We start from the raw sequence: 144179 nt of genomic DNA, 5'->3' as shown, positions 1-144179 counted from the left end.
TGCTCTGCTGCTCCCCCATGCCACAAATCTGAAGGGTGCGAGCGGATTATTGCCACCGTACACTGTCACACCGTCTGTAGACAACAAGGCGCCGCCCGGTCCTAGCGCGTTGCTGAGAGGATGCAATCTGTGATTGTCGCTGAGTAACCACACACCACGAAGCAGTTTGATTCCGTGTTTCTACCACGCACAACACACTTGAAACCTTCAGAATCACCGCAGAAACTCGTGGATGACGCGTGGACAAAACGCACACTGGTCACAGCTGCTCGTCGGATGATTTGGCACGCAGCGTTCGGTCATGTGTGCGTGAGGTTCGCTACCATGCGACCACATCACACACTTCGCCTGCACTGTTCACTCTCGGCGCAACCGAACAGAGGATACACACATTTTAATACGCTTTCATTTCGTACATGCACAAAAATTTAAGATCTTATCGAACATATCAAACCAAACGAAAAGCGGGAAGACGGGAGAACATAGGTCATAAAAGCAGCAACACTGAATTACCCTCGCGTACCATCTCCTGGCCGGCCTCTGCTGCACCTGTCGGTGAAGGAAATGGACCTTCAGCGTGAATTGCGTGTTCGGATGGGCTGAGAATGTAGCGTGTATGCTGCCCTATACAACTGTGACATTGGGCGTTGTACATCAATACCGATCACTACGCTCCCTGCCTCCGAACGAGGTGCGGCATTTCCGTGCGGGGAGACGCCATAAACCCATTTCAATTTGAACTTTCACCTCACCTCGTCGATACTGGGGCTGCTTCATATCTTTCCACAAGCCGGCCCTCCCGCCTCCTATCGAGGCACGACACTATTGTGTAGGGAAAACGCCGTAGCTTCTCTGTTATCTTTACTTGTCTAATCTCATCACCTGTAGTAGCATCTATTGATTTATCTCGACCTACCACCACGCATAATCTACCTAACTTTGGGCACAGATACCAGTCACATATCCCGTCTTTCTAAACTCTCTCGTTTCTTAAAACAGTCCCTTTTGCACCTTCCTTTCGGACAAGTGGCGAGATCTCGACAACCTCACATTCACTGACTCTATGTTCTTCCCCAATCATTAGGTGTTCAGCGATCTTAGGTGGTACCACTCACTCAGTGGTGAACATCAGATACCGCGAGCAACATAAACCACAATAACCGAGTGAGGCTACCTGCCTCATTTCAAAACGCAATCAACAAAGTATAACAACTGTACCAGCCAAAGCAAAACAGAACAAAAAATTTAAGCTTCGACAGAGGGTCTTCACTAAAGTAACATGCACAATGACCGAGTAGAAATTATAGAACATAAAATGGCATACAACATTGCTGACTCTTATGACCCTAGCCGATCCCCGAGCGCTCAGCGTCTACCTGTATGCAGACCTCTTCCCCGACTCCGAATTTGAGATCCTCGCTGAATGATCCGAACTTCCACCTACTCAACTCACTTGGGGAGTGGGGCATGTGCGAAGCAATCTTATAAGACCACCGCTGCACATGCCCGGGCTTGGTGCGCTGTACATCGAGTGTGCTGCAGTTCCTCTTTGGCCCCACAAAAACCACCCCATTGTGATCTAGGCATTCCCCAATCTCATCTACTCTCACTAACGTTCAGTCTACCACCGTGTCGGCCAAGACTCCTACAACTGCATCCTCAGAGAACCCATTCTCATCCAACTTCATAACTGCTACTCTAACTGGTAATGCCTCATCGTCTCGTGGGGCCTTCGAGGTAGAAACCGCAGCTAAACCATCTGTATTCGCTCCAGCAACCTCGACAGCTTTCGTTTCACCCAGTGGCACCGGCGTGCCAGCGTTCCCCCCGAACACACACTCGCTCAATCGCGGAACATCCTCCTCGATCATGGAAATTACATTAACCACTTCCGCACACGGTGAACCACGACTCATTTTTACGGAGCTTGTTTGCTCGCGAATATTTACGACCGCAATTGACCTCTGCGCGTTAACGTCATGAGGAGGAGTTGCGTCTAGGTTTCCAGATTCAAATTTTCCCGCCCTTTCCTTGCCTTTGTGAATGCGGCTGCCACCCGTCCAATTCCACTTTCGTCGTCGGTACCGGTGGCATTCTCGCCAAATGTGGCCAAACCTGCCACAGTTATAGCACCCGCCGGGATAAGGGAGCTGCTTCGAGAATTCCTGCCAATTCTGTTTCACCTTATTGCGTACTTCCAAGCTCTCCACAAATTTTTCGAGGCGGTCAAGGTGGCTATGCATCTCATGAATATCCGTGTTCTCTTCTGCGTATCGAACGGGTAACGTATGGCTCCACGACACTTTCTCATTCTGTTCCTCCTTGATCGCTATGGCAATGGCCTCGTCAAATGTTTTTGGATCCCGAGAGAGAACAAATCTGGGGACCGGATTCCTCAGGCCTAATAAAAATTGCGAGAGTAATTGTTCGGCTAGAATTTCGCGACGCAGTGAAGCTTTCACCGGATCCTGACTATCGGAGCTCGCCAGGGTGGCGGTCCCGAGAATGCGCAAGTGACTTGCAAATGACCGCACCTCCTCAGGTGCCCTCTGCCTCGCGTTTAAAAACCTTTCCATTTTAAAGATAAGTGGCTCCGTATCGAACCTCTTGGGGGCCAAATATTTGAACTCAGAAAAAGTTGCAGCCGCAGCGACGCCATCATCCCACCACGCAAAATCGTGCGCCGCACCTACCGTCTTGCATCGTGCTATGCAGACCAGCTCACTATCCCGCCATCCACCCAAGCGACCGCCCTGCTCCAAAATTTTCAAGAAGACCCCAACATCCGGACCCGTATCACCTCCCGTAAACGACCGAACCATGTCCGCTAACATTAACGCGATCATTTCTTGTGGGTCGTCTTTATCGGTCATCTTGGTAGCCTGCTCGTTCATTTTGCCGCCTCTAATTCCCTAGTACGAGGGTGAAATCTCGCACCGTTGCCCCAGAAGTAATTCCACTGCTGCCACCACTTGAGACGTCCCCACTACGCCACCGATTACCAAAGAGAGAGAAGACCACTCAACCCCTTGTCTATCCCGTTCCCCCTTGGCTATGTGTCTCAATCACTTCTCACGTACAGGTATTCGTGCTGGGGCCGTGAAGTAAGAGACGCTACGACCTGTTTCTGTTTACTGATTAATTTAATTTATTACTAACTGCAAACAGCATATAACCGCGTACGTCAACCACTACAAAAATCTATAACACATGAATTAGACACTCGCGACGTTCGACACAGGGCAGGCACATAAAGGAAGTAACTGCAACAATACAAGGGTATGCATATATCAAGAAAACACACGACGACACTAATGATGAAGTTATCAATGAATAAAACCACGCAATATCTCAACACGTTACCTCCCTTCCCGCAAAGCTAATCTAAATAAGGTGCATAAAGTCCGTCTCACGAAAGGTCCATGTTGACATGGGCCTCGGAGCTGGCTGTTCAAGTCGGGGCTCAGGGCTTCTTCCTGAGGTCATTGTCCGATTCGTCAGCGTCTTCATCGTCTTCGTTATCGTCTCCTTCGTCATGCCTCTCAGTGATTTCCATCTTAGTTCTCTTTCGTAACGCTCCATTCACTCGCCTCCTATCCCTAACTTTCATTCCTCATCGTACCGTCCTTGCCCCAGTCATCATCTCATCGCCTCTCATCGCTATCTTTTCGCACCGTTATCTTCCTTTTCCATTCCGTCTCTCTACCATCTCGAGCTCATCGCATCGTATCTCTGACCCCCTCGTATCCTCTCGTAGTCCCTTTTTGTAGGACCCGACTCCGCCTTACCGGAGCACCAAACCAATCGCCACTATAGACGAGGCATATTTTCTTGTCAGTCGGAGTGTATCATCTTTGACGGCCGCCCCGCGGCCCACACCAGTAGAAAACCCTCTCCCAAACAAAGCCGAGCAAGTAACAATGTACAAACTCAAGCCTCAGAGAAAGAGATGGGCGAGCTGTCCCAAGACTGTTTGATTACGGGCGAACAATGGTCCCGATGCTTCCGACAAAGTGCGTCGCCTGTAATGGCCAACGTCCGGAGTTTGGAGTGTTGTGCCGAAAAGTTTTCAGACAAACCAATTTCCCTGGTTTCTGGTACTTGATGAGCCGATGTCCAAAACGAGTCTCGACGTCTCCATGCAGCTCGGTGTCTCCCACGAAATTCTCCGTAGTCGCCGCTTCGTCGTCATTCAACGCCGCGGGTGGCCATCCACGCAGAACGCAGTAATTAGCCCTGGAGCCACGGAGGCTGACGGAAAGTCAGACCCGACCCAGCACAGGCGCTGCGGCAGGGTCGCCTTCCCCGAACCAACGAAAGGTGCTCTGCTGCTCCCCCATGCCACAAATCTGAAGGGTGCGCGTGGATTATTGCCACCGTACACTGTCACACTGTCTTTAGACAACAAGGCGCCGCCCGGTCCTCGTGTTTGCGGGGGGGAAGGGCGAAAACAGTAGAAATAATCCTTCCAGGTACTCCACTCCGTAATGCCCATTCGTTACACCGAAGGTTTTATTTTTCTTTTTTTATGCGTGGGTTTAAGAAACGACCGTAAACATTTCGAAAGGACTGGGGTTCAGTCCGTGTTTGCGGGGACGTCACAGCGTGTCTTGATGATCCGAAACTAATGAATCGGGGCTCAACAATATGAGCCAGCGCGACCCGTTCGGCGAAATCATTTCGTACGGATATTAACAGCGAGTAACAGTTTGCCGACAACGAAGCACGTACAAGAGAACGCGCGCTAGATGCACTGACAACGGCGAGTGTTTTTACGTCATTATTTCAGCAACTGTACAGACAACACGATCGGTCGTGTGCCTTCTACGGTTGCATTCCGCCACGCGGCCGACACAGCGTCCGGCGACTGTGTCTGTGTTCCGCGTGAAACTCACCGGTGTCAGCATTCTGCAACCGTGGTGACTTTGAGCATGGTGCAAGTGACACTTGAATGCGGTTGCTGTTACTTCGAGATTACATGCAATGCTTGGGGAGTGTATACCAAGCAGAACAGAAAAGGTGTTTCAATACGCACATGCAAGTTGTTACTGTACACACACAACACGAAACTACGTATGTGCACATGGTCCTCATTGCGTCTGGCTGTGCTCAACAGCGTCGTTCGTTGTCACAAGCAGGAGCAGTGCCCAACCGTCACTGACCTGCAAGGTGTTCGTCGTCGTTTCGCTTCGTCATGGTGCCCAATGCAGTTTCGCTGAACACTAATTGTTTCATCCTCGTCATCCGCCGCACGACACATGGATATGCACTCGTTCTACGCACTGTTGAAATCCCGTGATGGACAAAATGATTTGTAAACGTTGCTAAGCGTACTGTGACTGCCAGGAGAACACTGCGTAACCAATAACGGGGCGCCGATCATGGATATTGTCCGTCACGGCTGAGCACGATACTTATAGGCACACATGCCGCCGCCAGCCGTGGCTGCTCACGGCCAGACCAGCTCCACTGCGCGACACGTAACCGCAGCAGCGCCGCCATTGTGCCCAGTGGTTAAGACCGCCATGATGTCATTTCCTCCACATTTTTCCCGTAGCGCGCCGACTGGGCATGCCCTCTGATACCTTTCCTTCCTCCGTGGTTGTCACGGTGCCTGCATGTGCTACCGTCTCGTGGCGACGCCTGGCTGCCCGGCAACGGCTTCACTTTCTTTTATTCTAAGAGGTAAACAGTGTGATAAACGAAGATGGGGAAACAGAAGGACCCAAGAGCACTCTCGTCTTGCGTCTTTCTGTTTCTCCGTCTTCGTTTTTCGTGCTGTTTACCTCTTACAATGAATGGTTACCAACTTGTCCAGTTTTCAATACAACTCACTTGCTTTGTTTCGCTTGGTTCGTGCAGCGCGTTCGTGTGAATCTTGTGTTTCCGTCGTGCCGCTTCGCATAGCGCCATAGTGAGGGCGAATGTGATTATTGTATGCTATGGTCATCGTCAACAAGTGACACGTACGCAGCCTTCATAATTATCACCAGCCAGCGTGAGCCAAGTGTGCGTCTCCAGAGCTGCCTAGTCACTGCTCGATCCGGCGTCGATTTCAGAATCACCTGAGCATGGAGCTGAAACCGATTCACCATGCTGCCGACGGCCATCACTCTACATTTCTCATCATCATCGCTTGTGGACGCTGATGACGCGTGTGATGCATGATTATGCCTATACGTGTGCGCCGAGCAGACACAATGCGAACTGAAAATCGCGTCTATTTTGTGTGGCCACGTGATAAGACAATTTTCATCACTGGAGCGCCGAAAATTGGCGGGCATTGCCCTAGTTTTGAATGGAGTTTGGTACTGGTCATATCAATCGATATTACAGATATTAATTCGTCCCTCTGCTGCTATATGTTACTGGGGGATCAGTAACTGCGCGACAATGCAAAAAAAACACGACATGCGTCAAGTTAATGTTACTGCTCCTTTAAAGAATCGAAATACGACCACCACGGTTGGCATTCGGCCTTTCGCACCAGCAGTGGGGCACCATAAGAAGTTGACCACCAAGGCGGGTGTTCAGTAACCTTCAGACGAAGCTTGATGTCTGTTGCACTCACTTCCACGAGATTTCTCTGTCAGTTTTATTCACCTGATTCATCTCGTTTGCTTGCATCAGGATGGTGGTGAGCCAGCAGCAGCAGGTGACCATTCGCCTTCCTTGCCCGGAGCCCTTCAACCTGCCTCAGGCGATATGGCCGCAGGACATTCTGCCTCCCCGGAACATGCAGAAGCACCGGGCGAGGCGGCAGTCTCTCCAGAAGCTGTCGGTTGGCCACCAGCGCCGGAAGCTTCAGGTGGCGCCCCGCCAGATGCTCCAGCTTAGAATGAGACTGGACTCACTTCTGCCCGCCTGCGGGCATTTCTTCATTTTTTTTTCTTTCTTTCGTCGATACGCCTACACGTGTGCCTGCAAAACGTGGGCTGCAAATATAAGATACACGAATTGGACTGAATAACTTCATTCTCGCGGTTAACAATGAATCAGACGTTCGTAATCTATCGCTTAACAGCATGGCTGGCGCAAGGAGTGCATGGTTTCATGGCGTTGCAGTAGAAGCGAGCAAAAATGTGCGGCTAGCAGATAAGGTCAGGCCATAGGCCATTGCGAGCTTTCATTTTACTTTACTGGCAACTCTTGGCTAATAGGACAGCCGTATGCAAACGATTGAATTTAAGGGGAGAACCTTCTTATGATCTAGGGCGATTCGTCGTCTCTCCGGCGATAGAGTGCATGCAAACTGCAGTTGGGTGATGATGTACTAGATGGCACTGTACGCATTCTGTGTCGTCAACACCATTTCTCGTATAGTTTTCTTGATTGCGTGGGCTGCGTGGGGATGTAGTGGCGTACCCAAATGTCTCTCATTTTCCTGGATCGTCGCCGCACGTGTCAGATCGCGAGCGTGGTGCCGGGCTGATCCAGAGGCAATGCGTACCGAGCACGCCCCTGCAAAACGTGCGCAACGAGAAGCGGATGGTACAGTGCGCGCCAAGAAAGCCTCTGAGAAACGGGCTCAACGAGAAACGAACCCGAAATGCGAGAGTGGGAAGGGGTGAGGTAGGTAGGTGCTAACAGATTGAAGGGGGCAGTTATTTAGTGCATAGGCAGGGCAGATTGTGTTGGAACGAGAAATGCGCATCGATTTTTATTTATTAATGTTGAGTTCCCTGCACCATGCGAGGCACCACTTATATATGTTATTCAAGTCGAATTGAAGTGTTGCCATGTCAGAGGCATCATTAATTTTGCGATATACAACGCAGTCGTCCACGAATAAACAAACGTTTGAGAAAATGTTGTCGGGTAAATCATTATTATATATTACAAATAAAAGAGGACCTAGGACGGACCCTTGCGGAACACCTGATTCGACAGGACTGGAATCAAAGCGCTTGATGCAAGGAATAAACGTCGCACGGGTCTGCCTCAGTCGACTGGAATGTGAAAGTCGATCATCGTTTTTTCTTTTAACCCTCTATTTCATGAATAATCAAATTGGTCGTAAAAATAATTAGCGCGAAAACAATAAAAATCTTGTTTCGCAAAAATTCTGGTGTTAAGCTGCGTCAGTGTCGTCGCTTTTAAGCGAAAAATTGAGATGCGAAAAATGCAAATAAAATAACGTTTGGCTCAGCTGAGAATAAAATCGAGGCCATCTGCGTAGCAAGTAAGCATCCTACCACAGAGCGACGGTACTGCGTCTATCTACTGTGAAAACAAAAACAAAAAACACCGAAGTCGTGTAGCAGAAGCAGTTGCCTTAACGTGTCTAATATTGCGTGCCAGAAGCGTAGTAACACCCAGGAACCAAAGCATGCAAATGCACAAGGAGTGGGTGTTTTGAAGGCCCGCACATAAAAAGCACCCCGGCTTGTTTGGTCATAATCAGCTGCACAAGCATAAAAAAATGGCAGATCCCACGTACAGTGGGAATCGATGATATGCGAAGCACGAATGAGAAAGGTTAATATGTCACTTTAAAATCAGGACACTGTTACTAGGTGGAGGTAAATGATACCATGTATGACTTATTTACGTGTCATGATTATCATGTTTGGATGTGTCGTTTACATTTGTCATCTATTCACGTCACGTGATACAAAATTCAGTATATGTGGAGCTAGCGAACCGGCCGTCAGCGTGCTGTGAGCGTGGTATGTTGTCATGTTCTTACATGCCACGCTTCTCAGAACTATCATGTTTGCACTGGTCATATACTTTCGTCATCCATTGACGTCACGTAACACCGAACTTGGTATATATGGAGCTAGCAAAACGGTCAAGAGCGCATCATGACGGGTCCAATATACTCGATTGTAGCATTGACGCGCGCGTACGCTGGGCGCAGCGACGCTACGTTAGCAAAACGCGAGCACTCTATTGTCTGACGCTAGGCGCGACCGGCGCGACCAGCGTTTGTTGGTGCGGCCCGATGGCAACCGGCGCGAAATGCGACATGCTGCATTTCGCACCAATGCGGTTCCCAGACAACACTGCGTTTTCCTCTTCTCGTCACGAAGGGACACCGGACACGCTGAAATGCACATGCGTCAAAGCAATGCAGCGCGCCGTGCGCCTGCGAGAATATGGCAGGACCGGCGCCTGGCGTGGCAACGCCGGCGCGACGCGACGAAATGAACGCCGCCGAGCACGCGCACCACGTCACGTCAAAATGTACTGGTGCCTTGACTGCGGCATGTGGTTTTGTTGTCATATGACATGGATCTCATGATTATAATATTTGCACCAGTCACAAAGCTTCGTCACCAATTTACATCACGTAATACCAAATTTTGCATATGTGAATCTAGCAAAACCACCGCGAGCGCATCATGAGTGCATTTCGCCATGTTACATGATACGCATGTCGTGATTATCATTTTTGCATGTGTCATTTACTTATGTCATCCATTCGCGTCACGTAATACCGAGTTTGAGACATGTGAAGCTAGCGAAACGGCCGCGAGCGCATCATGAGCGTAGCATGAAGTCATGTTGTTACATGACATGCATCTCATGATTGTCATGTTTGCACCAGTATCATAGCTGCGTCATACACTCACGTACCGTAATACCAAATTTGGTATATGTGACGCTAGCTAAACGGCAGCGAGCGCATCATGAGCGTGGCATGTAGTCATGTTGTTACATGGCAAGCATGTAGCGATTTTCTAGGGTCTGTCGCTTGTGTTCGCCATGCAATCATGTCACACCATACTAGTTTTGCAACATGTCATGTGAAGGAAACCGCCGCAAGTGCTGCAGGACCATGAGAAGTAAATTATGACATTCATGACATACGTGTCATTATTTTCATGTTATGACTAGTCAAATATGTTCTCCTCACAGTCATGTTATGCCATACCAAGTTTGGTATCGATACCATTATCGAAACGGCCCAGAGAGCTAAATGTCGTAGGTGGCTAGATAGATAGATAGATAGATAGATAGATAGATAGATAGATAGATAGATAGATAGATAGATAGATAGATAGATAGATAGATAGATAGATAGATAGATAGATAGATAGATAGATAGATAGATAGATAGATAGATAGATAGATAGATAGATAGATAGATAGATAGATAGATAGATAGATAGATAGATAGATAGATAGATAGATAGATAGATACGCTCAATGTCACCGAAGTTCGCTAAGAAATGCCTTGCATTTAAAACTGAGGGCCTGCGTAGGATCACGTGTTGCCCTATGGACACCTAGTGGGTCCTAAGCTGATTCGCTAGAGGAAAAGTTATGACGATCTGTACTTGCAGTAATTTGGATAAATTTACAGATTTCGAGCTTATAAAGTATTGCTCGAATAAACTGTGCTGTGTATCTCACCAGTTAGAAGTCACTTGTACCAGATTAAAGTTCCACAACTAAATTATTATCTTAACAAAGCTCGACTCAAGGCGTCACCACTGTGCATTTTTTGCTACGAAAATGAAACAATTGAACATCTCTTTTTATTCTGTCGTCGTTACTCTTATCAGACAAAAAAAGATTTTTAGAAGCCCCATTACAGAAATTGGGAATAAAAGTAAATGTACCAGCACGTTTATCACTTGGCGGCAGTTCATTCGGTCACTGCCACAGGGATATATGCTCCACCGTGTTTGACTACATCATTGCAACTAAAAGATTACCATACTAGTTTACCCTAACCTTTTCAGATGTTTAGTTTATAATTCGTAACTATGTCCGTCAGGAACAAGAGATGGTTTGACCACTTGCTCAGCAACCATTTTTGTTTATTGGCAGTTTTATCTCTAAACCATTTTTTTCAGATTGGCTTTAATTTCATTTTAGTTACATTTAAGTATCCTGTTGCCCGGTTCTTGGCCCGTCCCCCTCTGTGGGTGAGCGCCATCTATCTGAGGGCATCAGCATCAGTCGACATTCTAGGACAGTTCGAAAGAGCCGATGTTACGTGCACAGTCGTTCATTTTCTTAAAACGCGGTTGAGGCATGCACCGGGAACCGAAGCGCGTCTAGCAGTTGAGAGGGCCACGAGCAGGGGGGCCCGATCACGTTAGACTCTTGAATTCGAAGCTATAACGTCCTCCAAATTCATTATGCAGTCATATAATTTTGCACCACTGCAAATGTTCAGAAAAAAAGTTACATTTATTGGACGCATTGAAATGAAGATATCGGCATGTTTCAAATGTTGAGGCACCAGGCGCTGGTCAGAGGGAGCTGCATTGCTGGCCCTAGCCCATCCACTGCTGACGTTGGCCGTTAAGGGCACGCAAAAAACGGACGTGCGCACGCGTCCCCGTGTATACCTGCTGCAATGCGCTCACTCAGGTGGGCAGGGAGACGCGAGAATCGTGTTTCATTTTAACTGATCCCATGCTATTATTGCGTTTTTTCTCTGCTAGGCATTGTGTTCTGGCGGTGCAGTCACACGGGAATACTGGACTGCACGGTGCGAAAAACTTTTTCACACTAAGTGAAGCGCAATCGGAAACCAGTGCGTTTGCATTTACAGTAAAACAGAGCTCGACTTGGCGTTTGCTCCGAAGCACACATTGTTTTCTACAAAGTGGACGGTGCCAGTTGCCCAGGCACTCGCATTATAAATGTGCCACAGGCGTTCCAAGGCGTTACACCTCGATCCCTCCGCTAATTCTTGCCTCTAAACAGAAGAACCAAGCGAAAAGCTTGAGCGTCTGCAGCCAGTGATGTTCCGTGCAGGGAATTTTCTCTTTTAGATGCGGAGCATCTTATACTCGCGCCTTGTAGTGCGCCGTCCGCACCGCTTCTCGAACATTCGACAGCTGACGCGCGCGCATGCGCCGTCGCGCCGTCGCCCACTCTTCCACCATCTGTGCATCCCTTCCTCCTCTACACACCGCGCGCGCTTCACTCCTCCACCATCTGTGCACCCTTCCTCCTCTACACACCGCGTTCGACATCTACAATTCTCCTGATTCTCCAGTGGACGCGCATGTGGCGTCGCGCTTCGAGAACATTCAACAGCTGACAGTGCATCCGCCGTCGTGCTGTATATATACTCAAGGTCGGCGCTCGCTCGCTCAGTTGCCGCTCGTCGGTTGGTTTGTACGGCGCGTCGACGTCCAAGGTCGCGGTGAAATGAATTCCAACGAATCCACAAACACAATGATCGACGTCCCTTCGACCAGCGCCGCCCTTTCGCATACGTGTGTACGTGTTCACTCATTTAACACCCCCTCCTACAACCACGTTAACCAATTTAGCCATCGACCCAAGTAAGTCGCAATTTAACACCCCATTTCACAACCACGTTAACTAATTTAGCCATCGACCCAAGTAAGTCGCACTTTAACACCCCGTTAACCAATTATATGGTCCGCATCCTCCTCAGTGTTCCCCCGAGGGAAGCTGCGGGCAATTTTTTTCGGGGAATTTTCGCCTGTCATATTGCGCCAAAGAGAAAAGAGAGTGTTCGTAATATTGCAGGGAACTTTTATAATGGTTAAATTCTTCTATAATGACCAATAATCAGCCCTTCATCTGCTGTATTGGGTTCTGTCGCATGCACCACGCAAGCATAGCCTTTGAGATTTGTTGCTGAAATTTACGCGGAACAATTCACAAGTGGTGTTACACTTGAAGTCTACAATGTGCAGTGTACTAACAGTATATAAATAATAAAGTCATGCTTTCGTTCTGCGGCAGTACATTGCATGGCTAGTCATGATTTCAAAAGTCGCCATTACGTGAGACACGTGTAGTTTTAATATGTGTGTGAGTGGATGAGAGCAGAAATGAGTACTTTTGTGCAGGGAATTTCGCTGGAAGTTTCGTCAGTGTTTGCAGGGGGAAATCTTTGATATAGGGAATTTTTATGTCCCTGTGTGGGAATTCTCCGGCGTAGTACGGAACATCACTGTCTGTAGCTTGCGACTCAGTGAACTCAAAGCTGAAAAATACTGCACGCTTGTAAGGTGCAGAATGGGTTGCACCTCGAGAGCTATATTCGATCATTCCAGCGACTACAGGCGGCGCAACGGTACGTCGAAATGCCGGACGAGATGGTGATGTCGCGAGCGTCGACGTCAGCGTCGCCAAGCGTGAAGACGCGTTCAATGGTTCATGACTATACTGAGAGACCGAACTAGGGTGGCTAGAATAACTGAACTGCGGAGGGAGCCACCCTAACCGGACTAGGGAGCCACCCTAACCGGGAGCCGCCAACTAGGGAGCCACCCTAACCGAACTGCGTCACACATTATTACCGCGTGACAGCTTCGAAGCACGGCTGCATGGCGCCGCCAGCGTCACTGGAATGACCGAATAGCGGCGGTGCGCACAGCGGTCATATGGGAGAAGAAATATTAGCACTACCTTGACAAAAAATGGGCGCGTTATCACCTGCATGCAAGGTATTCAATGACGATGACACTGCCATCACGGCAAAACACATGCACGGTGCCCGCTATGCTCCATGATGTGGATGATGACACTGATGACGATGAGAAATAAGCGCGCCCCAGTCCACATATTTTCTGGCGTGGATGAAAACGATCGCGAAAGTGCTTTTCCCGTGAGAGGCACACGTAAAGTGGAAGTCACAATTACGAAGCTGCGCTGTCGGGTGCCCGAAACTAAATTTCTATACCAACACAGGTCTGGCCGGGTTCTTTCTCCAATGTACGCTTTCTGTGGCGAGCCAGAAACTATGGTCATTACTTTCTAACATGTAAGTGATTTACTACAGCTCGTAGATCTAAGTTAGAAAATCCTTTAAGTGCTATTGGAGTGAATTGATCCATGCCCGTGATTCTGTCCTTTGGAGCCTCTATTTCTGAGTTTGCCAGTGCGAAAGTTTGCGAAACAGTGCGGAATTATCTGAATGAAACAAAAGGACTAACCAACTAATCTCATTATATTTTTCTGTGTCAACATAAGCATAACTTCTTTTTTTAGTTAGGTTTTGATCTGGGTTATTATCTACTACTAATACACATTGAAAACTTTATAGTAGGCACATACATTTTATAAGACCACTCAATTATTGGCCGATGCACCACAGTGGGTATTAGTCACAAGTAAAGGGCAACAAGAACAAAGCGGCGACCGCGACAAGAAAACGCTCCGGAGGCGACACCGTGGCATGCAGCGGCTCATTGTACGCAGACAGCCAGCTACCCTGTTTGTGAAACTGTGAAACTGTGGCAGAGGCTTTTCCGCCCTCGAGAGCTGTTCAGTAAAATAAAAAGTTGGGCGAGCTGGTGTTGGTTCATGATAACGTAGGATGGCGTGAAAAATACAGACCACAAAAAATAGGACACAGGGCGACAAGCTATATATATATATATATATATATATATATATATATATATATATATATATATATATATATATATATATATATATATATATATATATATATATTTATTTATTTATTTATTTATTTATTTATATTTATATATATTGTCACGTGCTACAAAAGGTCTTCAACTAGGAAAACTAGGAAGACCTGAGCCGGCAGGGAGACACACCGAAAACTGGCAAAATGGCTGCTTCAATAATAATAAACAACTGGCCAGAGCACGCGCTGCCCTAGAACATCATCTTCCATTCTCGCGGGCAGCCATGGCTTGCGCTCGCCGTAACTAGCGGCCAAGTGGCATTATTCCCCCTCTGAGAAAAAAAAAGGCATCACTCTGATGCTCGAAAAGTACAAAGGCAAAGTCGGGGCGAACCAACAGAAAGTACGCGCATACACAAAAACCGCGATATGGTTCATGCGCAGTCGCACTACCACGTGAAGTACGGCTTCAGGCGCACCACGTGGACAATCTCTGAGGAGTGCCTTCGCCGTCGTGGTGAGAAGGCGCCGTCAGGGACTACCTCGTAGTTCACATCGCTCACGCGTCGCAAGACTTTGGTCCGAAGTAGCGACTTAGCAGTTTTTCAGACAATCCCTTGCATCAAACTGGAGTCCACACCCAAACTTGATCGCCTGGTTGGTATTCAACTTGTCGATGGCAAGCTTTGTAGCGGCCTGCATCTGTACTCTGCTGGTGCGTAATGTGTAGGCGTGCTAGCTGGCGTGTTTCTTCGGCGTACTGGGTAAGCTGCACAGCATCAGGATTGATCAAAGCATCGCAATTGTGGGGAAGCATCGCATCCAGCATGGTCTGAACCTCACGTCCATAGACAAGACGGAAAGGCGTGAATCGAGTAGTGTCCTGGACGGCAGTATTGTACGCGAATGTGACGTACGGTAGCACCTGGTCCCAAGTCTTATGCTGGACATCTACGTACGTAGATAACATGTCAGCTATAGTCTTGTTGAGTCGCTCTGTCAAGCCGTTGCTCTGTGGATGATATGCCGTGGTCTTGCGATGGCTCGTGTAGCTGAGCTTGAATACGTCATGAATGAGCTGGGCCGTGAATGCTGTTCCTCTGTTTGTGATTACGCACGACGGGGCGCCATGGCGAAGAACGATCTGGTTCATAAAGAATTGGGTGACGTCGGAAGCAGTAGCGCGTTGTAGTGGCTTTGTTTCGGCGTACTTCGTCAAATAGTCGATGGCTACTATGATCCACTTGTTGCCGGCAGATGATAGTGGAAAGGGCCCCAGTAAGTCCATTCCTATTTGATCAAATGGCGCTCTGGGTGGTTCTATTGGTTGAAGAAGCCCCGCGGGCTTTGGTGGCGGGGATTTGCGGCGTTGACATTCCCGGCAGCTTTTCACGTATCGCTAAACTGATGCATAAAGCTTAGGCTAGTATTATGCTTGTCGAACTCGAGCGAGAGTTCGAGAGGAACCTAAGTGACCAGATGTGGGCTCATCGTGGCAGGCAAGAAGAATGTCGTCACGCATGTCTGTTGGCACGACTAGAAGATAGGTTCTCTCATTGCCGTTGGAGTTTTTCTTATACAGGACTCCATCTCGCCGACAGAACGATGACAGACTTCGAGAAATACATCGAGGTATGGAAGAGTTGCGTCCTTCAAGGTTTTCGATAACTGCGCGAATTTCATCGTCCGCACGCTGTCGCGTAATCAGATCTGTTGTAGTAAGGGCCCCAAGGAAACTATCGTCGTCCTCGGTGTCGTGGCCACAAACTTCGACAGGTGCAGGGGATAATGAATCAGCATCTTCGTGCTTGCGGCTCGATTTGTAAGCTATCGTGAAATCGTATTCGTGCAAACGAAGACTCCATCGTGCCAGTCGCCCACACGGGTCCCGTAGGTTGGCTAACCAGCACAACGAATGATGGTCGGTCACTACCTTGAAGTGGCGTCAATAAAGTTAAGGCCTAAATTTCATAGTGGCCCATACAACAGCGAGGCACTCTCTCTCTGACGTGAAGTAGTTGACCTCGGCGCGGGAAAGAGTGCGGCTAGCGTACGCTATCACTCGCTCTGTGCCCTCTTGTTGTTGTACGAGGACAGCGCCAATATATATATATATATATATATATATATATATATATATATATATATATATATATATATATATATATATATATATATATATATATATATATATATATATATACAAATCAAAGCTGAATTATTATTCAAGGGAAAAACTTTAAAACGACGAAGTTATATACGAGATGAAACACTGAAATAGTCGACGCAAAAAGATCAAGAATATAAGCGTCGTTCGTCACAGCTCTAGAAGTGTTGAAGTGTGAAGTTTATTTGGGCTTCTCTTCGGTACATTAATTTACACTGTCACACCAAACCACCTCTTCCGAACTGATGAACTTCTTTTCCAGAGCGGGAGCCCACGCGCACTTCTTTCTTTTTCTGTGGTGTGAGCCTTCGCCTTGGCTTAGGACCCACTACTAGAAGTAGGTGGCAATATGTTTCAAGCAGATGCCTACAATAAGCGTTGCGTCGAACCAATAAACCACACAATGTAGGCCCGTGGGCTCAGATTTAGGTGCATGTTAAAGAACCCTGGGTGGTCTAAATTCCCGGAGCCCTCCACTACGGCGTATTTCATATTAATATGGTGGTTTTGGGACGTCAAACTCTACATATCAATCGATAAAACGGCACATTCCAACACCACTTTGACGCCACCTACTCCGCCAAGAGGGGTGACGAGTACTCCCGCCGCCCAAAAAACACGTTTTAACCTCTTTTGTCATGTATTTTGTGAAGCGCCTGCAATGCTGGCTGTTTTTCCCAATCTGTGCGAGTAAGAGCTTTGTGAAAGTCTTTCGCGATGGCACCCTGCAACATTAGGAAACGTGGCGAGTCGTCATTCTGGAGACCGTATATCCACACTTGCGCGGGGACGCTGCTGCCCCCTGTAGCCCGATCTCACCGCGAATAGGCGCAGTAACGTATGCGCCCCCTTGTAGCGGGTGGCCGACATTGAACCATGAAGCCATCATGACATTCCCATGTTCTCACACCCGATGGCAATGTACGCTTGCACTACGCAAATCCTCTAATACCACGAAAATATTACTACGATAATTTATGTTGTACTGTGAAGCCTGTATACACTGCAGGGTGCACGTGTTTGTAGAGCACGACAGTTGTTTTCGCTGCATTTTCAAGCGCAACAAGTTATTCGCCCTGTATTGCCAAACAGACGGCGCTCCGGGCTTAAAGAAGACCTGCTGCGCTTGGTAGAAGACTGCGTAATCAGCCGGCTGACATATCACTTGCCCTTCCAGCGGTTGACCCAATCGCGAAAACTACGCATAAACGTCATGATCCGCAAAGCGACAAAGCTACCCCACGATGCTTCGAACTACGCTTCTACACGTCTTCTTCTTAAGTTAGGGACATGCAACGCACTAGACGAATTGCTTGACGCAGATTGGGTCAGTCAGCGCCAACGCCTTCTACTCACCCCTACTGGCCACCATCTCCTCTCACGCCTCGGATATCCTGTCCCACCACTTGAGATTAAAACCGGTTCCATGCCCTTGTCGTCTGCGATAGGGAAAATACTAACTGCTTGTCCTATACCAGGTAACATGCACCCCCAGCACGACAAAGGCCAGCACTAATCCCGCGTACGATACCTCAGCCTAATGCCCGAAGAGATCCCGGAATAGCATACTCTTTACACGTATACAGCCCGAACTCGCGAAGGTTACAGCTCAAAAGTGCTAGATGGCACCGATTTCCTGCAGGACTCGGCTGCAACGCGTGGGACGCATGCCACTCACGGCGAAATTCTGGGAGTCGCTCTGGCGATTCGTTACGCCATCCGTATTCGCAGTGTGGTGTACATATTGATAGACTCGCAACAGGCATGTCGGGCCTCCCTATCAAGACATGTCATCCCAAGAGCGGCCCACCAAGTTGGGGAGGGGGGAGTGTTTATAATTGAAAAGAAGAGAAAAGTGAGCCCCGTAACTCTCTCTCAGGAGGAGGACACCTCAAGATTAGCTCACGAGAGTGGGGGTAGAGAAGGGAATAAACGCATGAGATTAAGATGTAGAGAGTTAGTGAGAGAGGAAGGAGAGAGCGAGGCGCAGGGACAGGGAGTGACAGAAGTAAGGATAAGACAGGTCAGATGGACATGGTTCCAGGAGACCGAGGACGGGGCACCTCTGGCGAGAGCTCTTGTCAGCGGCAGGAGGTGGCGCAGGACCACCCCAGTCGGCCAGAGCTGCGCTGTCGTCGGAGATCGCGAGGGCAACACCGGTCGGCACGGAATCCAGCGATCGAGTGTCACACCAAGTTATCAATCACACTAACCGAGTCAAACAGTGGTTTCCGTATTCACTTACTCTGGACTCCTGGTCTTGCCTCTCTGCCGGACAATGAACGCGCACGCGCTGTTAGCCGCGAACTTTCCTTCCGGGCGGTCCGGCAAGACGAGGCGACCGTTTCGGAGTGGGCGATCCTTTTCTCACTTAGGACAACAGCGCCCCACCGCCATGTTTCTCGCAAAAGGAGGCAATAGCGTTACTGCAGCTACAGACTAGAACATTTTGCAATCTGGCATCTCTTCATAAGTTCTACTCCTTTGCACCGGCTCTGGAAACTAGCCCACGACCTTCCATGTCTCGATAGAGTGCACTCCGAACATCTTTCCTCCCTTACCTGCTTTCCTTCAACTTTTACGTAACGAGGAGCTGTGGGACGATGCTCTCCGCGAAGGACCTCCTGAGGTCCTCCGAGCTGTGATACATAGCGCTCAACTCATCACTGGAGCGTCCTAGGGTCCCCAGAGTAAGGGTTATTCCCACGCCCTCCTCCCTGCCTTTATATATAAAGACGTTTTCTTTCTCTCCAAACAGACGCGTGACTATACACCCGCCTGCAACGCAAACAACCTGGGTTCGAAACTCAGTCGAAGCCGTCAATCTATATTATTGTAACGGACAAGATGTTGATTTTTCGCTCGCAACCAACGACTTTAAGCCTATCACGACAATAAACTCATGATCTGAATAATGAGCGATGATTTCACACAGTTGTAGTGCCATTCTTGACCGGTCTCAGGCTTTTGAATGAGGATCCGGATATACTCGAGAACATTTGTTATTGAAGGAAGGTTCAAATGTGAGCGAAAATTTTCGATTCGTCTTTTGTCATGAAAAATGAAATAACAGGCACAGTTCATTGATGCGATCAAATGATTCGAGCCACACGTTCTTTATTTCTAGCATTCAAAAGAAAAAAAACGCTGTGCACGTTTTGCAAACGCGTCGTAGAGTAACTGGAAAGCTCGTTTCTCAAGACTAACACGACGACATCTGAGAATCACTGCTACTCGGTCACGCACCATTAGCCTTTACAGTTCAGATGTCTTGACTTGCGCCTTCACCTTCTTTCCGGCCTCCACCCGTTGACGCTTTCTGACGGTCCCTTCAGACTTCCGGTCCGCGATGAGAGGATCCTGGTAGGCAACGCCCCCCCCCCCCCCCCCCCCGCACGAGCTCTTGGATCACCGTGGATTCTGATCACGTGTGCCTTGAGGTGGTCATTCCTCCGAAATCTCAAGCCGCACGCACCACGCTCGTAGGGCTTTTTTCCGGTGTGCCCCCGCTTGTAGTAAATAAAGGTGGACTGGCTGGAAAATTTGGCTGGGCAGAGGTTGCATTCGTACGGTCGCTCGCCAGTATGGACTCGGGAGTGGCGCCTCAGGTTGGACTTTAGCACGAAAGTCTTGTCGCACAGGTCGCACTGCCAGGGCTTTCCCTCGGAATGCGTAAGCTTGTGTGTGACCAACGTGCGCTTCAGGGAAAACTCGGCCGGACACGAATCGCATGACAACGGCATCTCGCCGATGTGCGTCCTGTTGTGGCACGAAAGCGTCTCCCGTCGCACAAACCTTCTGCCGCAGTCGTCGCATTTATACGGCTTTTCTCCGCTGTGTGTGAACAAATGTTGCGTCAAGTTGCAACAAACCGCGAACTCGGCCGGGCAATAGCGTTTGAACGGCTTCTCGCCAGTGTGCCCGCGGAGGTAGATGGCAACGCTCGATTTCCTGGTGAACGTTTTGCCGCATCTAGGACAGCCGTGACGTTTTTCTCCGGCATGAGTGAGAAAGTGCCTATAGAGGTCCCCTGTTCGCGCGAAAGTGGCCGGGCAGCACTGACATGTATGCGGCTTTTTCCCGGCGTGTGTTGCCAGATGACGTTGGAGCCTCGAGTGGCTGGTTAAGGCTCTGCCGCACACTTCGCCCTCGTGGTTCCTGGCGTAGGTGCGCTTCCGTTTCGGCTCAGGCTCCTGCACCGCGCTTTCGTTGGCACAACCCCTGTGAGCAGAAGAAACACCATAAGGCATGTCAGCACTGCGCTGAAATATGCTTTCAGTGACGTCTGGCCATTATAAAGTTATATTACCTTTTCAAGGATGTGCACCGCCTGATGTCTTGTTTTGTTTTTATTTGCTATTTCTTTCCACCCACCTTCCTTCTCTCCACGTATCGAGATCAAATAATAATAATAATAATAATAACACTAATAATAATAACGTGTTACTGAACTCGAAAATACAACCTTTTTTAATAAAGCCATGGTTACCGCCGGCACACGAACTTTCTCTTTCGTGTTGCTAGTAGCTTCAGTTCCTTATTCTGATGCGTATTATCGTTTGCAGTTGCGAAAGCATAGTTCGACAGCACACAAAAGATATTCGCAGTTCATCTTTCTTTAGCACCAACCTTGGGGATAGACAGCGAGAATTCGTATTGTTTTGAAGTTGTTTTTTTTCATCAGAACACGTAATTTAGTAAGAAGCCTTTTGAAACGTGAGAGCTCACCGTATCTTTTGTCAACGTCAGAAGCTCCTCTTCCAGCGTTACTTCCATTTTCAGTGCCACTTCCCTTTCCAACTTTCTTAAATTTCTGCTCCATCGATGGCTACGTGTCCACTGAAAGAGAAAAGAGCAAGTTAAATCCACATGCTAACAGACAGGGGCATAGCCAGAAATTTTTTCAAGGGGAAGGGGGGAGTGTCAATCAAACAAAATTTATGTATTTCCGTGCGCGTGTTTGATTGTATGTCAGTGTATATACGCAATCGAAATTCAAGATCTTGGGCAAAGAGAGTTGAACACCCCTCGCCCCCCCCCCCCCTGCTACGCTTCAGCTATGCGCGTTGACAATTGACAAGAATTCGCAAAATGGTTCACGCAACCCGGGTTCGAGAACTGAATGGAACAAGCACACGCAAGTACTATCAGCGCATTTCATCACTGTACCAGTCAGACAGTCAATGATTGTTGAAGCATGTGTTTTGGTCAGTCAATGTTGAAGCCATTGCTCTTTTTTTCAAGAAGCGTCGTTACCTATTAAACTTCTCGATTACGCGCATACTACAGTGATGGAGGTATTCCTTACAAACTTCAACGTTTTCTATTCTCTTCACAGTGGGAATGTCTCAGCTCACGGCCCTCATGCTGTGGCCAGTAACATTCGGAAGTTATCGGCTTTGAAAAGACAGACGCAACGCACCGAACTCAACGACTCTCTGAACTAAATTGAAGTAAGATATCGAGTAAGTGAACGCACGAAACGAGTGAGCGACAACCCTTCACAATGGAAAATAAGCATGGAAGATGTTATCAACAGCACAAGCTCACTAAACGCATCAATTACACGGTATTGTGACGTCAGAACGATGCACCGGGGAATACAAGAGCGGCATGCAAATTGCGGCATGCAAATTGCGGCCTGCGAGCGCAATAGTATACCCTCTCAAAATAACGTATACGTTCACTTCAAACATCTAACAAGAGCACGATTTACTTGGCGACTTCACGTCAATCCGCAAGGCTCTCCGGCATCTGCTCAACAGTATTCACCTAATATATTTATTGCTAAACGACGGCACAGCACCCGTGTGTCAGAGTAGAGTTGTTCGACACGAATAGAAAACAAATATCTTACCTTTGGAGAACGAAAGAAAACAGATTGAGCGAATGGCGGCAACGCAAATTCGACTGAATGTGTATGCACGTTATTGTTTTATTCCTCCGTTAACAGAAGGCAGCACTTGCTTGAGCGTACAGGGTTGCTTTTGGCGCATGTTCAGCGAATGCTAAATGTGATGATGATAATGATGATGATCTTTGACACTCTGGCGCACACCCACAAAGGGGGATCGGCCAAGAACCTGGCGGCAGGATCTTAACTAAAAGGCTAATGGTTTTTCAAAGAAAACGTAATTTTGGGCTGAAAAAAATATAGAAAGAAAAGCCGAAAATCAAAAAAGGAGTATATCTGAGCAGGGAGCGATGCAGGCTATCAGATGCGATTTGAGACAGAGGTAATGGTGGGTCTAAAATGATATATATATATATATATATATATATATATATATATATATAGCCAGATTAACATGACAATCGCTTTGTTTCAATTATGTATTCAAATACCGCAGAGCAGACGTCCCTGTGGCTATAACCGAATTCCGAATTTAATGCTGCCAAACGACAAAATTACTGCCACATTTAATTCTAATCCCAATTTTTCAAGTGGAGCTACCAGGTATCTTTTCCGCTGATGAGAATATCGGCGACAAAACAAAAAGAAGTGATCTATCGTTTCCATTTCTTCGCAAGTCTGACGTAAAGTTGACGCCCTTAGATCAACTTTATGCAAATAATAATTTAGTTGCGGAATTTCGCAACGCAATCTTGTAAAAGTAACTTCCAAGTGCTGTGTTGCACACCACTGTCTATTCCAGCGGCATCTTAGATGTGCGAAATCTCGATATTTATCCAATGAGTAGCAGTCGTATTCATGCAAACGGAGGTTTCTAAACCTTATTGCTGTCGCGTTAGCCGTTACGGCAAAATCGGGATAAGGGGACCGCTAAGAGATACTGTGGCTAGTGCATCCGCCATCTCATTGAGATATATGCCACGATGGCCTGGTACCCATAAGAGCTGCAGTTTTTTCAAGTTTGTCGGTATGAATTGTCGAAACATGTGCATAAGTGTTAAGTTGGCTCCTGAAGACAGAGCAGCACATACTGAAAAAGAATCTGTAATTACGACTGCTTCCCATTCGCCCAAAGGAAGTTTCCGTAGTGCCAGTACAATAGCAAATAATTCTGCTATGAATATTGGTGTGTAATCTGGGAGTCTAACCGAAAAGGACCAGTCAAGGGAACGTGAGAAGATACCTGCCCCAGCCATTTCATTTGATACGGATGCATCAGTCGCAATTATATTCTTCATGTTCACATGTGCCAAGTAATCCTGCAGCCGATCATTTAAATATTGCAATGGCATTTGCTTTGCGTTAGAGGTATAAATATTCTCAAATTCTATCTTAAGATCTAAATTAACGTTTCTTGTTGAGAATATATGTTTGATTTTGACGTTCAGTGGTTCTAGCAGCGCTTGAACGAACAAGATCTGTGGGCAGAGGAATCGTGACCACCAAGTTTCAAAAAAAAAACTTGGTTCTTTATTAAAAGCATAAAACGATGCTCTCTGGGGCACAGTGTGCAGTTTTAAAATGTTTGGATAGTAAGCATTTTGAATTTATTCAACAATGACGGTAGACGCGCTTCCATGTATAGCACATTGTTAGCAACCAACTTGGGCAGTCCAAGGCACAGTCGTAAAGCCTCCCTTTCTAATAGTATTAGCGGCCTCATTTTATATGTCGCACTGCCCGAAAATAAGACACAGCCGAATTCCATGATAGCACGAATGTACATTTTATAGACCATTACCAATGTATTTCTTCGCAACCCCCTTTTTATGTTGCTGAGCTTGCGTAACCACCCCATGGCTCGTGTTGCTTTGGACGCAATGTGATCGATGTGGCTTTTCGAATTTAACGAGCTGTTATATATGATGCCTAAGTATTGGAGTGAATCCACCTGGGGAATCTGCTCTGTGCCATACATCAAGGAGATGTTGACAGGATCCCTGAACGAGAACGCTAGAAGCGTGCTTTTGTTTACGTTTAGAGACATTCCAGTTTTTTCAAGCCATTCCTTTATCATGTTTAGGTAATTCTGTAATGTCTGATAAAGTAATTGCAGATCACTGTTTGTCGCAAAGAAAGCAATGTCATCTGCATAAACATATAAATGAATATCGCTATGTGTTGGAATCGAACTGAGGAAGATGTTAAACAACACCGGTGAGAGCACTGCCCCCTGTGGTACGCCACGGTATTGTCGATATCTGTTAGAAAAGCAACCTCTTTGAAAGCAATAAAACTCTCTCTTCCTTAAAACTCTGCTACCCATGCTGTCATGTAGTTTGGTAAGTGTGACATTTCTATCTGTTCAATTAGTATTTTATGCTCCACTTTGTCATACGCCTTGGCCAAATCCAGAGTAACTAATGCACAGTACTCTCTTCTACGCCTAGCCAACTGTATACGACTCTCCAAATCCACGTGCGCACACCATATGGAGCATCCCGATTTAAAGCCAATTTGACTGGGGTTCAGTATTAATTTCTCCTCGATGTATATTATTACACGTGCATACAAAACTCTTTCAGTTTAACCAAATTAGATGTAAGAGAAATTGTCCTCACATTGTCAAGTGTATACCCAAGTCCGTGTTTTTTATGTATCGGAATTATTTTGGAAAGTTTCCAATCCGCCGGTATCCAAAAATTTTTCAAAGAGTAATTAACCATATTACAGAGTTCATGTGGGGAAATGTCATATAGTACTTTTATCCTTGCTGAAGTTACTCTATCTGGTCCAGGTGCTGTAGGAGGTAAGTGCCTCACTACACCCGCTAGTTCTGCTAATGTCACCTCATTGAACTCTTCCCCTGCAATTGGCTTCACTATGTGTCTTGGCATTGTTGATCTGAATCTTTTTTCTAATCCTTTAGCAACTTTTTCTAATATTTCAGTGAGTTCGCTAGGCGATAGAATTGAAGAATCAATATTGTCTGATGGTGGTATCATTTTCTGGAACACAAAAATCTAAAAAGCGCTTTTCTGTTGTATGGTATTGAAAGATAGCTAAATTTGTTAGTGTCATAGTCATCTTTTGCTTTGCGTACTGTACGTTTAAAATCTGCTGCCACGTATTTATAGTCACACCAGTTTTTTTTGGGCATTGGTTGTGGATAAGTTGCTTCCACGCCGCTTTTCGTTTTCTATACCCCCTCATACAATCAGCGTTTCACCATGGGCTAAACGACCCGCCTGTGCCTGAAGTTATTGAAAAGTTGACTTTTTTATTGCTCTTCTCAATACCGCACACAGACTCATAGCCCGAATGTCTTCCTGCATGTCCTTGCGAAGAACCAAAGTAGACTTTAAGTCTTTTTGTAAACGCTCATAATTTACAAACGAGTCAATTTTACCAGTTAAAAATATCCCGGGAAAGTTAATATCGAAGCTAATAGGAAGGTGGTCACTGTTTGTTGCGCAATCTAATGTTTTCCACGACGAAATGTTTAGTGAGGAGCTGGAAAAGGTCAGATCTATCGCCGACTTTGTCTCCTAATAAACGTAACAGTGGGGAAATTTACACAAGATAAGTTATTATCAACAGTCCATTCCCACAAGCGCCTTCCATTTACATCAGTCTTGAAACCCCAAGACACGTGGTGTGAATTAAAGTCACCAGTTAATATTACATCCTTCCTGCAGGAAGCTAACATTGCATCTAAGCATCTTGTGTCCTGTACTTCTACCGGAAAGTATGCGTTAACAAAAGAAAAGGGGGAACAGCCTGGCAGAGTGATGTCTAATACCATAATTTTATAGTTAGAATCCATGCACAGGTAGTTAATCTTCGCTCTATGAATAAATTTAGTTGATATAAAAATGGCAAGTCCACCACCTCTGCTAGGTCTGTCTAAACAAAATAAGCGATAATTATTTAGGTAAAATGTTTGTCCATTTGTAAGCCAAGTTTCATGTAAAGTAATAATATCTGGGGAAATTTGCGAATAAATACACGATAAATCTGTGGTAGCCGACCCTATTGAGCGACAATTCCACTGTAATACTTTTAAGGAGCCTATTTTGATTCTATAAACCCGCCGCAGAGACTGCTTGATCCAAAAGATCTTTCTTCAAAAAGTCTTTTTTGGAGAGGTTCTCCGGAAAGTCTTTCTTTGACAGGAACTTTTTAGATTTTGATTTCTGTGAAGACTTTTTCGATAAGGGAGATCTGGCACGCTTCAAGAAATTATGAGATTCCGCATCCATATTTGTGAATTCATCAGTGTCATCTGATACGGGTTCTGGATCTGCCGGCAGTATCTTATTGGAGGGTCCTGCTTTAGAAGATGCGCATCGTGCAGGAGCTATTGGACTTTCTGTCCTGGCACACTTTGAAACCTCCAAATCCTGTGAAGTCTGATTTTTCATAGACACTGAAGCAATGATTTGGGTCAACTGAGATGTAAACAATTCAGCCACGACTCCAATAATACTGCTGGCAAGACGCTCCATCGCCTTTTCCGTTGCCTTCTCTATAGCCTCTGCTATATATTTTGCTAACGATGCATCCGTAGCAGTGAGTGTTTACAGCAGAACTTGCTCTTTTTTTTTCCTCCATCGTGGCGTTTACCCACTGACTTATAAATTTCATCATTCTGGTTGGAAAAAGATACTACAGCAACGTTAGTCCTGGGCCAGCGTGACGGCCTTGTAGTTGTAAATAGCGGAAAAAGAAAGTGCACTTCATGTGAATCATGTCACATGCGATATGTGTCGCTTGGGAAAAGAAAAAAGCGCCATAATATTGTGACATTTTGAATATTATACCACCTTGTTTTCTTTGTTTTTTTGTTTTTTGTGTTGTTCGCCCGCGACTCTGCGGTGCCTTTCGACAAACTCCTGCCGATCGGACTAAGTTACACGTCAGAGAATGGTCAGGAAGCCACAAAGAAAGGGCATGGGTATGGTGGCAATGCCAGGTCGATCGACGACGACTAGCCGACACGCAGAATGATCAGTGCCGCTGATATCGTGACATCCACAATGCACACAGTAATGTCGTCCTGCTTCTGTCCCTCTTCAGCACCGCTTCGGACTTTCGGAGAATTACCCTGGTAGCACAAGATGGTGCTGCAACAGTATAGCAATGACGATAGTAATAGCGCGAGAACAGAACGACGACAAAAAGACAAGAAGGACACGAAAGACACGAGCGATAACTTCCAGTATAGCAATGCTACGAATGTTGTGTTTTGCTGCGCAACCTTTGACAACTTGTACTAACGTTTGCAGTGATCATTGTCAAAGCGTTGACATTGCTTTCCATCAATGTTGATGAAACCTTACTAAACGGTGTTAACGCAATGCCGGTAATAGACAACGCTGCATCATTATCCTGTCAACGTACCTTCAACATTCACATGACCTTAGCAAGAATGGCAAACACACAAAAATGCTGAAGGTTACCCTAAACCGCAAGTCGTGTCTTTGAGAAGCTTAATGCATTTCAAGATTTCTCTGCCGTAATCACAATATTTTCTTAAAATGCATCACATGCACCCTTTCTTTATTCTTTCAACTTTCGCAACTTGCCACCATTCATGAGCATGCGCTGAAACATAAGCCAAGAATAAACGAGAAAATATTCGCCAAATCACAGCACCACGAATTAGCATCTTGAGTTCGGGCTAGTATACGGCACATGATGCAACCGTCACCTCATCTTGACGGTCGTCGCATAAAGTAAATAGCATTTCAAGAATTTCGGCCATGATATTTTTTTCTGGATAACTGTTGCATGTTGTTGATTTGCGAAATTAAAATATAACTGCCTTTCCAATGTAGCAGCGCCTCCAACATTCCTTTATTTTATTCCTATAGATTTATTCATTGACAACCAAGCAAACTACCTGCTGCGCGTAATAAAACATGCGCTTTTATAATGTCTATTTCAGATTAACTTGTGGTAGGCAGCGTCATCATTCTTTAAAATCAACTTAAGGACATTTTAGCAGCCACTGCCATGCTGTTTGCGCGCAGCGGAAGTTTGAGACACCATGCTCCATCTCGTAGATGACCTTAAGGCGAATGTTCAGCCGACTAAGAACAAACTCGAATAGCCAGAAAATAAGTAAATTTTCGGCTTTTTTTTAGCGCGAAACAGGCCGGGTTGAGCTGTGCAACTCAGAACACTCCAGTTTTCGATGGCTCTTGAGATAGACGCCTTCACGCAGGACGATAAGAACAAACACTTTGTACAGGCACGGCCACTGGATGAAAGACTGCACGGGTCGTGCGCTTTGTGATCCAGCGGCCGTCATACAGGTGCGTACCACAAAGATGACCCCAGTGGGTCCTACAGCAGCAGGGCTGGTGTCAAGCTTCTTGTAGCGAAAGATGTCACTCAGAGAAGTCTTTACGGCTGTTCCATCGTGCGGAATCACGCTCGCCCCTTCGGTGCCTTGGATATATCGCTACCGTTGAGAGTCCCGGAGAGCCTCGCAAGAAGCAGACGTGTTTTTCACCGTCCCCAGTTTTTTTATTTTGGCAGTTTTTGCTCAATCCCGTGGGCATATTTATTTCTCGTCTAAACCTCGAATAGCACTCTCGAGTGCAGCCCTTTTCGGGCTCCAAGGTTTAATGTGATTTCTCAATCCCCTTTTTTCTTTTTTATTATTGTTTACTTTATTTCTATGGCACCACTCTGGACAGTCCCTCAATCCCATCGCTAATGGCGGACGGCCTGCCTGAGGGCGTCCTGTCAGGTTATGCCCTCGACTTGGAAGAGCCAAGGCCTGCGACCTACTGCTCGAAACCGCGGCATAGGCCTGGCACACAGGAACGGCCGGCCGACCAAGCCCGCCGCGTCCCTCACCCGCCTCCAGCGCACGTACCAGGGCAGGGAGACTCAAGGCAGCCACGAGCCTCCTGTCCAAACCTCCGCAGCAGACCGCGAGCAATGCTGCTTCAAGGCTGCAGGCACGAAGGGCGAAAAACTTCCTACCAAAAAAAGCGCCCAGTAACAAGAAGGCAGACAGCCACTGCCACCATTTGAGGGGCGCCCACCATCCTGCAGAACCAGTCTCCGTGCCAGGAGACAGGAATTCAAGCAGGCAGCAGCAACGGGTCTTGTGAGCTGTCTCCCTCCCCTCAGAAGAGCGACGCAGCCAGCAGTGGTTCTCCGCGCACGCGGCGCATCACTGCAATCTCGTACATCACCTCCTCCTCGTCGTGGTCACACACGACACCGGCCTCCTCTCCCAACACCTCTGTAAAAGAGAGCAGCCCGGAACAGAAAAAGCAGGGCTCCTCCTCCCCTTTGGTGACTGACTACACAGGGACACCTGGAAAGGCAGCCCTCTCTACCCCACAAGCCGAGGGAGAAAAACAAGTTTTCCTCTCGGTCCCGAGTACACCTTTTTCTAGACCATTCCTTCGGCTACGCTGGGATGTAAACAAATCCAGCGCATCTCGATAAACGCAACCGCACGCCCTTGCTCGCAACAGCTGTGTGCTGGGGCCGCCCGGGGGCGCATTTGTAATCTGCAGTAGGTTCAACGCATGGCAACCGCAGCGGCGCGCTATTGGTCACACTCTCGCAGGAACGCCGCCGCGACGTGTGCCTAGCAACGGCCTCCGCGCCGTACTCTCGTTTCCAGGTTGCGCCGTCGCCCTGTTGCGCCCGCGAAACACGCCGGCCAAACATAGAGAAAAAAACAACTCAGTGCACGCCGACTGCGCATTTTTACGTGCGGCATGTTCGGCGCCTGCGCGTTGTCGCCACTTAAAGAAGCCAATATTGGAAACACGACGCTTAATGCACCTTTGTTTCTGGTAGGAGCAGCTCGGAAAGAGTTGCCAGTTTAGTTTGTAGCTTGACTGTGATGCTGCTAAGGTACTGTACCACCGAACATTAGGGCTTATGATCTGCCTGCCCGTCGAGATGTCTAAGCGCGTTTGGACTCCATCGAGGAACGACGAGGTACCGCACATCACAAAGTGGAAGTATTGTAGGAAAAAGGAAAATGAAAAAGAAATACTGTGTTGTGGGCGCCTTCTGCACGCAAACTTCTGCCTTGTCGTGAGCACTTGTGTTTCGCGTACGTGCTCGTCAACTACAAGCAACCGCATGCGAGTGCCCGCGCGATCTGCAGAAACTCGCATTTATCTGGTGAGTTCAAGCTACGTTTGCGTAACGCGCTTGTGCTCTCTTGCCGTGCACTTCTTTTTAAATAAACACCCGGCGTCGCAATTCAGGCCAGCGTTCTTTTCTTCTCTAGGAATTAACTTTTCTTATGTATGCGCTGGTGTGAAGCCAATAAAACAAGCGCGAGAGAGGCGGCAAGCCGCTTGAAGAGCTCTGTTCAAAGAATCCTTCACAGTATGGTCGACATTCTCCTCGCCATGAGTCTATCTGACAGAACGACTGTCCAGTGAATTAAGGATGGTAGGTGCGCGCAGTATTCTTTTTTAAAAACAATTTGTACACCAGGAAGTTTTGTGCTAAATGTGTATTACTGCATGTATGCACTGAAGTGCAAACTGCATGAACTGAAACTCCTTCCACCAAAAGCTTTAAATTTTAAGCGATCTGTAGCCGTGAAGGCAATTCTTCAGCATCTGTTATAGAAGATTAAGCAAAACTATTTATCCTATAACATTCAAAATAACATTACTTTCAATAAAACTTCTAAAAGTATGTCAACAAAGCTGAGCCATTTGCTTCACGATATGCAGCAAATCCTTCTATGCTCCTTCTTACTCAGACTTTTAAAGATCGCGCGGTGTTGCATAATACACCCATTGGTTTTAGCAAGCGGTTTTCAGCAATAAGCGTCCTAATAGAAAACAGTGTTGGCAGCTTAAAGAAAACAATATGCCAGCTTGTTTGCCTTAAGTGCCACACCTTATTGTGGCTGTTTTCTATTGCATCTGATGCTTCATAACTTATGCATTAATTTTGCTGACTAGGAATACACCCAGGTGGAATGGTAATAGCGCACTAAAAATGAAGAGACACAGAAGGCATACACACACTCACACTTCTGGAGTAGGAAGACCTAGTAAATGGTGGTCCAGCACGGGGTGCCCAGTGGAACCAATAATCTTGTACCAGTGATATGCCTAACAATGTTGAAGATTTTATGAGCGGGTTGGGAGAAATAGAGCAGAAAGGTGCTGAAAGCTAGCACTAATGAAAATAGCAGATGTAATTAGAATAAATACTTTCACTTGTAACTGGCTATTTTTTTACATATGGTGCATATTTATTCACTTCAAACAGTAAATATCATTGACAATAAGCAAAACAGTGTGCCACAAACAGATATTCCTTCATATACAAAACCTGTGCTTTTAGTAACTCACTCAATGCATCTTCCAGTCTCTCAGATGTTTGATTGCATTTTGCTCACCTTGGGTAAGTCAGTGGCATGCTTTACCAGCTGTTCTTTTTATGTTAGAAAGCCTTTTAAAAGCAAAGCGTTTCTTTAAAGATCAAAGGCACTTTGAGCATTTATATCTATCTAGAGGCCTGCATCTGGGTGCTATCGAGCTCACCTCCTTAACTTGGTACAACTGAAAAAGGCACAGCGGGGAATGACAATATGACGAACATGACTGTCTGGTTATGACATGTATACAATGAGTGTCCTGTTATGTACGTCATACGTCATGAAACCCTTTTTTCCAGTCACAGGCAGCATAAGCCGGTACACTGTGGTTTGCGTTGCACATGATGACAGTTTATAAAAATTGGCAAGTTAAGTTTGAGCAATTTAAATAAAATCTGGCTTTGGCAGCATTGACCAAAATAATACAAAGAATGACAATTGGGCTACTAGCAGGAATCAAAATCCAGTATTCTGCACTGCAGTCAAGTATTTTACCACAGAGCCACGGCATGTCTTGAAACAGCTTTTGAAAAAAGGTTATATGCAGGCATCATATCAGTGTAATGTTAACTATGGCTGTAGGGCCAGCACTGTGGTCTGATTAAAAGGTAGTAAACTTAACATATGTGTACTTAAAATACAGCTGTCATGTTGGGTTAATGCCAATTGTGGTTCCAGGGTGGCCTCCACTTTTGTGTGTCTAATAAACATTTCATATGACTCGGCAAGCTACATTCAAGTGTTGCTCGACCACGTAGGAATATGCTAACAAACAATCTTCACATTGTCGTACCATAGCATGCACTTTGTTGTGATGAAACTGGCGGCTGTGCTGTAAGATTAGTGCCGATGTGTTAGACCATAAGTTACCCTTCGAACTCCTGTGTAGTTAAGGTTTTTGGTAAGTCTTTGATGAGCACGAAACTGCTAGATTTATCAAAACACAATCATTCATGCAATGACACTTGGCTCAATGCCAAATATTGCATCATAGGCATCATCATTATGGACTACTTTGCATGAAATAGATTCCCACAATGTGTGAAATCTCCTTAATTTTCCTTCGTGAGTTTTTTTTTTGTATTTTTTTTTCGTGTTTAACCACCTCTGTTTCTCATGTGCAGTTCTTGATTATTTTTTTATCTTTCGAAAGAGCTCCAGTCAACGAAAAACAATCTCATTTTATTGTACTCTTACAATTGATACAGTGTTGGCTTTAACAGTTAGTCAAAGGAAACAACAGCCTTGTGATATACATTGCTAAATCTTTCACTACACTAGTCAGTTCATTGTCAGTGTTTTCTTATAATTTGTGTTTTTGTCGTATTTGTATAACCTGTGTTATATAACACAGGTTATATAGTGTGCTAGAAGAATAAGACAACAAGGTGCCATACATGGCAAGTTACGTAACAAGTGGGTGAATAAAGCTGCCCAACCATTACAAATGGGTCAGTCATAATTTTGTCATTAGCTAGAGCATCAACAAAGTGCATATAATGCCTCTTCAGTGTGTGTTGTACCTCGCTTCTCCTCAAAATCATTACGTAGAGCGTATTTCTTACATTGCAAAGCACAGATTTGTTGCATGCATTTTTTCTGTTTCTTGACGACCAATCAAAGTGAACAATTTAGTAATTAAGAATAACTTCATTCTACCAGATGCCATAATTTCTACTATGAATCCAGGTACTCAAGACCAAATCATCTGCCCGAGTCTTGGCAAATTCCCCAGAGTGGCTTGGTTCCAATCATCTAAAGAGCATAATTATCAAGATTAACATATGTATTATTTCAAGTACCACATGTTTTGCTACACACTTGTAACTCCTTGCCACAGTCACATTTTCCTGAACCAAGTGCTTCAGAAAATTGGGAAATTTCAACTCGTTTTTCTGACCCAAGGTAGCTGCCATTTTGTTTATCCCCACATGTGTACGAGCACTCATGAAACTTGAAACGACTCCCACAAGTTGCATGCAGATACGAAATATGTTAAAAAAATAATGTTTTTCACACTTTCACTGCTTGTGGTACAACATTTGAAGCATTGCTTCCCTCAAACTACTCCCCTCTACTGGCAATACAGTGTCCCAATCATTTCTTCCAATTTTGGTAAGCTTTCTGGAACGCACTAATGGCCTGGAAGTATCTTCTTGTATTGTCCAGGACCTTCTGTATTGTTTGGAAATGGCATCTGTCAATGTAGTTTATGTTTGGAATAAAGAAAATAAAATGAAATTTCATGACATTAACCTATTCTAACACCCACTTCGTCAGCAATTTCTCCAACAGTCCATAGAGATATCCTCAAATCACTGCACGAACTCTAAATGTGGTCATTATCTATTTATGTACAATGTCGTCCAGGCTTGACATTGTTATCGATCTACATTATGTCATTATCAGAATGCTTGAACCACTCATAGCACTGAGTACAACTTCTATATTGCTCCCCGTATGCTTGATAAAGCAACCAGATGTTTATGTGAAAGTGTTCCCAAATTTTAGCTGCACTTCACACACACACGCATCATTCTTCCATCTCTTTGTCATTTGGGCACTAATTCAAAGAAATCTAGTCCATGTGCTCACTTTAGCGGCTGTAGTGTGCAAACCAAAGGTCAGAGTGAAACAGGGCTAATGACATTTCTGGTTGAAACCTGCCACTATGTGGAATTAGTAGCTGCAGCCCGCTCCTTCTGGTAGTTGGCGAGCTATCAGAAAAGTTCAATACTTTTTACAGCGAAAGCTGTTATGTCATCACAACTCGGGCCACGTGTAGTTGTCCGCCACTGCCATCCGTGTCCTTAACCACATCGCTCGAAATTAAACCTACCACCAATGACACAGTAGGGCTCGAACCTGGGTCCGCTGGGTGCCAGCCCAGTATTCCACCACTGAGCCACACCGGTGCTTAGGACTTGTTGGCAAACTTGCCTTACGAAGGCTTAATATCGGAAAAGCAATCGCGTTAATACGACTTACAAAGCGTTTTAAAACAGCAAAAGAACAACCAGTCGCCGCACAATGCGAATAGTGTAACGAGGGGGTCATCCAATACTCCAACCAATTACAAAAGTTTGTTCTTGTTCCCCTATTAACTGTGGCACAGACCCACTTCCGCTATTATTCCTCATCGTACTCAGCCACTGCATGAACAATTGGCTCGAAATTCTTTGCAAGTGTTTAGCGGATGCACGTTTCTCAGAAAAATGACGAAAAATAGCATAGTGTATGTCGACTTACTACCCAAGAAATTTTATTATTAGTACCCTAGTGGGCATCATGCATCTTTGCTTGCAGTAGTTACCCAATGAGTGTTTTGAAAGGCTTTGAAAGGCCGCTCTTCTAGTTTTTGCTGTGACTGTGCTCAGTCTTCTGTGCAGGCCTGGCATATTGTTTAACACAATTCATAAGTCTTGTTGCATCACTCCATATTAGCATTAGATACCAGTAAGTCATCACCATTCATCATTTTTGAGATATTATTTTATGTACACTCTAGGTCAGGCTTCTGCCAATAATATGCAACTAACCCTATTCTGTGAGAGCTGGTTTCACTTTATGTGAGTGAACTTTCAAATTTTGTGACTTTATCAATCTGCTGCCATCCTTGCCTATGGCATTCATCCCTTGGTATCTATACTGTAGCTCTAACTGACCTGTGGTTATCTGTCCTGCACAATGTTGAACACAAGTACCTTCTGAAGTGCAGTTAGATTAGCAGAGTTATTTCAAGATTTGGAAAACTTCGAGTGGAATATAATTGACCTCAGAGATATTAGAACTGGAAAGGCACATACAGCACTAATGGGCACACTGCTACAGAGGGCTTTTCGATAAAACAGTGCGGCATAGGGTTTCTAGTTCACAAAAACATTGCCGGAAACATTCAAGAATTGCATATTGTCTGTGAAGGGCCAGCAATCCTAGTCAACCAGCTAAATAAGATATAAACTTAAAGTGGTGCAGGCGTTTGCTCCTCTGTTTGCCCTTTACTGTGAAGAAGCAGTAATAGGCAAGTATATTGAATATGCAATGCAAGAGAACTATACTCAGTACACCATAGTCATGAAAGACTTCAGTGTGAAGATAGGAAACAGAAAGGTGAGGTGATGAGCTACAATATTAACTTTAGGGTTGAAACTAGGACTTCATCTTGGATCAAATAGTGCCATTAGCGGCAAAAAATATCAAATAGAATACTAAAGGTTTTATTGACAATTAAAAGAAATAACTAAGAAAATCAAATTCGCTCATGTCCTCGAGCACACAGCACGGTGAGAAACTGCTGTCGAACACATTGTCATGAAGAAACAAAAGTCATGCCTCATTACAAGTCTTCAGGCTCTCGTCGTGATCTCATGATGTTTCCAGCAGCCCAAAAACTTGCGATCGCTGGCCACCTCAGCAGATGAGAACGTATCAGAAAGCAATTTTTGTAATACCTGTATAAAGTGCAGTTCAAAACTCTTTCCAGTATTTCAAACCTTTCTTTTGTTCACAAGCTCAGTGAAGTAATTTTTAGTTTCTTGACTAGATCTGACTTTTTTTTTTGCTTGCAATACAACAGTCTTCCATTACGTTCCCTGCCTTTTTTTGCTGGAGCCACGACATGCAGGAATGAAATAATCTCAAGGGAAATATGTGCTGGCTTTAAAACCAGGGTATCAGTGAGAGTTTTAAAGCCTACTGCAATGACTTTTGCATTAGTTTTTTGGACACCACCCTAACAGAGTTGCGCAATTAGGCTGTGTTTAGACATTTTAGATATTTTCCTGTATTTGAAAGTTGAACCAAAGCACTCAATTATGATTCTAAACATGAATATTCACACACCCTTAAATAATACACATGTTAGAAGAATGACATGAACTCTGCATAATGAACACCTTTTTCTGAAATTAAATAAATAGGAAGAGGATATGGAAAGTCCTCACAGAGAAACAGAGTGGTGGATCTTATATAATCCTGGGACCCAGGCAGTGCACATGAGAGAAGTTAGGGGCAAGGTAGAATGTAATTATTATAGGCTGGTGAGGGTAGCCCTCAATGTGAGAAGACCAAGAGCCAGTTTATTTATTTATTCAAAGTACCTTACATGCTGATAGGAGGACATCAGTAACTGAAAGACAGATAAAAAATACAAGGAAAAAACAGTAAAACAAAAACTACAAATGGCAAGGGGCAATAATGTTACACAATACCAACATGTAACGAATCAGATTATCACTGAAAGTCTACTAAACATTTTATAATTACAGTTAGATGCAATGTGATACAAAAGACTGATTCGAATATGCAAGCGCCTACGTTGTAATGACAACTTAAATGCCTGCGTGTAACCATGAGTGCACATGAAACTAATTGTGCTGTGAATGTGCCAAGACATGTACACAGGAGGATAAAGCAGTACTAAAATTCATCACAATACTCTACCAGTGAAAGAGACATATAAGGGCAGTGATGTGGCTGGGCCATGTCATGCATAGTTTACTAAAATTAACAAGAGGGGACTCTGGCACTGTGATCGTTCAGCGACCCTGGGAATGATGGGTAGTACACAGATTTGCCTACTCTTCGTACTTGCGGGTGGCGAACCCCAGTTGTGGCTTCACTAATTGCTGGTTTCGGTTTTGTTTCCAAGAAAAGAAACTCTTTTGAACTTCATGACCTGATTTGAAATGGTAAGCCTAGAAGAATAACGTGGTGAAGTGCCGTCACTGAATATTTGCTGATTTTCGTTTTGTGAGAAAACAGCTCCAAGCCACACGAATACACACAAATCCAGAAGTATGAAGATTAGACGAATCTGTATACTATGCATCATTCCTTGCTCGCTGATTTGCCATGCATGGTAGTTCCCATAGACACTATCGCCAGAGTTCTCTCTAGTGTATATTTAGGAAACTCTATGGTGTCATGATTTATTGTAGGTGAATCTGCCTGCCATATTTGTAATGGCTTCCAACATATGGACTAGATAATCTCATTAAGGTGACCATGTAGATGAAGCTTACTCTAAATGTGGGTAAAGATAAGATATGATAATGCATATACATTAGAAGATGCATTGCACAAGTTTCTGTGGAGGTAACCTGCAGATTGAGAAGCTTTTGCTGAGATAGCTGCTATACGCCGTAGTATAGGATAAATCTGATGAAAGGTAAACACAAAGATATTTATTTGTATAAAGGGGCAGCTGAAATAATGGTATTGTTAATAGTACAATGAGTGAGTTCTGCCGAGTTGCACTCTACCTGAACATCAAGTTAAGGTCATTTGAGAAATGAAATGATCATCAAAAAAGAGAAAGAAAAACTAGCCCATAAATTAATACTGCAATAGGTGGTAGACTTGTTGTCATGTAACTAAATCAAGGATGAAAGGTCAGCAGGTAAATCCTTAAAGGGGCCCTGCAACACTTTCTTTTTTAGCATTGTCAGAAAACGCTGGTGATTGGTAGTCGCAGCTCCCAAAAGCACATGAGCCAAACATTAGAGTGCAGCATGCAGTCTAAAATTCACAATTAATTCTCAAAGTCGGCCAGCAATTGCTCCCTCGTCTCTCTACAGGTGATGCCTTATACCTGGATTACTGTGTCATACCCGAGTCCACAGCCATTGACTGATTTGAGCATCATAGGCTATGCAAATACTGTGGCCACTGCAACTGCTGCCATGTGCCAGTGCTTGTGCTCACCCTGAAAGTAACCATGCGTTCTAAGAAAAAAAAGGAAAGTGCTCAAGGTCATGACGTGCGCTGACAAAAGGGTGCACCTTTTTGCCCCCTTATGTCCCTACCCAAGTTGCCTTCAGTGCACTCGCTTTTACGAAAAGAGAAAGTGCTTGAAGTATTCAACAAATTCCTCGAACTCCGCTTGTAATCGGCATATTTAAAAAAAAATATTTTGGTATGTGATTTGTGAGGCATCATGAGCCAACAGTGACATCCATTTCAAAAGTGTTGCAGGGCCCCTTTAATGTATATTAGAAAGCGTAACCGACTTAGCACACTGCCTTGGGCAACACTGCAGGTGATGTCGAAAACATTAGACGAGATGTAGCTGACCACCAAGAATGAAAGTTTTTGTAGCCAAGATGGTGGTAATGAAGGAATACAAAGGACAGACAATGTAGAAATCAAATGGTAATTAGTTTGAGTATTGAACGACAGCGAAATCAAAGAAGGGGCAATTGGTTCAATCGTTTGCGTCTAGATTAAAGTGAATATTAGTCATGAACATAAATAACTCAGTGTAACATGAGTAACCTTTTCTGAAGCCATGCCGACTAAGATAAAAGTTATTTGTTATAACCACTAAGAAACTGGCCCACTCAGGTAAAATTAGGGCAAGAAATATTTGCCGAGATCGACTAGCGTAAATCCAGGGTAGTCCTTAAAAAATAGGACGATGTGCTAGAAAACGGAAATTATAACGACATAGAGAGAACGAACGAAATGAAATGGTTTCTGTAGCAGCAATGGTGCACAGAGGTAAGTAGCGAACTAAATTCTTCCCAACAAGAAAAAGCTTAATAGAGGCAACACATGAAGTTGACAAAATGAATGCATAAAATAAAATTTGTTGAACTAACAACGTTGGTCAATAAGAAAAAGAGAGTTACATAACCACAATGCAAAAATGGCAGAAGCGGCATCAAAAAAGAAAAAAAACATGGCAGCATCAAAGCAGCTAGAAGAAAAATGTTAAGGCAGAACCAAAATGCATGCATAAAATATACTCAGGGCAGTGACAGTGAAAGTGGCTGAAGACATACTCCACTAAGCTGCAGACGACCTGACTACAGTAACCTGATTGAGCCGCTATTTTGCAGGACGTCTTTATCAATGCTAGAGCCTTTTCGTCGTTAGTCGTGGCAGAGCAAGAAAACAGAAGTTGTCAATGGCAGAGACATTACGAAACACGGAGGTCTGTAAAACAAGCAACCACGCACTGCGAACGCACCGTTTCAAGGCGCCCATGTTGCTTGTGTGTTGGTTTATCTTGACTCGGATTTTGTCTCCAAAGCTTGTGTAAATGTAAAAAAAAATTTTTTTTATGTTGCGTATACATTTTTGAAATGCTACACAAAATTATGAATAGTAGTAAGTAATAAAATAAGAGTTATTATTTTAAAGATTATTGTGAACGTTAGCAGGTAAAAGTTTGAAAGTCTGAAAATAAAAGCATTGGCATCATCATCGACATCAACAGCAAAGTGCAGAAATTGATGGCAGTATGTAAATACAGCATCTGTGTACACTCGCGGATGACTCATGTGGCGTTTGCACAAACAAATTTCCAGTCATTTCGTGATTTATGGTGCAGAAATACGCTTCTGTTAACCAGGTAATGTTTAGCATGCGTGTGAAAATAAACAAGTGTTTGTACAAGCTGATTTTGGAGCATGGAGAGAGCCCCAACCAGTCACGAAACCAGGAGTACAGGTTTGTGCTTGTTTTGCTACCAGTAACCAACTACTGCCTTGTTTCTCGAATAATGACAAAGGCGGCAGACTGGAGAATCCTCGGGCACGCTGCAGACGTATTTAATGTGCAGAATTAACTCCGCTTCTGTTAAAACAAGTTACACGATAGACGTCAGTCTTGTGCCACACGAAAGCTGTTAGGGGTGCCAAAAAATCGGAACGCTTTTCTACAAAAATTGAATTGACCATTAAAAACGTGTTGGCTGACCCTGTTGCGTTACCTAAAAATAGCGCTGCTAACTGATTCCTTCAGGAAACCACGATTGATTCTTATCAATAATGTGTTTGAAATAAGTGCGGCTACAACTGTGTGTTGCAGAACTAGATAAAAGACCCGATTTTGGTACTGCTTAACATGTTACCTTGATGTGTTTGCAGTTCAGTAGCAGCTGTTCTCTCAAGGAACTCGTGCAGGTGCTTTCGTAAGTTGCATCTTATACCAGTTGACCATCTTTCACTCGCAACAGCATCAAGAAAGCTTTCTGATGGGTGCGCTGTATTAGTTCCCGCAGTTTTTGGCGCCTATTGGTCGAGCAGCATGATCACAAACAAACACACACACACACACACACAAAAACTTATGCAAAGGCATGCTGTTCACACATAGCAAAAAAAAAAAAAGAGTCCGCAGTAATGGTGCTTACGCTGCTGTGAATACTGTCACTCGTATCATTTGAGCTAGTTCAAAAGGGCTGGGGGCAGGTGGTGTTTCAAAATGTACCGAATTCGGTGGCGTTATGAATTAATTACCAAGCATGCTACTAACTTTTTTCTCGGTGAAAATGCGAAGTTCTACACGATGTGTGAGATGGGAAAAGCCACATTACAAAGTGTTGTATAAAACGTGAGAAATTATAACAAAGACTGAAAAGGCTTCAGGTGTCTCGGTACTTTATTTTGTAATGCGAGTGAACTATTACACAAAGTAGATCAATTGGTTTAGACAAAGGAACAGCAAATGTATCACAAGTATTTATTCTCCATGCCAAAGGCAAACATGTAGTGAGCTGCAACCCTCAGTCAAATATAATCTGATGGAAATAGCAAGCCCACTTTAAAACACTTGTCACCTTTTTGGACATTATTGCTATTAGGCATCAGATATGCACAAGATATGGAAGAAGATGGCGCTCAGTGATCTTTCATGCAGTCTCTGATTGCAGTACATGTATTCTGAAAGTTGCACGAGATTGTCATGCTCAAACTGGTCCTGTGTGTTATGGGAATGACAAAATGGCCAAGCCATTCAACATAAAAACATAAAGTGCTTATTTTGATCAGATTTTTATTGGTAAATTACATCATATATACAATATTGTGAAGAGAATTCAGTCTGTGATTGTGTTAATGATGTGGGCTTGTGCCTTTTACACACAAGAAAAATTTCACCAAAAGATAGAGGCTTCAATGTGGACGCAGGATGGAACTGACAGGCACGTTGCACATGCAGAAACATATAAAACACGCTCCAGTCTAGTGTCTGTTCATGCACCGACGGCACACTCACTAACTCATGGCACATCAGCTGTGCAGCGACGCTGTCACCATAGATCCCGGTGTATATCGGGACAGAGCCCCAGTGCTAAGATGAACGTGCCTTAGATTAACCACACAGATGCCTTCAAGGAACATGGTTCCTATCCAGGCAACTCAAGCTGGAGCTATTGCAGACAGTCTAGCACATGCACTGCTCATCGGCACCTAGTATGTTCAGCTGTGGACATATCGGGAAGCTCGGTGAGGTTGCTTCTATGCAAGTGTCCAGGCATAGCAGTAACACAGTCAGGCTCTTCAAGTCTGAAATAGCAGTGGTATGGAGTGCACTGATGAAGCACAGTGTCAACACAGTCTTCATTCAATGATGGTTTGTGTGATTATTAATTTTTGGCATTAAGAAACCATGTTATTCTTTCACTTCATGAATCAAGTCAAATACAGCCATAATAGAATGCGTCGTGTTCTTCATCAGCATCATCAAGATTATTGACGGTGTTCGAGTAAGCAATCTACAGATAGAATATATAAGTGAGTACGAAAATGTTTGCATGCGCAGCTCATTGACCGAACTGTCCGAATACGTTTTTCAAAAGTGTCAGCCAGCATGGCACGTGGCCAGTGACTGCAGGGAAGTGTCTTCCATATAAAAGTGGTTAGCCTTTCACAACCGACCAAATAGGATTACTGTTTGTGTCGATGTTTCTTTGTCTTCTTGTTAATGAAATGAAACCAATTTGTTCAAATATCCGTGTTGCTCACATTCTGTAATAACAAAATGGTTGACAAAGTGTGGGTGCTGTAACAGATTCCCTTAGCACTTATGTGTGTACGCTTCATTCCCTCTCCTGCAATCCAAGCTAAGCAGGAGGAGAGGGCAACTGCAAAAGAGTGGGAAGGGGTACAAGGAAACGATGACAGACTACAATGATGAATTGAGTTGGTCATAACTGTTTTTATTGCCAGGTAGTATGGTGTGACCTGTGGCAGGCCGATGGAGAGGCCTGGCAACACGACGGTGTGTAGAGTGGCAACACGCAGACGAAACTCTGGCGATACTAGAGAATGTTGTCCAACATTTATTTTACCACATTTTTAAAGAAGGAGAAAAAGGGGTTATTGGCAACCATTTCATGAGTCACATGACTTGTGTGGCCACACAGTTTGGCTACAAAAAACGGACATCATTGGACACCTCGCTCCATCCAGTGGCATAGACAGGCATCGTGAACCACTGGTGAATTGAAATGACACCCGAGGTTGCACGACACAATCGGAAAGAGGCTATTCCATGAAAAATGGGGGGAGGGGGTATACACGTATCTTTGAATTATGGTTGTCAGAGTGCATTAAACTTTTTAATATGGTGTCACTGCACATTTTCTATATCTTGGGGACTGTTAGTTTGTAGGACGTAAAGTTTGAGGTATACAGTTGAAGTCGTGAACTGCTACAATAAAATGTTGTGCCACTGCTTTTGGTTATTTTTTCCCTGTGTCCATGCGATGCCTATTCAATCTAACATTAACAGCTTGTCCTGTTTTGCCAACGTACCACTTGTGACAATGAACAATCGATCTTCAACATTTCAACTAGTAACAGTAAAGCTGTATTTTATTTGATGTGTATCAATCAATCATTTTATTTCCTTTTGATTAGGAGGAGTACAGGACTAAAAGTTTAAGAGCTTGGCGAGGTCCCAATTCCGTTCACACGTTGGCAAAGCAGCAGGAATGGCAGACAATCATGCATGAATAATATCAAATGAACTTATACGAATAACACTGCAAAAACTATTACAAAAATAATTAAACATCATCTCTCATTTTCTCCTTTCAATGGATGGCATCTTGTCTAGGAAGTTAATTTCACTGGAAGAACGTGAACAGTGAATTTAATACTAGAGTGAAACTTGTTATAGTCATCAAAGAATGTGCTCTTATGCCATGTCCCTATATAATAAATTTGTAGAATACGTGGTAGAGATAGGCAAAAGGTTTTATTGTAGATGATTTTGCCTGCTCCGATTCCGAGTGTCCTATAAAAATGCTCGCATGAAAGAGGTTCCCCTAGTGAAGAGTAGTGCCAATAGTTTGTAGGTAGTAAGATTAATCAGTCAAAATAATTGTCAGGACTAATTTAAGCAATTAGCAGTAAATTGTAGCATTATGTGTTTGGTAAAATGCAAGCTTCCATCTTCCCTTCTTGCCCCTCCCCCCCTTTTTATTTTTGAAACACACTCTGTAATGAGATAATTGCACTCAGGGGTTGATGGGAGATAGCTAGCATATCATGACCATTACAGTTACTTCTGTCACTTGCAATCGTATGTGGCTAAGTGTGCACAGTAGGGTCAAATTGAACCAGATTGAGAGTAATGATGTTTTTCTGAGTCTCTCTTAACTACATCGACGCAATTGAGAGAGTATATATCATTGAGTGACTCTGGTGACATCATATCCTGAAGAGTTGGTACGGAAATCGAAGATATACGAGTTGACTGAATGTTTTGGAGAAGCTCAAGGCGAAGTGCATGTCACAACGATCCTTTAGTCTGCAACACATGAGCAGCTAGACTCCATCCACAACAGGCTTAAAACTAATATCTGAAGAAGATCTGTGGCTAATTGAAGAGTTTCTTCATGGCATGAATTAATACTTCCAAGCAGAGTATGATGCAGTCCTAGTGTACGAACACAACACCCAAATTATTCCCGATCTCTTGAGCAGGGGGAACCATTTCTCAAGTAAACAAGCAGAAGAGGAATGTATGTCTGCTACCCATACACCTATAGGCTGTGCTGTACCATCAGATAGGATGGCAGCCATGCTACCCAAACTTACAACCTTGCCTTGCTCTGAAGATGTGTGTAAAATGAATTGAGTTCTGGGAACATTTTGTCCACATTGTTTATAACAACAATTGGACCGCAGCGAAAAGATTCCATTATTTGTGACTGTTCTTGAAAGGTGCTGCTTGAGTAGTTGCTGGTCTTACAAAGACTGAAGCATATTACAAGGACACTGTCAACACGCTACTGAAGAGCTTCGGTGATAAGATGTGCCAAGAACAAGAACACTGTGAAAGATTGCATCAGTGGACTTCTGTTTGACTCTCTGATAACACAGCCCTCTGACAGTATGACCACGTGCGCATTAACATCCGAGAGCTGAAGTCACTAGGTGTACATTGGTCATAGTTTTCACTGATGCTCTGCAACATCATACTCAGGGCACTAATCCAAAATGTCGTCGTACCAGTGCTGAAATAGCTAGGAGTTATATGCGGGCAACGCTGCTTATGCTTAGGAGCTAGACAGTCTTCTGCAGCTTTTTCAGTCTAACTGGAAAGTCTGGAGAAGTGCGACTATAGCTATAGCAACGAAGGAGACAATGGTGATGATCAGCATGCCACAAACTAGCCAGCTCGAAATCACAGCTGGGACAAACCTACTTCATCTGTTCACTGACAAACTCTATCAGAAATCTTCAATATGTTGCAGAGATTCGTAGATTCTGCACATTAAGGCAGCACTCAACAGAAGCATGTCAAACTGATACTTGCCTGACACAAAATAAGCAAGTGCTGACAGTGTCCTTGTAGCATATGTACAACTAAAGGCCACAGGGTGCACGACTGCAAAGGAAAGGTCTCATGCTTGAGGTGCAAATGTCTCCATGCCTCAAGTATGTGTGACACAGAAGATTACTCTCACTAAGGCGTCATAACAGGCTATGCGAAAAATCAGATGGATATTCAATTAAAGCTAAGTGCAAGACAGCTGGAGCCAGGAAAGTTTAGAGAGACCCTGAAACAGTTCTTACGATTTTTTACAAACACATTGGGCCAGTAGACCAAGTCTTAAGTCATTTACAGGCTGATTTCAGCTCTCTGCATTAACTGTGTAATTTATTAGACCGTTTCAAATCTGTGAAGCACTGCAGATAGCTGTGACTCCGCCAAACGCACTTTCAACTGCCCATTCACAGAACGACATGCTCTAGTAAAGCGACATCACCCTGGTTGCTGATCTGATTGGCTGTGGAATGTCCGGAAGTAAAATGGGCTTGTATTGTGACAGCACCTCTCGGAGCAGGTATCGATCACTTCGCAAGCTTCGTCTCTTGCTAGACAGCGTGCATGCTGCCGGGCGCACTGTGTGACAGCCTCCGAGATTACAAGCAACCTGTCGGGGTGCAATCTTGGAGGTCTAAACTGGGCGAAGCTCAAACCATCGAAAGTGCTCATGAGAGTTGTGCAATGCCAGCACGTCTCACGAGCACAGGTGAAATTAAGGGGATGATATAATTGTCCTTAGTGGCCTTAATACACGATGTGTTGTTGAATTTGTGGTGTGAATGGTTTGATCATGCTCTAGCCTAAATGCTAAAACTAAAACAAAAATTCAGGGTCCCTCTAACAGCAGTTGACGGTCTAAAGAGGGAAGCTTTCCTGGCTATACTACACTGAGCAAAACCTCTGAACACCATGATGTGTGATGGCCTCTACATTCTCAGAAGAGAAGCCCCACATGAAAACCAGATTGTACGCTAGCTGCAGGCAGTTCATCTAGGAGAAAGGTGCTGCTCCACGTCAATTTGATGTTTACTATAAAATGGAGTGAGCAGAATCACTGGATGGCCAAGCCCCGATCGACGTCGTGCGGGGAGAAAATGGGTTGACCAAGCTGAATGAATTTCAATGCCTGTTTTCCGAAGGGCGACAAAATCGTAAGAAATTAAAATATAAGCTTGAAAAATCAATAGGAAGGCTGCTCAAACAGACTTGGTGAAGGAGCACGAGTCAGAAGTACAAAGTTAGCCTAGGAATTGAACAAGGTGTGGAAGTGGCTGTTTGAATCGGACATTCTTTTCGAAGGGCGACAACATCGAAAGAAATTAAAATATAAGCTTGAAAAATCAATAGGAAGGCTGCTCGAGCAGACTTGGTGAAGGAGCATGAGTCAGAAGTGTTAAATTAGCCTAGGAATCGAACGAGGTGTGTAAGTGGCTGTTTGAATCAGAAGAGAAGGTATGACAGCACCTCCCTTGGTGCCCAAGGTACAGCACAAGTTTATTGAGGAGCAATAGGCTCCTCAATGAACTGGTGCACAATCAAATGGTGCAAGGAAAGCAGCAGCCAGGACATATGGTAGAAAACTCTGAATCAGCAGGCATTACGAATAGTAACTGGCAAGCCTGATGAGCCATCTAGAGGAGTCACCCTAGGCCGTGGGAAGCAACCAGAAATTGCGCATAAAACACCATGCTGCCATTGAGCTGCCGTCAGGGCGTCTGTTACAGCTCTCCAGAGAAGACACATCCATTGCTAATCCTGTGGGCATCGATCACAAGGCGGCAGAACTCCTTTACCAGGACAGCAACTTAGTGAAGAAATTGCTCAACTGTTTTGGCAAAATACACCTGCAGGTGGAATAGTTGAAAAAAAAAAAGACTGTTGAAATAGTTGAAAAACAGGACCGAGTGGCTTGCCGACTTGATCGGCTTCTTCCGTAACCTGGTGGGAAAAATGTTGCACTTGCACTATGGTTGCCTTCATGCCTGATTTTCTGTCTTTTCTAGCATACAGTAGACTCAGTAAATGGAAATCTGTAAAACTGAACTGCTGCTTGAATGGAACAACTTTCTCTGTTATGATTGGTTTTATACTGGAATGCTGCAACCCACTTCACCTCTCAGTAAACGGAACTCTTGTTAAATGGACCACATTTTCCCGGTCCCTTCAGGTTCCATTCAATGAGAGTCTACTGTATATGATCTGCAAGATGTAACATCCCTGCAAGCTTGTACCATGGGCAGCTGTCCTGTCAAAGCGTGATCGTGACCATATGCATCCATGGGAACATCGAGCCTCAGCCAGGAATGCCACGCGCACGCACCATCGCACACACACACTCAATCTTCTGCCCCGAGTAGTCACTAGGTGGTCACTAGAACATCAGTTCAATGGCCATAGCCATGCAGCTTCACATGAGGAATGTTCTGGCTCACACTTTGCTGCAGCACATGACGCCTCTTCTTTGCCCGCTTGGGTGAAGGGCCACTCGCTGGTCGTCCTGCAGCTACTCGCTTGGAGCCTCTAGTTAGTCCTGGACGTCGTCTTGAAATTGCTGTCGGCTGCACTTTAATATATCGTCCACGACGTAACTCCAGACCTAAAGCAGCGTCCATTGCCATCATGGCACCAACACCGCGCTTCTGCTATTGGAGTCTTCGGAGGCGTTTAGTGCCACTGATGAGGTGCCTTCTGTATGCTGCATTGCTTTTCTCCTCTGCATGAACTCGCCGTAACTGCTCAATCAGCGCTTCAAGACTGTTGTCTGCATCCTATAACAATCGTCACTTTATTAGGTATAGCTTCAAACATTAGGTTTTCAAATACTGGAAGCACAGTATTTTCTCAATAGTCTCCCAGTACACACTTCGGTACTTTTTAAGAACACTGAAGATACCTTTTTTTATCAAGATAGTCCTCATAATTTAAGGAGCAATAACACATATTTATTTACAATGGCATGCCATAAAGGAGTACCAACACGATTTTCAGACACCGAAAAGAAACATTTTTCATTTCTATGGTGTGCGCTATTAACACTCTCCGCACACCAGAGCCAGACAACATGAATGAAATATTTAAATTTGAATTCAAAGTATTTATTGCCCAGCATCTCTAAGCCAATCTCTCTGCAGTGGACATTATCACAGTACAACACAGTTACTAAGTTTGCAAAACCTGTGTCCTGCATGCAGCTTAAATAGCAGAAATCGCTGTCAGAGTCTTTGGATGACATCTTACTCATCCTTTAGGTGAACATGTGCATATGACAGCAGAATGACAGCTGCTGCTACTAAGTTGCGAGTGCGAGCCGCAGTCCTTTTTAACGACTTCTGTTGACAAGTCCATGCAAAGCTGCCCTCACGATGCCACAATCAAAATCCCTGTTTTAAGGTTGCAGTATTAAAATCAATTCAATGCATTCCCAGTTACTTTGACACACTTTTGGGGGTTCTCAACACAAGTGTTTTTGTTTAAAAAAACAGAAAATATTATAAATTCATGTCAGCACTTCTTTAAATAAATAATAATAAATAAATCATAATTGGGGCCAGCTGGCACAAGATATTTGTACACTAAGTTCACTTCCCATAAAATGTAGCGAGAACTACCACACTTACGAAATCATCCAACAGTAAACCTTGTCAAGCCACTAGTTAATTTCAGTTAAATTAGTTAAGTCAAAGAGATATTTAGTAAATTTTCTGTTCTATTGTATACATCTTATATTTACCTCATGCTGAAAAATGGGTTGCAGCAGTACACAAATTTTCAACATTAAACATGCAAAATGCCACTGCAGTTGGGCAAGCCACCATAAATGGCACTTCCTGATTGCGTTTAGTTAGCGATGTTTGTAGATTGGCTGTGCACATATGAATATTCAATACAGCTGTTGGAGATCACTTGCGATAAAAAGTTTGCTTTCTGGCTGCGAGCCAGTAAAAGAAATGCCCCATGACCCCCCCTTCCCACCCACCCCACAAAAAAAATAAGAAAAAGAAAACCGCCCCCATTGCTGCGTGTGCCGCGTGCACAATGAAGGGTTTGCTTTAAAACCACTTTTGCCACAGCCAGTAAATTTGCTTGCTACACTTACTAATTGAACTGTATAAATATTGCTATAAAGAAAAAAATTTCACCATCTCCCACTAAAGGGAATCGTGTAGATGCGAAGCAGCGATCTCTAGGCTTACACTGGTGGCGAAATTTACGGTGGCACCCGCGGCGTAGTGTACGGGAGAGAAACCTGAGGAGGCGCAAAGCATGCAGTGATAAACAGGTGTTTCCTGCTAGAACATGCCAATCACTCTTAATAAGTAATGAGAGACAGAAGACTTCAACTGGACAAACGACCTGCAGTCCGCTTTTACCGTTAACACGCACACTGTAAATTTTTATTGTTCAACATCACACTGGAGGAATCTCCCACTGGCACTAACTTGGAGCACCAGTGGCTATATATATGGGGTGACCCTTGAATAGTTGTGCAGAACAAGCATGTGATTTTTTCAATCAATAAACTCGCTAGCAGGCACTGCCTGCATCGGTGTTGCAAAGCGAGAGAGGGGGCGCGTAGGAGGGGGGCGCATGCACAAAGATAGTGAAAACACCACGGGGAGGGATGCATAGAGAAGAAAGAGATGGGCAGATGCACATGTCTAGTAAGGGTGGTCACGCGGCACGTCGGATGAAGCTCAACCCTGAGCTGCTTTGCATATAAAAATCCACAGCACATCATCATCATGTGTACAGCTTCATAAGCAGACGCTGAAACAGTGTGCATAAAATAGATTTTCCAGTCATATCGTCAATTCCTGCAATTTTTACACCTGCACAAGGCAGTAGCTATTGTACATTTCTGTACAAATCAGTTTATGCAGTCCTTCTGTGCCATGAGTTCCAAACAGGGCTCAATTACTTTTCACTAAGCCAGTTGGGTGTAGCTTGCTACGCAGATTTCAGTGATGCATCAACCTTACACACACAATTCATTTACTTTATTGTGGAAGCTGGCACGTACCTCACTTTCTTGCTGCTCAAGGTGTGAAATTGACGCACATGGCCCTGTGTCAAGAACACCTTCAGAGTCTGGCATCTCTTCATCCTGGGGCGGAGTAGTAGCAGCCATTTCATCTTGAGGAACTGGGTTGTGTTGCTCACCTTGTGCATTGATGGTGTCCCTGGAATTTGCAAAAAACTCTACGCTTGGGCATGCATCTCCAAGGGCAAGCTTTCCCAATTCATGGCGGTCTTGTGTGGCTAGCACAGGGCAATTGGGAAAAATTCCACCGAATCCCTTGTGCACAAGTGCTTGGTGCTTGCAAAAGGCACCTGTGCACCCAGCCGGACACGTGCATGTGCCTATGTCGCCACACACTTCATATGTTTGGCCATTCTTCTGAAAACTTGGCACAGAAAAACAGTTCTCTCCATGTGAAATCACACACGCTTCACTGCCTTCAGGTGTCTTCTTGAGAAGACTGTCATATAGCAGCTGGTGTGTGGGGACACGGCTCTTCGCATGTTTTAAGATTCTGTTATTGAAATATAGCTCCCACACATCCGAAATAGACTCAACTAGTGCAACAGCATTAAATGCTTTAGTTTTAGACAGAACAATGTCTTTCAACACTCTGATGGAGGCTTCTGCAAAATTGTTTGTATTGTGTCCGCGGGTTCTTAACTTCGTGCGATACAGAAGCACCCACTCCTCCTTCTGCTGTAAAAATGTTTGCACACGTGATATGTATGCAGTAGTACAGCTCTCTTCGAGGTTGTGCATAGCCTCTTCTATCTTTTCGGGGCTGTCCGCATACATGATCTGGAAAAAGTAATTCAAAGCACATGTTCAATGCAACTACCTACATCATCATTTCCGTAGTGTTCCAAAAAGTATTAGTATATATTTGGAAAATCCTAAAACACATTTAATCGGTCTCTAAAAAAACTCTGCTCACAATCCAAGAGTTGCGTATGTGATGTGCAAGTGTAGAGTTTCATTACATGGTTGCAGCCTTCCCTATAATGTTATTTTCGGCAGCCTCAGCATGCCATCTGTTATTTTGTTTTTAGTTTTTGTCAGGGTCATGAATAGGTTTTTGAAATGTGTCCCCAAGAAGCACTGAATCAAGTTCCACAGCATCACATTATTATAGTGTAAATTTTTCTGATGTGTGCCATTTTCCATGCAGAATTTATGACTTCATACACAGGTCTTTTATTCCACTTTTATAAAATTCAGTAAAAACCTATTAGAAAGTTCTCTTTTACCATTGCTTTGGACCATGGGTATAACTAATTCGCATAGTCGGTTATACATATATGCATATTCTGCTAGCATGTGCGCACATAGACTGGTGATAAGGCACTTGCATTTGGAGCGTGGGGCTGATGTTTAAACCCAACCCTGCCTAAGAGTTTGCTTTGTTTCTCACTGTTCTTTTAAAGGGATCTCTTATATGAGAGGGCTATAAATGTGTGGACAGTTCTAGCACTTTTCAAATTCTGTTGGTGCTCCTCTCCTAGCACACACCACAATGTAAGAAAAATAATTCAGGTGTGTACACTCTCCGCCGTCACCGGGGAGCGTGTTCAGATAATGTTCGCCTTTAGTACAAGCGCCGACTGCAGTTTTGTGGAGGGTGATGCGACATAGGGGTTCAAAAACCTATAGCGCGACGAGGTGAATGCACATTTTTTTTTCACCTCATAGTACTTTTTAAACAGTGCTCGCCAGCACCTAGAGCTAGAAACGCATAGCGCGTTTGTCGCGATTGAAAAATGTAACTATTGGCAGCACAGTGTAAGACAAAAAAAGCATTATACTTCTAACGCTGAGTTCTGTTGTGTGCAACACTGTTATGGACACTATGCACACAACTAGTCTTTTATAGTTCATGTGCCGGCCGAAGTTGCATGGGGGCGCTGCGACATGAGGGCCAAGAGGAGGAAAGAGGCGAACATTATGTGGACGCGCTGCCAGGCATAGTGTTCTCACCAAAATTTTTTTTTTACACCTTAGTACATACCAAATAATGATTGAAACTAGGCAGATGTTCTGGGAAGGATAAAGGCCTGAAGTGATGTCAAACTCTCAAGCAAGGAGATAAACGTATTGCTGAAGCTAATGACAAGAGACCTGTCTTCATCAAGGCAGCAGCTACTTTCCCTTAGCTATGTTTTCATGTATGTCTTGCTCGATCAATCTCTCCTACTCTAGAGACTGGAGGAGAAAAGCTTTATAAATGGTGGGATGGCGAAAAACACATGCGAAATTGAAAGTTTCTTTACTAAACAACATTTGGTTTGAAATATTGCGATAGAAACTGATGGGGTGCACATAGGTGGCATTGCTTGGTTTTTTTATTAATGTGGATACACTACATGAATTACAGTAAAAGCTCCTTAATTCAACCCTCATTAATTCAGGAAAATTGTCCAATGTGGATGTGTTTCTTGGTCTTGGCCACCAGATGCATTGTTTAATGGCATAAAACTTTCGTTATCCTGTCATATTTGGATGCAACCCAGTTGATTCAAAGGATCTTCAGGGCAAACCAAAAGTAAAACATAGAAAATGTGCTACACAAAAGAGTGAAAATAGCATTTACAAATTACTGAAAAGAGGTGGTCCAATCTGCATCGCTGTCTTCATCAGTTAGTGACCTCAGTTTTATCTGCACGTTGATCTGGCACTCGGCAGGTTCATTTTAACTCTATGCAATGCACCTCCAGTATCATAAAACTGCTATGTGGGGGAAGCTATTGAAGATGAAGAGATTTTAGCTGAGGTCTGAATGCAGACACAAAACTAGTTTGCTACATTACGATGAACAGACTCCCTGTAGCCAGCCATTTTATTTGTGAAAGAACTATCCTTATGGGCATGTAGTGATGGTGATGACAAAGAGGTATACGTAAAAAGAGAGGGGTGCAGAGTATGTTTAGGTGCTAATTAAACATAGGAGTCTGCATAATGTTATTTTGACGAAGTCACAGGACTACAAAAGTTGCAGCTGGTGCACCACTATGCACCAAGATACGTACAAAATTTACTTATTCATTGACAGTCTATTGATGTAACAGACTATGGTTCATTGTTTCCTTCACACTATCGATGAGTTGGAATCCAGTTAATTTAGAAATTTCTTCTGGTCCCATGTACTCTAAATTGATCAGCTTTAACTGTACCAGAATTTCTGGGTAATGAGGCACTGGCAATCGAAAATGTGGGAACAATGTCTGAATAAAGCTGAACATTTTGGCACAGTTGCCTGTCTGGTTGGGTAATTAAGACTTTCACAATGCTCTAACCATTACTAGGGTTAATTTCCTATGTTTAAGAACCCTTCCCGATGAGAGGACTCTGAAACGCCTGAAAATAAACCTATTGTTAGTTATGAAACGTGTTGTTGAACAAGCAAGCAAACTCAGCGAAGGAGAGCTTTATTTAGCGCAAGGGCTAACTGACCGCAAGCCTGCGATCACAGCAAGTCTTCTTCTCTTTCTATCCTCGAGCTCCATGCCCACTACCTTCGTTACAATCACCCCCCGGCCGATGAGGGAGCCATCCTGCCGACCTAAGGACAGGTGTAGACAGAAGGGTCATGGTATGGCTTGAGCCGAGAGATGTGTACGATTTCTTTTCCCCAACGGCGCTTGTCCGGAGATGCATCCAGCGGCTCGACAAGGTAGTTGACAGGAGATGTTTGGCGCACAACTCGATAAGGGCCATGGTACCTGGACGAAAGCTTGTGGGAGAGTCCTGGAGTAGTAGAAGGAATCCATAGCCACACCAGTGAGTTCGGAGAAAAGCTCATATGCGTGGTTGACGCGTCGTGGCGATGTTTTTGGCGCGTCTGGTCATGTGACGTGAACGCACGAGCAAGCTTCCGACATTCTTCAGCGTGTGCTGCTGCTCGGGAAACGGTAGTCATCTCTGAAGGGTCCGGTCGATAAGGAAGAATGGTATCTATTGTTGATGATGGCTCGCGTCCATAAAGAAGGAAGAAAGGCGAAAATCCAGTGGTGCTTTGCGTTGCAGTGTTGTAAGCATATGTCACAAAAGGGAGTATGCTATCCCAATTTGACTGGTCGGATGAAGCGTACTTACTTGGCCAGCATATCCCCAAGTGTACGATTAAAACGCTCTGTCATCCCATTAGTTTGCGGGTGATAGGCTGTGGTAGTGCGGTGCATGATGCGACACTCGCTCAACGACGCTTTGATGGCATCGGAGAGAAAAACGCGGCCACGGTCGCTTAGTTACTCCCGAGGTGCTCCATGCCTTAAAACCAGGTTTTGCAGTATAAAACACGCAACGTCTTTTGCGGTAGCAGAAGGTAATGCAGCTGTTTCAGCGTACCGCGTTAGGTGGTCGATAGCGACAATGACCCAGCGGTTGCTACTCGAAGTATAGGGAAGCGGACCGTAAAGGTCGATTCCGTCACGATCGAAAGCTCGTGCTGGACATGGCAACGGCTGCAAGAGACCTGTGGCATGTTGAGTGGGCATTTTGCGTCGCTGGCACGTAAGGCAAGACCTTACGTAACGGCGAACGAAACGGTACATACCACGCCAGTAGTACGGCAGCTGCAAGCGGGTGTATGTTTTTAACACACCAGCGTGGCCACATTGCGGATCATCGTGGGACGTGGCACAGATGTCAGAGCGCAGATGTCGGGGGATTACAAGCAACCACTTACGGCCGATCCAGCTGTAGTTTCGGCGGTAAAGTAGGTTATCCCGAATAGCGAAGTGTCCTGCTTGACGGCGAAGCGTCCTGGAAACTGGAGCGGGCGTCCGGTTTGAGAGAAAGTCCAAAAGAGATGAAATCCAAGCATCTTTGCGTTGCTCGGAAGGCATGTCCGAGATGCTGATGGCCAAGGCAGCACTAGTGGAGATAGGCGAGCCGACAGGCTCTGAAGCCAATGGCGAACGTGACAGGGCATCGGCGTCGGAATGCTTCCGGCCAGAACGGTAGATAACACGGATATCGAACTCCTGTAACCGCAATGCCCAACGAGCGAGCCGACCATTAGGATCTTTTAGTGAAGATAACCAGCAAAGCGCATGGTGGTCTGTTACAATATCAAACGGATGTCCATATAAATAAGGCCAAAATTTTCCGATTGCTCAAATAATGGCGTGGCACTCCTTTTCAGTTACACTGTAATTCTTCTCGGCTTTACTGAGGGTGCGGCTGGCATAGGCAACGACGTACTCGTAAAAGCCCTCCTTGCGTTGGGCCAGTATGGCCCCTAGCCCGACACCACTAGCGTCCGTATGAAGCTCCGTGGGAGCAGACGGATCGAAATGTCGGAGTATGGGAGGCGTGGTGAGGAGCCGTCGGAGTTCCTGAAATGCATCATCACACGCCTGCGACCACGCTGACAAGTCAGAACTTCTGGCAAGAAGATTGGTCAAGGGGGCGATAATGGAGGCGAAATTGCGGACGTAGCGCCGAAAGTAAGAACATAGGCCGATGAAGCTTCGAAGCTCTTTGATGGTGGTTGGCTTTGGGAACGCCGCGACTGCATTAAGTTTCGTAGGGTCCGGGAGAATGCCGTCCTTAGAAACCACATGGCCGAGAATTACAGGCTTGCGAGCGCCGAAGTGGCATTTCTTCAAGTTAAGTTGAAGTCTCGCCGTGGAAAGGCACGTAAGAACTTGCTCGAGGCGGCTGAGGTGGGTCGCAAAGTCGCTTGAAAATACCACAATGTCATCCAAATAACAGAGGCACGTTTTCCATTTCAGACCTCGCAAGACGGTATCCATCATTCTTTCGAAAGTGGCAGGCGCATTGCAGAGGCCAAAGGGCATAACGGTGAATTCATATAGTCCATCCGGTGTTACAAAGGCTGTCTTCGGGCGGTCACCCTCTGCCATGGGCACCTGCCAGTAGCCAGAGCGTAAATCTAACGAAGAAAAGAACTCTACTCCTTGTAGGCAGTCCAAAGCATCATCGATGCGCGGCAGAGGGTATACGTCTTTGCGCGTTATCTTGTTGAGTCGGCGGTAGTCAACGCAGAACCGGATGGATACGTCTTTTTTCCTGACGAGAACAACCGGTGAAGCCCAGGGACTGTTGGAGGGCTCGATGATGCCACGTTTCAACATGTCGTCCACTTGTTCGTCGATGACACGGCGTTCAGCAGATGACACGCGGTACGGACGCTGCCTTAGCGGGGCTTGTTGACCGGTGTCAATACGGTGAACGACCGCAGAGGTTCGGCTTAAGCCTGACTGGTCACGATCGAATGAAGAACGAAAGCGGAGAAGAAGATTTATAATCTCTTCGCGCTGAGTTGGTGTGAGCTCAGAGTCGATGGCATCCGAGAATACGTCCAGAGCATCATTAGGCGCGTTGGTAGGAGTGACAGCACCAATTGGGAGCGAAACTGCAGAATCAGGTATAGTAGTCGGAAGAATGCACTCGTAAAGTTCGTAGCTTCCCAGGCATTCTCCACGTAGTAGGGATGACGGGCTGTGCGACGGAATGCACACATAAATGGCAGCGTGACCATTGCGAAAAATGACGACGGCAAACGGAAGCATGATATTTCGACGGCACGCAGATGGGACCGATGGCATAAACAACACAGGCGATTTCGGAGGGGAGGCACACGACACCGAGACAACAACAGCTGAGAAAGGCGCAATGTCAACGTCAGAAGCAGCAAACACTCTACACGAAGCACCATCGTCGGGGTCATAGCACAGCAAAGACAACGCGAGTTCAGAACGAGCACAGTCGACCAAAGCAGAATTTGACGAAAGAAAGTCCCACCCAAGGATAACGTCATGCGAAGAACGGAATAAAACTACAAATGTGACGACGTACATCGCACCTTGAATGACGACTCGTGCGGTGCACAAAGCTGAAGGCTGAATATGATGGGACGTAGCTGTCTGCAAAGATAGGTCGGTAAATTGTGTGGTCACTTTCTTCAAGTTTCGGCACAGTTTCTCGCTAATTACAGATACGGCAGCTCCAGTGTCAACAAGTCCGTGCACCTTAATGCCATCAATATAGAGTTCGATTTCGTTTGGGGGACAGCAGTTAGGTCTTGAAATTTTCGCTGCCAACGCAGTTCTTGCCTCCGGAACTGCGCCCGTCAGTTTTCCCCTCGCGGTGGGCTGTTGCGACGTAACATCGGAGAAATAGATCGACGACGAGGAGAAGGTGAACGGCTTACGCCGGATGGTCGGCGACCGGGACGTACGTCTAGAGGTGGATTGGCAGGAACGGGATATTGCGGCTGAGTGGGCATGGTGGGCATGTATTGTGAGGCCCCTGCAATGTCGTGAGAAGGGAAGCTGCGACGACGGCAGTGACGAGCTACGTGGCCTGGGATGCCACATGAAAAACATATCGGCCGATTATCTGGAGTGCGCCATTGGCTGACGATAGGGGCACTGTTCGCTGAATTAGGTACCGTAAATGGTCGTGCAGGCGGCGGCGTCATATAAACGTTCTGACCTGTTTCATATACAGCCGGAGACGGGACGGTCAGCGAGCGGAAAGGTGGCGGCGACGAATAAACGTGGCGAGTAGCTTCGTAGATGGCTGGAGACGCTGGCGCATGTGGTTGAGACACTGCGGCTGCATACGTTAGTGGTGCGGTAACAGTTGGGGGAGCCTGAGCTGGCGGCAATGCTTCGGCAACTTGCGATCGAATGACCTGGCGAAGCGAAGGCGACAAGGGTGCCATCGGCTCGGTAGTTCTTGTGATTATAGATAGCTGCCGGGCGACCTCCTCGCGTATGAATTGCTTTATGACTGGCATCAACGCAGAGTGGTTGGCGGTGTCATGGCGATAGTCGAGGGATAAGATGTCCGCGGTGTCTTGAGCAGCGCAACGTGTAGAAGCGCGCTGCCTACGCAGCTCATCATAGCTTTGGCAGAGCTGAATCACCTCGGCGACCGTCTGGGGACTCTTCGCAGCCAGCATTTGGAATGCACCGTCGTCGATTCCTTTCATGATGTTCTTGATCTTGCCTGCCTCGTCCAGAGTCGAATCGACGAGCTTGCAGAGAAATAGCACATCTTCGATGTAGCTCATGAAAGTTTCATCTGCTCTCTGTACTCTGCCCCGCAAGCGCTGTTCAGCACGAAGGCGGCGGACAGCAGGACGGCCAAAGACTTCCGCGAGGGTTTTCGCCAATTCCGACCAGGTACTGAAATCACTTTGATGATTTCTGTACCATAGTTTTGCCACGTCGGTCAGGTAAAAACTCACATTTGTGAGCTTATCGGCTGCGTTCCACTTATTGACAGCGCTCACCAGTTCATACTCGGCAATCCAGTGGTCCACATCTTGGTCCTCTGTGCTACCAAATATGGGGGGGTCGCGCTGCCGGAGAGCGCCAGCACAGAAGACAGGCACAGGTGCGAGATCTGGAGTAGCAGCATGAGATGGCCCCGGATCAGTCATTGTAGGAGGTCGTTGGAGTGTGCGGCTGCGAAGTTCCAGGGTGAGGACCAGATGTGCCCAGCACTTCCACCACTAGAAACGGGTTGTTGAACAAGCAGGCGAACTCAGCGAAGGAGAGCTTTATTTAGCGCAAGGGCTAACTGACCGCAAGCCTGCGATCGCAGCAAGTCTTCTTCTCTTTCTATCTTCGAGCTCCATGCCCACTACCCTCGTTACAGTTAGAACATTGTGAAAGTCCTAATGTCTGAATAGCCTAAGAATGTATAATCAGTAACAAGAAACGAAGAACTGCGGGCAAGGGTGAAGGGGTTAGTTGCAGAAAGGCAGGCAGATACTTTGTGAATGGCAAGGCTAAACCCTAGTTACTACAGAATGGTAAACTTGGGCGTGACAGCCAATTCTTACAGCCTAGCTCCATAGATTTAAAAGAGAGTTGAAATGTTGGTTCAGGTTAGTTGGTAATCCATAACTATGAACTTTTTTGCATATAATTCTAACTACAGAAAAAGAGACACTGGAGGCACAAGCGCCAATTTTCAATAGCGTTTTTTTTATGTAAATTTTGTATCATTGTCTGTTGCACGCGGCGGCTTACCAACTCTTTCACGAGTGGGCGGGCAAACCCACCTCACTCGTCAGCCTATGTATACTGACACATACGTGTACACTGTCCTTTCTTGTTTTTTTCTTTCTTTTCCTATATTACTTTTTTCCTCACGTGTACATACAAAGTGTTTACGCTCACCTACCACTTGACGCCATTGAGGGGAAACGGGCAAAGATGAAAGGTAAAAGGCCGGCCGTCTCATTAAGGGGAAACTCTTTCCTTACACGCGCAACGCGGCAACAATCTTGGGTGGCCCGACACATGTCGTGAACTGGCCAGCATAGGGTGAGAACCAGTTGTGGACTTACACCGACATTTGGATGTGCACAGGTTCATCGTTCACGGTGTTTTGTTTCTTTATTGTTTGTTTGTTTCTTTAGTTCTCTCTCACTCTCGCAAACATACTTCAAGGTGAGAGGGACGCGGCAGCAACGATGTTTGAGTGTCTATGTCATTATAACTCATCGCCTGACGAAGGGAGGACTCCTCCCGAAAATGTTGGGAAATGAATATATTTATCCTTGTTGACAATGCTCCCGTTGTGCCATATATCACGTGTGTGTGCGTGTGTGTGTGTGTATGTGTGTGTGTGTGTGTGTGTGTGTGTGTGTGTGTGTGTGTGTGTGTGTGTGTGTGTGTGTGTGTGTGTGTGTGTGTGTGTGTGTGTGTGTGTGTGTGTAAAAATAAACAGCCCCGCCGTGGTGGTCTAGTGGCTAAGGTACTCGGCTGCCGCCCCGCAGGTCGCGGGATCGAATCCCGGCTGCAGCTGCATTTACGGTAGAGGCGGAAATGTTGTGGGCACGTGTGGGCAGATCTGGGTGCACGTTAAAGAACCCTAGGGGGTCGAAATTTTCGGAGCCCTCCACTACGACGTTTCTCATAATCATATGGTGGTTTTGGGATGTCAAACTGCACATATCAATCAATATGAAAATAAACAGAGAACTTCATCGAGGCGCTCACACACAGAGCACAGAGATAACACGACACACTTTCTTAGATACCATGAAGTTCAATCAATCACACTTTAACAGGCCGAGGAATGGCACCCTCAGCTCTATTTCTGCATCCTCATTTTATTATCACGCGTTTTTCTCTGATTATGTTTTCATGGTTAACATGTAGAAATACCACAATAGTTTAATAAATTTATCATGGATTTTAGTCATCGGGATGGAGATGTACCAAGCATCAGCGAGCATACATACACGTTAATAGGGGGCTATTGCTGCCAAACACCAAAAAATGCATTTAGCAAACCCTCATTTATCAATGTTTCAGTATGAAACCTGTCCTAGTCATGCATAGAGTTTCATACAATAATACCTAGAGGGGAGTTTGACGCTGGTATCTACGTTGGGTCCTTCAGCGGCGCTTGAACCCCCATGGGAATTATGGGTAGTACTGGCTTCGGATGGATCACGTTCTTGCGATTCACAACGCTTCTTTTCCGAGTGTAAAACAAAGCGATATGAACTTATATTTATATTAAACTTGCTTCATTTTTTGTACTCAAACTCAAAAGGTTTTCGTGACCAGGCGATAGAAGTGAAACCTGGACAGATTTAACAACCAGGGTATGCATTGCTTTGCCATTGTGTTCCAGATTTGGCACTTTTGGCACTAAGATTTTATGAATTATGCTTTACAATATTTCAAAACAATCTTCTTTTGCCCGCAAAAGCACGCAGTATCTATTTATAGAAATAACAGCACAGCACTAAGTGAGAAACACTTAACGTTTCGTCTGCTGCGATGCCAGGTGTGTCTGTTCAAGTGGTCTGCCCCCAACGCACCTCTCGTTTTGTTGTGAAGTCAAGTCGAAAGAGCGTGACGGTGCGTCTACTTCGGGTCCCCATCGTTTTTTAGTCAATTTCAACGAATTTCGGCAAGACGCACGCATAACAAACGTGAACTCGATGTATTATCCTGTACTGGCATGGAACGCTACATCTATGCGCAGCGGTGAGTGGAAAGACGCTTCGTTTGAACTGTCAAATACATCTAATACAGCTCTAGTGTTGCAGTAAATTGAGAGGCCTTGCAGTTTTCAGCTTCATTGAACAACAAAGGCACAGCTTCAGTCTTTTGCACCCACCCCACTAACCACTCTACGCGAAGAGCGAAACTGAAACTGTAAAAAAATATTCGTAGACAGCTCGCTGGCTAACGCAATCCAATCCGAAGCATGCACTTCTTATAATTCCCATAAGGGTACATAATCGCAGTGCCAGGTTCCTCTCTAGGTATAACCGTATTTATTCGCGTAATCCTCACACTCGTATAATTCTTGTACCTCCCACATTGCCCAACAAAAAAAAAAAATATGGTTCCTTTTTTTCCTCTAGTAATTATCGCACCCCCGAAAACTGCCACAATAATGTCGTCTGCTCGTTCCAATCACTGATGATGATAGCTTGCATCATCTCTTAAGCGTCAAGCTTACTATTATTGCACGGAAATCCAATTCAAGCCAAGCCATAGTGGCAAGTACGCGTTGCGGCGTGTTTTGTTTGTAGTGTTGGTAATCTTGTCACGTTATGGGGCAATACTGAAGCTACATGGCTGCTTTCACTTTGAAAGTGGTAGATCATGCGTTAAACAACGGCAACAGGGCCGACAATGGGCCCTTAGAAGTCTACGAGTTTCGCATTCGCTACTGGTAACAGCAGCTAAAAGCCACCAAGATGCGATGGGGCTGCCGTGTGCCTGAAACTGGGATTGATGCTAAACTTTATTTCTTCAGAAGGAAACTGCAGACGATTCTGTTAAATAGCTATCAGCTCAATACTGACGTCCTAAGCTTACCTTTTGAGGGCTCCTGTTGAGTGACAAACACTACTGCTACGCCCGCAACGTCCACAAGCTTTGCGTATGGTATTCTAATTCTCGACTATTTGTTTGCACTTTTTGGTGTCTCAATTTTGGTGTCTTTTAGGTTGAGGTAAATTTTTATTGGTACTTCTCAAAGCTTGCTGTTAGTTGCTGGTGTGAGGATCTCGATTTGCGGCCACTTCGTTTTCTTTTTCACCCTGTACGCTTTCGTGGAAAGTTTTCCCCGCGTAATTCTCACACCTCCCAATTTTGCATCGGTTTTCCGGCAAAACAAGTGCCAGGATTATGCAAGTAAATACGGTATTGTATGAAACTCTATGTAGTCATGTGTGAGTGTAGTTGTTGGCAGAGAACATATGTTTGCAAGGATGTTGTGTAGAAACAAAACTGAACATAGATACCAACCTTCTGAAATGCTGACATAAAATGCCTCCTCTGCTCTCCACTTATGTTATTTCAAACTGCCGTCAACCACCTCTATTCAGCTTGTGCAACATAAAAAAAGCAAAGCAGCTGCTTTCCTTGCGGCCAAACTGCTTTCAGGGCTCCCTTTTCTGCTGCCGAGTTATCAGTCATGAAGGCTTCAGGACACTGCAAGTAACCAAGAAATCATTTAGAACAGCCGACCAAGTAATTGCAATAGGCTCTCATATGAGGCCATCATTTGGTGAAAATTGCCCAAGAAATTTTGTGAATATTATCTAACACATTTTCTTTTCTGAAAAGTACTTTTTGGGCTAGGTGGCGAAACATATTTTTTAAATGAAGTGCGGGCTATTCGAGACAAGACAAGCCTTTCCTGTTGGCTTCTTTTGCGACACCTTATTTTACTCCCTTTATTTGTTTCAATTTTGTGTGCTGTTGTCTGGCATGTTTCTTGTGGCTGATAGGCCCATAATGCAAAGCTACACACAAGTAAAACTTTGTCGAATATGTAATGAAGGAAAGATTATGCTGTACATTCTAGTGACCTCGAAACTCAACACAGCATAATGTAGAGACTTACTTCGAATCACTCCTTAAGTACCGAAAAGTAAGTGCTAAATACTTAATAAAAATATGTATTGACCGAATGTGAAAAACACATCATAGAAGCTTATAGCAAAAACACAATGCTTTGAATTTATCCTTGTACTATAGGGCCTAAGTAGAGAGCGGATTTCAGGCTAATTCCATTTTTGTTCCCCGTGTTCCTATCGCACCACTTTTGATATATGAGCATGATTTAGAGGTTGATAAGTGCTTTTATACTGCCTGTTTGCAAACCCAACGTCATAGCTTCAGTCCTGCAATTTTTAGGGGTCACTCATGTTAACAACAGCCTACAGGGTCTTATGCCGCACCCAGAAAGCCTTCATTGACAAGGTGTATAAGTGCCAATTTTCGGCATTTGTGACTGACTACCGATAAGTGGCTATCAATGCTTATATTCACAATTGGCACCTATATTACCACTATTTAACCCTGAATTTCTCTTTAGAGTGCATTTTCAGACTGTTATTCATGTCCAAGCAACATTGACTGTTCGGAACTTCATGGTGTTTAAGCTAATCTTCTAGGTAAACCAAGTTATGGAAAACTGCCACTAGCAGGAGTGAAATGGGATGTGCTGGCTACCTCAAACAAGTGCGCTGACATGGTGCGACATTTTTTTATTTCCTGTCCTAGATACAGGTTGGGATGTCCTGGCATGCATTTACGACATGAGGGAGTAAAAAATGTTTTGCCAGCCTATTTCTGATATATAAAAATTGTTTTGCCTGTTTATATTTAGCACAAAAAACACTTTTTTGCAGTGCGTAAAGATCTGACCTCTAGTCATAAACTACTAAGGTACACATGGTTGCTGTTCTTTTACACCAAAGCCTGCCCGAATTTGAACGCTGACAAGAATCCAAACTTGTGAGTTTTTATCGGCTAAGTAACTTACACTGAGCCTCCCAAAGCAGGTTGGGAAGGTGTCTTTCAGAAGCGTAAAGGCCGTGCAATAGCCTTGGGCTGACTGCGAATTATGAATTAATACCGCGATGGGTACGGCACCCGCATTCGTGGCTGCCAGAAGAACAGTCACGGTGCTTCGTGATGTATCACACGATGATGTCGAATCAATAAAAATAATTTCTTTTGCTGCATTTAACAGCTGTGCTCGTCTCATGATCGGTGTCGCAACCAAGACCACCCAGCACTGGCCATCCTCTGAGCGGCCCAGTTTGACATCAATGCCTGCAACGAGTAAAGAAATGCAAAAATGTTTTTGAAAGGGATCAAATTTGAAGAAAAAAAAACAACACTGCAACATATTCTGTACACAGAAGTAAAAACATGTATTAGAGCATGGATGTGTGTGTCAACAGGAACTGAACCCAAAGCTATATGTCATCATATTTATGTGCACAAGAAAAGAGTAGTGATTTCAGTTTGTTAGTGCTGAACAAAGCAAGGCCATAAATCAAACTTTCTGTGACGTAAATTTATAGATCCGAAGTACTAAACTCATCATGTGTAATCATGAAGCCACAGCCTACATTAGTGACAGTTGACAATTGTATTGCCTGTGAGGACAAGCTATTATGTTCGGTAACTCTAACTGAAATCTGTAATAAGCTGCCTATTGTGAGGCATAAATGTGTGTGATATAACTTTTGTGAGAAGTTGAGAAAATTTTATGATTGTTTTTAAGCTTGTAGCATCCATACTATCATTGTTGTAAAAATATATATAAAAAGGAACCAGGCATTCACAACACATGTAGCTCAGTCACAGTAAAAGCTGGAAAAGCAGCCTTTCTAGACCCCGTTCTAACCTCTCTTGGTGTAACTACCAGTGAACTTACAGGGTACTTATTATGCCATAGATCATTATAATTTTTGTCAATTAGAAAAGCACCCACTGTGCAGTTATTCAATATTTTACAAAGAGGTGAGGTGCCCACTACATATCTTTGAAGCATTATGTGCTATTTGTTTGTGCTATGGCAACTGATACTGAACAATTACCACCAAGCAACATCGTGATAGTTGGGAAAACTTATGCAGTTCGCATAGTGTGACTCATGATTGTTATTCTACTCTTTCACCATGCTATTTCACTCCTGTAAATGCACTTCACTGCTCAGCATGATGCCTCTATATGGTCATTCTACAAAAAATTTTTTATTCTAGCACTGGTGCTCTATGGTAAAATACCAGCCTGCCACATCCTTTCCCGGGTCTAAAGCATCAAATTTCAACAGCAAGGTACTATTGCTGCAGTCAGAGCAGGCAAGTCTCTAAGTATCTGTGGATGTAACCTGTGGATGATGCAATCGCACTTTTTACGGTGTGCCGCAGCTTCGTAGTCTAATCGAAATGGTTACCACAGTGGCTTATAAAAGAGCTGTATCAGGGAATCGCACACTGTGAAATGCTAGCGGGCGACTTCCAGAACAATTGTTTTTAAGGCTTTGGGATGTAAGCATTGTCCAACCACCAAGTGTTAAAAAAAAAACAAGGAAAGTGAGATGCAGTAGTCAAATGACTGAATGGATCAGTCTTGCGAGTAACCATCTGCAAAAGTATCAGATTCCGCCTTTTGCTAAGATAGAAATGTGGTTGCAGAATACTGACTTTTTCTCCAGATACCATGCCTAGTACAGCTAAACCCCTTTATAAGTGGCATTCTCCGGGCAGCAATTCTGGTCTCTAAATACAGATTACCACGTATGCATTTTTCCTATCAATCCGTATTTTACTCTAAGCACACTGGTGTTTTTTATACCCATTTGTCTCTTATATCAGTGTCTCTTATAAAAAGTTTCAACTATAGTACTCTTTATCTACTAAAACAGTGTCTTATTCTTACATAATGGAGGTAATCACATGACGTCATATGCAAGGGGTCCTAGCATGGAAGTCGCCATATTTGTGCTTTCGCGCATAAACATCGTCATTCCACAACCAAAGTTCTCGGCAGTGTGTGTTTTGCTAATATTTTCATAAGAAAATGGGTTAGTGATGTGCACCGCCACCAAATAACACGCTGTCATAACCCAGATCACTGACAGACCAGGGCTATGGCAGCGCACGCACTGGTGCTGCCTGGCAGGAAGAGCTCATTGAATACCTCTTATCAAAACTAGGTAGTTGAGAATGCTGTCTGCAGAGTAATTTTGCAGAAGATGGTCCTCACTCTAAGGTTGCCTGCACAACAATTACAGATACTGATGACGTATGGGTGAATAGCAGGTCATTTGCTTCATGGGCGTTAGACCTGTGCATGTTGCCTCAATGCTTCCGACGAAAAATTGGGCAGAAAGAAATAATGACCGCATGAAGAGGTACAGCAACTGGTACATGACAGAAGCACAGTCAATGAAAAGAATTCTTTTTACATTGGTATTCAAGCAAGCATCTGGAAAAAGGTTGAGTGAGGGAGAATACAGGAAGACATTTTTTGAAGACTTGAATCGGCTGAATAAATAACTAGTTATGAAAATATTGATTTGTATGACCTTTGTATTTATTTCAATGAAAAATTGTGCGTTACATTGGGCTGCAGGGGCTCCACATCCACTTATTTGACGACAGCTTTTATGGTATCATTTTGAAAAGTTGTATGCCGATGCGAGCTAGAATCTCATCCACACCATGTAAATGCTGGAATTAAGCACTCCAGGGTGCAGCTGTAGCGTGCTGTGACCATTGAGCTGTTGTTGACCCAAATGTTTGGTGACAAGCCATTAATAGCCCACATATAGTTCCAAATGCTAACTGTACAGCATTGATGAGTAATAGTCAGAGGAGCCCCACCTGCAACTCTGTAACCTGAGGTGCAGTTAGCCCAAGAGATAATTGGAAAAGCTTGTATGGTACTCAGTTGTTTTGTGAAAATGAAGCTCTGGGATGTGGTACTCATTTTCTGTTTTGCCACAAATTTATTACCCAGTGTTCTTAGCAATTTACACATTAATAATTTAAGCTGGAAGTGAATATTAAAGAGCAAAATAAACAGTCAGAACTTGTTCCACTTTTTTCATCTATTCGTCCCTTGAAACTTTCATAAACAGGCAAGCATATTTACTAAGTGACACCTAGTATGCAATTAATATAGAGGCATGTTGTAGTATTAAAACCGTTTTTACTGTGGGACTGAATGATAGTTTTTTCATAAAGAGATCTCTGTGCACTGATTTTATGTGCTTCTCAATTTCGTTACAAGCACAATTATGGCATGTCATCCTGCATCGGCTACACATTGTTACAGCACCCTGGTGATGACATTATGACCCTTTACGAAAGAAAGTAGCTCTGTTCGTCATTACTCTATGCTGAACTTTTTTGCTAGCTATGGGTGTCATCTATAGCTTGTGAGTATTGGCAATAATGGTGCTTCTACTATGTGAAACTGCGTGATGTATGACTTTTCATTCTAGGAACTTGTATGGATTCCCTTTGAAACATCGGCAGCAATATTACATGAATGTCTCAAGTTAATATTGTAAACTTTACTGAACTGTTATAAGATTGGATGTATTATCTTTTGTGACTGAAACCGCTATGTCTGGTACCTCTACAGCTCTCTTAGTGCTTTAGCAGTGTCCAAAATCTGTGAATCAAGTGCTGCACTGACACAACATTTTAGAAAATGGGTTTCAAAATCTGTTGTAACTAAAAGTCTTCTAAAAATGCATGCAAATTAGGGCTTAGGATTTTAATAGTCTTTAATAATGCAAATACAAAATAATAATAATAATATTAATAATAATAATAATAATAATAATAATAATAATAATATTAATGTTTTATGTCTCAAAACCACAATATCATGACACTATATACGAAGACAACCATAATTTTGCCCACCTGGCGTTCTTAAACACACCTAAATTTAAGCAGACAGGTTTCTAGCATCTTGGCTCCATTGAAATGCAACTGCCCCAGCCAGGATTCCATTCTGCGACCTTTAGGTTGGCAGTCAAGCACCATAACCACTAGACAGCCGCAGCAAGTATGGAACGTATAGTGTAAGTGCAGTGCTGTAATAGTCAACTCACCATGTTTAGCATAGAGTGGCATCTTCTCAGCTATCTTTAAGAGGGGGTCTACATCCTTTCCAAAGTTTTCTCTCCAAAGCCTGTACCAGTAGTATATGGCAGGAGGCAATGGGTTCACTGCAGAGTTGGCAACGAGGGCATACCCATCTTCTTGCAAAAGCAGTTTGCTCTCGTGAAGCCTGATGGCTTCAGCTGGTGACATGCCGTTGTCAAAGTATGCCAAAGAGGTCTCTCTGGTCTGCATTGTTGGTGTAAGACGAGAAAGTGCGTCTGCTGCTGCAGTGCTGTGGCTGTGGTTTTTGTGATGAAAAAGCTTTATCACAGCTGGCAGTGGCTTTTCCTCACGTAAAAAGGCATCATTACATTTTGTATTTCTGTTGACCTTCTTGATTTTGAGGTCAATCTTTACTGGGCAGTGTGCTGCAGCCTCACCACATGATTTTTCCCGCTTTGCCTCTTTGCAGCGCCATACTTTGTGGAACACCATCCTGCAAAGCAGTAAGAATTTAGAATTTCAGTGTCAGCAACGAAAGGGGTCTGCTTTGCCTGCAAATGCCATTTGATCAAAGGAAAAATACACCAGTTACTTGAGCACTTACTAGGTACTTGCACAAATCTTCTTGCAGTGCGTTTAACCCTTTTAGACGCTTTGTACACAATTGTGTACATCACTTGTTTTTGCTAGTTGTGTCAACTAGGCGCTAAAAAAGTGCAAAATACAATGAAATTTAGATGAAATAATCAACCTCCTCCCTAATAAACATGTCTTTAACTTCAGTTTTCACACTACTGTTGCATATAATCACTTTTCCGGAAGCACTACCATAGTCGACGAGTCATTCAATGTAGCGCTTCGCTGGAGCCACTTCGAAATATCTTTTTTTTTTCTCAATATCGTTAAAACGAGAAACCAATATCCAGTATATATCTAGTCTGAGATTTCATTCTATATATGCAAGAATAAAATATGAATGTCTTTAGAATAAGTAGATGTTTCATGAAAGCTCAATTTCAATTAACTGCTATGAATCTATTATAAAATTATTGTTGTTGCAATAGAATATAGACAGCCTTGAAATCATGTGACAATTTGATACATTTACAGGTACTTCTTCACAGGTGGCATCTGAAAGGATTACCTCAACAAACCTGCCAAAAATGCACTCATTAAATTCACTTCATGCATGACCGACGCACATTTATGACACTTTCAGCTTGTAGGTTAGAGTTTGACGACAGTTCAGATGGTGAGGAAACATGATAATAAAGTTCCAGTCACTCAACAAGTTTAGGCGAAAACAAATGAGAGACGTTTCAGGACTAGTACAGGTTCCTAGTAGTAATCAAGGGGCTCTTACAGATCTCAGGGTGTCTCTCGTGAGTTTTCATTTTCACTTGTTCAGTGACTGCATTGTCATCATTAGGATAAATACATCATGGAAAATGCCAATCCTGCTGCAAAGCTACTAGCTACCGTGGACACATCTTAGAGGCTTGCCACAACACTTGAAATTTGAACAAGAGATCACAGTTGTAAAGCCTGCACAAACTCTGCATTTGAATTTATCGTGACCATCAGCTCTTATTTGTGCAAGCTAGAACTTTATGGTAACATTTGACATTTGATGCTCTCACAATTCCAAGAAAAGGGGATTTAATCAATTAGTTTTCTGGCACAGTAATTGGTGAGTGAGAATTTTACTAAATATTTTGCTAATGAATTGCTTTTATATCAGCCAAACCGGGGGGAGTCGAGAGACACTCTCACAAATGCTTCCTGGAATTGGTACAAAGGTAAAAGTTGGTATTGGGGATTTAAGCTAGTCACTGCAGTCTGTACTGTGCCTGTAGTTCATCTGGGGGGTGCGGGGGGGGGGAGGGGGGTAATACAACTCTTTTCTCAACTCTTTCACAGTTCCAGAATACATGCTTTGAAGTGGTTCCTCCATTATTATAGAAGATACGTTTTGCCTCGCGGATGTAATTGCGAAAACTTACGGCCATGTTGTACCAGGTTTCGTTTTTTTTTTGTAGTGTTTCTGAGAAAAAGAAAAATGCACTCTATTCTGCCCCCCCATGCGAGGACACTTGTAAGCGCATTAAGTTTTGGACTGAAGGCAACTCCGGTGAATCACCTGAAGGGTGTCCAGTTTGCGGATAGGTGGTGGGAATGCGTGTTTCGTTATTTCTATATAATTGAGAAATGTCACTGAATGAGCGGAGTCTAGCCCTCTCGTACCGATCATCTCCACGTTGTCTACAACCATTGAGACGGCACATCGTTGGGCATTATCCGCAAAACATGAAGTTTTATCACCAGAGACGACGTAAGTTGTTTTTGAAGTTATAACATCATTTTTTGCATTACCTTTCACACTTTGCTGTTGGCTTGACGAAGTCTACAACCCATGACGTATTCGTCTTCAAGCCGTAGTCTTCTACCCAGCTGCAGGCGTGACGTTCATCGGTGATGTTTGCTCGAAGCACGTCGACGTCAGGTGATGAGCTCTCATTGTCATTTACGCATTCGATCGCGCTGTGCGCCGATGTATCACATGCGCTGCTTTCACTGGCCATAGCCGTACAACACACTGCGATCGCGGCGATCACGTCTTGAAACACGTGGTCACCAGAGCATTCCGCGCCGCTAAGTTAAAAAAAGGGGGGGGGGGGAGGCGAGTAGTTCAACACAAAGGCGATCGCGTCGAGCGACAAGGCGAGTGCTCAAGACACTGGCGGCACCAAATATACTTAAAAGCCAAGCCTGTTCACTGTAAAAAAAATCGCACAGTAGGACACAGCGGCAGATCACTTCTTGCTGAAGGGCCGAGGCAGCAAAAAGGCGCAGGCGTCAACACAAATGTTCACTGAATTAAAAAAAATTCCCGCGCACGAAAAATGCACACTAGACCACTAATTAGTCCAACGCCACGCCAAGCGCCTCTTCTTCAGTCAACGCGAGAGCAGTCCACGGTGCACAGGCGGAGACGAAAATGTTACGGGGGCACGAGTGCATTGAACAAAACAGCGCAAGCCTTTTCCTTCCCATCTGCGCTGAAAGGAACGGCCATTAGGGATTCCTTCAGGGCGCACTCCGAGAACGAGAGTATTTTGTCATGAAGCGCAGCAGCCGTTGCTAGGCGCACGTCGGGGCGGCGTCCCTGCGAGAGTGTGACCAATAGCGCGCCGCTCCGGTTGCCAGGCGTTGAACCTACTGCAGATTACAAATGCGCCGCCCGAAAAACCATTTCCTTCACTGCCATCCACAGGGGCTTCAAACGGCACCAAACTCTGCGAACCACAGGTTCCTACTACCAGCGCATGGCAGAAGAACCAAGGGGTACAAAAACCTGCGGTTTCAACTTGAAATTGTACCCCACCCTCTCAGCTACCTGCGAGACCTGGGTCAACTTCCCAGCTGGAGACCGCCCTCTACAGGCCAACCGCCAGGAAAAACTCCTTTCGGTCTGCGGCACAAGAGGCAATCTCCGCACAATTAGCGGCAGTTGAGGGAGCACACCGCGTGCGAAAAAACTTCAGCCGCAATGTTATCGCTGTCGATGTTGCCGCGGGAGCACCGCTCGCACCCCTCCTCGCAGTTTCCGACTTCTGCGAGATTCCCGTTCGTGCCAGGCAGGCGTCAATCAACACATGCAGTGGAGTAATCCACAACGTCGACCCAGCACTCATGGAGGAGGAACGACGCGACAACATCGCATCGCAGCTCCCTGTATTGCAATGCACGCGATCTGGACGCAGTGCCGTGATCATGTTCTCTGGACGGAAACCTCCACAGGACATCGAACGTTACAAACGACGCCCGGTCTGTGCTCGCCGCCCTCGTCCTGTGCAGTGCCAACGGTGCGGTCGCTACGGCCACACGGACATCACCTGCAACGCACATGAACGTTGTGTGCGCTGTAGCGGGCCACATCCGCGTGCCGATTGCACTGCGCAACACCCACGTTTCATATTCTTTGGCGCCACCCATCTGGCCACAGCACCCCGCTGTCCTCGCTGGCAACAAGAGCGTCAGCTACTAGAGGTTCGCGCGCAATCGGCCCGCCCCATGACACGCTGTGAGGCCTTTGCAGTTGTTCGCAATATCAACCATACGGCACAGAATTCTGCCACTCGAGAGGGGTTTTCATATGCGGCGGCCGCTGGTGGCTCTACTGCTCATGCATCAACGAACACCATTACCGCTCCAGAGAATGCCTAGGCGATCTCGGTGCTCACGGCCGCAGTTTGTGGCGCGTTGGACTTCTTCCTTCGGGACTGTCTGGTTCGCCCGCTCTGCATAGCAGCGCTGGCTACTATAAAATGGCTGGCTACCATAAAATGGCACAATGCAACACCACTCTGACGCTACCTACTCCGCCGACGGGGATGACCAGTGCGGATGACGCCGCCCCCCCCCCCCCAAAAAAACACTTTACAACTATTTTGTCGTTTCATTTGTGAAGCGCCCGCCATGCTGGCTATTTTTCTCGTTCTGTGCGAATAAGATCTTTCAGAAGGTCTTCCGCGATGGCTCCCTGCAGCATTAGGAAACGTGGCGAGTCGTCATATCCACACATGCACAGGGACGCTTTTGCCCCCTGTAGCCCGATGTCACCGCGAATAGGCGAAGTAACGTATGCACCCATTGTAGCGGGTGGCGGACATTGAACCATGAAGCCATCATGACATTCCCATGTTCTCACACCCCATGGCAATGTACGCTTGCACTACGCAAATCCTCTAATGCCACGAAAATATTACTAAGATAATCCATGTTGTATTGCGAAGCCTGTATACAGTGCGCGCATGTTTGTAGAGCCCGACAGTTATTTTTGCTGCATTTTAAAATTGAAGCGCAAGAAGTTATTCGCCCTGCATGTATTTCCAAACAGACGACGCTCCGTGCTCAAAAGAGGACCTGCTGCGCTTGGTGCAGACCTGCGTGATCAGCCGGCTGACGTATCACTTGCTCTTCCATCGGTTGACCCAATCGCAATAACTACGCATAAACGTCATGATCCGCAAAGAGACAAAGCAGGCCCACGAAGTTCCGAACTACGTTTTTACACGTCTTCTTCTTAAGTTGGGGACACACAACGCACTGCTTGAGGCAGAATTGGTCAGTCAGCGCCACCACTTCCTACTCACCTCTACTCACGCCTCGGATAACCCGTCCCACCACTTGAGATTGAAACCCGTCCCTACTCACTGTTCATCCCTTACCAGGTAACATGTACCCCCGGCACGACAACGTCTGGCGCAAATCCTGCGCACGATACCTCAGCCAAATGCCTGAAGACATTCCTGAATCGCATACTCCTTACACGGACACAGCCCGAACTTGCGAAGGTTACACCTAAGTAGTGTTAGATGGCACCATTTCCTTGCAGGACTCGGCTGATATGCGTGGGACGCATGCCTCTCAAGGCGAAATTCTTGGAGTCGATCTGGCGATACGATACGCCATCCGTGTTCGCAGTGAGGTGTACATATTGACAGACTCGCAACAGGCATTTCGGGCCTCCCTATCAGGACATGGCATTCCAATAGCGGCCCATCAAGTTCTTGATCACGGTGAACTTCTGGTCATGCCTCTCTGCCGGGCAACCAACGTGTACACGCTGTTGCCCGCAAACTTTTCCTCCTGGCGGCCCGGCAAGGCGAGGCGACCGTTTCAGAGTGGGGGATCCTTTTCTCACTTACGAGAGCAGCGCCCCACCCTCATCTTTTTCGCGAGAGGAGGCTATAGCATTACGGCAGCTACAGAATAGAACATTCCCAGATCTGGTATCTCTTCATAAGCTCTACTGGTTGCACCGCCTGCGGAAACTCGCCCACGACCTTCCACGTCTCGTTAGAGTGCCCTTCGAACATCTTTCCTCCTTTACCTGCTTTTCTTCACTTTTTACGTAACGAGGAGCTGTGGGACGATGCTCTCCGAGATGGACCTCCCGAGGTCGTTGGAGCTATGATACAGCGGGCTCGATTCCACGCTGGAGCGTCCTAGTGTTATGCCTGCGAGTCCGCAGCGAACGTCCATGCCTCGGAAAAAGGAAATCTGTGTCAAGGCCAGCAAGCGAGCCTGCCTGACGCGATCAACAACTCAGCGGCGTCATCACGCGACGGCACCTTTCTGCCGCGCACGTGCAGTGTGTCACATCAGCCAGCGAGCCGGCGCCTTCCTGTCGGGTGAGTCTCACGTAATGCGTGGCGACGTCACTCGTCCTTGGGTGCAGCCGCGTGCAACTCAGCGGCTCCAGATTCGATGAAAAAGAATGACACGGCCCAGCGGCGACCCCATTGGAGGAGTCTGACCTCACGACCAGCGGCGCTTCTGGTTGGACATTTGGTTACACAAAGAATCCATTCGGTGAATATAAAAGAAGCCCTGCGGCGCGCCGCGAGAGTTGAGCTATGTGTTAGCAGCAGACCTATGTGTTAGAGAGGAGAGCTCGGCTCTTCGGGTCTCTAAGCTGTCGGCTCCAGTGCCGAATTTGTAACGCCTCTGTATATATGCTGTACATAAGTTTTGTTTAACCCACCGTCGTCTCGTCCGCTCGTCAATCAGCTCTGCGCATAAGGAGTCGCGAGCTGCGAAACTTATGCTACAAAACGGCTGGTGACCTTCCCGGTGGAGGTCGAAGCAGTGGCGCCTTCGGGACCGTGTTGGTGTCGCCGTCTTTCGAAACAGTGGTTGCAGCGGTGAGATACGTGGGGCCCTTCGTAACGTCGTCGGAGGCGCGCTTCGCAACACTAGGGACCCCTAGGGACTCCCATGGCCTCCTTCTCTATGCCTTTATAAATAAAGACGTTTATCCCTCTCTCCAAACAGACGCGACACTATACACCCGCCTGAGTCGAAGCCGTAAGTCCATATTATTTAAAGGGACAAGATGTGGATTTCTCGCTCGCAACCAAAGACGCCGACACCAGATTTTCGGCGATGCGAGCGCTTTAAGCCTATCACGACAATAAACTCACAATCTGAATAATTAGCGATGATTTCACACAGTTGTGGTGCCATTCTTGACCGATCTCAGGCTTTTGAATGAGGGTCCGGACATACTGAAGCCCGTTTGATATAGAAGGATGGTTCAAATGTGAGCGAAAATTTTCTATTCGTGTTTTGTCATGAAAAATGAAATAACAGGCACATATTATTGATGCGATCAAATGATTCGCACCACACATTCTTTATTTTTGGCATTCGAAATAAAAACACGCCGTGCACGTTTTGCAAACACGTCGTAGGGCAACTGGAAAGCCCGTTTCTCCAGACTAACACGACGACATCTGAGAATCACTGCTACTCGGTCACGCGCGATTATCCTTTACAGTGCAGATGTCTTGACTTGCGCCTTCAGCCTCTTTCCGAGCTCCGCCCGTTGACGCTTTCGGACGGTCCTTTCAGGCTTCCGGTCCGCGATGAGAGGATCCTGGTAGGCAAAGCCCCCCCCCCCCCCCCCCCCGCACGAGCTCTTGGATCACCGTGGATTCTGCTCACGTGTGCCTTGAGGTGGTCATTCGTCCGGAATCTCAAGCCGCACGCGCCACACTCATAGGGCTTTTCTCTGGTGTGCCCCCGCGTATGGTAAATAAAGGCGGACTGGCTGGAAAATGTGGCTGGACAGAGGTTGCATTCGTACGGTCGCTCGCCAGTATGGACTCGGGAGTGGCGCCTCAAGTTGGACTTTAGCGCGAACATCTTGTCGCACAGGTCGCACTGCCAGGGCTTTTCTTCAGAGTGCGTAAGCTTGTGTGTGACCAACGTGCGCTTCAGAGAAAACTCGGCCGGACACGAATCGCATGAGAACGGCTTCTCGCCGGTGTGCGTCCTGTTGTGGCACGAAAGGGTCCACCATCGCGCGAACCTTCTGCCGCAGTCTTCGCACTTAGACGGCTTTTCGCCGCTGTGCACGAACAAGTGTCGCGTCAAGTTGTAACGATCCGCGAACTCGGCCGGGCAATGGTTGCATTTGAACGGCTTTTTGCCCGTGTGTGTGCGGAAGTGCCTGCTGACGCTCGATTTCCTGGTGAACATTTTGCCGCATCTAGGACAGCTGTGACGTTTTTCTCCAATATGAGTGAGAAAGTGCCTATAGAGGTCCCCTGTTTGCGCGAAAGTGGCCGGGCAGCACTGACAGGCATGCGGCTTTTTCCCGGCGTGTGTAGCAAGATGACGTTCAAGCCTCGCGTGGGTGGTTAAGGCCTTGCCGCACACTTCGCACGTGTGGTTCCTAGTAATGATGTACTTCTGTTTCGGCTTCTCCTGCACCGCGCTTTCGCTGGCACAACCCCTGCGAGTAGAAGAAACACCTTAAGGCATATCAGCACTGCGCTGATGTCTGCTTTCAGTGACGCCTAGCCATTATAAAGTTCTATTAACTTTTCAAGGATGTGCATGCTGATGCCTCGTGTTTTTAGCTTTCTTGAGCAAGACAGGTTTGGCCCCGTGTATATAAACACCCTTCAACGTGACTATTTGTTTTTACGCCTGCGTTCTTGCATTTTTGTTTTCTATTTCTTTCCACCCCCCTTATGAAAAAATTTAATGTACTTTTATAAAGAGGCTAATGTCATTCGACATCACAATCTTTAAACTGTCTAATGTCAGTCTAATGCGCTTTCCTAATGCGTACCTAATATGAGTCTAGTAGTAATTGGCCACCGTTAGTCTATAGAGTTATGACATCAGAGTTTCTGATGACTATAGTCTAGCAAAAGTCTATTGAGTTATGACATTAGAGTTTCTGATGACTATAGTCTATAGAGGCCCGACATGAGAGTATCTGATGACCATTGGCTAGCGTTAGTCTATAGAGCCCTGACATCTGAGTTTCTGATGGCCGTTGTCGAGTGAAGTGCTATCGAGCATATGCATTAGGTTGACATCAAACATCGCGTTGTAGACTAAGGTCCTATGCCATCAACAGAACATTTGCTGAAAAGCAGATCAATAAATCGCTTCATTATTAATATGAAAGTGTGCACAAATTAGAGGATTATAAAGGAAATACCATGAGACCACTTCCACCAACGAACAGATCATAGTTTTTTACACGTCAGAATCTTTCGAAGCCGATAAATAATGCTACAAGTATATAATGCCTGCATTTGGAAACACGCATTACATTGTCAAGCAATTCAGTTTAGATAGGACAATAAATGGAGCTAGTTCGTCCTTGTTTACAATTCTTGCGAAAGTCCTGTTTTATAAGTACAAAAAAACAAGGAAACACCAAATGAGACATTTCCAGGAATAACTGCATTTGTATTCAGTTTTCGACTTTGCACTGATGATAGGGTCTTTTGTAGCACTGTCGTGTGGCACCCACCACTGCTGTATTTAAAACCTGCAAGAGAGAACATAAAAACTTAGAAGGCACCGAAGCATACATTTTAGCGCAGCACATGAATTGACATTACAATTGATGAGTTATGCCTTTTTTAAATAGTGATATACATTTATCAGTTATATTAAATAATCCCTCTGGATTCAATATCGAATCACATAGCCTTGACTTCATGCTGCGTTGAAAAAAAAAACTAACCACTATACATCAGTTCAGAGGGCTGCCGATTGATCAATAAGTGGAGAGAAGCCAGCTATCAGGAACGGAGAAATCAGCTGAGTCAGCTTCTCTAAGGCAATATTGCAGAATAACCTCCTTTCATGATTCCAATGGCACCCAATGTATGACTACGGCATGCAACAGTGGGTCTATATTCCACAACTTTGTTTTACACAAAGCTTCACCATTAAAATCATTCTTCTTTAACTGAGAACTATTGAGGGCTCATGCTCAGAGGTGCCAAGTCATAGGCGTGTGCACGCCTATGTGCAAGATGAAATCAAGCAACAAACAGGCACATGAAATGTAGAGCTACACCTAGGTGATACAGCTACACAACTCTAGTGAAAACAATTAAAAAATTCTGCTTTTTGTAACCTACAGTATATTACACAGATATGCATGTTGTAACATGTTACAGGTCGTTTCTACACATCTTTCTACAAGCAACTGATTGGAGGAATCAAGCAAAACATTTTTGTACCCTTGATTATTTTCGCATATTATTCAATAGCTAAAAATGCATTCTTTAGGTACCTTAAAGAGGTGACAAAACCTTTATAAAAAAGGAAATATTTTTACCTAGCTCCATGCTTTAGAGTGCACAGTTGCCCATGTTCACTAGCCAGTATTGCAAATTATGAAATTGATCGCTGGTCTTTAATAAGCACAAGAATCTACACTGGGGTGTGTTGGCATTTACTGAACGTCTTGAAAGGACAAGGATAGGAACTCTTTCTAAAGAAAACTTTCAACAGCAGAAAAAACATGCACAATCAAAAGGGCGACAACACGAGCTAGCACTACTTTGTGTCCTCTCCCTTTTCTCTGTTGATATTTTGCCGTACCTTACAAAAGTTTCTAGGCGATGAATTACCAACCCGACCAAACACTTGCGCTACTCAAGTATTTAAGGCAATAGCACATCACAGTGTTGAACTCATGACCATTTTAGACTATGCAGATGCCCAAAATATCGCCTGAACCCTTACGTCACAAAGATCATACAGTTTAGAGTGTATGTAGGAGCTCAGCGAGGAAATAAAATGTACACTCAGGAGTGAACAGCATCATGAGCTAAGACGCCGACACAGAAAGAATAATGGATGCACCAGTCCATATTTTTTCTTGCACTCTTGTTTCCTACCAAGTATGTACCAACATGCCCAGTATGGTCGGCATTTATGTACAGTACTCACGGATTGAAACAGGACATTCGTAGCGCGTGGCCGCCAATGCATGTGCCGCTGCTCATGGGTGCTCGCGGAACCAGGATATTTCTCTGTTGAATAGAGTGAGGGCGAAAACAGCTGAAGACCAGGCTTACTCCTTCCGGTCGCTAAAGAATTGGCATTTAGTTCACAAAGTGCACACTGCCAACGTGGCACTGCAAGGCTCGCGCTTTTTTGCATGCATGCAGCTCGAATCGATGGGGGCTGTGCGAACCATTTATATTGTGACGCTAACAGACAACGCTCTCGATCGATGCCCTTCGACGATGGGGCACGTAGGCTCCGCAAGTAAGTAATTGGATACCTCTAAGATGTTGCGCCTTAAATGCGCTCGTTGACATAATAAATAGCTGCACAAAAGCATAAGAAGTTTTTCAAGCTTTTTGTCGCAACGAAAAAGAAAAGCACCAGCCAAAAACCTGTTTCCGTGCAGCAATAAAACAATAACTAAGTACTTTCTTGTCTCGCCCCAAGCAGAGAATAGTGCGGCTATTTTGCGTGGCAAGCATTTGTAGAGCTGTCGGCCACAGAAAAACCAGCGAGCTTCTCACATTTTTATTCAACAATAGGCCGCAGTTTGCCCTAATGACACTAATAAATGATATTATTTCCATGTTGCATGAAGGAAAGCATGCCACACATTTTTTTGTTTTTGAGACAGAAACCACGAAGTAAACTTTTCATGCTTTTGTGCAAATGTTTATCATGTCTACAAACGCACACAAGGCGCAATCTACTAACTGAATCCGGTGTCTTACTTGCACAGCATGCATACTGTATTGCCTAAGCACGCAGAACGAGAGGGTCGTCTGCTGGCGTGGCAATAAAAGTGGTGCGCAGCGGCGAGCCAGTTTGGTAGACATGCGAATGTGCGTGAGCCTTGCAGCGCTGCCCTGGTAGTGTACACGTGGTGAACTACAGGCCGACAATTTGGCAATCGGAAGGAGTAGCCATGCTCCATAGGTCTTCCCCGTATTTCCTATACCACAACGCAACACATTGGTTCTGCGCGCACCCACGAGCGGCGGCACATGTGCCGTCGGCCACACGCTCCGAGTGTCCTGTTTCAATCCGTGAGTACTGTACTTCCAAAAGAGCATGAATTCATTCAACAATTTAACGTTGCAGTCCAACAAGGCTATTCAAGGCACTATCACACGGATGACACTTCTCTGCATGAGAGGCCTCTATATCTTGTGAGTTGTGTTACATAAACACAATCATGCTAGTGTCATAGATTGCAGTGGGAACATGTTTCAAACAATGTGATGAAACATGAGTATGTGCTGCCTCCCAAGAAAAGCTGTCCCTAATTCAGATGATCAAACTCTCAGGCATAAGAATTATCTGAGAAGGCTTTGTTAGAAAGGAATAAGTACTTGCATGTTGCACGATGTTATTTAAAACAAGATTGCACAACAACTTAAAAAAATACCACAAATCTGCTCATACACGTGAAAATTCGAAAACGAGCTGAAACAACAACCCCTGTGACTTCCTTGAACACGAATTCGTCGAATTCTCGCGGCAGAATGTGCACATAGCAAAAGTGTGTTTATTTATATTCATTAAATTTTTAGACCTCAATGTTGTTTGCTGTCCCTTTAAAAAGCACAAAAAATGAAAGACACTTCTACTTCTAAAAAAAGAACTTAGTTAAAAAAATGTTGTATATCCAATAAAAAAAATTTAAGATAAAAGTAATGATCACGACAATAAGCGAAACATAATTATCAGTAAGATTTCACTGCAGACAATTTCATGACAGTCCAAACAAAATAGATGTTGATGGAGGAAACTTGAAAAGACGAACAAATCCTATAAGAGGGAATGTTGCTGCAGGCAACTTTCCAACTTATGTGATATCTAGCACAATGTAACACAAAGACCATGAGAGAGGATGCAGCACGTGTCCCAACTTTATACAAAATGGTTAATTGCAACCGAAGCACTAAGGTTAAGCATCATGCCGTAAATTTTAGCGCTTCCGTTGCAATAACCCATTTTGTTTTTAACTGCACCGGACTAATCCTTGTGTTATATTGAGCTAAATATTACCTAATGTTTAACAAACAATGCTGAATGTTTTTCCTTGTGCAACCCTTTAACAAGAACTCTTGCCTTGTTCAAGACAACAGTGACAAGGAACAGCTGTTCCCATTATCAAAACGCCTCCAAGTGTCACAACGTTGACACCGGCAACATTCCATGTTCAAGGATTACAAACCAAATGATGCATGTTCCATGTCCATGGAATACTGCACTGAAGTGCAGGACATAGGCTTCCCACACCTAAGCTAAAAGACAGTGTATGCTATACCTCAATAGGTGCTATGTGTCCGAAATATCACTCTGTGGTAACAAAAAGAAATGCCCACCACTTAATAAGGCTCGTTAGGGCTTCCAGGAAGACCGCTCCAATCGCGCACTGCAACCTGTCTACTGTGTCGGGACCATGAACAGCTGCCATCGCTGATACATACATAAAAGATACCATAAAATATTACTTTCACACAAAACAAACGTTATATCACACACAGATAGCGAGTACCAAACACGTCTTAGCAAAGTGTATACTGATACATTAACCGTAGCTGTGGCATTGCACGTACGTGTCCGCTTCAGCTACGGGAGGTGCGGGGTTCGATCCCCAGTGCCAGCCGGCTACCCACCGATAGCTCAACAGCGTACACGCGGGCTTCGAGGAGCTGTGACGCGTCGCCTCAGTGGTGAAGCTTACTCTGCCTGAAGGACTCTCAATCCCTTGCGCGGGACCCGGTATACTGATACATTAAAGGGTAAATCCTTGAATAAAGGGATCATGGCACAATCAAAACAGGCAATATTGGACTAGCCCCTTCTTGCTGAAAACTGACAGAGTGCCAACGAATGTTTCGCATTCACAAAACTACGTAATAACACTATGCAGAGCATGCACACATGTGTGTGGGTGATCTAAATGATGAAAACAATATTTGCAAAGAGTGCATGGTTTATGCGCACATGCGATGTGTAAGAATGAGCCATATATATTGTATTACATCATAAATGTAAGCTATTCAGGAAACAAACTGTTGGTACTCTGAAGCAAATTACCATGTAGTTTGACTTTTGTTCACACAAACTATCTGTAGGATTTCTTTAATTACATAAGCCCTTCGCAAAAATATTAATATTCTGAAACTCTTTGTCAACATCTGGAAACATAGGAATACGATCTTTTTGCTTCTAATTTACTGCCTCACAAAACAAAATAAATACTAAATCCCTGAATGCTACACATAGGTTATACATCCTCATCACACAAGCAAGTAGGCAATATCAGTACAACACTGATGTAAAAAAGAAAGACCGGAAATACAACTTGAAGCACCTGATATGCTTCAAGGAGAAAACAAAGATTTATATAGCTAACAAAAGTTTACACAAATATTGCAACAAAGGGTGTCGTGTGTTAGTTTAATTAACTAAATTAAATTCCCATATACTTCTACTAACACTCGATATCAAAATATCTTCAATGCAGCGGTAGGAGTGTTCTATTAGTTTCAGCACATAACGTCGAGAACTGAAATACGTATACTTCAAGTTAGCTCTTTTAAAATATTTATGAGGCAGCTGGGGTGAAATTCTAACCATAGAAAAATTACATGCATTTCTGCCACAAGGATCCGGAGCGCAACCACGAAAACATTCGTGTGTGCTTGACAGGGTTGTGCATTTTTCTATCTACGTGCCCAGTCGTGTGATTGTTTTGCGCGTAAAAACGCACAAGCTATCGAGTTGGGTGAACGTGAATTGCTCTCGCGACACCAGTATGTTTAAAAGCAGACTCTTTTACAGGGCGACAAGGAATGAAAGGATAATCACGTGCAGTAAACAGCCAAGGAATGACAGCACGACAAGAGGCTTGCATGACCGAACGATAGATCAGGTAGCGCAACGCGAATCTAAAACATGCAATCATCGCACACAGCGACTGTTTCTTACGGTGATATAAAATAAGCCACCTCAAAACATACCTGCCTAACAGGTCTCTGGTTCGTCATCCCCGCAGTGCCAACAAGCCGCCCGGGCCATCGCTTCCTGCATACCATTTGTCACGCAATGAAGTAACCCAGCTACGTAGTTCAGCGACTTTCTCCAACTTACCGAAGTTTTGGCATAGGCTGTGCACGCTTCAGTTGCCCGCCAAAAAGCTCACGCTCTCGCATAACATCAGTCACTGCTTGTCACACCAGGGGTCGAGCATTGTCTTCAGAAGCACACTCGACATAGAATCACGCGAACAACACGAGTAATCGATAAATGGAGGGAGAAATCACTTTTCAGAACGAACACGAAGGCGCGCGTCCGATGTGGCTGTTGGAGCAGGCAACGTACGGCGAGTCTTCGTCTGCCACTCGATCAAAGCAGCAGAACTTCCCGACATGCGGAAACTATCCCGTAGAGGAATTCCAAAGCAGGATCAGTATACAATTCACGCAGTATCTATCAACACGGCAATTATGTAACTGCGGACTTGCTGCACATGTTCTTGCGTGAGGCTGGTAGTGAGCCCGCAGTACAACAAGGCCTGTTGCAACTGCTGAATTACAAGCTTAACCAAAATAAGTGTGCAGGTGGCAGCACTAACAAATCACTATATAGATATTTTAAAATAACGATCAAGTGTATTTATGTTGTGTCTTCGCGGTTTCTGTGTGTGTGTGCGCGCGCACCTGTTGACGCCTCAGCTGGCCGCCTGCACCACATCGGACTTTTGCTACTACCACGTGCGCATCGTTATCTGGCTAACACTACGCTGCCTATAAATACGTTATACACTTTTGAATAAACGTTCTTTTCATTCTGCTGACTACGTTGACACATTGCTGGTCCGGCGCTGCTATGCGCACACCATGGCTATGCTACAGTGGCGACGAGGATGTTCACCACCCATGCAGTGAAAGGCGACCCTGAACCTGACAGTACGAAAAATCGAGCAACCAAGGCGATCATAGCTCACCACCAGCTTCCGGACTTCGAAGAGAGCAAAGATAAGTGGACGCAATACCTTATCAAAGCCGAAGCATACTTTGAAGCGAATGCCATTGAAGACTCAACTAAGAAAAGAGCATTGCTGGTTGCTGCCTTAAGCGCGCACACGATACAAGTGCTGGCAGGGAAGGTGGCTCCACGCAAGCCGAATGCGCTGACTTATAAAGAAGTCGTGGCAGTGTTGAGTGAGCACTACGACCCCAAGCGACACGAAATCACAGAAAGTTACAGGTTTTTCAGTCGGTGTCAAGCGGAGGGTGAGCCCATTAATGAATTCCTGGTCGACATTCGCCGAATAGCTGATAATTGCAATTTTGGCAGTGCATCAAATCGCATGCTACGAGATCGCATTGTGTGTGGTGTCCGGTCAAGTGCACTACAGAAGCAGCACTTGCGAAGCGGGAATTAACAGTAGAAGACGCTGAAGCAATGGTCCTTTCAGCGGAAGCTGCAGATAGTGGCTTGAAAAACATGAACGGATCTGGATTGACACCAGTGTTAAAAGTACAAGCGTATCAGCAGAAAACACCGCAAGACGAGAGACGGAGGGCTACACGTCAAGAATGCTCAAGGTGCGGTAGTGCAAAGCACAATGAGAGCGGTTGCACCTGGTCTAACGCTCGCTGTTATCGCTGTGGAGGACGCGGTCACCTTGCGAGGAAATGCGGAAGCCGCGGTCCTCACGAGCAAGGAACAGCAAGCAGGGCACAAACCAACATTCTCACGGGGACGGAAGGTTCGACAGACGACGAACACGAAGCAGCGCACATGTAGGCCTTGGCCTCGGAACGGAAGAGTTGTCTGGTGCCACCAATTCGCCGAACGTTCTCTTGGTGTGGTGTGCAGCTTACCATGGAAGTTGATACTGGGTCGCCCGTTTGTGTTATCCCACGTCAACTGTACGAGAAGCACCGCGACCAATGGCCGAAACTGAGACCATCCAGTGTGAAATTATCCTGCTACACAGGACGACTGCCAGTGCTTGGGGAGCTTGCGCTCAGTGTTTCTCATAAGGGAGTGACGGCGGAGTGTGCACTGACCGTGTTAGACTGTGCGTGACCAAGCCCCTGTGGTCGAGATTTAATTCAGCTGCTGAACGCCGCTGGTGCTCCGGTGGTTCGCGTTGCAGGAGACTCTGAGCCCACAGAACGGGCAAGTCCAGTGTGAATAGCATATTCAACGACTTCAACGACGTGTTTTCCGGGGAACTGGGGCTCATCACAGGCCCTCCGGTCAATCTGCACCTAAAAGAAGGCGCCGTACCTAAGTTCTGTAAGTCCAGACCCATTCCATATGCGCTACGCGACCGCGTGTCACTTGAACTTGATCGGTTAGTGTCCTTAGACGTGTTATCACCGGTGGCACACTCGGAATGGGCGTCACCTATAGTTGTAGTTCTTAAGAAAGACGGCGCAGTGAGAATCTGCGGTGATTTCAAGGCCACAGTGAATCCCGCATGCGCCACTGAACAATATCCCTTGCCTATCATTGAAGATATGTTTGCGCAACTACACGATGGGGATTGTTTCAGCACACTGGATTTACGGGACGCATACAATCAAGTGGCACTGGATGAGTCGGCAAAGAAAATTTGCGTCATTAACACACCAAAAGGGCTTTTTTGCTACAACCGACTGCCTTTCGGAATAGCCTGTGCACCCGCGATATTCTAAAAAAAAATAGATGAGGTTCTAGCTGGTCTGGTGGGTGCACAAGCTTACTTTGACGACGTGCTCATTTCTGAAAAATCAAGCGACAGTGGTGAAAGGCTGAAAAACGTTTTGGAGCGGTTTCGAGAGAGAGGCGTAAAGTTGAGACACGATAAGTGCAAGCTGCGCAGCCCAGCAGTTACCTATCTCGGGCATCGCATCGATCGCGATGGGCTGCATCGGACAGAGAAAAACCTCGATGCTATCATGCAGGCGTAGAGCCCCCGTAATGTCAGCGAACTGCGGTCTTTTTTGGGAATGATCACGTTCTACGCGAGGTTTCTGCCTAACATGTCGACCACACTTTTTCCTTTGTATCAGCTGCTGGAAAAGAATGCGCGCTGGCACTGGGAACAGCCTCAAGAGCTTGCGTTAAAGGTTGCTAAGCAAAGCCTCAAAGCAGCCAAGGTTCTCGTCCATTTCGACCCTTCGAAGGAACTAAAACTTGAGTGCGACGCGTCGCCATACGGAGTGGGCGCGGTCTTGTTTCACACGATAGGAAACGTCTACAGGCCGATTGGCTTTCGCTCGCGTACGTTAACACAGGCGGAGCGCAACTATTCACAGCTCGAGCGAGAGGCACTGGCACTGGTATTTGGCGTAACTAAATTCCGCGACTACCTTCTAGGTCGGGAATTTACTTTGGTGACTGACCACCAACCGTTGCTGGGCCTGTTGAGGTCAGACAGGCAGACGCCCACAATGGCCGCTGCCCGGATCCAACGTTGGGCGCTTCAGCTGGGGGCCTACCGATACCAGCTGCAGTACGCCCCAGGACGACAGATGCTGAATGCTGATGCCTTAAGCCGCCTGCCGCTGCAAACTATGGAAACTGACGAAGACGGTGAGCCACCCGAATATGTACTCTCGCTAAACCAGCTGAACAACGGTGTCACGACAACGCGTGAGCTGAAGGCTTTCACCGCTTCGGATCCTGTCCTGGCAGAAGTCAATCGGTACATATTACATGGGTGGCCCAGACAAGCCAACGGGCTGGCAAGGGACATACTGCCATTTTTTGACCGTAAGCTAGAGCTATCCGTTGCACATGACCTTGTTTATTGGGGCAATAGGGTCATAATACCAGCCGAAGCAAGAGTGCAAGTTCTGCAGCTTTTACATGAGACTCACCAGGGTTCGCCAGCAATGAAATCTGTCGCGCGCTCTTTGTTTTGGTGGCCAGGCCTACACAGAAATATTGAAGAGGTGTCTACTCAGTGCCAGAACTGTGTTCAAAATTTGCCGATGCCAACCGCGGTGCCCGTTGTCAAGTGGCCGGAAACCGGCGAAAGGTAGTCCCGCATCCACATTGACTACGCGGGGCCGATCGGCGGAAAAATGATACTCGTCATAGTTGACGCCCACACGAAATGGCTCGAAGCCGTACCTCTGTCACATGCTTCAACGGAAACCACCATTAACTGCTTACGTGCCATTTTCAGCAGGTTTGGGGTACCACGCACCATCGTGTCCGACAACGGGACTCAGTTTTCCAGCCATAATTTTGAGGAATTCGTAGCAAACAACAACATAGTGCACCTTCGATGTGCGCCCTACCACCCCCAGTCTAATGGTGCAGCGGAAAGGGCAGTGCGTACTATAAAAGATGGCCTTTGAAAAATGAGGAGAGGAAAGCTAGAGGAGAATCTGATACGCTTGCTGTTTAACTATCGGAGGACGCCACAAAAGTGCGGTAAATCCCCAGCAGAGTTGCTCTTGGGTTACCAAATACGCTCACGGCTGGACACATGTTTTCCTCCAGCCCTTACAGGATTAAGAGAAGACCAAGAGGACTGGCTGCCGCTACCAGGAAGTGACGTATACGCCCGCAATTATGGTGCGGGGAGCAAATGGACGCCTGGCAATGTGAAGGCGACGTCTGGAGCGAGAATGGTGATCGTGAACATTCCGGACGGGGTCGCCCAGCGGCATGTTGATCAACTTCGCCCGCGACAGGACTCGCCACCAGTAACAACTGCCACAAGTCCCAGCGAGTCAGACCCAGCAACGGAACCATCGCCTCCGGAAGCGGTAAGCTCAAATGCAGGCATGTCTTCTCGGCTCATCCCTAATGATGCTGGTTCTGCACAACGTGCATCATTGAAGATCACGGCCGTCCCGATGAGTACCGGTGTCGCCCAACAAGCCCACAGGCGTTCAACAAGAGTACGCAAGACAGTACAACGCTTTCAATTCTAAGGGGGAAGGAATGTTGTGTCTTCGCGGTTTCTGTGTGTGTGTGTGCGCGCGCACCTGTTGACGCCTCAGCTGGCCGCCTGCACCACATCGGACTTTTGCTACTACCACGTGCGCATCGTTATCTGGCTAACACTACGCTGCCTATAAATACGTTATACACTTTTGAATAAACGTTCTTTTCATTCTGCTGACTACGTTGACACATTGCTGGTCCGGCGCTGCTATGCGCACACCATGGCTATGCTACAATTTATAACTTTTCAAGCCAAGTGAAGCCTTCTTAATTATTAGTTTGTAATGTGTAGTTATGCAGTTGTTTGTATTTTGTTTTGCATAACAAAAAAAAGGTCTCACAACTCATGTCAACAGCAATGGCCATCTCTGAGTTTCTGCAACACAAGGCCGATAAGTACAGAGCTCAAGGGCAATGTTTTTGCAGCAGCGGCTTTGTTCGTGTGCAGAAAAGAATGAATGGCATGCATTCCTGCTCTACAGAGAAGAAAGGTATATGACCGGGTGTCCCTTCCTTTACGTCTCTACGCAGTGTTGTTCTGTACACTGTGCATTCGCTGTTGGTGTTACTGTTCTGTACATTCTAGTACACTGTAGCTAGGGGTTGGCACACCGAGTCCGTTACCCCTTTCTGCCCTCCCCCCTCCCTGCGCCCTTTGGGGTTTTTTTTTTCGGGGGGGGGGGGTGTGGTATACATAGATCAAAATGACTATTCGCCTGCTCCCCCCGCCCTTCGCCGAGATCAACGAGGGATTCCTTTCCTTACCCTTCCTTGTTTTTTTTTTGTTTTTTTATCTATGCCGCTGTCTCTACGTGACAGCTCGTGTTGTGACAGCAAAACAGTGGCGGGGTGAGAAGCATGAATGCGCATTAAAACTTCTCTTTTCCTCTCCATCACGCCTTCGCTCTCCACCACCTACCTGTGGTGGGGAGGGAGGAGAGAGGCACACAATTGGCAGCTGCCGCTCCCAGTCATATTTTTCTAATAGAAGTATGACTGGTATTTAAATACGCTTTCATATGCTCACTACAACGATACGATGAGTTTATCTCAAGTGCTGCCCTCGGTGTCCACTGAGCCCCACCGTGGTGGTCTAGAGGCTAAGGTACTCGGCTGCGAACCCGCAGGTCGCGGGATCGAATCCCGCCTGCGGCGGCTTCATTTTCAATGGAGGCGGAAATGTTGTAGGCCCGTGTGCTCAGATTTGGTTAAAGAACCCCAGGTGGTCGAAATTTCCGGAGCCCTCCACTACGGCGTCTCTCGTAATCATAACGTGATTTTGGGACGTTAAACCCCACAAATCAATCAATCATCGGTGTCCACTGATCGGCTAATGAAACCATCCCCCTCCATGCAAATGGCAAATTGGCACGTCTACGCAACTGTTTGGGGTAATGCTTCAGCGTGAGCGATCGACGCTATGCTTGTTAGATTTAAATACATATTCAAAATTTATGAGCGCAAGGTGGTGAAAAGCACCCCTGAATGCCCCAGTAAAGTTTGCCTCCACATCGCACTTCTGGCACAAATATCTCATCATGATTAATATTAATAATAATATTTTAATAATAATAATAATCGCTATTGTTGTTTTTTTTAGATGCACATGTACAACCTTATAATTGTTTCTGGGCACGCTACATGAATAAGAAAATAATAAATCATTTATTACTAATGAAATCACAAGCCTTAGATGCCTCATTAAAAGTAAAATTTGACCGTTGGCAGTGTCTCGCATCCTGCAATGTAGGGAACGATAGATGCATGCAAAAAGTAATCACCACAAGATGACGGGTCATTATAGCGCCACATGATAAAGTCATTACCTCGCACACAATCCATCATAGCTTGTCCAAAGGCTGGCTGGCTGATTGGCTACGCAAAACGGTGTCATTAACCGTGGAGGCAATGCATAACCACATTAGTTGCAGAAAGTTTTCGAAGGGCCGCAGGATGAACACATCAACTGATTGGAAAAAAAGAGAGAGATGGCTATCGCCTTCGAGTTGTCCTCCATGAATTAATGCATAAGAGACCCTGGATTATTATTATTATTATTATTATTATTATTATTATTATTATTGCTCTTATGGTCTAGCTGATTTACACTTAAGCATGCGTACGAAGACATTCCCTTCATGTCGATGTTATATTTATTGAAACATGGTCGAAAAATCTATGGGAATAGTGACCTTGTGGCGCAACGGCAGCGCATCTGACTCCACATCAAATCTACGGGAATACAAACTGTTTGGTGCTTTAGATCTCCGAAAGACAACATGTACGTGAATGTCGAGATCAGCAAGTGATTGAATGAGACTTAGGTGCACGTTAAGAAATCACAGATCGTCGAAATTTCTCAAGCACTCCGCTACGGCATTCTGCATTATCATATAATAATTTTGGGATCTAGAATTCCCGCGATTATTACATTTAGTAGTAAGAAATTAAGTTTTTGTTGGCTCTAAAAGATTAACGAAAATTTTTTTTCATTGTGATGTGTTTTGACATTAGAATGCGCACTGGAAAGTCTGCGTACTTTGATCATCAGAAATCCTGGTGCATGTTGTCATCTGAGTCTCTATTGCACACCTGATGCTAAAAGACATTAGGCTTTGCAGGTCTAATGTCAATCTAGTGACTCATTAGGTGTGCATTAGCTGCACATTAGACTCTCAAAATTCATTTTCATAAGGGCCATCTTCCTTCTTTCTGCATATCCAGATCAAATATTAATAATAATAATAATGATGATCATGAGGAGGAAGCGGAGGATAATGATGTGTTACTGAACTCGCGAATAAAACCTTTTTTTTTTATTAACGCCATGGTTACCGGCGGCACACGAACTTTCCCTTTTGTGTTGCTACAGCTTCAGTCCCTTATTATGATGCATATTCTCGTTTGCAGTTGCGAAATCATAGATCAACAGCACACAAAAGATATTCGCAGTTCATCTTTTTTAGCAACAACCTTGGGGATAGAGAGCGAGTATTCGTACTGTTTTGTAGTTTTTCTTTCATCAGGACACGTAATATAGTAAGAGGCCTCTTGAAACGTAAGAGCTCACCGTATCTTGTCAACGTCAGAAGCTCCTCTTCCAGCGTCACTTCCCTTTCCAACGTTCTTCCATTTCTGCTCCATCGATGGCTGCGTGTCCAGTGAGAGAGAAAAGAGCAAGTCAAATCCCCATGCTAAGAGACAGGGGCGTAGCAAGAAATTTTTTCGATGGGAAGGATGGGAGGTGTCAATGAAACAAAATTTATGTATCTCCGTGCGCGTGTTTGAATGTATGTCAATGTATATACGCAATCGAAATTCAAGATCTTGGGCAAAAATTGTTGAACACCCCTTCCCCCCCCCCCCTCTTGCTACGCTTCAGCTATCAGCGTTGGCAATAGACCTCTCCCTGTTTGTGTGTGATGTCACTGAGGGCACCCCGCCCCCTACACCCTCTCTTGGATCAGGTGCTGGTTGGCAAGATAGCTCCTTCGGCGGCATCTTTATGCATAGCAGAGCTGCGTGTCTGCATTATTTCCTGAGAAATTTCTACATTGCCATGTTCTAAAGTCACAGCTTTTGCATTCTTTCGACAGAAATTTCTACATTGCCATATTCTAAAGTCACAGCTTTTGAAAGAAGGGCGTCGCGGAAGGGTCACTGCTCATAGTGTGGGAATTTGCTCATCGTAGTTAGATGAATGGAGAAACTTTGTTTAGAGTACTGAGAGATGCGAGCAGCACGCAGTGGGCTTCACCCACGTAGATGGCAGCCATACATAAAAAAACTGATCTTTTTCGATAGTGAACGTTTTGAACGTACACCATTACTGGCACGTTGAGAAATATTTGCATGGTATGGATATAAACTTGCTCAATTTTCATTGTGGCACGTGCAATGCAGTTTTAAACGAGGTACAGCATTGGCGGCAGCAAGGTTTTGAGCTGCTGTGCACGACATCATGGATAAGATTCTCACTCATTGCCCGAAAGTCTCATCAGAAATGAATGAAAAAAAAACTTCTTGCCGTGGGTCAGGCTGAGGTTCGCATATCCTCGTGAAAATCAAAAAGAAGTTCTACCACTGCATTTCTCAATAACCCCGTGAAAATTTATGTGATGTAAAACACGACATCCTAATATTGTAAGATTTTATCTGGCACAGTTACCTTGCCTGCATTTGACACCTATAACGTGTGTTCGTACCTATCGCTCCTTTAGGCCTGATACACAAACTTCTAAGGCGCATTGTCACTTCTTAAGGATCGAGCCGTAAAAGTACAAAGTAGATAAGAAACCAAAATCTCCGCTGTTTCCATTAACACGTATCAGGTATTCGATATCACGAGTTATAGCCGTGGTGAACCATATATGCAGATTCGGCAATGCTACAACATGCTTATAGCTCACGCCTAGTCGTATATATCACCAGGAGATCATGCACTTTTATTTTTATGCACGCCGCGCATACGCTGAGATGTACCTACTCACAGATGATCGCGTCGAATGTATTTTTACCTTGACTACAATGTCAGATCGTAAAGTTTCATCGACAATTGGTTACTGAAACCGGCCCACAACGAATACTAGTGTTTTCGCTAACAGGACGCATCGCATTATTCACACTGCACACGCCATGCACAATATTCCCACTTTTACCGTCGGTGAAAATGAACCAATATTGTCGATGCCTTTCAACACACACTACATGCCACAGTCAACAATGCACACTTTCGAGGAAGATGCCGCTGTTCCTCGAACAGGCCGCCACATGTGTTCACTTCTCGTTGATAAATAAAGGTTTGTTTCTAAATGAAATAGCCGATTCATTAGCTAAGTCGTCAATCAGCGAACCAATTCTACTGCTCTGTCCATCATCTGCTTATGTGACTGCTGCTCGATTCCGCAGACGTACGCTTATGCAAGTTTTTGAAGGTTCAGCACTAACAAACTCTACAGAATATCGCCATTTATTATATCCCTGGAGAAGAGACTTTTGCCACACTCGAAAACAAGAAGAAGCTACCACAAGGCTGCGTTGCCGGGTACCAAATCTAAATTTCTACAAACACAGGTCTGCTCAGGCACCTTCGCCACTGTGTGCATTCTGCGATGAACTGGAAACAATAGACCATTTCTTTTTGACCTGCAGGCGGTTTAACACACTACGAAAAACCCTATTAGAAATACCTTTACGTGGCATTGGTATGGACTTATCTCTGCCTGCCATTTTGTCTTTTGGAGCTTCCATTTCTGGTTTCTCTAATGCGACAGTATGTGCGGCCGTCCGGGACTATACTGATGAAATTAAGAGGTTGACTAATTAACCAGTTTCATTATCCTAACATGTACACATTATTATATACGTATAAAATCAGATTATTGCTCTATTCTAAGAATAAATTCGTTTATGTAAATAATTGTATGCATTACATTAAGCACCACACTTTCCTGGGCTATCGGTAATCTTTCTGTTATACCTCAATTATTCCGAATCTGAACAGTAATTTTTAAAGCCACTCGATTCGTGGTCAATCCCCCATAGTGGGTATGCGCCACTATCAATAGGCGAACAACAACAACAAACAGCCAGCCAACGAGGGGGGGGGGGGATATTTCATCACGCACTTTATCACACACCTAGATGTTCTCTGACACATGCCACAGCTAATGTTGCCACTGTGAGATGAAGATGAAGCTCTCAAAAAGAAAGAAAAAATGCCCCAAGTACCGAGCAACAGCACCCCACTCAGCCACTGGCAGGAGTGTTTTGCAAATCACCGCCTTGCACGTGCATCGGTGACCTCACGCTGTAACGTACCCCGGTAGAGCTCTATTGACAAGAATTCGCAAAATGGTTCGCGCAACCCGGGTTCGAAAACTGAATGGAACAAGCACACGCAAGTACTATCAGCGCATTTCATCACTGTAACAGTCAGTAAGTCAATGAGTGTTGAAGCATGTGTTTCAGTCAGTCAGTGTTGAAGCCAGTGATCTTTTTTTTTTTTAAGAAGCCTCGTTACCTATTAAACTTCTCGATTACACGCATACTACAGTGACGGAAGTATTCACTTCACCGTTTATTTTTTTTATTTTCTTCACAGTGGGAATGTCTCAGCTCACGGCCCTCATGTTGTGGCCAGTAACATTCGGAAGTTGTTGGCTTTTGAAATACAGATGTCATGCGCCGAACTCAATGATTCTCTTAACCAAATTGAAGTAAGATATCGAGTGAATGAACGCACGAAACGAGTGAGCGACGACCCTTCACGATGGAAAATAAGCATGGAAGATGTTATCAACAGCACAAGCTCACTAAACGCATCAATTACACGGTATTGTGACGTCAGAATGATGCACCGGGGAATACAAGAGCGGCGTGCAAATTGCGGCCTGCGAGCGCAGTAGTATAACCTCTCAAAATAACGTACACGTTCACTTGAAACATCTAACAAGAGCACGACTTACTGGGCGACTTCACGGCGATCCGCAAGGCTCTCGGGCATCTGCTCAACAGTATTCGCCTAATAAATTTATTGCTAAACGACGGCACAGCACCCGTGTGTCAGAGTAAGGTTGTTCGACACGAATACGAAACAAATATCTTACCTTCGGAGGACTACAGAAAACAGATTGAGCGAATGGCGGCAACGCAATCCAACTGAATGTGTATGCATGTAATTGTTTTATTCTTCTGTTAACAGATGGCAGCACTTCCTGGAGTATACAGGGTTGCCGTTGGTACATGTTCAGCGAATGCTAAATGTGAGTGCATACAGCAAAACTTGCTCCTTTTTTTTTTCTTCATTTTGGCGTTTACCCACTGACTTATAAAATTCATCATTCCGGTTGGAAAAGATGCTACAGACAGGTTAGTCGTGGGCCAGCGTGACGACCTTGTAGTTGTCAATAGCGGAGCAAAGAATGTGCACTTCATGTGAATCATATCACATGCGGAATGCGTCGCTTGGAAAAAGAAAAATGCGCCATAATATTGTGACATTTTCAACATTATGCCACTCGGTTTTCTTTGTTTATTTTTTTTTGTTCGGCCGCGACTCTGCAGTGCCTTTCGACACACTCCTGCCGATCGGACTAAGTTACATGTCAGAGAACGGTCAGGAGGCAACAACGAACAGCCATGAGTTTGGTGGCAATGCCAAGTCGATCGACGACGACTAGCCGACATGCAGAATGATCAGAGCCGCCGATATCGTGACGTCCACAACGCACCCAGTAATGTCGTCCTGCTTCGGTCCCTCTCGCGCCGCTCAGGACATTCGGAGAGTTACCCTGGTAGCCCAAGATGGTGCTGCAGCAGTATAGCAATGACGATAGTTATAGCGCGAGAACAGAACGACGACAAAGAGACAAGAAGGACACGAAGGACACGAGCGCTAACTTTCACTATAGCAATTTTTCTAATGTTGTGTTTTGCTGCGCAACCTTTGACAACTTATACTAACGTTGGTGCAGTGATCATTGTGAAAGCGTTGACATTGCTTTCCATCAATGTTGATGAAACATTACTAAACAGTGTTAACGCAATGCCGGTAATAGACAACGCTGCATCATTATCCTGTCAACGTACCTTCAACATTCACATGGCCTTAGCAAGAATGGCATGCACACAAAAATGCTGAAGGTTACCCTAAACCGCAAGTCGTGTCTTTGAGAAGCTAAATACAGTTCAAGATTTCTCTGCCGTAATCACAATATTTTCGTCGAATGCATCACATGCACCCTTTTTTTATTCTTTCAACTTTCGCAACTTGCCACCATTCGTGAACATGTGCTGAAACATAAGCGAAGAATGAACGAGAATATATTCGCCAAATCACAGCACCACGAATTAGCATCCTGAGTTTGGGCTAGTATACGGCACATGATGCAACCGTCACCTCATCTTGACGGTCGTCGCCTAAAATGAATAGCATTTGAAAAATTGCAGCCATGACTTTTTTTTTTTCTGGATAACTGTTATGTGTTGTTGATTTGCGAAATTAAAATATAACTGCCTTTCCAGAGTAGCAGCGCCTCCAACATTCCTTTTTGTTATTCCTAGATTTATTCATTGACAACCAAGCAAACTATCTGCTGCGCGTGATAAAGCCCAAACTCCATAAGCGCGAAAATGCACGCGACAGCGACGAGCGACGCTATGAGCGACGAAACAGGGCGTTCGCGCGACGTGTCGCGTGCTCGTTTTCGCGCGATCGCTCGGTTCTCCAGATTTGGAAACCGTCGCTCATCGCCCGGAAGTGCTGGGCTCAAGCAGCCAATAGCGAAAAACCGGAAAAGACGAAGACTACATAGTTGCACGTGACCCTGCCCGAGTCACGTATGCGCAACAAGAAATAACGCAATGTTTATTACGCATGCGCATATAAAAAATGCTGCAAGGCAATAATAAACACTTTCCGTTCCATTGCACAACAATATATCTTATTTTTAAATTGGAAACCGCTCGCTACGCGGTTTTTACAGTTTTCTTGGTGCGAGTTGACGGCCTCATGCCAGCAACAGTGGAATTCGCTCGCCGAAACCGTCGCGTGAATGAAATTTGCCTGCGCTAGCGACTGATCGCGCGACGCCGATCTACGTCGCGTCTCTCGTCGCTGTCGCGTGCATTTTCGCGCTTATGGAGTTTGGGCTTAAAACATGCGCTTTTATAATCTGTTTATTTCAGAATAACTTGTGGTAGGCCGCGTTATCAATTTCTAAAATCAACTTATGGACATTTTAGCAGCCACTGCCGTGGTGTTTGCTACGAGACCTTAAGGTGATTGTGTAGCCGACTCAGAATAAACTCGGATAGCCAGCAAATGAGTAAATTGTCGTTTTTTTTTTTTTCGCGCGAAACAGGCCGGGTTGATCTGTGCAACTCGGAACACCCCAGTCTTCGATGGCTCTTGAGAAAGACGCCTTCACGCAGGACGATGAGAACAAACACTTTGTACAGGCACGGCCACTGGATGAAAGAGTGCACGGGTCATGCGCTTTGTAGTCCAGCGGCCGTGGTACAGGTGCGTACAGCAAAGGTGACCCCAGTGTGTCCTACAGCAGCAGGGCTGGTGTCAAGCTTCTTGTAGCGAAAGACGTGGCTCATGTCCCCTGGCCGCTCCTTTTATCCCTTGTTCCCCCAGATCATAGCCCGTCACCAACTGTCGTTCACTAACCAGACAGGCGAGTTTTTGAAAGACTAGAAGAGGAGGAGGGGGTGAGTGCAGCAGCCTTGCTCGCGGCCAAGGAATGCGGCGTACGGAGAAAGAGCGGGGTCCCAAAGAGCGCGACCTTAAAAAAACTGTTAAGCATTATATTTTTATCTAAAAAAATTTTATGATCATATATGTCGTGATTAGCGACTCGCAAGCTGCCGTCCGAGGCTTCGCGCGCAGTCGCATCTCGTGTCTGGCGGCGTGGATACTAATATCAAGTAATGGCAACAAGGACGGCGGCGAGCTTCGAGGAGCGATGGCCTCGGCGTTGTCGTCCTCGTATCCCAAAACTGAAAATGCGAATGTCTTCCTCCTGTGGACTTCGGCTCACACCAGCTTCCCGCTCACAGCTAACCAGGCAGCCCACACCGCGGCTCGAGATCACACTCACCGAGCCGCGGCGGATTCGGTGGCCGCCTTCAGTGAACCTCCGAGAGCGGGGGGATGGCACTATCCACGCAACAACAACTGGAATGCTCATGGGGTGATAGCCTGACCACATTCAACGACATTACACAACACAACAGACTGAACAGACGCAAATACCCACCACCACACAACAAATAAGACAAAAAACAGGCCGTAGCGCTGAGGTTAGTACAAAGAAATACGCACCTCAGCCCTGCGATTCTACGCCTGTGTTATCATCTATACCTGACGGACGCGTGTAGAGCGTGCGGGGAAAGGGACACACTGCAGCACGTGCTTTGGGAGTGTGCTGAATAAGTTACCGTCACTGCCACCACTCCCTTTGCGACGCATGTCATGCAGAGACGAACTCCGAGGCCACTTGCTGCTGCCACCACCACTCGAGGGCAGGGGCCGGCCTCCACCGCGGCTGCGATCACTGTTGCCGATCTTTGACGTCAGCTGCGCTGCCGCTGGGAGGCGGCACTCAAAAGCGACAAGCTAGCCCACCAGCTTTAAGCCGTCCGGCAAGCTGTAGATGCCGCCCGGGTACAAGGAATTCGAGCGGTCACCTGAGGTACCGCCATCATAAGCAACAGAGAGTGGGAAGGGACACGGGTTTATCCCCCCTTCCCCACCTCGCCCCAATACAAACTTCATTCCCAGCTTAAGAAAAGAAAGCCAAAAATAATGGTAGGGGAAAACCTGTTATTCAAAAAGCATACGAGGTGTAAAGCCAACAAGAGTGGCGATGTGGGCTTGCTGGTGAAACCTTTGAAAGAAATCTGTGTAGCGCGAGGCGAAAAAACGAACACAAGAAAGAATAGACTGAGAAGACAGAGCGCTACTATCAACAACATGTTTATTTTCGACCTCCAAGCTGTTTTTAAGCCATAATCGTCAGGCGACCGAGCAGATGAGCACGTGTAATTCAGATACATGCACGACAATGCCATCTACCTACAAGAAAAAACGATAAAAAGGAGAACAAAAAACCTCACAGATAAAATCACGTATCACTGCGTACGCAGGAACGCCAGTTCCTTGGGTGACAAGGCAATTGAAGGCTTGCTAATACATACATCTCGGAGAGCATCAATAAGTTCGGCTTCTATGATCAACTGAGTCATCTCATCCTTATGCCGACCAACAATGATTGCACTCTGGAACAAAGGCCGGCAGCCACACGCGTGAATGTGAAGAGCGAGAAAACCTTCTGGTGGCAATTTATTCGCCTTGTAATTGTGTTCTCTCAATCGCTCATTCACACGCCTACTGGTTTGGCCGACATATTTTTTCCCACATGTGAACAGAATAAGATAAATGAGGAACGAAATGCACTCCACGAATTTGTGTGTATGCCTTGTTGTGCACAACACCCTTTCCTCACGTGACGGATTCGTCAGCACACACAATTTCCCAAGTTTATCGCGTACTGAAAATAGCACCCTAATATTGTCCCGGAGTGCCACTTTCTTAAGATTATGTGACAGCTGGTGAACATATGGAATTACGGCCGTGCGTCTTGATTTTGCCGGTGAATCGACATGAACATTAGATTGGCTTGACCATGCACGAATCCTTTTCAACTTTTTTTCCGCAACTGAAACTAAAACAAGATCCGGATAGCCCGATCCTTGCAAACGTGTGATCTTTAAAGTTCGGGCTTCAAAGTGAGAGGACAAATCCTGAACTCCTGACTGTCGTTCGTCAGGTGGCACGTCGTGCGACTGAAGGTGAGGAAGAAAGGATTACCTCTGAAGGAGTAGACGCCATTTCGCGTTGTAAACCTGCGTGTTCTCACATTCCTGCTAAGCGTGTTTTGTCGTACCTGGACAATAATTCGCTGTGTGTTTTGCAGGGAGATAAGGAAGGTGGCTTCGCGGTTTTTTCGCGTTCATGCTTCTTTGAAAAAGCTAATGATGCTATTTCTAGGGTGTTCCATGTAAAAGATGGCGTATCGTTGAACAAAGTAAAAGCAAAGGCTATCCAATTGTGCAAAAAACAAGAACGTGGTTGGAACTCTAAAATGTATTCAAAAAAGTAAGAAGAATAGCCTCGATGTATTTTTTAATGCAAAAACTCACAAAGTTAACACTCCTTTTCGACTAATAGTCTCGGAAATAGGTACTTGGCAGAAAGAACTCGCTGCTTTTTTGTTAGACAAACTCAATCTTCTCGAAGTCCGAGATCCGTTTTTAGTCAAAAGTTCTGATAGTATATTAAGGTTCATGGAAGCTCATGAAAATGAAGGGCTAAGAGCCTTCTCAATTGACGTGACAGACCTGTACTATTCCTTCCCCCATCCACAAATGCTAAAATGTGTTGGAAGTAGCATTGATGGATTTGGTGCTGTTAAGTTTTCGCCTGAGTCAGGTATATCCGCTGATAACTTTCTTACCTTGTTGGAATTTTAATTTACGTCGACGTTCATTAAATGGAACAAAGAAATTCTCTTGCAAAAGCAGAATATATGTATCGGCTCTTGCAACGCGCTTGTCTTGAGCAATCTGTTTCTGGCAGAACTTGATAGAATTGTGGCATATCGTCTCGCAGATACGACAGCCAAGAAAGTGTTCCGATATGTAGATGATTTTATTATTTTCATTGACAGCTCGGGGGAAAATTTCCAAAGTGAGAGTACTAGTGTGTTGAATGTGTTTCGTGATGGTCTTAAGCCCACTGAAGTGACAGTAGAATGGCCTAGCGATGGACGAATAAGGTTTTTAGATTTAAGTGTTCAGTGTTCTGACAACCTGCTATGCTGGTGCTATGATCCGTGTGCTCAGAAAGCTTTACTCCCATTTCATTTCGGTCATTCCAAACTAACCAAGAGAGCCATCGCGACGACTTGCCTCAAGCCCCGCCGCGGTGGTCTAGTGGCTAAGGTACTCGGCTGCTGACCCGCAGGTCGCGGGTTCAAATTCCGGCTGCGGCGGCTGCGTTTCCAATGGAGGCGGAAATGTTGTAGGCCCGTGTGCTCAGATTTGGGTGCACGTTAAAGAACCCCAGGTGGTCGAAATTTCCGGAGCCCTCCACTACGGCGTCTCTCATAATCATATGGTGGTTTTGGGACGTTAAACCCCACAAATCAATTAATCGACTTGCCTCAAAAACGCATTGAACAAGTCATGTGCGCACTTTATTAAGCAGAGTTTCCATAATCAGATCACACGTTTGCAAGAATCAGGTTATCCGGATCTTGTTTTAGTTTCAGTTGCGGAAAAAAAGTTGAAAAGGATTCGTGCATGGTCAAGCCAATCTGATGTTCATGTCGATTCACCGGCAAAATCAAGACGCACGGCCGTAATTCCATATGTTCACCAGCTGTCACATAATCTTAAGAAAGTGGCACTTCGGGACAATATTAGGGTGCTATTTTCAGTACGCGATAAACTTGGGAAATTGTGTGTGCTGACGAATCCGTCACGTGAGGAAAGGGTGTTGTGCACAACAAGGCATACACACAAATTCGTGGAGTGCATTTCGTTCGTCATTTATCTTATTCTGTTCACATGTGGGAAAAAATATGTCGGCGAAACCAGTAGGCGTGTGAATGAGCGATTGAGAGAACACAATTACAAGGCGAATAAATTGCCACCAGAAGGTTTTCTCGCTCTTCACATTCACGCGTGTGGCTGCCGGCCTTTGTTCCAGAGTGCAATCATTGTTGGTCGGCATAAGGATGAGATGACTCGGTTGATCATAGAAGCCGAACTTATTGATGCTCTCCGAGATGTATGTATTAGCAAGTCTTGTCACCCAAGGAACTGGCGTTCCTGCGTACGCAGTGACACGTTATTTTATCTGTGAGGTTTTTTGTTGTCCTTTTTATCGTTTTTTCTTCTAGGTAGATGGCATTGTCGTGCATGTATCTGAATTACACGTGCTTATCTGCTTGGTCGCCGGACGATTATGGCTTAAAAACAGCTTGGAGGTCGAAAATAAACATGTTGTTGATAGTAGCGCTCTGTCTTTTCAGTCTGTTCTTTCCTGTGTTCGTTTTTTCGCCTCGCGCTACATAAATTTCTTTCAAGTGTAAAGCCAATTTAAAATAAATGAAAAAGGGTTTTCAATTATTACCCAAGGCGCATAATTTTCTAGAAAAAGCCAATAGGTGGAATAAAATTTTTGGCGTACGGTAACACATTTGTGGTCCCAAGGGCTCACCGAGAACGGAAAACTCGCGATTTCTTTAATGTAATAATAATAGGCAAGAAACATCTGGGCGTTGCCCAGGATTTAAAAAGGTGTGAAATAAAATAAAATAAAATACATTAAAATATATACCGAAAAATAAAGTAAAAGTAGACAAAAATAAAAAAATAAAAAGTAGAGTGGAAGAAAATAATATAAAATTTTAAATAAAATAATAAACTGAAAACTATAAAAATACAGTTAATTAACTTGAAATGATTTTAAATAAAATAAAAGAGAAATTGAAAGAAGAAAAGACCTTGTACATAATCCGCAGTCCACAATGTCCGAATCTTCTCTCCCGAAAGTTGTTTTACGCGAGACCGCACACGTGGTTGTTCGCCAAAGGGCAAACCTTCCGTGACATTTTCAAGCTTTCCGTCGAGCTTTTCATCGGTTGACCCGCTCTTTTCGTCCTGGTGCACTTTGTTCCGAGAGGGCGTCACCGTCTTGTTGTTATATGTTTGTCGTCCTAGTGTATCAAGCCCGCCCCGGTATGGATACAACGCCCAGGCCCCCGAGGTTAGAGACCTCTCCCGTATAGGGTAGACAGGGGGGAACGCGGTGTGTGCATCCCGCGGCGCGCGCCACCTAACGTTAGTTGTTATGTATTAGACTGTGCGTGTATGTCATGTGCCATAGTTTTCTTCATCACCCAAACCGAAACCAATGCCCTGACCCATCGTCCCCGCGACCATTCGGGGATGTCTTCGCTTATGTGTCTCACTAAGCGAATTAGCAGCGCTCGATTGCGTGCCCGTTCAAGGATGCGTGGTAGATTCGACTCATCAGCCATCACTTGGGGACTGAGTTGAGCTGGGATGTACCTTGTATCTGGACATTCCGTTAGGTAGTGTTGAATTTTCTCACACATAACTCCACAGAAACACCTGGGTTCTCCCATCTGGTTAAATCTGTGAAAGTACGGGTGGAACCGCCCGTGGCCCGTGAGCAACGTTACGAGTGCTTTGTTCGGTGGGAAGACCGACGGCAATAGCCGCAGGTCCGGCCTCCACTTGTGTAGTTCTGTATCGCTGTTCTCAAGAAACCCAGCGTTTGTTCATCTCTGCCCGGAACATCGTCCACACGCTACGCCACGACCATGACAGTATACTGCGACCACCAAGTTCGTCACTAAAATGGGGCAGACGTCGAACCGTGGTTGCTTATATATCACAGCAGCACCCTCATCCTCCTCCGACGCAACCACCCCGAAACCCGCCGGAAGGTGCGGGATTTTCTTAGATGATCGGTACGGATCCGACACCGCTGCCAAGCTTATGGACCCCACCGTCATGCTTTCACACAAGGTACTGGTCGCCAGGCGCGCGTGGTCAAGGATGACCCGTATCAACGAGGCGCGTAGCCTCCCCCTTTGATTCCCCCCCCCAAAATCACGGCAGCACCATTATGCCCCGCCATAATTGGTTCGAGCTGTCAGCCTCGCCACCTTCTCCTTCAGTAGCGGGCACTGCAGGTGACTCGCCGGGTGGCTGGCGGCTGACAGTCCCGCCCTTTGACAAGCGGTGCACTTTACAGCCGCATCCCCCTCCCTAACTGTGCACTGACTTCCTGTGTGCCCGTCCATGGCACAGTGCGTACATGTCGACCTCGCGGCGTCATTGGAAAGCGGGCACGAACTCCTACCGTGCTTGTATGACGCGCAGTGCGTGCACGTAGGGACGTGCGCGTCTTTCCACGCGTGGACGACCGTCCACCCGATGGAGATGCGTGAGGACACCATGATGCGTCTAAACGCCTCCGGGTCTACCTCTACTACATACCCCACTGTCCCCGTCCGTTCACGAAATGAAACCCTGACTCTACACGTCTCCGTATTGAGCTGTAAATCGGGATTTCTTTCGCTCAATAGGCGGACGAACTCTTGTGCACCTATTTCCGGGTGTACCCCTGAAAACCTCACGTGTGGGTTACATTTTTCGGAGACGCGTGTTGTTACTGCCGTGCGGGTTACTGTGTTTTCCTCGATGGCGTTTTTCATGTTTATCAGCAATTGCTTTATGTGAAAAGACGGTGACGCCGTACCCCATGTGTCGTAGGGTGACGTCCCTAATGCCCTTGGCCACCGGGTCGATGTTCGCCTTGAGAATTCTCGTCACGTCTCTCGCCGGGTAGTCCGTTCTCCCTACCAGCATGAAAAAGGCCACCTGATCCTGCCGGCGGCCCGCACCCGGTGCAGTGACCCCCTGGGGTCCGGAGGGGCTGTTTCGCGAAGGCCCTTGAATTCCTGACGTCGCTCCCGAGCCGAGAGCAACGGCATAACTCATGCTACCAGCAACCCTGGCACCAGGACGACCCATCGCCGCAGTGCCCGTCATTACCTGGACGCCAGGCCCAGCCGGAACCACAGGAGGACCCACAGTGGTAGCCGCCGCCAGGCCTCCGACAATCTCTCCAACCGGGGGTCACTCTGCCACAAGCACCTGTCTTTGCAGGCCAGCTATCTCTCGACGCGCGTCGATCAGCTGGCCCCGCAGCGCCAGGGCCGCGCCCCGCTCCGAGGCCGCGTCCGCCCGCATGTCCGAGAACAAGTTAATCATCTCGAACTTCTTTTCATGATGTAATTACGGTCGCTCACGGTAATCCAGTTCGTTGAATCGGCGCAGAACCTGGAGATCTCATCCTCCCGCTCACGTGCGCGGGCCTGGATCCAAGTGCCCGGATCACCCCTGGGCCCGGTCGCCACCGCGGTGGCCTCCGAGTTTTTGTTTTGTTTCCCTGGGAGGTTGGCTCATACCCACTCAGGGGGATTGGCCAAGAAAGTGTAGTGCAGTTTTTCTGTGATCATTTTAACTATGTGCAATGAATTGGTATTATAATAAGACTAATGTAAAAATAAAAACAACATAAAAAGAGCAAACGAAAAAAAATCAAGTTGAGCAATTTTGAGATTTGAGGTGTTATGTTTACCATTCAGCTGCGTTTACTTCACTCTGCCCTTGAGAGTAATAAATAATTTTTTTTTGATTGAAGATCACAAAGGTATACGCTTGGTTGCCTGAATATAATCGCAAACGGCATTGAAAGCATCCTTGTGGCAATGTCCCAAAGCTGAGGCGCCAAAGCTTAGCGCCGTTTCCGCCGTCAATCTAAGGCCTATTTTCCGAAATGGCATAACTAGTAACCTTTTTCTAAGTATCTCGTAGTGGCGACAATACAATAAATAATGATCTAGTGATTCCATTTCTCCGCAGAATGCGCAGAGGGGTGATGTTGTCTGACCAGCTCTGTGTAGATACAGGTTTAGGGGGGGGGGGGACACGACATCGAAATTTGGTAATTAAGACTTCGAGCTTTCTGGACTGACTCCAGTGGGGTTTCCATGGAAACATGAGGTGGTTATAGTCTGTCCATGTAATTACTTTTTCTATCGTATCAGTGGAGATTGCTGATTTTCGATATCTTATAGCCGTGATATATTCTACATCTGGCAGTATGGACAAAACTGGCCCATCAAGTGCGGCTCGTGCTAAGGAATCGGCCAATTCATTTAATCTTAATCCACAGTGACCCGGAACCCATAGTAATCTCAGGAGTATCAACTGCGGCGGTACTAATGTTTTGAATGTGCTTAGAATTCGAGAGTTCTCTGAAGCAGTCAGAGCTGCACAAACTGAAAGAGAATCCGTCATTATTATTGCATTGTTTTGATTTGATGGAAGTTTTCGAAGAGCTAAAATAATCGCCAAGAGCTCCGCTTCAAAAATTGGAGTAAAATCAGGCAGTCTCACTGAAAAGAACCAGTCAAGCGAATCAGAGGCAATGCCTACACCTGCCTTTTGATTATTTACGGAAGCATCTGTGGCTATTATATTTTTAGTTTTTGCATGCTCCAAGTAATCTAATAATATGTTATTTAAAAATTTGAGGGATTGTAATTTGGCGTTTTGGGGGAATATATCATCATACTCAATAATAACATGACAATTCGAGTCATTAGTCTCAATTACATTTCTAATGTTCACATTTATACTTTGTAGATTTTTTTGTACAAACATTATCTGAGGTGTGTGAAACCGTGGCCAATGAGCAAGAAAGAAGGCGTCTGGGTTTGCGATAAAAGCACATTGAGATCTTCTTGCCGGTAAGCTATAAAATTTTAAAAGTGCTTGTAGGGTCAAAATTCGAAATCGACAAAGTAGTGTAGGCAGGCGCGCTTCCTGGTACAGTACGTTGATAGCCACAAATCTAGGTAGTCCCAGACACATTCGCAGTGCTTCTCGCTCCAAGAGAACTAGAGGTTTCGTTTTATAAGCGGGGCCACCCGAGAATAATATGCAGCCGAATTCCATGATGGGGCGCATGTACATCTTGTACAACGTTATCAAGGTGTGCCTCCGTAACCCATATTTCCGGTTACTTAGCTTGTGTAGTAAGCCTGAAGCCCGCTGTGCTTTGGTAGTTATATACTCTATGTGTGGACTCCAGTTAAGTTTGTCATTATAAATGATTCCCCAATATTTTATAGAGTCTACTTGCTGGATGGGTTCCTGTTTATATAGAATTGAAAATTGGTTCTGCAAGCGGAAACGCCATGAGCGCGCTTTTGTTGACATTTAACGATAACGAAATCGACTGCAACCAAATTTCTAACATGTTAATATATCTTTGTAATTTAAGTTGTAATGAGTAAATACCACAGTCAGCAGCAAAGAGTGCGATGTCATCAGCATAAATGTAGACAGTAACTTCTTGATCTGTTGGAATTGTGCTCATTAAAGCATTAAATAATATTGGAGATAACACTGCTCCTTGGGGAACTCCGCGCGTTTGTTTAAATCTAGATGAGGAACATCCATCCTTGACGCAGTAGAATTCTCTTGATTTTAAGAATTCTGCCACCCACTCAATAAAATATTGTGGGAAGTTCAATCTCTCTAGCGTATTTAACAATATGAAGTGCTCCACACTGTCATACGCCTTGGCTATGTCAAGCGTTACTAAAGCAGCGTATTGCCTTCTTTTACGCACGAGCTGTAGTATTCGGCTCTCTAAATCAGCATGGGCACACCAAATTGAGAAATCACTACGAAAGCCGATTTGGTTCGGTTTTATTACTAAATTGTCTGCCATCCAGATACTTACTCGGCTATGTAGGACCCTCTCTACTAGTTTGACCATGTTAGATGTTAGAGAGATTGGTCTGATATTATCGACTGTTAATCCTCCACCCGGATTTTTTAGTATAGGAATCACCTTTGCTATCCTCCAATCCTGCGGCACCCATGAGTTTTTTAAGGAGTAGTTAATAACATTGGCGACGTCTCCAGGCGATAAATTGAACAGAATTTTAATCATAGGTACTGTGATTCCATCTGGGCCAGGAGATGCACAGGGTAAATGTTTAATCACGTTGGATACTTCAGTCTGTGTCACTTCTTCGAAGTCAGACTTTGTCGTAGACTTGTGCCAGTTGTTTGGCACTACTGAAGTGAATCTGCTTTCCAGACCTTTACCGATTGCCTCTAAGGTAGTGGTCATTTCTTGTGCCGACAGGTTATCACAAGCTACATTAACTAGTGATGGCAAGATTTTCCGAGCTCTCATATATCGGAACAGTGCTTTCATATGTTTAGGCTTTGACAGGTATTCATAATGTCTTCTGTCATAATCTTGTTTAGCCTGAGCTACCGTTCTTTTAAAGCCCGCAGCAATGAATTTATAATCGGCCCAGTTTTGTGGGGATTGATTATGTAAGAGCTGCTTCCAAGCTGCCTGACGTCGTCGGTGCTCTCTTGTACATTCATCCTTCCACCAACGGCTATATACTCTTTTTGTGGATTCAATAGTAAATTCGGCTCTTTTGTAGAATCGTTTAATGACTGCGTTTATTTTCAGTGCTTTTTTATCATCGCTCTCTTCCGAGTGAAAAGCCAGTGCTGACTTCAGGTCATTCCTAAATTTAATGTAATTTACAAATACTCTTACATTTGAACAAGATTGAATTATCGGACAAGAAATTTCAAAACTTATCGGTAAGTGGTCACTGTTGGGGCCACAGTCCAGCGCTTTCCAAGAAGAAGTAGTAATGGCTGAACTGACAAAACTTAAATCTAAGGCCGACCTGGAGTGATTACGAATAAATGTGGGGGTTCTGACGTTGAGGCACGTCAGGTCATTGGCCATTGTCCACTCCCACAAGCGTTTCCCACTGAGATCAGTTCTAAAACCCCAACTCGTGTGGTGGGAATTAAAGTCTCCCACTAAAACTTTGTCTTTGCACCACGATTTTGTAGCTAGATCCAAACTTCGTGTGTCTTGAACTCCATCCGGAAAATACATATTAACTAAAGTGAAAGGAGTGCAGTTGGACAGTGTAATGTCTACTGCCAAAATTTCGCATTCTGGCGACATATGTTTGTATGAGCATTTGACTTTCATACTAATTCTATTACTAATAAAGAAACTAGACCCCCACCTCTCGATGGACGGTCTAATCGAAAAGATTGGAAGTTATTTAAATGAAACAAATTATGTACAGATAGCCATGTCTCTTGTAATGCTATAATATCAGGAGCGAATTTAGAAGTCAAGTATACCAAATCCGTAGATGCAGAATGGATTGATCGGCAATTCCAATGGAGAATCTTAAGCGACCCTATGGTTTCGAAAGAGCTGCTTCCGCTATAGCTTTTTCTAGAATGCTTTCTTTCAAGAAATCCCTCTTTGAAAGGCTCTCCTTTTCTTTCAGATACTTTTTGTTCTTTGTTTGTTTCGGTGAGTTAGTTTTCCTTGACACAGGGGATCTAGATCTCTTCAGGGACCTAGGGTCCAAATCCATGTCATCGGAATCTATTGTATATGCAGCTTTGTCCTCACTTACACTCTGTATATCTACTGCAGAGGGTGCTGTAGACGGAGAATACGATGGTGCGGTTTCAAATTCCTCATTTTGGCTGTGGACGCCTATTGCAGAGGCTCCTGCGGGCTGATAATACGATGGCGCAGTTTCAGATTCACCGTCAGCTATTGGTCGTGAACTCTCAACATGTTGGGATACTAGGCCTGACTCTCCCGCTGTACCAAATATGCGAGTCATCTGGTTAGCCAAAATTTGAGATAGAGAATCGCAAAGGTTAGAAGTCCGTCGTTCCATGGCTTTTTCTAGAGCCTTTTCTATGGCCTCCGCTATATTCAGGGAAATCGACCCATTTATTTCCGAGAGATGTCGTGCTGCAACACTGGCATACCCCTGAGTTCTAGTCTGTATTTCCGCTAGGGCTTCTCGTCGAGAACAGCGCCTACGCCCTATAATTTCAAGAATTTGCATTTCTCGAGCCTTTGCAGAACAATCAGGATTATCTGCACAGTGTTGTTCGTTGCAGAGACAACATTTCTCTTCTTTAGCTTTGCAGTAATTTGTTTCGTGGTTGTCACCACACACTCTGCATCTGAGTTCTGACCTGCATCCTTTAATAGTGTGACCGTATCGCCAGCACTTCGTACACTGGAGTGGTCGCGGTGATAGCGGTTCCACTCTGTATATTAGTGGCCATGCCTTTATTTCGCTTGGGAGATTCGCTCCAGCAAAGGTTACAATTACCGACTCAGTCGGCGTCTTCTGCTTCTCTACTAGTCGTGCACACCTATAAACGGAAATAGCACCAGTCACGGCAAACATCTCTAATACCTCAGACGGGGTCAAGTTAACATCGACACCACGAAGAATACCTTTCACACATGCCAGATGCGGGGGAATAAAGGCGCTCACCGGCTTGGTCGCAAAACTCGAGCACTTCAATAGGTCTTGGACACAGAGCTGATCAGATGAAAAACATAGAATACCACCTCTGCCGAACTGGTGGACCTCTGTGATGCTGTGAAAGTGAGACGTCACAGCTCTAAGCTCCGCCTGGATCACTTTCGGATTCTTCATCCGAATGAAGCCATCATTGCTAGGGACGAGGGCCACAGGAACTGCGGGAATGCCGTTGCGTAGAAACTGATCCACTGGTATTTCCTGTGGCGGAAGTGAAGCAGACCAGGGGCAAGCCCCTGGTTCAGGTGAAGAAAACTGCATCTAAGTGAACTTTCTAGCGCTAAAAGCGCTTACTTAGCTGTAAAAGCACTATAGGAACACCTAATAAAGACCAAGAAACCACAGCCACTACACAAACTTAGGTCAAAACCCTACAGCAAGCACGACCAGCTACTTGCGTGTTCGAGCGTTCAGCCGCGTGGCACCCAGCCACCCACTGCCAGGACCAGGACCAGGACTGCTGGTTCTAGCAGCTGGCTTCCGAGTCCTCCGAGGCCGATGAAGCTGCGTCTTCTTCCTCATTCGTGCCGGTGGTTTATCGCGCTGCGCAAGTATGAGCCTGAGCAGCATCATTAGCGGGTTCCGCCCTTTCCACGGCTTCATTCATCTCTTTCTCTAATGAATTCTGCATTGCCGCTAAAATAATGTCGCCTTTCTTGTTGAAATAAATCATAGTTGAAATAAAGAAGAGGAAATGGACGTGGGCCGGGCATGTAGCGCGTAGACAGGATAACCGCTGGTCATTAAGGGTAACTAACTGGATTCCCAGAGAAGGGAAGCGGGTTAGGGGGAGACAGAAGGTTAGGTGGGCAGATGAGATTAAGAAGTTTGCGGGTATAAATTGGCAGCAGCAAGCATAGGACCGGGTTAACTGGCGGAACATGGGAGAGGCCTTTGTCCTGCAGTGGACGTAGTCAGGCTGATGATGATGATGATGATGATGATGATGATGATGATGATGAATGTCGCCTTCCGGCGAAAAACCGTGAGCGGGGGTAGCTGTTGAGGCTTCGATCGCGGAGGAACCGGCCGCGTCGGACGATACTTCATGCATGGCCCGACTATTAGCCATAGTGGGGCCGGTATACATGCCCGCCATCAGCCGGGCCCGGTTGGTTTCTCGATTTTTCGGATAATCGGTCACAATGACCTTTCCTACACGAAATCGCTTGGTCGGGCGAGTCCTGAGTCGTTTAAAATTACTCTGTCGCTAAAAGAAGCGGCAGAGGAAGGCTAAATACTTGCCTTTTGGTGATTTCTCGATGAAGCCGAAGCAGCTACCGACCGATCACAAGTACGAGAACTCGTGCTTGCACTTCGTCCGGTAAAACTGCTGGACTTTAAATAAAGTCTATTCATTCATTCATCATATATGTGTTTCAAGCTGATGCCTATACATTAAGCGTTGCATAAAACCAATAAAACGCACAATGTAGGCCCGTGTGCTCAGATTTAGGTGCACGTTAAAGAACCCTGGGTGGTCTAAATTCCCGGAACCCTCCACTACGGCGTCTCTCATATAAATATGGTGGTTTTGGGGCGTCAAACCCTACATATCAATCGATAAAACAGCACAATCCAACACTACTTTGACGCCACCTACTCCGCCAAGAGGGGTGACGAGTACTCCCACCGCCCAAAAAACACGTTTTCACCTCTTTTGTCATGTATATATTTTGTGAAGCGCCTGCAATGCTGGCTATTTTTTCCAATCTGTGCGAGTACGACCTTTGTGAAAGTCTTCCGCGATGGCACCCTGCAACATTAGGAAACGTGGCGAGTCGTCATTCTGGCGACCGTATATCCACACTTGCGCGGGGACGCTGCTGCCCCCTGTAGCCCGATCTCACCGCGAATAGGCGCAGTAACGTATTAGCCCCTTGTAGCGGGTGGCCGACATTGAACCATGAAGCCATCATGACATTCCCTTGTTCTCACGCCCGATGGCAATGTACGCTTGCATTACGCAAATCCTCTAATACCACGAAAATATTACTACGATAATCCTTGTTGTATTGCGAAGCCTGTATACAGTGCGCGCGTGTTTGTAGAGCACGACAGTTATTTTCGCTACATTTTCAAGCGCAACAAGTTATTCGCCCTGTATTGCCAAACAGACGGCGCTCCGGGCTTATAGAAGACCTGCTGCGCTTGGTAGAGGCCTGCGGGATCAGCCGGCTCATATATCACTTGCCCTTCCAGCGGTTGACCCAATCGCGAAAACTACGCATAAACGTCATGATCCGCAAAGCGACAATGCTGGCCCACGAAGTTTCGAACTACGCTTTTAAACGTCTTCTTCTTAAGTTTGTGTGCGTGCGCTTATCCTTTGGTGGGGAGGATCGTGTGCCTTCGGCTATCACCGGAACAATTGCATTAGTTGCAGGGCCCACAAAGGTCCCTTCGCTCACTGCACCATTTGGGAAAAGAACGCGCTTTTGATACACAATGAAGTATAACAACTGGGGCAGTTGTTAGGTGGCAATCATCCGTACCTGCGATTACGTTTTGCGCGTCGTTCTCGTTTAAGCAACGTGTTAAGTGTCGAGCGGTGAACGTTGTTAGTTCGCTGTCGTCCAGCGTGTGCTGTTTTCCTGTATCATTTGTGCGTGAGCAGCGCGCTGCACATTTCTATCTGCTTGTCGTTATCATCGTTACAATTCAAGTTGTTGCTCTCGCATTCATTGCTTCGCCCTCGCGGCGAAACTGGGTCATTTTTTTTTTTTGGCCCGCCGAAGCTCTTCGCTTTGCCGCAGCCAATCAGAACCCCATACAGTGGTGGCGCTTGTGCACCTTTGGGAGTAAGTTAATATACCAGGCTCCAAAGAAAAAGTTGGGCAGCCCAAGAAAAGGTGTAACCAGGAAAGCGCTGATATCTTGAAATGTTGCAATTCTTGGCCCTACAATATCTCAGGGAAGCGTTAAAACTATCTGTTTGAAACACTTAAATTCTCGCATCATAAATCATAAACAGTCATGTTCACGTATTATAATGGACGGAAACTGCGTGATATTTATAACAAATACTTTTGAGGAACTTGTAAGGGTTATTGTGCAATTTACACGTCCCGAAAAAGAGCGTTTGAAGTTTTCTTTACTAGAAGGTGCCACCATCATCGTAGCGTATAGCCAGCAGGCGTGGTCGAGTGCACCGGCTTGCTCGCGTGTTGTTTGAATTGTAGTGTGTCGTCATCCATGTTCTTTGTTGCCGTGAACCAACCGCTCGACTTCATGGCACAGTCTCTAACTGCGATGTCAATGCTCTGCAGGTTCCGGTCGTTCAAGCGTATTGGCACTGGCCCTGTTAGTATCCTTGCGGCTGCTTATTGAGATACGGGTGATGTCAGATGCATTATCTGGTGAAGTTTATAACCAATGGTTCGTCATTTTTTTTTTTCACTTTTCAATGCGCATCCAAGAGAGGCCATTGTGGATGGTTCCGAATTATTTCGATCATCTGGTTCGCGTTACCATGAACTTCAATCGCACCAGTGTGATACTGACAACTCTATCCCGATATCACTGGATATTGCGCACCAAACTGTCACAGCCCCAGTGAAAAAAAATTCGGCAGATCCCACGCACCTGGGAATCGACGTTGCGAAGCATGCCGAGGGAAGGTGACCATGTTGCAATTTTTTATAGAGGAACTCGTCGCGGAATGACGCCAAGTGTATCCACAAAATTTGCACGCACAGACATATGTTGAAGGGCTGCAGATTTTATATAACCAATTGTTTGCACTCACGCGACGATGCCAACGGGAACATGCGTATTAGCAACAACAGAAGCTCATATGAAGCGCTGATGCTCGCGAAGATGCTGGCCCTGGACACTGCTTCATAAATCAACTTCATCGCATGGCAACTAACCACAATTGACATTAACCCGACATGACGGCTGTATCAAAAGGGTACATATGTAATGTTTATAACATTGGGTAGGCAGCACAGCAACCACTATTGACGCTTCACGGAGATTAGCATCTATTTGAGAAGTAGTTCCGAGACCTGGCGTGGCTCTGTGGAAAAAAGCTTCATTGCCACGCAGAATGCTTGGGTTCGATTCCAGCTCGGACCCTGACATTTATTCTTTGCATTCGTCGAGTCGACGCTACCGATGTCAGGTATTTCTTAACGCTCGCGCGTTAAAATTGCCCATGTGCGTTCTCGTCTTTCCTTTGTGAATACTAAGCGTGAATCGCTTGTGGCACATACCCGCGTACCAGCGGTATGTACCTATACCCTTGGGTATGTGCCATTTTCTGGCGCGAAGTGTTTGACGATGTACGCGACGGGAATGCGACATTATTAATGTTCTGACCAGCACGTCATATTTGTCACACCATCTAACCCTGCCATGCCAATTTCGGTTCACGCCAAGTTAAGGGGGTGACCACGAGAGCACCCAAACATAAGCGGCTATAGATATATACGCTCAATGTCGCCGAACTTCCCTACTAAGAAATGCTTCGCATATAATAGTAAATTATTGCTGCGAGCGAAATCTTGTACAAGCCACCAACTTCAGTGGCTTCTCCGTCGTAAGAGGCCGCATTTGTTATGCGTGATAATGATGATGATGATGATCCTTGACACTCTGGCGCACACCCACAAAGGGGGATCGGCCAAGAACCGGGCGGCAGGATTTTAGCTAAAAGGCTAATGGTTTTTCAAAGAAAACGTAATTTTGGGCTAAAAAAATATAGAAAGGAAAGCCGAAAATCGAAAAAGGAGTATATCTGAGCAGGGAGCGATGCAGGCCATCAGATGCGATTTGAGACAGAGGTAATGGTGGGTCTATATATATATACATACATATACATATACATACATACACATACATATATACATACACATATATATATGTATATATATACACATACATACATATATACATACATACACACATACATACACATACACACACATATATATATATACATATATAGGCAGATTAACATGGCAATCGCTTTGTTTCAATTATGTATTCAAATACCGCAGAGCAGACGTCCCTGTGGCTATAACCGAATTTAATGCTGCCAAACGACAAAATTACTGCCACATTTAATTCTAATCCCAATTTTTCAAGTGGAGCTACCAGGTATCTTTTCCGCTGATGAGAATACCGGCGACAGAACAAAAAGAAGTGATCTATCGTTTCCATTTTTTGGCAAGTCTGACATAAAGGTGACGCCTTTAGACCAACTTTATGCAAATAATAATTCAGTTGAGGAATTCTGCAACGCAATCTTGTAAAAGTAACTTCCAAGTGCCGTGTTGCACACCACTGTCTATTCCAGCGGCATCTTAGATGTGCGAAATCTCGATATTTATCCAATGAGTAGCAGTCGTATTCACGCAAACAGAGGTTTCTAAACCTTATTGCTGTCGCGTAAGCCGTATCAGGCAAAATCGGGATAATGGGACCGCTAAGAGATACTGTGGTTAGTGCATCCGCCATCTCATTGAGATATATGCCACGATGACCTGGTACCCATAAGAGCTGCAGTTTTTTCAAGTTTGTCGGTATGAGTTGTCGAAACATGTGCATAAGTGTTAAGTTGGCTCCTGAAGACAGAGCAGCACATACTGAAAAAGAATCTGTAATTACGACTGCTTCCGATTCGCGCAAAGGAAGTTTCCGTAGTGCCAGTACAATAGCAAATAATTCTGCCATGAATATTGGTGTGTAATCTGGGAGTCTAACCGAAAAGGACCAGTCAAGGGAACGTGAGAAGATACCTGCCCCAGCCTTTTCATTTGATACGGATGCATCGGTCGCAATTATGTTGTTCAAGTTCAAATGCGCCAAGTAATCCTGCAGCCGATCATTTAAATATTGAAATGGCATTTGCTTTGCGTTAGAGGGATAAATATTCTCAAATTCTATCATAAGATCTAAGTTAACGTCTCTTGTTGTGAAAATATGTTTTATTTTGACGTTCAGTGGTTCTAGCAGCGCTTGAACGAACAAGATCTGTGGACAGTGGAATCGTGACCACCAAGTTTCAAAAAATAAACTTGGTTCTTTAATAAAAGCATAAAAGGATGCTCTCTGGGACACAGCGTATAGTTTTAAAAATGTTTGGATAGTAAGCATTTTGAATCTATTTAACAATGACGGTAGACGCGCTTCCATGTATAGCACGTTGTTAGCAACAAACTTGGGCAGTCCAAGGCACAGTCGTAAGGCCTCCCTTTCTAATAGTATTAGCGGTCTCATTTTATATGTCGCACTGCCCGAAAATAAGACGCAGCCGAATTCCATGATAGGACGAATGTACATTTTATAGACCATTACCAATGTATTTCTTCGCAACCCCCTTTTTATGTTGCTGAGCTTGCGTAACCACCCCATGGCTCGTGTTGCTTTGGACGCAATGTGATCGATGTGGCTTTTCCAATTTAACGAGCTGTTATATATGATGCCTAAGTATTTAAGTGAATCCACCTGGGGAATCTTCTCTGTGCCATACATCAAGGAGATGTTAACAGGATCCCTGAACGAGAACGCTAGAAGCGCGCTTTTGTTTACATTTAGAGACATTCCAATTTTTTGAAGCCATTCCTCTATCATGTTTAGGTAATTCTGTAATGTCTGATAAAGTAATTGCAGATCACTGTTTGTCGCAAAGAAAGCAATGTCATCTGCGTAAAGATATAAATGAATATCGCTATGTGTTGGAATCGAACTGAGGAAGATGTTAAACAACACCGGTGAGAGCACTGCACCTTGTGGTACGCCACGGTATTGTCGATATCTGTTAGAAAAACAACCCCTTTGAAAGCAATAAAACTCTCTCTCCCTTAAAAACTCTGCTACCCATGATGTCATGTATTTTGGTAAATGTGACCTTTCCATCTGCTCTATTAGTATTTTATGCTCCACTTTGTCATACGCCTTGGCCAAATCCAGAGTAACTAATGCACAATACTCTCTTCTACGCCTAGCCAACTGTATACGACTCTCCAAATCCGCGTGCGCACACCATATGGAGCATCCCGATTTAAAACCAATTTGACTGGGGTTCAATATTGATTTCTCCTCGATGTATTTTATCACACGTGCATTCAAAACTCTTTCAGTTAGTTTAACCAAATTAGATGTAAGAGAAATTGGCCTCACATTGTCAAGTGTATACCCAAGCCCCTGTTTTTTAAGTATCGGAATTATTTTGGAAAGTTTCCAATCCGCCGGTATCCAAGAAGTTTTCAAAGAGTAATTAACCATATTACAGAGTTCATGTGGGGAAATGTCATATAGTACTTTTATCATTGCTGAAGTTACTCCATCTGGTCCAGGTGCTGTAGGAGGTAAGTGCCTCACTACACCCGCTAGTTCCGCTAATGTCACCTCGTTGAACTCCTCCCCTGCAATTGGCTTTACTATGTGTCTTGGCATTGTTGATCTGAATCTTTCTTCTAATCCTTTAGCAACATTTTCTAAGATTTCAGTGAGTTCGCTAGGCGATAGAATTGAAGAATCAGTATTGTCTGATGGTGGTATCATTTTTCTGGAACGCAAAAATCTAAAAAGCGCCTTTCTGTTGTATGGTTTTGAAAGATAGCTAAATTTGTTAGTGTCATAGTCATCTTTTGCTTTGCGTACTGTGCGTTTAAAATCTGCTGCCACGTATTTATAGTCACACCAGTTTTTTGGGCATTGGTTGTGGATAAGTTGCTTCCACGCCGCTTTTCGTTTTCTATACCCCCTTGTACAATCAGCGTTCCACCATGGGCTAAACGACCCGCCTGTGCCTGAAGTTATTGAAAAAGTTGACTTTTTTATTGCTCTTTTCAGTACCGCACACAGACTCATAGCCCGAATGTCTTCCTGCATGTCCTTGCGAAGAACCAAAGTGGGCTTCAAGTCTTTTTGTAAGCGCTCATAATTTACAAACGAGCCAATTTTACCAGTTAAAAATATTCCGGGAAAGTTAATATCAAAGCTAATAGGAAGGTGGTCACTGTTTGTTGCGCAATCTAATGTTTTCCACGACGAAATGTTTAGTGAGGAGCTGCAAAAGGTCAGATCTATCGCCGACTTTGATTGTCTCCTAATAAACGTAACAGTGGGGAAATTTGCACAAGATAAGTTATTATCAACAGTCCATTCCCACAAGCGTCTTCCATTTACATCAGTCTTGAAACCCCAAGACACGTGGTGTGAATTAAAGTCACCAGTTAATATTACATCCTTCCTGCAGGAATCCAACTTCGTTTTTTTTAGGGAATGTTCTGTAGATATTGTGAATTGATTGTAGAGCACTGCAGCTTTCACTTTGTTGTGAAATCGCTTGGTAGTTGCGTTTTTGCAGCACGTGTTGGACATCATAGAAATAAATATTGTAGCGTCTTCAATAAGCAAAAAAAAACAAAATTATGATACAGCAAACATTCACAATCTAATGTAGGTACAATAACGTTATATAGGCAAAATAAATGTGAAACACATGTAGCCTTAGTGAGCGAGTTGTGTCAGTTGCTTGACACATATAAAACATTTAAATTGGTACTAATAAAAGTACCTCTATAGCCTTTTGCAGTCTATTATTTTTTGTAATAAAGTTAAAAACGGGCGCGCCATTTTGAGCGTTATTCGGTCGCTTCCTCGGCGGTACACTGTCCGGCCGGCTCCAAAGTTAACGACTTTTCATAGTGGCTGGCCCCCACTCTACCGTCGTTTACCTCACCGTTCTTGATGTGTCATTCCCGTTGCGTCTTGTTGCCCCTAGAAAACGCAGAAAAAAAAGAAACATTGGCACCGTTGACCTGACGAATGCAGAGAATAAATGTCAGGATCTTAGAAAGAATAGAACCCATTTACTCTGCGAGGCAATGAAGCATGCATTCTAACAGAGTCATGCCAGGTCTGGAAACTGCTTTGAAAAAAGACCATAATGTTCAAGAAACACATATTGTTGTTACAGTGCATTCAATCTAATTGGATATGTACTTCCATGACACAGCCCTCACGTCGGGTGAACGTCAGATGTAGTTAGGTGCCATCTACTGAAGTTAATTTATGCAGCACTGTCAGCGGCTACCATCCTCGCGAGCACAATCACCACGTATCAGCTTACCGATTCTAGTGTTGCGATACCCATGTTGCTGTTGGCATCGCTACGCAAATGTAAACAACTTATATGAAGCATGTGTGACTGTGCAAGACATGTCTGTGCGTACAACATTTGTACGTATCTTTTGCATCATTTCGTAACGTTTTACTCAATTAGAAAAATGACGCTCTATCCTTTCCCCTTGCTTTTTTTGCCTACGTGGGTTTCGTATTCCACCTTTCGTCAGAATGGACCAACTAGTGTCACAACACGTTCTATAAAGCAATATTGCAACATAGTAGCCTTCCCTCCGCATGCTTCGCATAACATCGACTCCCAAGGTATACATGGTACCGGCAGACCAGTTTTTTTTCTCAGTTTGTTTCTTTCCTGTTAACCACAATAACGGTTACGGACAACGGCAGCAGCGGTGTAACCCAACGATGCTAAAAAAGGTCCTTCTTAAGATTTCATAACAGCTTTCGCTGCAAAAGCTACCTTGAATGACTCGCCGGCCTGCTCAATAGGAGGAGACAGCCGACGTTAAGGACAAGGTACTAGAGGAAACAACAACCACTGTTTTTTTTGTTCATTACAAGATTGAGTTTTATTGCATGGCAATCCCCGAAACATGGTCCACTTGTTCTCGTGATGCAGGACGCGCAAGTCGACCTTGGTAGGAGACGATGATGGCTATCATGAAGGCGGGGGGGATATGCAAGAACAATTCGTGCCGACATGCGCACACAAACCATGTCCGCGAAGTCTCTCCGAAGAAAGTGGACAGACGTACCTATGGTGCGCGTGGCAGCTTCGTGTCTGAGAGCCCACAATAACGTGCGTAATCCGCAGCAGCTCGTCGTGTACATCGCTCAGTGCGGATTCAATCCTAGCTTTCTCTTTCTGGAGCGAATCCGCTTTCCTTTGGAGCCGCGAGGTGCGATCCAAATGTCCCAGGCAGCACTTGACTCGGGCCAGTCGTCTTCTTAACCACGTTTCTTCGAGGTACGTCCTCTCTCGGTCGCGCGGGTCAATCGGGTACAGCGGGTACAGCGGAGGCCCAGCGGCAGGTAGGGTCCGTGATTGCGTGTGACGGGCCGGTATGCTGTTCCATTGACGGGCGCTGTCCGTGCCGAGGGACACTGTCTCCATGAGCGAGCACAACTCTTCGCACCTTGACGTCTGTTGCTGGTGTTGCTGGTACATCGTCTGGTGTTCGATGTCTCCCCCGCTGCTGTTGATTAACCACATCGGTGACACGGCCCTCCGTACTGCCGGCCTCTGCGTCTTGATCTTCACGTGGTGGACAATCACCGCGTACTTAGACGAAGAAGGCAGGACGAGACGGTCGTTCGAAGTGCCTGAGTTGTGCATGTTCGAGTCGGGTGCGGTATGCCTGGTTTTTATGTCGCCCAGCAAATATAAAGGAGTACCAAAATGCTGAACAAACAGGGGGGAAAAAGACCAATCGCAGAAGAAGCGCTTATCTGTGTGTCATTTTTTAATCTTTGCAATGTACGAACCGAATCACCCGAGCTTTCATGCTAACCATATCGTATTCATCACCGCATCGCTGACTGGTCATTTGCGATAACGCGAATGTTTTCTCCATACTTTGTCGACATGGCGCCTGGCCTCGTGAACATGTCTGCTACTTATCATATCATGTAGTGTTCTGGTGTTGTTAATGCTCTCAGCATTGTAAACAGACTATCAGAGATCTCATTATAAAAACAGCGATCGCGAAGAATATTGCTAGCCTCCACTTTGATGATACTAATTGATTTGATATGTGGGGTTTAACGTCCCGAAACCACTATATGATTATGAGAGACGCCGTAGTGGAGGGCTCAGGAAATTCAGACCACCTGGGGTTCTTTAACGTGCACCCAAATCTGAGCACACGGGCCTACAACATTTCCGCCTCCATCGGAAATGCAGCCGCCGCAGCCGGGATTCGAACCCGCGCCCTGCGGGTCAGCAGCCGAGTACCTTAGCCACTAGACCACCGCGGCGTGGCAACTTTGATGATACTGAGAACTCGGAACTGACCTTGGCTGAGTCATGTTGTTTATCAAAGGTTTGCCGGTAAAGGTGCTTACACCTTCTACCGGGTGCTTGCTGTCGATCCTCAGGTCACTTAACTCAGTTGTCCACAATTAGTGACAATTCGTTCCTGGGAAACTTTGTGTATTTATTTAGATGAATTGTCAAAAAAAGGCGTTAAAGCATTAAAATATTTGTTATCTAATCAAGACAGGAGAAGCAGAGTCGCAGGGTCAAATAAGTAAAACCATTTTCTGCTTTCATGTTAATTTTCGCGTGATGACGTACGGTTAACCAACTTCAGGATGCATAAAGTTCATTTCAGCATGTAGACCACAACACAAAGCATGAATAAATTGAAACATCACGAACATTGCGCTGGCCGTCTGCATATTTCACTTTTCTTGTGTGGTGCGCTAGTTGCCTAAATTGATTGGCATGTAGGGTTCAACGTCCCAAAACCACCATATGATTATGAGAGACACTGTAGTGGAGGACTCCGGAAGTTTTGACCACCCAGGGTTCTTTAACGCACACCTAAATCTGAGCACATGGGCCTACAACATTCCCGCCTCCATCGAAAATGCAGCCGCCACAGCCGGGATTCGATTCGATCCCGCGACGTGCAGGTCAGCAGCCGAGTACCTTAGCAACTAGACCACCGCGGTAGGGCAGCTGCCAAAATTGAATACAAATTAACATGCCCAAGCTAACGATAACCTAATAAAAGTGCCGCCCGCATCTTTCCACGGCGTGAACTCGAGTAAATGAATCGCGGAGTGGTGGGGGTATCGCGTGAATGTTTCCTAATTGGGTATTCTTTTAGAGTGCCAAATTGTTATTTCGTCTGTATTATTCTTATCTTTGAATGAAGGAGAAGCGTTGCTTTTAACGAGTGGTGGGACGTTGATGTGCGATACGGTGCCTACATATGTGGGTGGCTGCAGTGAACGATTGTGCAGCTCGAGCAGTTGGTTTTTACGAGCAGACGCTGCCTGCGTCGGCCTTTCGAAGCGAGATGGGAGGTGGGGGGGGGGGGGGGGTAGAGCAAACTGTCGGCACGTAGACGCAAGCATGCTGCACGATATGAGAGGCGTGAGCATGCACAGTAAGGGTGTAATTTGCAATTTTACTGCAACATTTTTTTTCACCTTCAGCGCAGCGATTTATTCAACATTTTCTAACGAATGCACCAGTATATCATATAAGTGAACTTTGAAATCATTTTCCACAGCACGAACACACTATTCTTGAAAAAAAAAAAAACGTTCACCACAAAAATCTAGGGAAATGTAGGGATTTTCTTTCACTCCATAGAGGAAAAAAGTGGCTCTGCAGGTTGGCAGCACTGGGTGGCAGAACCGTCCCGCGAAAGTAGGCGGTAAGGCGGCGCGGATACAAATACACGCAGCGGCACTTCGTTGCGTGCGGTCTGAGCCGATTGTCGGCGGATAAAATGCGTTGACTACAGTTTACCGTTAATATCTAAGCTCTTCTCAGCCGAATCGGTGCGCGACGTCTATGCAACGTCAACATTACCAGCGAGTAAAGCGCATTCTGCCTTTCATAGGGGTGCTCGCCCTGGGTGACTCTATTCACGCTTTTGCGCTAAAATCACGCCTTTGCGGTGTTGCTTGCACGTGGTTTGCTTGTGTACCGCCTGTTACGCACTGCTGTAGCGGGACTGAACTACTTATTTACATCTTTGTCTTCTGCGTGCTACAAAAAAAAAGAGAGAAAGAAATATCGTAGAAAGCCCGCATTTCTGTGCGAATAGTTCAGTACCACCGTTCACACATTATACACATACGATTTTTTCTCTCTCATTCTGCTCACCATGTAATTCGCGACAGTCGATAAGACTAGTGAAGAAAGCTTAGTGGCTCACGGCGCTTTGCGCTGCACTGCGTTTACCACGTGTACGCAGTGTTCTTGCACCATTAAAATCTTATATATAAGAACTCAGCACAAAGCTTTCATCGATGGATTACGTGCGTGACAGTGCTGCAAAAATAGCCTAAATAATGAGACACGCATGTTTTTAGGGGCCCGGCTCCTTATAACGGCACCCGTTCATCCCTCGTAGCCGTTCTAGTATGTATTAAGTATAACATTTTGACCTCCAAGGTGGGGCCGGTGAGAGATTTCTTCGGTGCGTTGTTGAACAATAAAAGATAGTGCTCAATGTACATGCCAGTGGCTGCTAAGGGGAATAAGAGACAGGAGAATAAGAGACAGGAAAATTCGGCTTTTAGTTAACGCGCATGCTGCGATCCCCATTAGCAGCCTTTGGCATGCACATTGAGCACTATCTGTCAAGAAAGGGTTGCTACGTTATACTCTCTGGGCGTAACCTTCTTGGTTTTAGAGAGGTTTAGCGAGTGTTGGGCCGCAGTGCCATGAATACAGTGAACTATAGTATATACCATGAACTCGAGATGGTTAAAGATGGGAAGTAGATATGAAGCGCAAGCAGTAAGAAAGTAAAAGCCGAATTCTCCTGTGTCTCATTTCCCATTAGCAGCCATTGGCATATATATCAGCACTATCTGACAGAAAAAGGTTGCTACGTTATACTCGCTGGGTGTAACCTCCTTGGTTTTAGAAAGGTTTAGCGAGCGTTGTGCCACAGTGCCATGAATACAGTGAACTTGCATATACCATGAACTCGAGGTGGTTAAAGGTGGGAAGTAGACCCGAAGCGCAAGCCGTAAGAAATTGTGCGTGTGCCCCCTCTCGTTTATTTCTTGGAATGTCCGCTGGATGGCGGTGCTTCTATATGGGAAATATGTGATGAAAAGATGCGAGATGGTGATACTTGGAGTGTTGAATATATAGACGAACGCACACACAGACAGATGCATGGATGGACGCATGAACGGACGCAGGGGCGGATGCATGGACGAACGCAAGGACGGACGCATGAACAGACGCACGCACGGACGGGAGGATGGATGCATGGACTGTCACACAGACGGACGCATAGATGGACGGAAGCAAGAACGAATGAATGGACGGATGCTTCGCTCCACTCTCCATCATTCACTCCGTGGATATGCTGCCATTTTTTTTTCAGACAAAAAATTACCGCTGCATTCCGTCAGTCACTAACAATGCCATACAAACGCTGAATACAATCTGAAAAAACAAAATTTTCAGTTAAATCATACGAAATTATATATAAGGCATGTCGTCTGAATTATTTTTAACATCTGGGCTCTTTAAAGCGTTCTTATATGTAAGCACGCGGTTGCGCACGGTAACTCTGTTTTAAGTACAATTTGAGTACCAATGTGTCAAAGTTTATATGATAATATTATTTTTATGTACGGCCAGAAAAACACAGCTAAAGCTCCTCGCATGATCGAAAAACTGCCGTGCAGTAGTTGTACACCTACGAAAAACGCGCAAGTTCGTGGCCTAGAGCCTGTTTTTTTTTATTACAACTGAGTCGCTATAAAGCGCTGCATGCATTTACACAAGATTGGGAGGATGCCAAGGACATTTTGTGATGTGCTTCAAACAGAAAGCGGCACGCACTCTGAAATTAGTCTTCTGAATGGAGGGTACGATGACAATAAGCAGCACTCTGGAAAGTTTCACTCGCCGATCTTATTACAATGAATTAGCAGCCGAGAGAGACAAAATGCTTTCATACGTTGTTTCAGGAATACGTCGAAACGGTTACACTTACGCTGACATGACGCATGACTTACGCGCACATAGAAACACGACGTGGCTAGCAGACGACCCACGGAGCAATCCACACTTCGCCACTTCAGCCATCTCGGAGGTCATGCTCTGAGCCATAGAGTTTTTTTTTTTTTTTAATGTACACTAGAGGGAACTCCGGCGCTAGTGTATACACGGGAGCTACCAAGGCGGATTAAACAAAAATTGCTGGAGTGGAAGCTCCAGAGCTCCCGCTGGCGTCACCTCCACATTCTAGCCGCCATAGCGCGGGCGGGTCGTGTTCGAGCGCGGTAGTTTACTGCCCATGCGTCAACTCACGGCACCCGCGCCAATGTCCGATTTCGTTCACTGGCGGTCGCGACGGCAGCGCCTCTTTTCACCCTCTCCTTTTGCGTCGTAAGCAGCGCGGAATTGAGCGGCGCTGTATAATAACATACATACACCAATTTTGAGGACTGTCACGCATGACAGCATAAGAGTACGCGAACACAATCAGCAAAGCGATCGACTCCATATTACGTATTCCAGCTTGAAGTAGTTTCCGTTAAGCTGTGCCACAAAACGGATTTTGAAAATTTTAAGCACGATTCAAAAATGCAAATCCTAGTCACAAAGCGAAAAGAATGCTGGGATATGTCACTATATATTTCACGTTCTCTTCATTTCTGGTACGATCTAATCGCACGTTCTGAGCAGTTTTTTTTTTTTTGGTCATTCATTGTCAAAGCCGTCGATCGAATCGCCACTCTAAATGTCCCATTGATATTTCATCGGTAACAAACTTTATTTGTGCCTGCAATCGGTGCTCGCGCGCCACAAACAAGGCCTACATCATTGCCGAGGTTGCCGATTACCCGGCGCGGATCACCGCTCGCCGTCGCCGGCTCGCTGGGTTTCTGCCTTTTAAATGCCCCATGGACCTTCCGGACGGTCCAGAGCTCCTTGTCGTCGTCATAGGTCTTCGTGGCTGCCTAGAGCCGCGGCGGGACCATTCTCGTTTTAAACGCATATCGCTCGATTGCGTTAGCAGCGAAGCGAAAGAGGGGACAACCGTAGGAAGCCGCCAGTGAAACTATGACTCATCCAAGTCGGTTGACAAGCTGCACCGCGTAAAGGAACAAGGAGTCGACAACTTTTCGGTTATCTCAATAACTGTTGGGGTTTAACGCCCCGAAACCGCGATAGGATTATTAGGGACATCGTAAAGGAGTGCTGCGGAAAGTTCGCCCAGCTGGGATGATCGGTTGTCTCCTTACCTCGTTTCCGTGGGTGTTATCGCCAAAAAAGACGATGCTATTGTCAGGGTTGGGTTATCTATTGACATTGCTGAAAAACAGAAAAATCGTGTGAAAGATTCGTGTGGGTCGTCTTTCGAAGGTTCAGGTTAGTCATTCGGAAGCGGCCACCTTCGGGTGACTAGCCTTACCTATCGTATTATTTACCTGACTAAGCTTAGTCACACGAAAACGGGCAGCCTGCTCTCGTATACTAAGCACAAAAAGTATTAATAACAATACAGAAGTGAAAGCTGAGTACTTTCGCTGCTATGTTAGATAGCTTTTCATCATTCAGAACTCTTTGAGTTGTTCTAACATACACTAACGAGTGCTGCATGGTTCGACCGAACAGTCCCCGATAGCTCGGAAGTTAAAAGTTTCCTCCCATCTTGAGCTCTCTAAATTTCGAGCGCTGACTGCACAATTAGAAGGAAAAAAAAATCACAGCATATCCACGGAGTTCTGAATGAGGATGAGTGGGGCGAAGCGTCGGTCAGTCCGTCCATGCTTCCGTCCGTTCGTTCTATAGCTCCCGTCCGTCCGCGCGACCATCCGTGCGTCCATTCATGCGTCCGTCCATGAGTCCGTCCATCCGTGAGTCTGTCCGTTTATGCGTCCATCCGTTCGTCCGTTCATGCATTCGTCCATCCCTCTGCTAGTCTGTCTATCCGTGCGTCCGTTCGTGCGTTCATCTCTTGAATAGTCTAAGTACCGCTATCTCACATCTCGCATCCCCTGAGGCAAATACTTGCTCTAGAGCGGGTATGTGACACCAGTGGCTACCTGCTACTACTACTACTACATCGGAGGATGTACATACCCACGCCTAAAGGAGCTTCGCCCCTAAAATAGGATTGCTTGGGCGGTGACACATGAAAATTGTGATCTCGTTTTAGGGCGGATTCGCGAAAATTGTAATCGTGCATTAAACTGTTTCTCGTAAACACGTATACTCTTGTTTCTCACTATAAGCTCATGCACCTGCTTTGCAAAGATAGGAGATAATATCTGTCTCGTGCGTTTATTTTTTGAGATTAGGATATAATAGGTGCTTATTTCACGAGTGATACAGATGATGCAGAGTAAGAAAATAAAGCTGCCTTTCGGCAGCTTAACAAGCTCTCACACCGGTCATTTTAAACTAGTGTCAACGTTTGGCCGCCGACATACTATTGATATAACATATCGATGTAATATTTGCTAGTTATATATGCAAGGTGATTGAAATGGACTGCACGCTGATCATCCTGTAAAGTAGTAAAAGCAGAAAAAAAACACACGATGGGTGTATCTTGCATGCAAATTACGCCAGACATATTATGAACCTTTTCAGTATATTTCAAAATAAATAATGTCACGAAAGCAGAAAAAATAGAGTGCAGCATAGAAGTCATGTTATATATGTAATATTGCTTAAAGCGGTCGAATGTGAAGTCACTCTATGTGTATATCATGTTTGGAGCGTATAGATGCATGCGAACTCTCAAATCGTGGTTCGACCACCGAAACGATTAATGAATGCACGGCCACTCCATTCGACCAAAACGTTTTTGAAGTACCTCAGCTCATTGTAAGCTTGGGAATGTCAATTTTCATTCGATTTCAGCATGTGGCGCATTGCGAAACATCAGTTGAATGTAACGAACAAGGGCGCCACCTTCATTGTCAATGAATTTATCCCTGCGTCGTGCGCTACGTGCTGAACTTAACTTACTAGCTGCGTAAGTTCAATAAGGGTTCATAAAGATTATGAAAACCAACAAAAATGCGCCCGATGATGGCTCTACTGCTACGACATGCCACACGGCATCTTTTCTGTAATTTTAAACAAATCACTTCACAGGGTCTGTTTCAAACTGTTGCTAGGGTGATTTGGTTCATAATAAAAACGAATTTGCCACCACAAAAAAAAAAAAAAAAAAACAACCAAAGACTTCAGAAGAGACATCGCAGTGCTGTGTGCATATGTGGCTTTTGAGATGCTCCGTCTTTTTGCGCTGGTAAATCTGTCTGATTGAACGGTTCACAGAATTTCGATCTTAATAATGATGCATTCAATATCAGTTTGCAATACCTTTAAAACCGTTCAAAGTACTCTCTCCACGGGTCCAATCACTGTCAATCAATGCTAATCAATTCCAATCACTGAAGCCGATCTAGAAGCGGTAGATGAGAGCCGACTTCAGTGAGTAGGTCATCGAAGATGTTTCACCGTCTCCAGCGTCACATACCCATATTTCCTTCCGGGGTTGCGTTTCCTACCAAAAAAAAAAAACTGACAGTGCCAGATCGAGGTCACACAGTGGCTGAAGCAGTGCTGCCACACCCATCTTGACCTGCAACACGGATACAATTAGCGTGGTGTGACTCATCGTCCATCTCACTTGTCATAACCTTTGAAACCATTTTCGCATAAACTTTCCTCGTTACAAGGTTTCTCGTCAAATCACGATGAATGATTTTGTTTTTTGGCACTGCACGCTCCTCCTTAATCATCCAAACACTTGATCGCTGGTCTTTATCAAACACTTGACGCGCTTTCTGCACGGAGGCGTCTGTTTATGAGTTTGACGACCGTCCCGAGTGGTTGTCCTTTGAGAGACTCCAGACTTTTCCAGAGCCTCTTGTGTGAAATCTAGGTATAGCTTTGTATCATCGCGTCGTCACCATAGGCTTTTCAAAATATTTCGCTCGTCTCCACCCCGTTTTTATTCCAGTTTCACTCATAAATTGATTGCGTTGCAATGCTCCAGAATCTCGTCCACTCTTTCCTCAACAAGGATGCAGTATATACCTCTGCATAATGGCTTGACCAGCTACAACAAGTGCACACAGGCGAAGGCAACGGATGCCCTGCAAAGCTTGTATCCCAAACTGACTTCTGGACCCGAAATGCTGTCCCACCAGACGCCGCTACCAACTGCAAAAAAAAAAGAGTTTTTTGGACGGATCCCATATCAGACATCGATCAAGAAATCGATGACTTTTTCCACCACTTCTCGGAATATTGATGTAATAGAGCCAAGCTTATTTCGGAAAGCCACGTTGAAGGAAGGCTTGACTACTGCATCATCGTGACGCTTCATCGCACAGTGAACTTTATGCATCAAGATGAGCTCCTCTGCAAGTTTACTTGAACCTGCAGCGCTCCAAGTACGTGCAAAGGAAAACGAACATAACCATTAATGGGCCACGATCAATTCAACGGACCGGTAAGTTTACGGGGTCATCGAAGTCACGGTGTTAGTCACTTCTAACAACGTTTTCGAAGTTATGGTTACTGATATCTCGGTCTTCAGATATCTCAATCTTATCAATGAATGAAAATTAATCGAGATTGAATTTACTCATAGACCATTCAAATTGCTGATAGTTTTAACTGTAACGGGTCAGTTAGCGTATGCATAGTTTTAATGTGCGAAACAAGAAACATTGGGACAATAAGGGCGAACTCCATCGCTCATGTTGTGTAGTTTCTCTGCTTTATTCCCTCCTTTTTTTTTACTGTATGAGTCATAACAGTGCAGTGATGACTAGTTGACATTAGGACTTGTCAACGCCTATAGAAATCGCTGGTGCTTTTACAGTGGGACGGGGAGAGGGGACAAAAAGAGAAGGAGCTGAAGGTGTTCTCTTATCTGGTAGTTTCCCGCCTTTTCTCCCTTTTCATATTGTACTGTATGAGTCATAACAGCACACGATGAGTAGTTGAGATTAGGAGTTGTCACCGCCTATTGAAGTTGCTGGTGCTCTTACAGCGGGACGGGAAGAGCGAGACAAAAAGGAAAGAAGCTCAAGGCGTTCGCCCTTGTATATAGTTTCCCGCCTTTTGTTCCTTCTTTTTTTGTGCTGTATGAGTCATAACAACGCCCGATGACTAGTTGATATTAAAACTTGTCACCACCATTTGAAATTGCTGGTGCTCTTACAACGGGACGGAAAGAGTGAAAAAAAAGGGAAAAGCCGAAGGCCTTCGCTTATCATATATTTTCCAGCGTTTTGGCCGTTTTGTTTTTGCTGTATTAGTCGGAACAGCGCACGATTAGGACTTGTCCCCACCTATTGATATTGCTGATATTCTTACAGCGGGACGAAAACAGCGGGACAAAAAGGAAAGTAGCCAAAGGCCGTCGCTTATCTTGCAGTTTCCCACCTTTCGTCTTTCCTTTTTCGTACAGTGATAGTCTTTGACTATTTGTGATTAGAATTTGTCGTCACCTACTGAAATTGCTGATACTCTTGACAATATACGACCATCCACATTCATTAAGATATATAAAGTGACATAAAAAAACTTTGATGGCCCATGCGCCCACCGCGTGCCAGCGATATAAGTGTGTCGGCGCGAACCCTCAGGCACGACAGGTGCGGGAGTGGTAGTTTAGCGGTCTATTCTTCTCTTCTGAACGTATTCCCTTTCCTTACAGCACCGTCTCTCAGTTCATGTCCCCTGTTCTCCTCACTCCTTTGGAGGCAGCAGAAAAAAAAAGGCAGCCCAAAACGCTGCATGACTCACTCGATGGGCTCACGATCGCGCGTACCAATAAGAGCGAGACTGTCTGCAAAAGACGGCACTTCCCACGAAGAGAGTAAAAGTAGCAAAAGGTGACACCGGGCAACGATGTACCACCCAGCGCAGCAGATGGAGGAGCCGCTGTCCAGGCGCGGAGGGTTGAGCGCACACAAGGGCAGCATGACGCTGGACCTGGATAACGCTGGTCCATCCCAACCTACGAGCGTGCAGGCCCATACTTCAAGCCCGCTACCCACTCCGGACTTCAGCATGCCGCTACTGACGACGCCTGAGTTTGAGATGCTCCTCGCTGATCTCAAAGTACCGGAGACGCCACCGATGCAAACTACGGTGTTACCGCTCAATCAAGAAGAGAAGCAGCGCTGGAGCCGCTTCGTTGATGAGTTCTCGAATCTAAATCTGCCGCAACAGCAACAACACACTCAACAACAGCCGCCGCCACCCGTGTTTCAGCAGCACGTCAGGATGGGCGCGAACGGGTCTGACTCGAATGCATCCACGTCGAACGCCAGCTCCAGCCCACCTCCGTGTTCTGAGCACTGCGTAACGGGTGACCACGTGAAGGGCAAGACACAGGCTGCGGTGCGAACCGCGCCACCACTGTGCTACATAATCTCCGACGAGGACAGTAGCAGTAGTGTCGGTGCACAGCGGATGGCGATGCACGAAGCACCGCAAGAGTTGTCGAGGTGTGAAGCATCGAGCTTGAGCATGCGGATCATGAGCCTGGATATGAACAACGCTGGGCCACACCAACACAACAGTGAGCAGGCTCGCATGACGCATGCAGTGTCTCGACCGCATGCTGTCGCTCCGCTGTCGCAAATTGACATTCGCAACGGAAAAGGCGCCAAACTGGAGGATAAAAAGTGCCGGAACCGAATCGCACAAGCCAGGTGTCGCCAGCGGAAGATCGACCGTGTCACGTTTCTACAAGGGAAAGTGCGAAAGCTCAAGTTGGAGACAGCGGCGTTGAAATCCACGGCGAACAGTGTACGCTATCAGGTGGAATTGCTCCGGCAGCAGTGGGTAATTCACGCCAGATTTTGCGGTCTGACATGAAGCTGTCACATATGGCCCTGCCTGATCGCTGATTACTTGCATGAGAGAGACTTCGCGAGCCTTTCGTGCGACGAAATCGCCGTAGACTGTTCACGAATCTCCACAACACCGGTGTCTCGAGCACAACCATCACTTCCCCCCGTTGACAAAGATGCTTTCCTCCACGAGCGGGTAATCATCTTACCAACGTTGTCGTTCCTGAAATTAAGCATCTTTGAAAGGACAACAAAACAAAAGTGGCTTGTCGTTCTCTTCAGGTTCGCCCACCGCAATAAATCAAGTTAAGGTGCTCGGCTGCTGACTCGAAGGTTGCGGGTTCGATCCAGGCCACGGCAGGCGCAATTTGGTGGAGGCCTGTACTGTGTACTGTGCAGACCCGGGTACTGTGCGATGCCAGTGGACGTTCAAAAACAGCCAATCATCAAACATTCCGCAGCCATCTACAACGGTGTCCGTCATAGACATATCGTGGTTCTACGACGTGCAAGCCCCGATGTCATTATTTGATACCCTCGGGTCTTTTACCGTTGACAGCCGCATCTGCTTTCAGAGCGGACACGGGTGCCATTATGTGGTCTGCCATTTTGTTCGCAGACGAATATGTGTGCATGCTATTTGTGTTGCGTTATCGACTGTCCTGTGTAATATTATCAATTGCTGCTGTTGACGTCTCCGAATTACGATAGGATTGCGGGGCACCGTTTAGTGGGGGACTCGGGATTACTTTCGGGCATGCGGATTTCCGTAACGTAAACATAAATTAGCTGCACTCGCTGGGTTTACTTCGCACTTCGCCCCTCCCTCCCCCTTTCTAAATGCAACCGCCTTGCTCGAGAATCGAACCAACGCCCTCTTGCTAACGGACAGAATGTACTAAGCAACTCCGCGGGTTTCCACTTTTTCTATTACTGTGCTCAGCACAAACCCCAGTGGCAACACTGTGTGCTTCCTACAAGAACAGACGCAAGCGTATTTGGCGTCTGTTCATTTTAAAAGACGAACGTATGCGGTGAGCGGTAGATACCACGACACACAGAGTATAAGCGTTGCACTTCGATAATTTGCACGACTAGCCGCTGTCCTGGACAGATGCATGTTCCTATAACGCGATTTTCCTTCGTAAATTAGCCCCTTTTTCGGTGCACTGGCAGTTCCACTCTGACGAGAAACTTCGGTCGCAGTTTTTGTGCACGCCAGGCGTCTCCTTACCTATATAATCAGATACATTTGTTATTGTACAATTGAAACCAGGTAGATCCTGTAGAATTTCTAAATGCTGGGCGTTCTATAAAATTCCACCCCTCATACTAGGTCGAACGAAGAACTGGCTTCAAGTATATAAAAATAACTCGTATTTCATTTATTGATTTATACCTAACTATAAAGTAGGGGAAGTAGTTGCGCTCAGACATGATATTCGGATCTTCACATGACAGGTTCGGGACAGCGGAGCATTTTAATAAAAGATATTTCCTTTACAAGGACAGCAGATTCGTGCATGTGTATAAATAGCTTCAGTGCAAAGCCCCAACGGGCCTTACTTATGCAGGCCGATGTGTTCCTGTGTACCCACTTTTCCTATATGGTTGGGAGTGCAAGGAAATTCAAGAGCATACGTACACAATCTGCTGGAATTATTAGCTGTGTTATTAGCTGGAGGTGGAACACTAGATGGAGCACGATTACACTATTATGAAATGGAATGTAAATTATATATATATATATATATATATATATATATATATATATATATATATATATATATATATATATATATATATATATATATATATATATATATATATATATATATATATATATATATATATATATATATATATATATATATATATATATATCTGTGTGTGTGTGTGTGTGTGTTTGAAATACATTTGTGTTATGGTTAATGTTTCTTCTGCCGGCCAAAAATGTGCTCTGTTGCTGAGCGACCAGTATATGTAGATGTATATATGAGTGTATATGTGTACATTAGTGTTATTGTTAATATTCCGTGTTTCGACTAAATATGGACTCCGTAGCTGAGCTACCGGTTTGAGTAGATGTACTACTTTTTTTTTTTCTTTTTTGTTATTGTGTTCTGGTGCTGCCTGCTCGAATACGTGCTCTTGTTCTGTAACCGATTTATAGTAACTCCCTCATAAAATGCCTGCTCTGCCCTTAGGGTACTTGAATAATAAAAAAAAAGTTTTCTGCATTAGGACTCTTTATTTTGATGGGGGAGAAGAGGGAGCAGACTAAGTTCGGCGTGCAAACTGGTGATTCATTCGATGCAGCTTTTTTTTTTTTTTTTGGCCAACGCGAAGTGAATGATAATCGAAGTCTAGAAACTGCCTCGTTTTAACGAACGACAGGCGTTTCCAAATGCTGCTACAGTTTCTCAAATGACTGTACGAAATTCTAAATAACTGCTGTGAAAAAAAAATGTTATGCTTCTTGTAACCTCTTCGAGAACTTCCTGACTGCCGGCGTTATCTGCTATTGCCATTTACAAGGGGACCTAGCGCGGTGAGGTAATGAGAGGCATGAAACTTCTTTCCTTGTAGGTTCGCATCGGAAAATGGGAGTGGGTGAGACGACCAGCATGCGCAAATTCGCATTCCTGTTTAGCATTCATAGCCGTATGAATAACGACGCAAGCGGATTATCCGTTTTGTAGGAGGTACCCCAACATGCTCAGAGCTGCATAGGGCCGCACCATTTCTGATACCCTTGGTGGCAAACGCAACAGCACGCACCTGCCTCATTTGGCCCGACTTTAATATTTACCGAAAACAAAAAAAATCTGCAAGATGACCGAAATGAATTGCTGACATTGTAGAGATTCTTTTTATAAAAAAAATAGCGTACCTGTGTTTCGATGAAATAAAGCATCTTTATTTTTTAGAGTTGCATACAAAAATACCGCAGGCCGGTATAAGAGGTGGCTTTGCGATGAAAGACGAAGCACAGGAGGAGTTAAGGTGAAAAAAATAAATTCTATCGAAAAATAAAATTCCGCTGATCATAAATGAATCGATGTTATGCGAATCATGCGAAGAAAAGGTGACTGTATTATATTTTTTATTCAGGAAAAAATTACGATGTGGCGCTAAAGATATGTACAAATACCCGTGAAGTTATAAGTTAAACATCCACGTAAAATTTTAAATTGCCGGTTGTTTACAGTTGCGTAACGATGATAAACGAAAAGCACGTCGTAGCAGCATACATCTGTCCAGAAAAGTGGCAGGTCGTTTAAAATATCTAAGTGGACCGCTAATACTATGTGTGTCAGGGCCTTCGAGTCAGCGGCCGAAGAACCAACCTATATCCACTGATTCACCGCGATGAACGAACCTGGGAGTAGCTACAAACCATTTTTTGTACTTACAAATATACTTACATTACCGAACGACAAATCTCGAAAGATTATGATTACTCGCTCGTGGAGGAAAGCATTCATGTCAGTTGTGGACAGTGATGGATGTACTCTAGCGAACAGTGTTCTGGAGAATCACGAACAGTCTTTTACAGTTTTCTCACACGACACGCTCGCGAAGTCTCTCTGATAGACGTGAACAGTGATCCGACGGGGACATATGAAAGCATCATGTCCGACCGCAAAACATAACGTGCCTCGCCCACCATTGCCTGAGCAATCTCACATGTTAACGTTCACTGTTCGCCGCGGATTTCAACGTGGCTGTCTCGAACCTGAGCGTTCACACTTTGTTGTTGTAAAAACATGCCATTGTCGATCTTTCACTGGCGACACTTGGCTTGCGCAATTCGGTTCCTCCACCTTTTATTCTGCAATTTGGCACTCAATCCGTGGCGCATGTCAATGGGCGGCAGCAGGGGCTCTGCTTACGGTCGACGCACAACATGCATCATGCGAGCCTGCTCGCTGCTTTGCTGCTGCGAACCAGTGTTGTTGATCTCGAGGCTCGTAATCGGCATGCTCAAGCTCGACTCTTCACATCTCGACTGCTATTGCAGTGCCTGGTGCAACGTCGTCTGCCAAGCACCATCAGTAGTACCACGGCTGTTCCTCTCGGAGATTACTTGGCACAGCGGTGGCATGGTTCCCAACGCAGACACCGTCTGTGTATTGTCCATCTCGTGGTCACCCATTGCCGAGTGGTGAGACCAATGAGGTAGCCCCAAGCTGGGGTTTGACGTAGATACACTCGAGTCGGACACGTTCGGAGCCTTAGTGAAAGGCTGCTGAAGCACAGGTGACGGCTGCTGTCGACTATGTTTTTGTTGCTGAAGCTGTAGTCCTGCGAACCCATCAACGCAGCATCTCGAATGCTGCTCAACTTGTCCAGTGTTCGAGAACAGTGTCGTTGGTTATGGCGTCTTCAGTAAAAACAAAAAACGCATGTTGAACTCCTCCCGTTCGGGCGACGTCAGCTGTAGCGTGCTCAGGTTTGGAAGGGCTTGCAGGCTCACATGGTAGGCCTGTTCACTTATATGTTGGAACCGTGCAGTTTTGTGCAAGTCCCGGGGAATAGTCAGCTTGCGCGAGCTGGACTCTTCGCACCTTAACTGCTGCCGCATTTGCTGCTAAATCATCGTCTGTTGTACGCTGCTTTCGCGACCGCTGTTGTCTTTGGAGCGTGAGTACCACGACGGCGGTGTAGTGTCCAATGCAGGCACCATCAATTGCGTGCCCTTCACGTAGTCGTTCATCGCCAAGCGCTCAGCCGGCGAAGGAAGGCTGAAGCTGGAGTTTGTCATAGTTGAACTCGAGACAGACTCGTTCGCGCCCACCGTGACGTGTTGCTGAACCCCGGGAGGCAGCTTCTGTTAAGTCTGTTGCTGTTGCGGCAGATTCTCTTCTAGGAGCCTGTCGACGGAGTGGGGACACCGCTGCTCTTCTTCAGTGAGCTGGAACACCATAGTGGGCATCGATGGAGTCTCCGGTGCGTTGAGTTCGAGTAGGAGCTGCTCGAACTCAGGCGTCTTCAGTAGCGGCGTGGTTGGGGTCTGGAGAAGGGAGCGGGCTCGAAGTGAGAGCCTGATTGCTCATATCTTGGGACAGGCCAACGTTATCCAGATCCAGGGTCATGCTGCGCTGGTGTGAGCTCAACTCCCCGCGCCTCGACATCGGCTCCTCCATCTGCTGCACTGGGTGGTACATCGTTGTTCGGTGTCGCCTGTTGCCACTTGTACGCTGTTCTAAGGAGGTCACGTCTTTCGCATTCGGCTTGGCTCTTATTGCTACTCGGGGACGTCAATCCAGCACGCGACTAGAGCAGTGCGTTGGACAGCCCACCGACACACTTATATCGCGGGAACACGGCGTGCGCTTGGGTCATCTAAGTGTTTCGATATCAGTTCTGATAGCCAATGAATGAGAATGTCGTATATTGTTAACATTATCAAGCTTTTCAAAAGCGGTGAGAAATTCAAATCTCAAAGAGTCAAATATTATCACAGTACAAAAAAGAAGAGACAAATGGAGGAAAAGTACCAGATAAGGAAAGACCTTGAGCTTCTTCCTTTTTTGTTCTGCTCTTTTCGTCCCACTTTAAGTGTATCAACAAATTCTATAGGCGATGAAAAATCTTAATTCCGTGAAGTTACTATGCACGTTCAACGCTATCACAGCACAAAAAAGAAAGAGACAAAAGCAGGGAAACTATACAAGATAAGTGAATAAGCTCGCTCTTTCGTCCCATTATTTCTTCTATGGCGCTGTAGAAATATACCACTGCTAGACGCTTCTACGGTTCATACTAACAGCAATTTTAATGGTCTATGAATAATCTCACTCTCAAGTACTTTTCATGCATTGATAGGTCTATGAGATATCTGAAGACAAAGCTATAAGTAACCTTGACATCGACCACTCTGTTAGGAACGTGTTTTTCGATGACTGTCGACTGAGTGGTCCGTTGGATTCATCGTGTTGCACATTAGCGCTTACTTTTCCCAACGAGCGTGCCTAGAGGGTTGTAGTTTGGAGTAAACTTGAAGAGAAGCTCGTCATTGTGCGGGAAGTTCACAGTACGGTGAAGCTTCAACCTGATTAAGTAGTTGATCCTTCCTTCAACGTGCTTTTACGAAATAAGCTTGACTCTGAAGTTTTATTACGAGAAGTGCGGGTAAAATCAAAGATTTTTTTATTGTTGTTCAATACCGTCTGTCCGAAAAGTTTTTTTTATTTCATTTGTAAGCACTTTCTGGAGGGGCGGCATTTTGTGTCCAGAAGTTAGTGTGTGATATAATCTTTTAAACGAATCGTGTTTAAGTTGCCTGTGTGCACTTGTCGCCGGCCAAGCCATTCCGCTGTAGTATCTACTGCGCCCTTATCAAGAGAAAAAGTGGACGAGCTTTGGGAGCATTATCACGCGATCTATTTATGAGTGAAAGTAGAATAAAAACATGGCGAAGGCGTGAAAAAGAGTTCAGAGAGCCTATGGTGACGTTGCGATGATGCTCTTCACATTACTCGATGAAGACCTCTTCACATTACTCCAATACAACCCACAAAGAGGACAACAACAAGGCACCACGAAAGGAGTCACGCCGACGGTCCACTCACCAGGAAGCATACACGAGAAGTGACCCGCACCGTCTCCCCAGGGACACACTGCAAAAGACGACCGTCGACGCCAGCCGCCTAAGAAACTGGATCACTCCTTTTAGGGGAAGGCTCCTCAAGGTATCGGTGATTCCCTCCTCTGCAATAGTAGGTTGTACTTTTTTAAAGAATCGCTCACGAGATGGCGCTGTGTGTATATGTCCTTGTATGAATATATGTTGTGAAAGGAATAGGGGAAGGGGTAATAGTTTCTGAGCTGACGGCTCGGAAATGCGGTCTTGTGCATGAGATCAGAAGTTCAAGCAAGATTAGAAATTAAGCAAAGTGGAATAGGTAGGCTTACTTTAGGAGCTCACGGGAATACATCAAATCAAGGAGTACAAGGTGATATGGGATGGACATCATTTGAGGGCAGGGAGGCTAGCAGCAAGATAAAATTTGAGAAGCAATTGAGAGAAATTGGGGAGGAGCGTTGGGCTAGGAAGGTTTTCAGCTACTTGTACATGAAGAATGTCGATACAAAATGGAGGAAGCGAACCAAGAAATTGACTGGTAAATACTTAGAAAACAGAGTGTGGCCAAACCAAAAAGAACTATCAGTTAAAAAGAAAGAGAAAAAGAACGGAGAATGACATGTGGAGAATTGACATAATTAAGAAGTCTGCACTACAGATCTATCGAACTTTTAAGCAGGAAATAGCCAAGGATAGGATCTATAATGATACTCGTGCATTTACGTGCTGTTATAATTAACCATTTTACTATTATTGTTAACCGAGGGTTCCACTGCAGTCGTTTGACTTTGGCACCCTCGTCTGCATACTGCATTCTACGAATTTTGATTTTTGAATTATTGAATAAACTGAAACTGAAACTAAACTGAAACTCGCAGTGGTTCTCTACTGTTTGAGGCCAGGGCGGGAGTATTGCGAACCATGACATATCGGGCCAAATACAAAGAGGTAGACAAAGGATGCAGTGCGTGTGGAGAGGAAGAAGAAACTGCCGAACACTTGATAATGTTCTGTAAAGGGCTTCACCCTATTGTTCAGAATGATGGCGCAGAGTTTTTCAAAGCACTGGGGTTTAAGGACAGGGAGGGCAAAGTAGACTTTACGCGGGTAGACTTAACTAGAAGGAGGTTATCTGACTGGTGGCTAAAGTCAAGGCACGAGTGAAAATTAAACCCTTCACTGCCAAGTACGAATCCTCAACCTCTCTATTTAAAGGGAAAAAAAGATTAATCTAATGGTGACTGTCTAAGTTCTTTATTATAGTTAGTTCACTGAGTATTACGGCTAGGTGGCGTTAGCCACCGCCCGATCTAAAGGGTACAGCCACATCCATCCATTCATCCATCTATCCTTGAAAATATTATCACTAAATGGCGTTAGTTGACTATTAAAGATGACAGATAGCGCTTTTATAAGAAAATTCACAGCGTATCCAAGCATCCAATGGGTGCTCAAGTGTGATAATAGTGGACGGAAGGACAGACGGACGGCCGGACGGACAGATGGATGGATGGACAGACAGACATACAGACAGACAGACAGACAGACAGACAGACAGACAGACATTTCGCCCCACTCATTATCTTTCACTCCAAGGATATGCTGTGAACTTTTTTTTTTCGCGCGCCCAGCAAGCTTTCCTGAAAGAGCCGCGTAGTGATGCTGGTGCTAACGCCAACCCTAACCCACCTGGGGTTCCTCGATGCGCCCAGGCGAAAAACTGCCAGCTCCAGTTCGGCGGCTGTTGAATTTAAATACGGCTTGTCTGCGAGACACAATCACGACGTGAGTCTCAAACGACTTTTCAGGGTGCGACAGTAGCTGCACAACGACTAGCGTTGAGATGAACCAAGGAGAGACTGTACCGTTTGCACCAAACTGCTGTGAAACGCGACCAGAATCGTAGGTCGAGAGGAACACTGTTTACCGTTAAACGAATCGCTTTCGTTGCTCCGCTGTCGCTTCCTATGCCGTGGCCGCCTCCAGGTCCGCTTGCCGGCGCCTCCGTGCCGCTTTGACTCTACGGACCCTCACCACCTCCGGATAAACTTGTCAACACTGCCGCTTCTCGAGCCGGCAACTCCAGGTTGAACTGACGGTGAGCCCACGTTGCTGTCACTCTGTGAGCCTTTGCGTTCATGTTGTAGAAGCGCACCGAACGACGACTGTCGCTTATCAAACTGGAGAATACGTCGAAGTGGCGCCGTAGAGAAATGTAGTTATGTTTCTCACTTGTGGTGCGAGCGCCAATGAATAGAGCGAGCGCTGCTACCGCTGCGCATCAAGCGGGTGCTTGTAGTACTAGCAGACACTCCGCGGGGACAAGCCTCGTTCATGAGCTGCTTCGCATCAATAAAAAAAAATCACGCCGTATACTTACATGCATCCGGCCAGAAAATCAGCAAGTCGTTCGAAACACGCCAGTGTTCCGCTTCACGACCACTTAATAAAAACCACATAGTCACTTTTTCATTGAGCAGCTGTTGCCGCTTACACCTTATGCACTGGGGTATCTACCAAAAAACCGTTTCTCACTTTGACCATATACGTTGTCGTAAATCGCCCTTTCCCCTGGCCCAATGCCTGCAAGTAGCGTTATGGTGGTCAGCTCCTATATTCAGGCATAATCAGCGAAAAAAAAAGCAAAACCGCCTGGTTCCTCAGCGCATCATGTTGGTAGGCTCGAAGGCGTAGTTCCAATTCATTATGAAGGTTGCTGCATTTCGACGGGAACGAATTGCAAAAACAAAATCGAGTGTAATTAGCTTATGGTAATGTTCCAGGAATCTTCATGCCCAAAATTAATCCAGTGCCCCACTAAGGTATGCCTCGTAATTATATTGTAATTAGTAAACCTGCAATTGGTAATATTACACCAGACAGTCGACTATGCAGCGCACAGTTAACACACCCACACGCGGACCAAAACGGTCGACCACGGCGAAGGCACCCAAGCCTGCTCGGAGAGCATGTGCGGTTGCTAACGGTAAAAGCAAGGGCTTGCGCATAACGACTGTGTTTTATTGGTCTGTACAAAGATACTTATACTACTGAATGACAACGCTCGCAAAATAATGCTTATATTAGGTGCTTACAAATATGCTTACATAAGGAACGACAACGTTGGAAAGATGATTGCACGCTTGTGGAATGCATCCATGTCAGCAGTGGACAGTGATGGTTGTACTTCAAACGATGGCGCTGTGGTAATGCGTGAACGGTCCAAGACGGTTTGCACACACCACAATCGCGAAGTCCGTCTGATAAAAGTGAAGGACGATAATATGGGGCCATGTGACGGCATCCTGCAAGACCGCAGCGCGTCTATGTTAGCCTCCTTCCCACAGCAAGCCCACCGGATGGCGTGCAGTGTTCGCCGTGGATGCCAACGTGGCTGCCTCAAACTTAAGCTTTGGCACTTTCTGTTATAAACACTTGTCATGGTCGATCCTTCGCTGGCGATACTTGGCTTGCGCATTCAGTTACTGCGCCTTTTATCCTGCAGTTTAGCGCTCACTCCGTGGCACTCGACAATGGGCGATAGCGGAAGCTCAGCGCACTGTCGAGACACTGCACGAATCATGCGAGCCTGCTCGCTGTTATGACCCAGCGTTGTTCATCTCCAGGCTCATGACCCGCATGCTCAAGCTTAACTCTTCACATCTCCGCAACACTAAGTGCACCGTCGTTTTCTCGGCACCATCACTGTCGCTGCTGTCCATCACGCAACGCAGTGGTGGCATGGTTCCCAGCGTAGGTACCGTCTGCGAGTTGTCCTTCACGTGGTCGCCCATTGCCTAGTGCTCAGACCACGTAGGTCCGTTCGAGCTGGGGTTTGACGTGGATGCGCTCAAAGCGGACACGTTCGGGCCCTCCGTGACGAGCTGCTGAAACACCGCTGATGGCTGCTCTCGAATCTGCTGCTGTCGCTGCAGCTGTGGACCTGGAAGCACATCAATGCAGCATCTCGGATACTGCTGAACTTGTCCGGTGCACGAGAGCCGCGTACTGGGTTTCGGTGGCGACTCCAGTACGTAAAAACCCTTTTTGATCTCCCGTTCAGGCGACGTCATCTGCAGCATCTTCAGGTCCCTAAAGGCTTGCAGGCTCAAACAGTGGGCCTTTATGCTAATATGTTGATATCGTCCAGCGTTGTCCAAGTTCAGGGTCGCAATCCACTCGGACTAGCCAAACTCTTTTCCTCTTGGCTGTTGATGCAGAGCCGTATGCATCGTCATCTGTTGCGCACTGCTTTCACGAGTTCTGTTCTCGTCGGAGTGCATATACCATGACGGTGGCGCAATGACCAGTGTGGGCACCGTCTGTGCGATGTCCTTCACGTAGTCCTTCACAACCAAGAGCTCAGGCGACGAAGGTAGGCTGAAACTGCAGTTTGATACAGGTGAGCTTGAGTCGGACTCGTTCGCGCCCACCGTGACATGTTGCTGAAGAACGGGATGCGGCTGCCGTTGAGTTCGTTGCTGTGGCGGCAGATTTGGCTCTGAGAGCCCATCTATTAAGCGATCACACATCTTCTCTTCTTCAGTGAGTTGGAACAGCGTAGTTGGCATCGGTGGTGTCTTCGGTGCGCTGAAATCGAGTAGAAGCTCCTCAAACTCGGACGTCGTCAGTAGCGGCATGTGTTGGTAGTAAGTGCATTTTATGCCGGTGAAATTACGCTAAAAGAAGAAATGGCGCCACAAACAAGGAAGTCTAATAGGAACGCGCGCAAGCTACGAACTGTTCTTGTCGACTGTAGAGCATTGGTTAAATAGGCAAAGCGAACGCAGCTGCGCAGACGCGCCCAGGAACATGACGTCTTATGTCTCCTTATCCATCAAAAAGAACACTTCTGTATCGTAAAGCGATACCGATGCCTCTATTAAAGAGCTATCACTTTTCACGTTGACGAAGGGCGCTTCTAAAACCTCTCGAGCACACGTGTATTTGTTATGACGCATTAGCTTAGTCTGCGGAACTGTGATTCACATTCACAGGCTGCGCAGTGATATTTTTAACGGAGATACCGCTTTCCTTCGGAAATGTTATGTGGGCCGACATGTCGCGGCGAAAACGGCCACGCACGGGAACACGAGATGTCGATGACAAATGCCTGAATCGGTTGATTGCCAATAATCCGTTCGTGGCGAAGAACATGCTTTTTTCAAGGCAAAGTTTCACTATGGGTTGACATTCCCAGTGAATGTACAAGATTTGTTTTATTCTGTTTTTTATGTTGAACTCTCGTGTTGAAGTGCGTTATGCCGGCATTCTAGATAATTCAGCTATTCATTTTCAGAATTCAATATCCCGGGTGTGGCGGCTGCATTTTCGATGGAGGCAAAAATGCTGTAGGCCCGTGAGCTCAGATTTTGGGGCACGTCAAAGATCCCCAAGTGGTCGAAATTTCCGGCCCTTACGAAAATGTCATATATGGCCCATATATGGATGATATGTTGCCATATACGTATATACGTCTGCATATGTGGCTACCATTTGCCATATATGGAGTCATAAATTGTCATATATGGCGTCGGTTTCCCGTATAAGGGTGTATATCTGGCTTTATAAGGTAGGTCTCTCCCATACATGGAGTAAAATGTTGCTTATATGTGGCACCACGACGCCATATATGGCGCCAAATAGATTCATATATGGGAGGAACACCACATATATGAATCGTTTACCATATATAATGGTACTTTTAGTGGGTACAATTTATATAAAAAGGAACCCAATTCTATATTGTGTACACATACGAAAGGAAACATGTTTTTACATGAGTGTGCCTCTCTTGAAACATGTAAACAAAGCATGATGCCAAGCTATACAGGCAACCCGGTGACTTCTATCGATCAGTCGTGATCGAATTCGACCTCAAATAATTATAGTAAAACATGTGATTAAAGGAATGTGGCTGTTGAAATTCAACTTTTGAACGTTTACTCTGGTACACAAGGTTTCTGATGAAAAAGTATTATGATATCCATGCAGGTTTCATTTAAAAAAAAGTATAGATATATCTGTCAGGTGTCACGATATAACTGTAAGTGCGCACTGCATATATACTTTCAGAAGCGGAAACGTGAGAAATTTACACCCTTATATCAATGAGTATTCAAAATAATAATCATATTTGATATATATATATATATATATATATATATATATATATATATATATATATATATATATATATATATATATATATATATATATATGTATATATATATATATATATATATATATATATATATATATATATATATATATGTATATATATATATATATATATATATATATATATATATATATATATATATATATATATATACCAATGGCTAATTGGAAATTTTACA

At 45.4% G+C, this 144179-nt stretch overlaps 4 protein-coding genes across 4 annotated transcripts in view; 2 read left to right on the top strand and 2 right to left on the bottom strand.

Moving 5' to 3' along the window:
* Positions 1 to 6962, top strand: part of LOC142774467 (uncharacterized) — a 10594-nt gene extending 3632 nt beyond the window's left edge. The window contains exon 2 of the mRNA XM_075874808.1: positions 6631 to 6962. Within this exon, the coding sequence (XP_075730923.1) occupies positions 6631 to 6837 (207 nt within the window). The 3' untranslated portion in view covers positions 6838 to 6962. The remainder of the gene's footprint in view (positions 1 to 6630) is intronic.
* Positions 6963 to 42656: 35694 nt separating this feature from the next.
* Positions 42657 to 71561, bottom strand: LOC119187259 (uncharacterized). The gene is made up of 5 exons (XM_075875847.1): positions 70579 to 71561; positions 68211 to 68698; positions 62585 to 64402; positions 50322 to 51122; positions 42657 to 48069 (listed from the first exon to the last, which is right to left on the bottom strand). The coding sequence occupies exons 1-3, from the start codon at positions 70785 to 70787 to the stop codon at positions 64008 to 64010; spliced, it is 1092 nt and encodes a 363-aa protein (XP_075731962.1). The 5' UTR covers positions 70788 to 71561; the 3' UTR covers positions 42657 to 48069; positions 50322 to 51122; positions 62585 to 64007.
* A 4012-nt stretch (positions 71562 to 75573) lies between these two features.
* LOC142774320 (uncharacterized) lies at positions 75574 to 94655 on the bottom strand. The gene is made up of 3 exons (XM_075874714.1): positions 94587 to 94655; positions 91049 to 91128; positions 75574 to 76510 (listed from the first exon to the last, which is right to left on the bottom strand). Exons 2-3 carry the CDS (start codon positions 91120 to 91122, stop codon positions 75574 to 75576), a joined length of 1011 nt encoding a protein of 336 aa, XP_075730829.1. The 5' UTR covers positions 91123 to 91128; positions 94587 to 94655.
* Positions 94656 to 130278: 35623 nt separating this feature from the next.
* LOC119186870 (transcription factor Jun-like) lies at positions 130279 to 131253 on the top strand. The gene has a single exon (XM_037435241.2). It carries the CDS (start codon positions 130279 to 130281, stop codon positions 131251 to 131253), a length of 975 nt encoding a protein of 324 aa, XP_037291138.2.
* Positions 131254 to 144179: the final 12926 nt, after the last annotated feature.

Source organism: Rhipicephalus microplus, chromosome 10 (genome assembly GCF_043290135.1).
Source record: "Rhipicephalus microplus isolate Deutch F79 chromosome 10, USDA_Rmic, whole genome shotgun sequence".
NCBI classification, from domain to species: Eukaryota; Metazoa; Arthropoda; class Arachnida; order Ixodida; family Ixodidae; genus Rhipicephalus; species Rhipicephalus microplus.
The sequence above is the reverse complement of the archived record's forward strand: the minus strand, read 5'-3'. Positions and strand labels throughout refer to the sequence as shown.

What these genes read in the sequence shown, in the direction of transcription:
- LOC119187259 (XM_075875847.1), bottom strand. Translation starts at nt 70,787, where the DNA reads ATGGCCAGTGAAAGCAGCGCATGTGATACATCGGCGCACAGCGCGATC. An exon ending in CCAACAGCAAAGTGTGAAAG is followed by an intron (nt 68,699 to 70,578) that starts GTAATGCAAAAA and finishes ACTGCTTTGCAG; the next exon opens with GATGGTGTTCCACAAAGTAT. An exon ending in GCCACTCTATGCTAAACATG is followed by an intron (nt 64,403 to 68,210) that starts GTGAGTTGACTA and finishes TACTCGTTGCAG; the next exon opens with GCATTGATGTCAAACTGGGC.
- LOC142774320 (XM_075874714.1), bottom strand. Translation starts at nt 91,122, where the DNA reads ATGGAGCAGAAATGGAAGAACGTTGGAAAGGGAAGTGACGCTGGAAGA. An exon ending in TCTGACGTTGACAAGATACG is followed by an intron (nt 76,511 to 91,048) that starts GTGAGCTCTTAC and finishes TTCTACTCGCAG; the next exon opens with GGGTTGTGCCAGCGAAAGCG.
- LOC119186870 (XM_037435241.2), top strand. Translation starts at nt 130,279, where the DNA reads ATGTACCACCCAGCGCAGCAGATGGAGGAGCCGCTGTCCAGGCGCGGA.